At 40.9% G+C, this 144,179-nt stretch overlaps 3 protein-coding genes across 6 annotated transcripts; all 3 read right to left on the reverse strand.

Moving 5' to 3' along the window:
* Positions 1 to 3,564: 3,564 nt before the first annotated feature.
* Positions 3,565 to 112,972, reverse strand: LOC132380105 (uncharacterized). 4 transcript variants are annotated; one of them, XM_059948685.1, is made up of 7 exons: positions 112,856 to 112,972; positions 12,745 to 12,830; positions 12,334 to 12,660; positions 11,130 to 11,414; positions 7,635 to 7,781; positions 5,761 to 5,795; positions 3,565 to 5,680 (listed from the first exon to the last, which is right to left on the reverse strand). In XM_059948685.1, exons 2-7 carry the CDS (start codon positions 12,824 to 12,826, stop codon positions 5,657 to 5,659), a joined length of 900 nt encoding a protein of 299 aa, XP_059804668.1. In that variant the 5' UTR covers positions 12,827 to 12,830; positions 112,856 to 112,972; the 3' UTR covers positions 3,565 to 5,656. The 4 variants fall into 4 exon arrangements, with proteins under 4 accessions (XP_059804668.1, XP_059804665.1, XP_059804667.1 ...); XM_059948682.1 differs by lacking the exon at positions 112,856 to 112,972 and adding an exon at positions 18,223 to 18,419; XM_059948684.1 differs by lacking the exon at positions 112,856 to 112,972 and adding an exon at positions 13,223 to 13,815.
* LOC132380349 (uncharacterized) lies at positions 25,722 to 37,842 on the reverse strand. The gene is made up of 6 exons (XM_059949093.1): positions 37,691 to 37,842; positions 30,918 to 30,996; positions 30,507 to 30,830; positions 29,252 to 29,503; positions 26,799 to 26,981; positions 25,722 to 25,771 (listed from the first exon to the last, which is right to left on the reverse strand). Exons 2-6 carry the CDS (start codon positions 30,976 to 30,978, stop codon positions 25,722 to 25,724), a joined length of 870 nt encoding a protein of 289 aa, XP_059805076.1. The 5' UTR covers positions 30,979 to 30,996; positions 37,691 to 37,842.
* On the reverse strand, positions 103,630 to 113,001 carry LOC132380104 (hemicentin-1-like). Its single transcript, XM_059948681.1, has 8 exons — positions 112,885 to 113,001; positions 112,406 to 112,491; positions 111,995 to 112,321; positions 111,024 to 111,305; positions 109,833 to 110,117; positions 108,255 to 108,395; positions 106,393 to 106,427; positions 103,630 to 106,312 (listed from the first exon to the last, which is right to left on the reverse strand). Exons 2-7 carry the CDS (start codon positions 112,485 to 112,487, stop codon positions 106,423 to 106,425), a joined length of 1,122 nt encoding a protein of 373 aa, XP_059804664.1. The 5' UTR covers positions 112,488 to 112,491; positions 112,885 to 113,001; the 3' UTR covers positions 103,630 to 106,312; positions 106,393 to 106,422.
* Between the last annotated feature and the right edge of the window lie 31,178 nt (positions 113,002 to 144,179).

A 144,179-nucleotide genomic window follows, 5' to 3' on the forward strand; every position in this document is an offset into this window, starting at 1 on the left:
CTGCTGTATCTGGTGTTCCTGGTGCCGCCTCTTCTACATCTATGAGGCCTGTGTAGATTGGTGCTCTGTTTAATTGAATACCCTTGCTTCACCCACCACAACAGGTGGGATTTCCCATTGGCCATATATCTAAATTCTACTTCCTATTCCCATTCCAACATATCAGTCCATGACCTCCTCTACATTGACAATGAGGCCACAGTCAGGTTGGAAGAGCAGCTCCTCATATTCCATCTGGGTAGCCTCCAACCTGATGATGAGAACACCATTTCTCTAACCTGCTAATTTCTTCCCCCTCCTCCTTCTCTCTTATTCTATTCCCATTCTGGCTCTCTCTTACCCCTTCTTTTCTCATCCCTTGCTTAACACCCCTCTCTTGTGCCCCTGCTTCTTCCCTTTCTCCCTTGGATCTCTCCTATGAAATTCCTTCTTTTTCAGCCCTTTACTTTTTCTCCCTATCACCTGCCAGCTTCACATCTCATTCCCCTCACCTGGCTTCACCTATCACCTGTCAGCTTCACACTTTAGTCCCCCTCACCTGGCTTCACCTATCACCTGGCAGCTTCACACTTTAGTCCCCCTCACCTGGCTTCACCTATCACCTGCCAGCTTCACACTTTAGTCCCCCTCACCTGGCTTCACCTATCACCTGGCAGCTTCACACCTCATTCCCCCTCATCTTTCTTCACCTATCACCTGGCAGCTTCACACCTCATCCCCCCCTCACCTGGCTTCACCTATCACCTGCCAGCTTCTGCTCCCTCTCCTCCACCTAATTCTGACCTCTTACCCTTTTCTTTCCAGTCCTGATAAAGAGTCTCAGTCCACAATTATGATGTTTATTCCCCTCCATTGATGCTGCCTGACCTATGGAGATCCTCTGGTAATTTTTGTGTTTTGCTCATAGACTGGTCTGTATCTTTGACTCGCAAGAAATAGTTTGGAAAAGGAGCCGTATTCACCACCAGGACAATATTGTATGTTTTGTGTTGTCTGTAATGGTGAACTTCTAACTCTGAACCATGAATTAACAGCATTTGTGAATTTAATTCAGCACTTACTTTTAATTTCAGCAAAGGGATATTTCCTCATATTGACTGCAGTTCATCTAGTCCTGCACACTAGGTGGAGTGAGAGACCAGTGCAGCCAAATAAACCAGTGGTGCAATGAACCCATGTCACAGCCAACCAACAAATTTCCCCCTGGCAGTGAGCAGATTTACAGATTACAGATGAAGTCAGTATCTTAAAGGACTGAACTGCAGTCCAATCTGTGCACAATGCATGAATGGTGAGTAGCCAGAGAGTATTTTTTAATGTCACAATTTTCATCAGCTTGTTTCTTACTTGAAAACAGAAAGAGAAATGTGATGTTCGAAGAGGAGGGGAAGCAAAGGGACTGTGTAGAAGAAAGGTCAAATAATCCATGGCAGAGAAGAAGGGATGAGGGGAGTGGAGAAATGAGGAACTGGAATCAGAGGGAAGTGAATGAGAATTGGACTAGAGAGCGAAAGAATGAGAGGGGGAAGGAGAAGGGGTCAGATGAGAATAAAGAAGGAACTGGGAGGAGTGAAAAGGAGATTGATGGCAAGAGCACAGGAGATTAAAGCGGGGAGAGGATTGGAGGGGTATTGCAAGTGGAAGGACAGAAGGAATCAAAGGTGAGGGGAAGGAGTGGACAGCAGAGAAGAAGGGATTCAAGGGTAGAAATGGGGAGTGGAGGACAAACAGAACCAATAGAAAGGAAGCGCTTGGGAGTAGAGATCAAAGAAAGCAAACATCAGGGAACGAAGCATAAGAATCAAAGGGTAATAGAGCCTAGTCGAATGAGAAATGTGATGATATTTAGTTCTATTTGTTCTATATCATGTCAAGATCTTAAATCTCACCTGTTTATTATCTAATGGCATGTCAATCAAGAGAGGTGACAGAATATTATATTTCAAAAGACTAGTTTGCTGAACTACTTTAGTTTCTTTTCTGAAAGGGTTATCGCTAATTATTACTACTCTGAACTGTGGGTCTCTTCTCCATACCAAAGAGAAATTATCTCCAGCTAACAATGCAACTCAAATACAATAATCAAAAACAAATAAAGGTTGTGTCTTCTCATTCACTCCTTACTATTTCTATCTTCAAAGTTGTTCTGTATTTATCTTTACTAATTGTCTTGATATGGCATTATTGACATGGACAGTTTCTGTATCTGTTGTCTAATTTTGAAGTATTATTATCCTTTATTACACAACTGCAGATGGACAAAGTTTGTTGATTTGAGCTCTACAGGGATTTCTTCTACATTTAGAAATTGAGGTTAGCAATATTCTTGCCAGAATAAGCATTTTGTTGATCTGTCCAGTGAATAGTTATCACAATGCATTAATGGAGTGTAGGATGTTTCTGAGAGTGGCTGAACAGTGATTCGGGGGAGGATGTGCTCACACTCCCACCTACCATCATGTTGTCAAGAAACAGAGTATTCTGCAGTAGCTATTAATGCCTATTTTTATACAGTAATTCTGAATCCCTATCAATATTGTAAAATCATACCACACACGCACACACATAACATAAACTGCTAAAAATAATGGTCTTATTGTACTCTACAGACAACCTGGTGTGTTGAAAGTTTTTTCCGGAAAGCATGTCACTTTTCTGCTGTGAAATATATCATCAGAAAGGTAATCAAAGGTAATGGAATATAATATGGTTGTAACACTAAAGGAGTAATCCAAGGGTCTGGATTATTAATCTGGAGACACTAAATATAAATCCCATTGTGGATGTTTCAGTGTGGAAATTGCAGCAAGGCAAGGGTTAAAATGGGGCACTGATAGCACAGAATGTGGAAGTTCAGAAAGGTAAGAATTAATATGATAAACTGACACAAACTGCAGTCACCCAGACTGAAAATGGCCCTTGGAAGCCTGACTCTCCTTTGCACAGACTTTCTGTTCAAGCCTGGGGACCAAGGTGACCAACATGTGATGAAGATGCAAACGGAGGATTTTAGGACACAGTGAATATTGCACACTTATTTCACTAATATCTCACGTACTATTGGCCTTTAGCACATGTATTTAATTGGTTATTAATAACTGAAATATGTATTATGATTGGTACTTAAATATGCAAATGATAGAATTTAGAAGCACACTAAGTTTATATTGAATCAATATCTGCCACGAGTCATGAGTCAATTTGCGTATAAAAATGGCATCTCCTTGTTCGAACTTCAGAACAGTTTAGTGACAGGAGCTGAACTGTTCTTCTTGTGCACAATTATATAAAGTGTGATTGAGGAATGAGAGTGAGTTGTCAGATTCCAGTTAGTCAGCGATGATACCGGGCTAATAATGCAAAAACCAAGATTATTAATCTAGAGTCACTGAATACAAATTCCACATAGGATGTTTGAGAACTGAATTCTATTGATTGTACAACTAGCACTTTACATTTAAGGCACAGGACCACAGATGAATGGGCTGAAAGCCTTTGGGCTGGGACTCATAGAAGATCATGTGGTTCAATCTGTTGGCAAAGGAATCACACAATGGAGAAAAAGAAGTCAAAGGTTAAATTTATTTCCCAAATTAGGTCAGTAACATTGCTAATCACTTTACAAAACAATTTTTTAAAATCCCACAGCTTTTGGTCACCTAATTACAGGAAGATATTAATAAGGTTGAAAGAGTGCAGAGAAGGTTTACAAGGATGTTGCCGGGTCTTGAGAAACAGAGTTACAGAGAAAAGTTGAATAGGTTAGGACTTTATTCCCTGGAGCATAGGAGAATGAGGGGAGATTTGATAGAGGTGTGTAAAATTATGATGGGTATAGATAGAGTGAATGCAAGCAGGCTTTTTCCACTGAGGCCAGGGGAGAAAAAAAATCCAGAGGCTATGGGTTAAGGGTGAAGGGGGAAAAGTTTAAAGGGAACATTGGGGGCGTTTCTTCACGCAGAGAGTAATGGGAGTGTGGAATGAGCTGCCAGATGAAGTAGTGAATACGGGCTCACTTTTGACATTTAAGAAAAACTTGGACAGGTATATGGATGAGAGGGGTTTGAAGGGATATTACCCAGGTGCAGGTCAGTGAGACTAGGCAGAAAAATGGTTCGGCACAGCCAAGAAGGGCCAAAAGGCCTGTTTCTGTGCGGTAATGTTCTATGGTTCTATGGTTTTCACTCTTCTGACAATAAAAATAAAGCAAATGACACTTAATTTTCATTTTGTTTTAATTACTCACTTGAACTGAATAGTATTTTTATGAGGATCCGCTAGAGGACTGATGTACTTTAAAGTTGCTGTCACCAAATATTACGGTTCGATTTTAAAACCTTACATTGTTACAGCCAGCTCACATTCATTGGCATGGCTCACATAAGCGATAGTGTAGGATAGTAAGACATTAGAAATGGTTAATGTATCTAAATACTTTTAGGAAGAAAAGAAGAACAATGTAAATTTTACAAAATAATTCGTATAAAATACATCTAAAAATATCAAATCAGCTTTGTAACTGGGCTATGTACATAAAACAAATTAAAGTAGAAATACTTAGAAAATAAGCAGAAATTTTCAAAGTAAATTTAGATATTCTAATCCTTAAAAACATAGAAAAGACGACTGATCAAATTATAATCTATAATATTGCACATGGGTTCACTGCATTTGAATAAAAAGACAAAGTGCAAAAAACTATAACTTGCACAATTGATATGTTATAATAATAGACAACCGTTGATCTCAGGAGATCATGGGTTTGCGCCTCTGGTGGGTTGTGTCCTTTCCAGGGTGCAAGCCTGGGTGGGAAGATTTGAAGAACCGGCTGTTGCCCATGCAGTGGGTTCCTCCTCTCCATGTCACTGATGTAACCCAAGGGAAGGGCAAGTGCCGATACAACTTGGCACCAGTGTCATCGCAGAGTTGCCAGAGTGAAGCTGCAAACATCATCAAACTGCCTAAGGGACCCGGGCTCCGGATTTCTTCCTTGGGGTTTACTCGCGAAGACTTTCCCATGAGTAAGTATGGCCACCAGACAGCGGAGGTTTAAAAGCAGTTTTCCTTCTCCATACATACATTACAAATGGCAAATATGTGTAGTATTCTACTTACATAATGCTCCTTCTGCTTCTATTTTCGACTGAAGCTGACTACATATCACATTTCACTGTTTTAGTTCCTGAGAAGTACAGCTCAGTGGAAGAATGGCATAATGGATTCATTCAACAGGAAGCAAACTTTCAAAGTGCAACTAAGCTTAAGAGCTTTTGCTCTTTTCATTGCCTTATAGTGATTTTGTACAGACTTAGTATTTCAGGTGTAAAACAGTGTCGCTCCTTGACACTCAAGACTGATCTCACTGATGAGATTTATCAAAGCACTAATAATCAATATGTGAAGCCATTAACTTCAGATAAAAGCAATGGTGAAGAGTTCAACAAAGTGCCCGAGTTAAAACTGTGTTCTTATTTTACCCAAGAACTGAGATTATTAAAAGCACAACTTGAAAGCAAAAATTATTACAGAGGAATGTCATAGTTCTTTGTGAAGGATGTTGAAGTTTCACAGTTGCACAACAGAACATCAGACAGATCAGACATCATATCACAAATGATGATTCCTCGATGTAAGTTCGAAGTTAGCGGGGCAGTCTTCAAACCTGAGTAAATTTTTTAAGCTGTTAAAGAAGAACAAATAAATTTTGAAAATCATGATGAGTGTGGCTAAAAATAAGTCAACGTTTGAAATCAAACCTACCATTTGATTTCCTGCTTCTTCAACGAACTGTCGAACTAAATACAAAAGAAAATAAATTATTGTTATTTATGTTACAGTAATTTGAAGTAAATTAATATTTCTTGATGTAAAAATAATCCAAATTATTTTCCTTATTTTTGTTAATCTCCTAATCATGCATACTAAGAGTAGTAACAATGACAGTAATAATGAATTCTGACATTTTCTGTAATATTCAGGTATTTCCAACAACAACGTGATGCAAAATTGATACAATTTTGAGACTGGGACCAGTCTACAAATAATATGTCACTCCCTCTCAGTTGGAAATTATGTTACCAATCGATCAGTTTAATTGTCTCAAGTAATAAATAATCCAGGTGAAATTAATTTAAATCCTAGCCTTGCAATATGGGTAGTTGAGCGTAGTTTAATAAGTATGCCTGCTGCCAGTAACTGTAAGCATTAAGATTTATCTCTATCTACTCCCCATTCTGATCTTTCACTTCTTCCCACCTGCCTATTCTGGTTCCACTCCTCCTTCGCTTTCTCCAATGGTCCATTTTCCCCCTTCAGATTCTTTCTTCTCCAGCCTCGACCCTTCCCATCCACCTGGCTTCACCTATCACTTTCCTGCTAGCCTCTTTCACCTCCCCCCTCACCACATTTATTTTCTGGTGTCTTCCCCCCCTTCCTTCACAGCCCTAAAGAATGGTCTCAGTCACAAATGTCAACTGTTTACACTTTTCCACATATGCCGCCTAACTTACGGAGTTCTTCCAGCGTTCTGTGTGTTTGCTTAAGATTCAATCTCCTTTAGAATATTGTGGAAAAAAAACAACTTGCTTATTCATGTCCTTTAACAAAGAAAACACACTACTCTTAATTAGTCTGGCTTTATTTCATCTGACAACTTTCCAATGTTGTTACCTTAACTATCCTAGTTACTGGCAAGTCACTCAATTAACTGCTAAAACACACAGAAACACTTACTCAATGCAATGAAGGCCAGCAAGTCAAAGTTCAAAAGTTAAAACTTTATTATTAAAGTACGTACTGTCACCATATGTACTACTAGCATGAGATTCATTTTCCTGTGGGGACTCACAGTCGACACAAGGAGATACGACAGAAGCAGTAAAAATCTACACAGAAAGGTGGTCAGACAACCAATGTGCAAAAGAAGGCAAACCTTGCAAATGCAAAAAAAGTAATAAATAATATTGAGAACATGAGCTGTAGAGTTGTGGAATCAGTTCAGTGTTGAGGTGTGCGAAGATATCCTCACTGCTCCGGAGTTTGATGGTTCAAGGGTAATAACTGTTCCTGAGCCTGGTAGTGTAGGACCAATGGCTCCATAATGTCACACATAAATTATGTTTTTAAAACCTTCTTTTCTTTTTTATAGAATGCTCTCTCCAGCACCATTTGCTTTACCCAATACTACATCAATACTTGGTGCACTGTATATGTTGGTAGTTTGGTAACAGAATCAGACCCTGCAGAAGGTAAATCAGAGCTTTCCAGGGTGACTCATCTGGTGAGTCTTTAGATGGAAGTGTGAATATGGTGAAAAGATCTGCACATTCTGAGGCCAGGATCTGGATTAATTGGTTAAATAATTTAACATGGTTTATATTGGTACTTTATCTACCTATCCCTGTAAACATCCACTGCAGACAGGACTTCAAATCTGCTTGTGTTTGGAAGGCAAATGCACAAATACATACACAGCCCTGCTAACAATTTTGACCAGCCAGCTATAGATCATAACAATTGGCAATCATTAAAGTCTTAAGTATTTCAGATTAATCAATGGTTATCTATGCATAATTTTACACCAGTGATTAATACTTTGAATTACAAGGGTTGAGAAGTTGGCTGAAATTTTGTACCTGGTTGGCGCCTTCTCCAGAGTTTCAAAAGACCCAGGAGGATTATTCCAGCTGCAAGACCTCCAACAACGATACCTACTGCTGTGAGGGATTTGCTCTTTTTTCCTTCAATGTGTTCATTATTAATTAATGGATTCACATTTGAAACTAAAAAAAAAACAGAAAAAGCCATAAATTTCATCATCAATCTTTATAAGAAAATTGATGTCATTTGCTTATACACACCACAATTTTTAAAAATCAGTCATGTTGTTCTCCAAGCAAAACTGTGAATCCCATAACCACCCTGGAACAAACACCCTCAAGAGCTAAATAGAGCCTCTAATGCATAACAAATGTAAGAAAAAGAAAAATGATTGGGATATCCAAAAAATAATAACTTCCCTATCATTCAATGAGATTGTGGCTTATATCTCAGCTATATTTTCATACACTTTCCATATATCTCTAAATACCCAAACTTCTATTTATCTCAATCTTGACAATATTTGGCGACTCAACTTCTGCATTCTCCATGGATAGATTAACTGGCTTTTGATGAAATCCTTCTTTTCATCTGGGTCATGGAAGGACAATACTGAATTTTGTTTCATTTTCATTTTTAGAATCTTTTTATTAATGTATAATCTTCAACAACTATAGAATAATATAAAACCAACAAATTAATATGTATACAATTAATAGAGCTGAAGAAAAAAATCTAATCGTAATATATAAAAATGAAAAAGAAATTATATATAGAAAAAAGGGAAAAAAGAACCCCTATTAAACTACAAAAAAAGCACTATTAGGAATCAACCCCCAGAAGCAATACGATTAACCATCATCGAGATATGTAGAAAAAAGTCATCAACCGCCAATTCACATTTTTTTTTAAAGATAATAAAATTGGAAGGAAACCATGTAGAATAATTCAAATTAAATGATAATATTTGGCAAAAGTGTCCCATCTTCTCTCAAAATCAAATCGAAGTTCAAAAGTTCTACTTCTAATTTTTTCCAAGCTGAGAGACAACCTTACTTGAGAAAACCATTCAATTAATGTATGGGAAGAGATATCTTTCCATTTTAATAAAATAGCCCTTCTTGCCAACAATGTAACAAATGCAATTACATGTTGATCTGAAGATGAAATACCCTGAATATGATATGCAACTATTCCAAATAGAACAGTTAGTCTATTAGGCTGTAAATTAATTTTCAAAGCTTTAGAGATTGTAGAAAATAAAGATTTCCAAAACAGTTTTAATGAAGAACATGACCAGAACATATGTGACAAAGTAGCTACTTCAGTTTTATACCTATCACAGTAACTATCTACAATAGGAAATATTTTAGTTAGTCTCTCCTTTGTTAAATAATCACGGACAATCATGGATAATTTTAAATCAAATTAAACAGTGATTGGCACATATAGAAAAATTTACATTTTTCAAAATTCGAACCCAATCTTCATTCACAAATATCATATTATGTTCCCTGTCCCAATCTTGTTTAATCTTTAGTGATAGGTTCTCTTTTTGTAACAAGAGTAAATAATAAATTCTGCTAATGGAACCTTTCACTAAGAGATTCAATTACAAAATGGTATCCAACAAATCAGATTCTTGTAAATATGGGAACTTAGGTAAATATTGCTGTAAAAAATGTCTAACCTGAAAATATTGCAAAAATTGTGTATAAGCGAGAGAGTATTTGTTAATTAACTCTTCAAAAGTCATCAATCAACCATTACCAAATAAATCTGTAAAAGAACAGATCCCTTTATTTTTCCATTGGAGAAAAATGGGGTCAGTTATTGAAGGTTTAAATGAAAAGTTTCGATATAAAAAAACTAGAACACTTAAATTGTTTAAACTTTTAAAAATTACGAAATTGAATCCAAATCCGTAAAGATTGTTTAATAAGCGGGAAAAAATTTAAATTTGGAATTTTAGAGAGCTGTAAAGGTAATGAAGTTCTTAATATTGAAGTTAAATGAAATTGTTTAACAGCTTTTAATTCCAAATCAACCCAAAGTGGTTTTTGGCTCTTATCGAGATAACCAAAAACATAATTGTCTAATACTCACAGCCTAATAATACAGTCTTAAATTAGGAAGTGTAAGTCCACCATCTTTTTTGGGTTTTTGTAAATGGTATTTGTTAATTCTTGGTCTCTCATTGTTCCAATTAAAAGAAATAAGAGAGTCAATTTGATCATAAAAATGTATTTAAAAAGATAGGTAAATTATGGAAAATATATAAAAATCTAGATAAAATCATCATTTTCACAGCATGGATACGACCTATTAAAAAAAGAGTAAGTGGATTCCATCTAGAAAATTGTAATTTCATGGAGTCTACTAGAGGAATTATATTAGCTTTATAAAGATCTTTATATTGTTTAGTAATTATAATACCGAAATATCTAAATGTATTAACAATTCAAAAAGGAATATCATTATATGTTCTAACAGGAGCATTTAATGGAAACAATTCACTTTCATTCAACTGAATTTTGAAACTGAAGCTGTGTCCAGACACTTCAACCAGGGAATATCAACAACATGTGAGGAACCGTGATAATCTTGTACCTTCCAATGAGATCAACACAGATTTTTTTTTATTTAAGGGAGCATAGGTCAAAACCCCTATTCTAGGAATTAACCTGGTTACCCATTGCTCCAGTCTCTCTATTGCAAACCCATAGGCAAATAGTATTCCAAATGTTGACTCACCAGGGCCCTCAATAATTGGAGCAAAATAGCCCCATTCTTGAAGTTAAATCATCATGCAATTAAAACCTAATAAATAATCTGGCTTCCTACTTATTGCATCATATGGAAATTAAATTTCAGTGATTTGTGTTAATTGATGTGTACATTGCTCTAAACACCAACAGCTTTCAATTTAACATGAGTTAATGGTGGAGTAGGCCTGACAGGCCAGATGACATGATTATGTTTCTATTTTTTATGTTCATATATTCAATTGTTTCCCTTCCCCACCACTCCCAACTGCTCTCTGTACCTTCCCCCTTTGATTCCACATCTGCCTCTAAGTCAGCCTGACCTGAATTCACCTATCACCTGCTAGCTCTTGTTCCAGCCCTTCTGTTCACCTTGTAATGGTTTATATCTCTCCTCTTTCAGTCCAGATGGAGAGGCTAAACCTGAGATATCAATTGGCCATTTTTCTTACACATGCTACTTCAACCATTAAGTCCTTCCAACTTTTTCTAGCTAAGACTGATCACTGCAGTATCCCATTTGTCATGCCTCCCAGACTGAAAATCACCAGCATATTTCTAATTTTTTTGTCCATATCCCAATATTCAGACTAGGCCAGTATATTGCATCTTGTGACATATGGTATAATTTGCTTTGTTACACCCACTCAAAGTTCTTCTGGAAATCCAAATATACCAAGTTGGCAGCATTGAGAACCAGCAATATTGTAGCAATTAGTTAAACAATCACTTTCCTAATCATGAAACAGAAGATTATGAACATACTTGAGATATTGTTCCTGGCTTCATATTTACGCTCTGCCTCATTCCACACAGCACAAGTGTAGTTATGCTCCTGGTCAGTTTCTGACGTTATAATTGGAAGTGTGCTGGTCATAGAGATCAGTCCTTGAGCAGTTTCTTTTCTTTTGGTTTCTGAGCTGAGTGTGAGGTTTTTCCCATTGACAGTCCAATGAATCTGAGCAGAAGGATATCCAGTTGTTTCACAAGTGACCACCTTGGTCATTTCTGCCAAATTAACTAAGGCCAGTTTTGGCAAACTGTAGGGAGCTAAAACGAGAGCATTGTATTATTCGATAATATTAGTGAATCTTTCATTATTCCAAAATCTGCCATCGCTGCCATAGTATTCCAGCATGGCCCTTGAAAATCAAAGCTCTTAACACTTAATAATGGCTGAACGCAACCCAATTGCTGTTTCAGCACAGGTAGTCAGCAGTTCTCACAGAATAGATACAGCAACCAGTGAAACCCTGAGCTCTGCCTCAGAGGCTTTCACTTTCATAAACATTCATCAAGGTATAACTATTATTGTATTGAAAAACTGAACTTCATACCTATGCTAAACAACTAATTAAGGAAAATATAACCATCCCAGGAGACATTTTTCATTCCTTTGAATGGATTCTGCTATGTTTACACCAGCTTTAAGCTGCAAAGCCCTGGGTACAGATTCCTCGAGGACACGCTTGGTGCAGCACAGGGGCAACCACTGCCTTTGGGGTATGCCACTACGATGGAGAGATATCGGTTAATTCTCAGCATTAATGCCAAGGGATCCTTGCCAGCATATGTTGATGCAACAACACCAAAAGTAGGTAATCTACTCAGTAGTACAGTCATCCACCATGAATGGATACTTTCACCCTACCAGTTACCTGGTGAGTTTACTAATATGGGGGGGGGGGGGGGGGATTGGCTTCAGTGAAAGTGATATGATTTGGGACATTCTGGAGATTTAAAACCTGTTATATGAATGCAAAGGTATTCTTTGTTTTTACAGATAAAACTCTCATACAATATTTATTTACCTACTGTAACCTTCTATCCTTTTTTTCATAAATGTCTATTTTTGTAATAATAAACGCAAAACAAAGGTGTTTTGGGGAAGTAAAACTGCATTTTACGTCAGTTAGAATTAACCAGTTTTTGAAATGGAAAAAACCAAGGAAAGTATACTGTTACTCACCTTTAACCACTAAAACGATGTTAACGTCCTTAAATCCCAGATTTGTTTCCAAATAATAATTATATTTCCCACTATCTGAAAGTTGTGTTTTTTGAAGTACCAACGATACATTTTGTTGATCCGGAGAAAGTAATTTAATTCGATCCTGAGCTTTCCTCGGATTATGACTTCCATCAAACTTAAAAACTAGAGTATCATCTCCATCATCTTTTCTCAATTCAATGTCCAGGAGTTTACTTGGCTTTGCCGTTGTCAGGTTGCATGGCAATATCGTGTCCTCGTTCAATATTCCCGTCACCGTCTCCTCGCACTTCAAAGTCACGAACTCTGCAAAACAATACATCCCATCATCTTCCATTACTATCGTCAGTGTTGAATGAGCTAGTGACTGAAAAACGATTTACTACTTACCTTTTACAGAGTAAACGTTTGCACACAGCACCAAGTAACAATATATTACTAGGTTTAAATCCATTTCCAGTATTCCCTTCATCTGCCTACCGATTTAAACACAATATACAATAAATGTTTAAAGATCAGAAATCGGATGTTTGCCAGGAATTTCATATAATGTAAAGTCCAAGTAGGTTACAAAAAGGTAAATTGCATCAACTACATTCGATTGCTATATATGTTTGATCAATCAGAAAACCTCGTATAAGTAACCCACTGGGTTTCTAGTTTGCTCTACGTTTAGCAGACTCTCCGCGACTGCGGACATTCGCTGCCTGGATCAAAGTGTTAATGCAAACACAGAAAACCAGTAGAGCTAAAGCAACAACCAAGTGTTGGAATCTACAGCGGGCAACCGGATTTGCCATTTCGATCCACTTGAGAAAGCTGCAAGAGTCTGCAATCACCTGTGGAGGGACCGCGGAGCCGAGTTTACCAACGCGCCTCACGCTGTCCCCCCGACAGCCTGCGAAATTCGTATCGATTCGGCGGTCTGGGGACTTGTGTTTCCTGGACTTTCAACTTCCTTGCTTTCTGTTTCAATCTGAATGGCGAGGACGATGGTGGCGATACCGAGTTTCAATTCCAAAAATAACTACTGTACCGAAGATTTATGCCTGACATGCAACTTTTTAAAGTTGTACGGCTGTTAAACTTGCAGGTAACCCGCGGCCTCTTCACCAGCAGCTCACTCGGAAAAGTGTCTTACGAAATGGAGGTCAATGGTGTGCTGCGAAAACCGAAACTAATGCGGGAAATACCCGGGAATGTGATTTCAGCAAACCCAACCCTTTCTTGTAAGAAGTATACTGTCCCCAGCCGGACTTGCTCCTTATTACACCGCTCCGGTGACATTCCAGGGACATTGTCTAAAGTCCATCTTCCAGTTTTTATTTTAGTTTTCTTCGTCAACGTCAATTAATATTGTGGACTGACATCGCAAATATTTGAATTCATAACGATCACAAAATCATCATTTCCACATTCTGAGCGTTGTTTTGGATTGCACCGATGATCTGTGCTGGCAAGGAAACTTGTTTGAGAGGCCTGAAATAGGAAGATTGTGCAGCTAAATACGTGGCTAAGGAGTTGGTGCAGGAGGGAGGGCTTCATGTTGCTGGACAATTGGGCCTTATTCCAGGGAAGGTGGGACCTGTTCCGACAGGATGGGTTGCACCTGAACTGGAGGGGGACTAACAGCCTTACGGGAAGGTTTGCTAGTGCTGCTAGGGGGGTGGGGGGGTTAAACTAGATTTGCAGGGGGAGGGGAGCCAGAGTGTTAGAGCAGATAGTGAGGTGGAGGAGGATAAAGGTCATGCGAGATCTGCAAGTATAGTGCATGGAATAAAGCCAGATCTGGCATATAAAGAGGCTTTGAGGAAAGAGAAACAGAATAAAGAGTGTAAAGGTTGTAAGGTAGAAGGGCTACACACGCAAAATGCTGGTGGAACGCAGCAGGCCAGGCAGCATCTATAGGCACTGTCAATGTTTCAGGCTGAGACCCTTTGTCAGGACTAAGGTGCATGTACTTCAATGCAAGAAGCATTAGGAACAAAGGTGATGAACTGAGAGCTTGGATACATACTTGAATTATGATGTAGTGGCCATTACAGAGACTTAGCTGGCACCAGGGCAGGAATGGATTCTCAATATTCCTGGATTTCAGTGCTTTTAAAGGGATAGAGGGGGGGAAATGGGAGGAGAGTGGGATTACTGGTCAGGGACACTATTACAGCTACAAAAGGGTGAGTCAGTATGGGTGGAAGTCAGGAACAGGAAGGGAGCAGTTACTCTATTGGGAGTACTCTATAAGCCCCCTGGTAGCAGCAGGGATACCAAGGAGCAGATTGGGAGGTAGATTTTGGAATGCTGCAAAAATAACAGGGTTGTTATCACGGGTGACTTTAACTTCCCTAATATTGATTGGCACCTGATTAGTTCCAATGGTTTAGACGGGGCAGAGTTTGTCAAGTGCATCCAGGATGAATTCCTGTCACAGTATGTTGACAAGCCGACGAGGGGGAATGCCATACTAGATCTAGTATTTAGGTAATGAACAAGTCACATATCTCTCAGTGGGTGAGCATTTGGGGGACAGTGACCGCCGCTCCCTGGCCTTGAACATTATCATGGAAAAGGATAGAATCAGAGAGGACAAGAAAATTTTTAAGTGGGGAAGAGCAAATTATGAGGCTATAAGGCTAGAAATTGTGGGTGTGAATTGGGATGATGTTTTTGCAGGGTAATGTACTATAGACATGTGGTTGATGTTTAGGGATCTCTTGCAGGATGTTAGGGATAAATTTGTCCCGGTGAGGAAGATTAAGTATGGTAGGGTGAAGGAACCATGGGTGACCAGTGAGGTGGAGAATCTAGTCAGATAGAAGAAGGCAGCATACATAAGGTTTAGGAAGCAAGGGTCAGATGAGTCTATTGAGAAATATAGGGTAGCAAAAAAGGAGCTTAAGAAGGGACTGAGGAGAGCAAGAAGGGGGCATGAGAAAGCCTTGGCGAGTAGGGTAAAGGAAAACCCTACAAAAGGTTGACAGGAATGAAGATAGGACCTATTAGAGATAATGGTAGGAAGATGTGCCTGGAGGCTGTGGAAGTGAGCGAGGTCCTCAATGAATACATCTCTTCAGTATTCACAAATGAGAGGGAACTTGATGACCATGAGGACAATATGAGTGAGGTTGATGTTCTGGAGCATGTTGACATTAAGGGAGAAGATGTGTTGGAGTTGTTAAAATACATTAGGATGGATAAGTCTACAGGGCCTGACGGAATATTCCCCAGGCTGCTCCATGAGGCAAGGGTAGAGATTGCTGAGCCTCTGGCTAGGATCTTTATGTCCTCATTGTCCACAGGAATGGTACCGGAGGATTGAACGGAGGTGAATGTTGTCTCCTTGTTCAAAAAGGTAGTAGAGATAGTCCGGGTAATCGTAGACCAATGAGCCTTACATCTGTGGTGGGAAAGCTGTTGGAAAAGATTCTTAGAGATAGAATCTGTGGGCATTTAGAAAACCATGATCTGATCAGAGACAGTCAGTATGGCTTTGTGAAGGGAAGATCATGTCTAACAAGCCTGATCAAGTTCTTTGAGGAGGTGACCAGGCATATAGATGAGGGTAGTGCAGTGGATGTGATTTACATGGATTTTCATAAGGCATTTGACAAGGTACTACATGGTAGGCTTATTCAGAAAGTCAGAAGGCATGGGATCCAGGGAATTTTGGCCAGGTGGGTTCAGAATTGGCCTGCCTGCAGAAAGCAGAGGGTTCTGATGGAGGGAGTACATTTGGATTGGAGGGTTATGACAAGTGGTATCCCACAAGGATCGGTTCTGGACTTCTACTTTACGTGATTTTTATTAACGACCTGGATGTGGGAGTAGAAGGGTGGGTTGGCAAGTTTGCAGATGACACAAGAGTTGGTGGTGTTGTGGATAATGTTGAGGATTGTCGAAGATTGCAGAGAGACATTGATAGGATGCAGAAGTGGGCTGAGAAGTGGCAGATGGAGTTCAACCCAGAGAAGTGTGAAGTGGAACACTTTGGAAGAACAAACTCCAAGGCAGAGTACAAAGTAAATGGCAGGATACTTGGGAGTGTGGAGGAGCAGAGGGATCTGGGGTTACAAGTCCACAGATCCCTGAAGGTTGCCTCACAGGTAGATAGGGTAGTTAAGACAGCTTATGGAGTGTTAGCTTTCATAAGTTGAGGCATAGAGTTTAAGAGTCTCGGGGTAATGATGCAGCTCTATGAAACTCTGATTAGGTCATACTTGGAATACTGTGTCCAGTTCTGGACACCTCACTATAAGAAGGATGTGGAAGAATTGGAAAGGGTACAGAGAAGGCTTACCAGGATTCTACCTGGTTTAGAGAGTATGCAATATGATCAGAGATTTAAGAGACTTCTAGACAGGTATATGGTGGAATTTAAGGTGGGGGGGTTATATGGGAGGCGGGCAAAGGGTCAGCAAAACATTGTGGGCTGAATGGCCTGTACTGTGCTGTATTGTTCCTTGTTCTTTGTTGTTCTTTGGTTAAGTGAGCCACACACAAACAAACAAAGCTGTAGACTGAACAGGCCTTATATTCGCTTCCAGCAAACTTTAAGGGAGGGGGCTGGTGGGAGAATCTCTCAAAACTCAAAAGAATAAGATTTTAATTTTGAGTTAGTACAATGAAAGCAGTTGATCAATATCAACAATCAATATACAAGACTAACTCCCCATTGCTTCTTTATAAGGTATCTCCGGTACCTGATGAAGTGACCACTGAGTGTATTTTTGTGGTCTTTTGCTGCTCCAGCCCATCAGCTTCAAGGTTTGATGTGTTGTGGGATCAGTAGTTCTGTAAACCACTGTTGGAACACATTGTTTATTTGAGTTACTGTCACCTTCCTGTCAGCTTGAACCAGTCTGGCCATTCTCCTCTGACCTCTCTCATTAACAAAGCATTTTCACCCACTAAACTGCTGCTCACTGGATTTTTTATAAAGTTTTCTATTTTCTATAATGTTTTGATGTGCATGCAAAGCCCAGGGGATCAGCGGTTTCTGAGATACCCAAAGCCACTCTGTCTAGCACCAACAATCATTCCACGCTCAAAGGCACCTAGATCACATCTCTTCTCCATTTTAACGTTCGGTCTGAACAGGACTTTGCATTGCAGTTGCACAATTGACTGTGAAAATATTTACATTAATGAGCGGGTGTACTTAATAAAGGGGTCATTAAGTGTATGTCACTATATTGGGTGTGAACAGATAGTTCGGTATAGTTATATGTTTACACATCAAAATTGATATCTAGCCTTGAAAACTCAAACACCTTCATCAAGACAAAGTCAACTGCACCATGTGTGTACCCCTGCATTCTCACTTGCTGCTCTTCAGCAATGTATGGGATGGATGATGGGGACAGGTCAAGAGAAGTTCTGACCCTTCCTAAATGCTGACATGAACTGCATTTTTTTCTTCATTCATTTATTCATTCAGTGTTCAGGGTACTCCTCTGTTTTTGGGGTTGTTTGCAAACAAAAAATTTCAGGATGTATACTGTATACATTTCTCTGACATTATATGTACCTATTGAAACCTAATGAATGAATGTTTCTGTGCCCAGACTTTAAGAGCATAGAAGCCTATCCCTCCCTAAATCCATCAATATAATATTGGGCACTCCCATGGTTAACATAGAAAAACATAGAAACATAGAAAACCAGCACAATACAGGCTCTTCAGCCCACAAGGCTGTGCTGAACATGTACTTACTTTAGAAACTACCTACAGGTACCCATAGCCCTCTATTTTTCTAAGCTTCATGTACCTATCCAGGAGTCTCTTAAAAGACCCTATCGTATCCAACTCCACAACCGTTGCCGGCTGCCCATTCCACGCACTCACCACTCTCTGCGTAAAAAACTTACCAGACATCTCCTCTGCACCAACTGCCAAGCACCTTAAAATTGTGCCCTCTCATGCTAGTCATTTCAGCCTTGGGTAAAAGCCTCTGACTATCCACATGATCAATGCCTCTCATCATCTCTATCAAGTCACTTCTCATACTCTCTCGCTCCAAGGAGTAAAGCAAAACAGTGGCTTGCCCTAATCAATGATTAATTAATTTTCTGACTGAAAAACCTGCCATTACAGTAAAATCATTCTGAATACTGTCTGGAATTTGGAGTTTTTTTTATTTTAAAAGTTAATTATTAAAGGCTTATTACATTTCCACAAAGTTAAGTTAACAGAAAGGATTTATTTTAATAATTGACTTCAGCTGTTCTGTGCCTTGATCGTAATCTTCAGAAAGTCAGGTTTCATCCTGTATGCTTCTCGGAAAATTCTCTTAAATTTTTCTGTTGATATCTTTCAGTTCAGATTTCAGTTCATTATTTGGATGCACAAAGAAAAGCATGAATAGCTGATTAAACAGTGAGTTATCAACACAGGAATCCGGTGAAAATATATTGACAATAGTGATTTTGCAAATTCACATGAATAATTATGTTGATTGACAAGAGCAGATTGATGACAGAATCTGGCTCTTTTTTTGAGAATTAACTTGATACAGATATTCTATTTTCTTCATCATCTGTTGATGAATTAAAGAGTATTCACTGTAAGGGGAAGTTGGACAAACTTGGATTGTTTTTGCCTAAGCACAAGAGGCTGAGGGCTGACCAGATAGAAGCATCGTACATTATGAGAGGCACAGACGTAGTTGACAGAATCTTGTTCCAGGTGGAAATATTAAATACGAAACAGCACAGCTTTAAGGTGAGACGGAAAAATTTAAAGGAGATTTACAAGGCATTTCTTATACAGAGTGTGTGGCAGGAACTTGGAACAAACAGAATGGTAATGTTCAAGAGGCGTTTATACAGTCACATAAACAGACAGGAACTGGAGGGGTATAGACCAGGTACAGGCAGATGGAAATATTTCATTTTCATTATGGCCATTGTAGGTCAAAGTGCCTGATCCCACACTATACTATTCTGTACTCTATTTACAGGTAAAATAACCCTTCCTTTTAGGAATTGTAAAGATATTCTTGAAAGTTACATACCTACAAAATTTAGGTTGTTTCCTGATGCATGCTTTTGAGAAAATGACAACATTAATATTTCAGGTAAAATTAGCATTATATTCAATCTGAAAAGATGTTTCTTGAAACAACATTATGTGATTTAATACTTAACCATGAACCATATCACACTTTGTTTGCTGCTGAACCTCTCTGCCATTTTTAACCTCAAAATGTGCTCAGTGGGCAAATTCAAAGCTAATGCACTTTGATGTGAATCAATGTGAAGGTATCTGTTTTGTTTCTGAAAACTGAAAGGCAGATTATTGCTCATCTACTGATGTCTATTTCTGACACCTCCCTCCCCTTTCTTGATCTTTCTGTCTCTATCTCTGGAGACAGCTTATCTACTGATGTCTACTATAAGCTTACAGACTCTCACAAGTACCTGGACTATTCCTCTTTCCACCCTGTCACTTGCAAAAATGCCATCCCCTTCTCGTAATTCCTCTGTCTCCACCACACCTGCTCTCAGTATGAGGCTTTTCATTCCAGGACGAACCAGATGTTTTCCTTTTTTAAATAAATGGGATTCCCTTCCTCCACCATCAACTCTGCTCTCAAATGCATCTCTCCCATTTCACACACATCTGCTCTCACCCATCCTCCCACCACCCCACTAGGGATAGGGTTCCCCTTGTCCTCACCTACCACCCCAACAGCCTCCAGGTCCAACATATAATTCTCTGTAACTTCCACCATCTCCAACGAGATCCTACCACCAAGCACATCTTTCCTTCCCCCCTCTTTCTGCTTTCCACAGGGATCGCTCCCTACGTGACTCCCTTGTCCATTCGTCCCCATCCCTTCCCACTGATCTCCTTCCTGGCACTTACCCTTGTAAGCAGAACAAGTGCTACACCTGTCCTTACACTTCCTCCCTCACCACCATACAGGGCCCCAGATAGTCCTTCCAGGTGAGATGACACTTCACCTGTGAGTTGGCTGGTGTGTTATACTGCATCCAGTGCTCCCAGTGCGACCTTCTATATATCGGTGAGACCCGATGCAGAGAACACCTTTGCTCTGTCCACCAGAGAAAGCACACATTTTAATTTCACGTCCCATTCCCATTCTGGTATATCTATCCATTGCCTCCTCTACTGTCAGGATGAAGCCACACTCAGGTTGGAGGAACAACACCTTATATTCTGTCTGGGTAGCCTTCAACCTAATGGTATGAACATTGATTTCTCTAACTTCCTCCTCCTCTTCTTACCCCATCCCTTATTTATATATTTATTTTCCCCCCTTTCTTTTCTCTCTTTCCCTCTCACAATCACCCCTTGCCTGCTCTCCATCTCCCTCTGGTGCCCCCCTCCCCCTTTCTTTCTCCCTAGACCTCCCGTCCCATGATCCTCACCCTTCTCCAGCTGTGTATCCCTTTATTCAATCAACTTTCCAGCTCTTAGCTTTAGTTTTCCCCATCCTGCCTTCTCCTATCATTTCGGATCTCCCCCTCCCCCTTTCATATCTCTTACTATCTCTTCTTTCAGTTAGTCCTGATGAAGGGTCTTGGCACGAAATGTCGACTGTACTTCTTCCTATAGACGCTGCCTGGCCTGCTGCGCTCCACCAGCATTTAGTGTGTGAGGCAGATTATTATCTAAGCAATGATAAATTGGAAAAAGGAAATGTGTTTCAATGGGTGCCTTTTGTACGTTGATAGTTGAAGCAAGCAAGTATTCAAATTAGATGATTGTCATTGCAAAAGCAATGTTGTCATCTTGGTGAAAGCCCAACTGGAGTTTTGGTCTCCTTATGTGAGAAAGAACCTGCTTGTCATGGGTGGAGTGAATAAGTGTTTAATAGAGAGATTCCTGAGATTAAATGACTATTGTATGCAGGGAGATTGGGTCAGTTAGGTAAATATCAAATTTAATTCAGAAGAATGAAGTTGGATTTCCTAAAAGCCACACACACAAAAAAACTAACAGGATTAAATAGAGGCTGAGGAGTGCAGAAGAAGGGGTCATGGCTCAAGATATGGTGTACACAATACCGAGATTGGGAAAATTATACACACAGGAGGGAGTAGAGGCCAAACCATTAAATATATTCAAGAGGGCAGGTAGATGTATAGAGCAGGGGTTCCCAACTCTTTTTATGCCAGGGAGATCTACCATTAACCAAGGAGTCTGTGGCTCCAGGTTGTGAACCCCTGGTTTAAAAGGATCAAGAGAAAAGGGAAGTCAGGATACTGAAGTGAATGATCATCCATGATCATGTTAAATGGTGACACAAGCCCAAATGGCTGGATGGCATATTTGTACCCTATGTTCTATGTTTCAAAGTTTTTATGTTAAGTGTGCCAAATCCCATTCAGTCATTACTCCTTGCTGATCTAAATAGTTCATTTTTAAGCAATGCCTTGCATTTGTTATCCATGCACTTAGGTAGTTTCCTGAACTTGTATTTCTCTCTTTTTAAGACCCTGCAACTTGCTGGAATCCTTTTGCTTCCTCCACCCTTGTCTTTTGGTACACATTTATTACAGATTTTATTCTTACCAGCTTCTTAACCCTCTCTCTTTCTTTCCTTCCAATACCTCTCAATATCCACCACTTTGGACCAGTTATTTCTTCGCATGGGATATTGTCTCCATCTTTAGATCAGTGTCAGATTTCATTATAATTCTGTCCATGTTGAGATATTTTGCTGTTAAATTGCTTATATTCTGTAGTGAATAAGTGATGGTATTGAGAGAGAACAGGACTGGGGTCAACAATGGCCATTTTTACATTATGTTGCTTATGATTGATGCTCTTTAGACTCTTATGAAAAATGGTCACTCAGTTAAGTGTGGTGGGTGCTGCAGTCTAACCCTGGCTAAAGTTGGAATGGAGAAAGACAGATTGGTAAAAGTGTGAATGGGTCTTTATTGAATGGAATGGAGAACAGAACCTTCAATAACTGCTATGTAACACCAGTTTTAGTGCCTTTGAAGTAGCATAGTCTGACTTGGGACAATCAGTGTAGCTTTGTGAAGAGGAGGTCATGCCTCATGAACCTGAGTGACATTTTTGAGGAAGTGACAAAACAAATTGATGAAGTTGGAGTGATGGATTTGGTGTTTATAGATTTAGTACGGCACCAAAAAAGGTTCCCCATGGTAGGCTCTTTCAGAAATGCAAGGAGAGAAGTGATCTAGGAAAACTTGCCTGTATGGATTCTGAATTGGCTTCCCTATAAAAGTCAGATGGTGGTTGTAGATGGAATGTCTTCTCCCTGAAGATTGGTAACAAGTGGAATTCCGGGGACCTGTTATGGGACCCCTACTCTTTGTGATTTTCATCGATGACTTGGATAAGAAAATAGGTTGGGTTAGTAAATTTTCAAATTACATGATTGGTGGTGTTGTGGATAGGGTAGAAGGTTCTCGTAGATTACAATAGGACATTGACAGAATATTGGGCTTGACTGATGGACTGAGAAGTGGCAAATGGAAGTCAATTAGAAATGTGTCAAGTGATTCTCTTGGGAAGGTCAAACTTGAAGGCAAGGTACAATGCTAATGGCAGGACTTTTAACAGTATTGATGAATAGAGGGATCTAGGGCTGCACATGCATAGACCCTTTAGAGTTATCATGCAAGTTGATAGGGTGGTCAAGGTGTATGTTGTGTTGGCCTTCATTATTTGGAAGATTGATTTCATGAACCACAGGATAATGTTTCAGTTCCATAAAACACTGGTTAGACCGCACTTGGAGTATTGTGTTCAGTCTGGTTGTCTTGTCCCAGGAAGGAAATGGAAGCTTTAGAGAGGGTGCAGAGGAGAATTACCAGGATGCTGACTACACTAGAGTGCAGGTCTTATAAGGAAAAGTTGAGCAAGCTAGGACTTTTCACTTTGGAGCAAAGAAGAATGAGAGGTGACTTTATTCATGAGAATGAGTGTCAGCAAATCTAAATTCCTCAGTGTTATCATTTCAGAGGACCTGTCCTTCACCCAGCATGTAAATACAATTACAAAGAAAGCAGAGCAGTACCTCTATTTCCTTACAACTTCCCTGAACTGTTCCATAACCTATGGAGCCACTTTCAAGGACTCTTTATCTCTTGTTCTCGACTTTATGTAATTATTTATTTCATTTCTGTTTGCACAGTTTTTGTCTTTTACACGTTGGTTGTTTGTCCATGTTGTTATATGTGTTGTTTCATTGATTCTGTTTTGTTTCTTGGATTTACTGTGTATGCCCGGAAGAAAAGGATCTCAAGGTTGTACATAAGATATATGTGTACTTCGATAATAAATTTACTTTGAACTTGGTAGAAGTATATAAGAGGTGTAGATCGAGTAGACAGCCAGCACCTTTTTCCCAGGGCAGCAATGGTTAATTTGAGACAAATACTTTTTAAGTGATTGTAGGAATTTGTAGGGGGTTTGTCTGTTGGTGGTAGGTTTTTACTTGCATACAAAGTGGTAAATATATGGAACAAACACTCTGCCAGGGATGGTGGTAGAGGCAGATACATTATTGAAATTAGAGACTCTTAGATGTCCATTGCATGAAAGAAAAATAGAGAGCTATGTGGGAGGGAAGAGTTAGATTGATCTTGGGGTAGGCTGAAAAGTGAACACAACATCATGGGCCAAATGCCCAGACTGTGCTGTAGTGTTCGATGTTCTATGTTCTTCCCTTTCACTGACCAGAATTAATAATCTACCTTTAGAAAATTTCTTCCTGCAGTAAAAAGCTGCTGTGCACAGCAGTACGAAGATCACAAAGGAGAGAATAACACCAACTCGTGTTCTAAAATCATCCAATGGTTGCTGAGAAATTTCTTCAAATTTGTAACAATCCAATTCTGCAATGGAAAATAAATAATTAACTTTTCTCAAAACGTAGAATTTACATTCTGTAGCACAAAAATGTAAACTTAATATTTAATTTTGTAATTGAATATGTACAATATCAATTCATGAGATAACTGCACTGAGACAAGTAAACTGTCTGTTAGTCTTAGGATACATAGGTTACACTGAATTGGGACTTTTAGACAAGCCAAATATGCTCATGCTCAGCTGCAACTTGTGCACATTATTGCAAATGATTCTTTGAGGCACAGGAAACATGAACCATATTAATGGGAATTCAACTTGATGGGAATTTCAGCTTTGGAGGGTTTCAAGGTAATTATAAATTTAAAAAGAACTAAATCATGGAACACTGCTATCAAAAAGGTCCTCACAAGTCCAGAGTATAGACAGGATAGGGACACCTGGAAGATGCGTCAGATCAGATCCACAACATTCTAAAGAGGGAAGGTGAGCAGCCAGAAGTCTTGGTACCTGTTTGCACCAATAACATAGGAAGGAAAAGAGAGGAAGTCCTTGAGATGATTTAGGGAACTGGGTAGAAAGCAGAAAACTGGCCAGGTTTTCACATGATAGCAAGATAGGTGGAGGGGCAGGTAGTGGTGTGGAAGCAGGGAGTCTGCAGTAGGATTTAGACAGATTAGGAGAATGATCAAAGATGTAATCAGAATACAGTCTCAGGAAGTGCAAGGTCATGCTCTTTGGTAAAAGGAACAAAAGCCCCAACTATTTTCTAAACGGGGAGAAAATTCAAAAATCCAAGGTGCAAAGGGACTTGGGAGACCTCACGCAGGAGTCCCTAAAGATTAATTTGCAGGTTAATTTTGTGGTGAGGAAGGCAAATGCAATGTTAGCATTCATTTCCAGAGGACTAGAATAAAAGAGCAAGGATGTAATGCTGATCATTTATAAGGCACTGGTGAGGCCTCACTTGGAAAATTGAGAGCAGTTTTGGGCTCCTTATACAAGAGTCAATGTGTTGACATTGAAGAGGGTTCCGAGGAGGTTTATGAGAATGTTTCCAGGAATGATCAGGTTATCCTATGAGGAGTGTTTGTTGGCTCTGTGCTGTACTCACTGGAATTTAGAAGGATCAGGGGTGATCTCATTGAAACCTATCGAATGTTGACAAGCCTAGATAGAGTGGCTGTGGAGTATATGCTTCCTATAGTGGTGAGTCTATGACCAGAGACCCAGTCTCAGAATAGTGGGATGTCCATTTAGAATGGTTGTTGAATCTGGGCAATTTGTTGCCACAAGTGGCTGTGGAGGCCAGATCATTGTATGTATCTAAGGCAGAAGTTGATAAGCTCTCCATTAGTCGGGGCGTGAAAGATTGTGGGGGGAAGGTAGGAAAAGGAAATGGATCAGCCATGGTGAAATGGTGGAGCAGACTTGATGGACAGAATGGCTTAATTGTGCTCCTATGTCTTTTTGTCTCATGGTCTTATGGAATATTCAAGATAGTGGATACTTAACAACCAATTTAAGATTAATAGCTAGGCAAGATTTTAGGTCAGCTCACTGCAGTAGTTTCTATTTTACCATTAAACTGAGGAGTGTTTCCTGGAACACAAGTGGAGCAGAAATAATGCAAACATTTTAAATATGATTACAAAATAAGAACAAAAATCCTATTAAAATTATTCCACATTATAAGGAATACAAAATATTTATATGCAGTAAATCATGCAGATGTACACTCTGGCCATTTCACTAGAAACTGTACACCTGTTGTACACCAGACTGTAGAATGACTATTGGTGTCAGATGGGGTGGTTTGAATATCTCTGAAACAGTTGAAGGTGAAAAACCCTTATTAATGAGAGAGGTTAGAGGAGAAAGTCCCTAAGGTGCCTAAATTCCAGACTGGTTCAACCTGACAGGAAGGCAGCTGGAACTCAAATAACCTTGTGTTACAACAGTAGGGTGCAGAAGAGCATCTCTGAATGTACAACACATCAAAACTTAAAGTGGATGGGGTATAGCTGATGAAGACCATAAACACTCATTGAATGTACATTATTTGGTAATTTGGGACAATGCAAAACTGAGAGGAGTTATAATTGTTGGGTTCACTATTTCTGCCCACTATAAATATGATTTTTGAAGTATGATTCAAAAATCCATTACATTGAATCACACAAGGGAGCTTCATGATCTTTGACATTCTTGATCATATATTTAGTTCAAACTGATCATCAAGTTCCATTAAGCAACTGCATGCTTCCCACGTTCTTCCTCTTTCCAGCTTCAGATCTTGTCTTGCTATCCACAGTTTCTACACACCTCTAGTCACAGCCATTAGGGTCTTCTATTTCCTCTCCTCACCACATTATTTGATCATTATCAAATTGACGTGCAGATGTGCTTGCTTCACTCAAGATAACTGCCATATATTCCAAGCTGCAACGTTGACTAAATGTCAGTAGTGAACAGCAGTGAATAAATACATGTGTTTCCTTTCATTGAATCACCCATTGAAATTGCTACAGCATACATGGAGGCCTTGTATTTTATAAACAGCCAATTCACAATAGAGGCTCAGAAGTTGCAGAGCTTGAATTTAATGATAAGTAAGATTCAAACTTACCTTTAGATATGCAATCATTTCCAACGCAAGCAGAACAAGTATAGTTTATAGAGCACCAGTCTCCAACTACTGGAATGCAGCTGGTGGTGGTGTACAATTCACCTAGTCGTGCATTGTCAACACTATTACACAAGATGGTTTCATTTTCAGTCTTCCAATAAAGTTGTGCCAGTGGATATCCAACTGTTGTGCACACAAGAAATGTTTTGCCGTTTTCTTCTTTTTTGCTGATGGGTGGCCCAGTACATGGAGCTGAAAAACATGCTTTATACCTTTAGCCATGTGACCATAGCATTGGATGCACAATGTCTAGCAGGTTAGCACTAATATCCATATTAACATTATGAATGTATTTTCCAGCTTTCTTTATAGAACAGCTTACATTCATATAACTCACTGCATAACTCAAATCTGAAACTATTTGACTATTCAATCTATTAGGGTATTGACAGATGAAAGCTGGAACTTAGTGAGATATGAGGCAGCAGTTCTCCGTTACTTAGTCCCAGTGGTCTATAAATAAATCCAGGAAAATAGTTGCAGATCTTCAACTAATAGAGCCTCAAAGTCAAAGATCCAACGTACATACTGTTACGTATCCCGTAACTGGATTACTTACCAGCAAAGATAGAGAGGTCCGTTGATGTCTGATGTCACTATTTTCAAACGTTTTTATTTGTAAAGGGGCACAAAAGTAAGGTTAATACAAACATTCAGATAATGCACGTCATCAATACTCAATCTAAAGCGTGGATATAGTAATAATCATCATTAAGAAATGAGCTCTACTGTTGTCTAGGGGATAATACATTGTCCGTTGGAAATATAAAAGTCACTCAGAAGTCTGCAGGCTTCAGCCTTTTGGGAATCGCTGGGTTTCACGTGGGGCGACCGAGAGAGAGAGAGAGATTGGGGAGAAGAGGAAAGACTTGCCGGGTCTTTATGAAGCTTCCATTGAATCGGGGGAGCGTTGGTTCCCCCTCCCCGATGTTAGTTAAAAGCGGTTTTCCATGATTGCAGCCACAAATTCCAATCCCGGAATCTAACGCACGTGGCTTCCTTCAAAATGGCTTCCCGCTATGGCGGGATCACTCTCGTGTCTTCTTGGTGCGTCTGAAGGGGCTGTCCCCCTTAGACCCTCCTTTATACTTCCTCACGGGGTCGCAGATTGGGGTCAATCATATTGGGATGATGCAATCTCTCTCTCAACCAGCCCACTTTGCCCGAGGGCTTTACATGTGGTCTCCATGAGACAATAGTCACTGTCGCCTTATTTGGCATCCCGGTGGAGCGTGCTATTCGGCACATTTCTCTCTCTCCCATTTCCTGTGTCTATTCAGCATGTCTCTCTCTCTCCCACTTCCTGGCACTTCCTGGGTCTACTGACCCCCCCCCCCCCCCAATGGGTGCTCTTGCGATTCTCACAAAGGAGGGGGCTGGGATCATAACAATACATTCAGTAATATGATTTCTTGCCAAATATATTCTGTAAGCATTACTGCCAATGGCAGATACTGTATACAAATACACTATTAAACGTATGGAAATCTTCCTTTTCTGTCCCAATAACGTTAGGAGATTAGTAATGCACTGGGGCAGAAATTACAAGCGTTGTAGCTTGCACTTCTATGGCTATAATTTTAAATGACTAAATGAATATATTCCTATATCTTGCCTACCTACTCTGTATACTATTCAAAGAGGAGAAAGACCCGAAGTTCCCAAAATTCCAGACTGGTTCAACTTGACAGGAAGGTTGGAGGAACTCAAATAATCTTGCGTTATAACAGCAGGGTGCAGCAGAGCATTTCTGAATGTACAACACATCAAACCTTAAAGTGGATGAGCTATGGTAGGTGAAGACCACAAACATACGCACATTGTATGTGCATAATTTGGTAATTTGGGACAATGCAGAACTGAGAGGAGTTACAATTGTTGGGTTCACTATTTCTGCCCACTGTAAATATGATTTTTGAAGTATGGTTCAAAAACAGATTACAATGAATCACACAAGGGAGCTTCATGATCTTTGACATTCTTGATCATTTATTTAATTCAAACTGATCATCAAGTTCCATCAAGCACCTGCATGCTTCCCAACTTTCTTCCTCTTTCCAGCTTCAGATCTTGTCTTGATATCTACAGTTTCTACACACCTCTAGTCACAGCCATTAGGATCTTCTATTTCCTCTCCTCACCACATTATTTGATCATTATCATATGGACGTGCAGATGTGCTTGCTTTACTCAAGACAACTGCCACATACTCCAAGTTGCAATGTTGATTAAATGTCAGTAGTGAATAAATACATGTGTTTCTTTTCATCGAATCACTGATTGAAATTGCTACAGCATACATGGAAGCATTGTATTTTATAAACAGCCAATTCACAATAGAGGCTCAGAAGTTGCAGAGCTTACATTTAATGATAAATAAGATTCAAACTTACCTTTAGATATGCAATCATTTCCAACGCAAGCAGAACAAGTATAGTTTATAGAGCACCAGTCACCAACTACTGGAATGCAGCTGGTGGTGTTGTACAATTCACCTAGTCGTGCATTATCAACACTATTACACAAGATGGTTTCATTTTCAGTCTTCCAATAAAGTTGTGCCAGTGGATATCCAACTGTTGTGCACACAAGAAATGTTTTGCCGTTTTCTTCTTTTTTGCTGATGGGTGGCCCAGTACATGGAGCTGAAAAACATGCTTTACACCTTTAGCCATGTGACCATAGCATTGGATGCACAATGTCTAGCAGGTTAGCACTAATATCCATATTAACATTATGAATGTAATTTCCAGCTTTCTTTATAGAACAGCTTACATTCATATAACTCACTGCATAACTCAAATCTGAAACTATTTGACTATTCAATCTATTAGGGTATTGACAGATGAAAGCTGGAACTTAGTGAGATATGAGGCAGCAGTTCTCCGTTACTTAGTCCCAGTGGTCTATAAATAAATCCAGGAAAATAGTTGCAGATCTTCAACTAATAGAGCCTCAAAGTCAAAGATCCAAAGTACATACGTGCAGTAATATGATTTTGTGCTAAATATATTTCGCAAGCATTACTGCCAATTGTGCATACTGTATACAAATACATCATTAAAGGTAATAAATCTTCCTTTTATATCCCAATAACCTTAGGAGATTAGTAATGCACTGGGGCAGAAATTACAAGTGTTGTAGCTTGCACCTTTATTGCTATTATTTTAAATGACTAAATGAATATATTACTATCTCTTACCTTCTTCAAATATCAGAAAACCTATCTACTTTGTATACTATTCACACAGGATTTTTTTTTGTAGACCACAATGGTCTACAATTTATGAATCTCTGATGTCTACATTCATTAGAAACTTCTATATTCTCAAATATAAATTACGCATTTAATCCACAAACTGAAAATCGTTTATTTTATTCATGCATATTTATTCAGTGTTTGATGAAACAGAGCCTCCTCAAGTTGGTAGAATTCAAAGCAATTTGTTGCAGTGATAAGACTTCCAATGATGACATAAATTCAGCCATTCTTCCCTGTCAAAATATAACTATCAATATTGCATATGTCAGACTAACTCTCAAATCAAGATATTTTGAGATACAGTATTAACTGCAATTTTTTACCAAATAGATGTAACCAATATTCATAAAGAAAATTAAAAGCAGAGAAAATACGATATTACCCACCTCTAACTACCAAATGGATGGATTCAGTAGCATGTCCATGATCTGTTTCCACAATGAATTGATATGTTCCATTATCGGATGCTTCTATTTTCTGGATTATCAGTGACACATTTTGTGAATCTTGATGTAATTTAATTCGACCCTGAACTCCACTGTCATTTTCATTTGAGTTAAATTTATATACGATTTTATCACTCGATCCATTTGCATGTAGTTTTGCTAGAGTGAGTGTTTTCATCCCTGCTGCTTCCATATTGCATGGTAGTTCGGCATCCTCGTTAAATATTCCTATTACTGACTTCACACAATCCAGCTTCACAAACGCTAGAAAATTAATTTCCAATAACTTCGGTCACAATTTTAACAATCAATGTTGAATGAGCTATTTATTGAAAGGCTTTCAGTACTTACATTCTACATAGTGCATGTTCAGGTACACAATCAAATAAAAAAAGTTCAAACATAATCCCATTTCTGTCACTTCATTCACCTGCAGATAATACAGATAAACAATTAAAATCACAGGAATCTTATAAAATCCATTCCACTTCTGTATCATAATGTCAGTATTGTCTTAAATTTACTTGTTCTTTGGTCATGAAAATGAAAGTGAATAGAATTTCATGTTTCAAAAATATATTAAATAGATCATGTACAATAATTTAACAGTAAAATTACCACCTCTACGTAATCATAATGCCTCTTTTACATGACTTTCCTTCTGCAGGTGTCTCTATGAGATGATCCCTTTGTGGCTTGGGAAGAATGCTTATTTTCAGAAGTGGACAGAGAACATATAATTGCAAATTTCACCATCTCAGCCAGAGTAGCAACATTCATGGCTGGCTGAACTACAGGCAGCAGTGAGGTGGAGAAAAGTAGATGCGGCTAAGAACCATGGCTAAATTCCTGGAGTGTGAATACAGATGCCTCTACATAATAATTTAAAACTGATGATATGCTGATTTTTCTTCTGAAAAGCAGTGGAATACTAGGTTTGATCAGAAAAAAAGATGGCAGGTATAGAAATCTACAATCAAAAGAAACATTTGAGGAAAATGGAAGATTTATGAGAGTATGTAAAAAGAACTTAAGAGGACAAAAATGAGGCTTTGAAATATTCTTAGCATATAAAATTAAACAGAATCTTAATGTCCTTCTATAAGTCAGGGTCCAAATGGTAATTAATGCATGCAACCAAGAGGGCAATATTATAAATAAATACTTATAATCTTTGTTCACCAAGGACAAGGATGTGGAGCCTAGCAAGTTTGAGGAGAGATAAGTTGCTTGGGAGCATATAGGTATTAAAAATGTGGGGGTGTTGAATTCCTTGAAACATGTAAGGGTGGATAAATCTCCGGGACCATATGAGATCTATCTTGGAATGCTTTCAGAAATAAAGGACAAGATTGCTGGGGCACAGATGGAGATTTCTGCATCTCTATTAGCCATAGGCTCGATGTCAGAAGATTTATGTATAGCTAGCACTGTTCCTATGTTTAAGAAGTGCAGAGACAAGTCAGATAGCTACAAGCCAGTGGTAAGAAAATCACTGGAGAAAATATTGGCACAGCATTTATATACAGTTGGAGAAGCAGGGACTGGTTAGAAATATTCACCATGGCATCATGAGGGGGTAAACACTGTCCTAGTAATTTGATTGGGATTTTAGGAGGTAGCAAAGGAGGTCAATGAAGGTAGGGTGAGAGATAATGTCTGTATCTACCTTAGCTGGATGCTTGACAAGATCCTGCTTAAGTAAACTGGTGTCGAGGTTAAGCTATTTCAGATTCAAGCCGAGCTGGCTAATTGGATCCAAAATTGGTGAAATGGAACAACACAGAGTGGAGTGATGGGAGCATGTTTTTCTGACTGGATGTTTGTGGCCATAAAGATATCATGGGTATCTGTGTTGGAAGCTTTGCTTGTAGTCCATATCATTGACTTGTTTGTGAACATACGAGGTATGATTTGTAAGGTTGCAAATGACATTAAAATTGACAATGTTGTGTGTAGCAAGGAGGTCACCTAAGCCTACAGAAGGATATAGTTCAGGTGGAATGTTGGGGCAGAGCTTTGGAAAATGGAATTTAATCCCTCACAGTGCAAGTTGATACACTTTGGGACATGACATGTTGGTAGGATATATGCAGTAAATAATAGGACACTGAGTGAACAAAGAGAATTGGGGATACAAGAGGAGATAGATAACAGGCATACATGAGATAGACAGACTCTTTTTTTCCCCAGGATAGCAATGTCAAGTACTGGAGAAAGTGCATTTAATATGAGAAAGGGAAGGTTTAAAGGAGATGTGCTAGCCATTTTTTAAAACAAAGATTATCTGAAGTGTCTGGACTGAGCTGCCTGGGTTCATAGCAGAAGCAGATATGGTAATTGTGTTTAAGAGTTCGTTAGATAGGCACATGGATATGTGGACAATGAAGAGATATGGGTTGTATACAGGCATGCTGGGAGGTTTGATTCATTTCCGCATCAGCAGATATCATGTGCTGAAAGTCCTGCTCCCATGCTGTACTGTTCTATGCTTTGTGTAAGAGTGAATTCTTGATGTTGCAACTGGACAAAAGACTGGTTAAGCCACACTTGGAATATTGTGTGCAGTTATTTTCACCACAGTGCAGGAAAAATGTGACTACATTGGGAAGAGTGCAAAAGAGATTTATCAAAACGTTGTCTGGGTTGGAGGACTTCAGTTTGGGGACAGACTCAATAGATTGGTCTTTTATCCCCAGAGGAAAGGAAGCTAAAGGATAAAGTCTTTTTTTGCATGAGAGCATAGAATTAAGATAAGGAGAAAGATTTTAAAAGAAGAATCTGTGAGTTTCTCTTACATTCAGAGTGGTTGATATCTGGAAAGTGTCACTAGAAAATATGGTGCAATCAGATACAATTACTACGCTTAGCAGACATGTAAACAGACAAGGCAAAGAAGGATACAGTCATGATGCAGACAAATGGGATAAGTTTTTTGAATAAGTAGATGAACATCGACATGTTGGCTGAAAGGCAAGTTTCTGTACTGTACAATTCTATGACTCCATGTCAACAGAACTGAAATTATCTTACAGTTATACAAATTTGTGCTCAGAATGAACAAATGATTGCATTCATTGCAGAATGCCACAATTTGGTAATCAAATATTGTCTTTGAAGTTGGGGTGGTGGGGTAGTGGGGTAAGTGGCTATATAACATGTGACACCAGTCTGTATCACCTTATTAAAATTCCTCTGAGTATTGATAATTAAGTGGAGATTTAATAGCAGTATTTAAAATGAGGAAAGCCTTTGACAGCATAGTCTGAAATGAATTTATTTGGTGGGAATTTTTGAAACACGAACTTTAATGTAAAACATGGGCCAGAGAGCATTCCTCATTCAAGCATGGAGATAATGTAGAATTCTCCATCCAGAGGATTTCTGAAGCTAGTTCAGATGGCCATTTCAAAATTCCAAGAAGCAGAGAATACAACAGCTAGAACTGCATAAAAGATCTGAAGGAGTGAGTGCAGTTCCAGAGACAGGAAGCGAGAAGGGTAAAATTAGTAAAAGGATTGTCAATAGCCCTGCAATAAACAAAGTGCCTTGAATAGGAAATTGATAGCACAATATCTCGAGCATACTTATTTTTATTAATGAATTTCCTGACCCAGGTACCAGAGTGGTTGTTTCTCAGTTGAGAGATGCTATCACACTATTTGCTCTCAAATCTCCAATGCTGACCTTCATTGCAGATCCAAATTGACTGCAGTCTGTCATGGGGAAATCATTTGGATGGGTGCTACCTTTACTAGTCCCGAACAACTGACTCCTCACACTAATGGTGGTGATACCCAGTTTCCCATCCAGAGAAATCTTCACCTGCAATTATCATCCTCATCAAACTCCATAGGGGATCTACAGTATATTTTCTATGACATTACCCATATTGCTTCTGTACTCTCAAACTGATCATTCCACCAAAACTCTCCAACAAAACCTACCTCCAGATATCAACCCTGGTACCAATTCCTCTATCTGGGGTAGGGAGACCAGAATTATACATAATATTTCAGTGCACTTCCTCAGGGCCCTTGGTATTTCCAGTGAGATAGATGTATCCCTGAATTACAAAGAAACCACAGCTGTGCCTCTACTTCCTGAGGAGTTTTGTGGGAAGATTCAGCATGACATCTAAAACTTTGTCATCGATAGACGTGTGGTCGATGATATGTGGACTGGCTGCAGCACAGCCTATATGGAACATCAATGCCTTTGAATGGAAAATCCTATGAAGAATAATGGATGTAGCCCAGTATATCATGGGTAAAGCCCTCCCAACCACTCAGCACATCTACATGGAGCGTTGTTGCAGGAAAGTAGCATCCATTATCAGGGATCGCCACCACCCAGGTCATGCACCCTTCTCACTGCTGCCATAGGGAAGGAGTCACAGCAGCAAGTTGAGGAACAGTAATTACCATTGTTGTATCAAGCTCATGACCCAAAGAGGATAACTTAAATCAACTTCACTTGGTCCATCACTGAAATCTTCCAACAACCTATGGGTTCACCTTCAAGGACTCTCCATCTCAAGTTCTTGATATTTATATATCATTAATTATTTAGAAACATAGAAAACCTACAGCACAATATAGGCCCTTCGCCCACAAAGTTGTGCTGAACATGTCCCTACCTTGGAAATTATTCGGCTTACCTATAGCCCTCTATTTTACTCAGCTCCATATAATTACCTAAAAGTCTCTTAAAAGACCCCATTGTATCCGCTTCCACCACTGTTGCTGGCAGCCCATTCCATTCACTCACCACTCTCCGAGTAAAAAACTTACCCCTGACATCATCTCTGTACCTACTCCCCAGCACCTTAAACCTGTGTCCTCTTGTGGCAACCATTTCAGCTCTGGGAAAAAGCCTCTGACTATCCACACGATCAATGCCTCTCATCGTCTTGTACACCTGTCACTTCTCATCCTCCTTCACTCCAAGGAGAAAAGGCCGAGTTCACTTAACCTTTTCTCATAAGGCATGCTCCCCAATCCAGACAACATCCTTGTATATCTCCGCTGTACCATTTCTATGGCTTCCACATCCTCCCTGTAGTGAGGCGACCAAAAATGAGCACAGTACTCCGAGTGGGGTCTGACCCGGGTCCTATATAGCTGCAACATTACCTCTCGACAACTAAATTCAATTACACGATTGATGAAGGCCAATCCACGATATGCCTTCGTAACCATAGATTTAACCTGTGCAGCTGCTTTGAGTGTCCTATCGACTCGGGCCCCAAGATCCCTCTGATCCTCCACACACCGAGAGTCCTACCATTAATACTGTATTCTGCCATCATATTTGATCTACCAAAATGAACCACTTCACACTTATCTGGTTTGAGCTCTATCTGTTACTTTTCAGCCAAGTTTTGCATCCTATCAATGTACTGCTGTAACCTCTGACAGCCCTCAACACTATCCACAACACCTCCAACCTTTGTGTCATCAGCAAACTTACTAATCTATTCCTCCACTTCTTTATCCAGGTCATTTATAAAAATCATGACGAGTAAGGGTCCCAGAACAGATCCCTGAGGCGCACCACTGGTGACCGACCTCCATGCAGAATATGACCAGTCTACAACCACTGATTGTCTTTTGTGGACAAGCCAGTTCTGGATCCACAAAACAATGTCCCCTTCAATCCAATGCCTCCTCACTTTCTCATTAAGCCTTTCATGGGGTACCTTATCAAATGCCTTGTTGAAATTCATGCACACTACATCTATGGCTCTCCTTCATCAGTGTGTTTAGTCAAATCCTCAAAAATATTCAATTAGGCACATAAGGCACGACCTGCCCTTGACAAAGCCATGCTGAGTATTCCTAATTATATTATACCTCTCCAAATGTTCATAAATCCTGTCTCTCAGGATCTTCTCCAAAAACTTACCGACCACTGAGGTTAGAATTACTGGTTTATATTTTCCTGGGCTATCTCTACTCCTTTTCTTGAATAAAGGAACAGCATCTGCAATCCTCCAGAACCTCTCCCGTCCCCATTGTTGATGCAAAGATCATCGCCTGAGGCTCAGCAATCTCCTCCCTCGCCACCCAAAGTAATCTGGAGTACATCTTGTCCAGTCCCAGCGACTTATCCAACTTGATGCTTTCCAAAAGCTCCAGCACACCCTCTTTCTTAATATCTACATGCTCAGGCTTTTCAGTCTGCTGCAAGTCATCACTACAACCACTAAGATCCTTTTCCATAGTGAATACTGAAGTAAGGTATTCATTAGTATCCTCTGCTATTTCCTCCGGTTCCATACACACTTTCACACTTAATTTTTGTATTTGCACGGTTTGTTGTATTCTGCACATCAGCTGACTCTCAGTTGGTGCTGTCTTTCATTGATTCTATTATGGTTATTATTCTATTACGGAGTTATTGAGATTGCCCTCAAAAGGGTTGTATGGGGACATATTTGTGGATAATCAGATTCCTCCAAACATCAACAGCTTTCCATTTTCCTCAATTTACAAAATGTTTCGCTTTCAACTTCTTGTTCTACCTGTGGATGCCACCCCACCGTTAATTTCTACCTCGCATTCCTCTTGTCCTTTCATTCCCAGTTCAGTGAGCACGTTTCTCCTTGAAGTTCCTATGCCTTTCTTATTGCTCACACACAAACAATGTGGTGAAATTGGATAAGCGGCGTGAGAGAGGAGTCCCTTTAAATCACACACCCGGACTGAAAGTACACACAGCAGCCGGGATCTTGCCTGAAAAGGAAAGCTCGGCAGAGTAGCGATAAAGAATAGAAAGAAAGCGTCACTTTTCTGTTGCGCTCTCCGTTCCCCTGAGCGCTGGGTCACCTGGAGAGGGGTCCCAAAAGCTGACGAAAGGGCTGATTTCAGAGAGGGCACCAAGCGCCATTAGGTGTATTGCAGCTGCTACGCGCTTCATTTAAGTTTGTTATGAATTCTGTCCCAAGTCCAACAAGTTAGTCTCGATCCGACACGTTGATAATTCCTTCCCCTCCGAACCGACCCCCGAAGTTCCTCCAGCAGTTCGCTTGTTGCTTAAGCGCCCAGCATTAACCCTTTCTTGTGCCTGAAACAAGCAGTTTATTTTGTCGAAGCGTTGCCGAGAGAGAAATGACCACTAACCGTCAACAAGGAGATGGTGTGTCCCGTAGTCCTGCAGACTTCACGCTGTTAATGCTCGTAGACAATATCCATTCTGACTGATGCCGATGGGACTTCACATTCCCATTAAAACCGGGGCGGGGGAAGACCGCTTCAACTCTTCTGCACCACTCGCTAAACTAGCGTCCTGGTAGTTTCTCTTTCACTCCAGAGAATCCGGAACAGTTTGCAATTATAAACTCTTGCAAAGGAAAACAAATCACCCTCGGCGCAATCTAATCCGTCGCTCAGAGACTTGATAATCTATCTTGTCGAAAGTACAAGTTTTAACAAACCAAGTTATTGAAATAGTATTAAATGAGAATAATTTCAAAGATGCATACCTACATCTAACTTGTTAAATATGAAGTAATCTAATCAAACACAAAGTTCTCAGCAGCCTATTAATCACATTGCATTAGGGCTCAGCAATCATTTATTGGGTTGGGGAGCTTGGGTAACCCCCGCTACGCCAGCTACTTCACACAGTGCGGACCAGCACAGCTCAGCAGTCCTAACGCCTGTAGTTAAACAGGAGAAAGATGTGTCTCTGCTCTCAGAAATAGCGCAATATTCCTTTCACATGAACTGCTCAGACAGATGGTATGGCCACATTAATGGGACTTTATTATAGAACACTCAACAGTCCGCGGGATTTCGAGGAAGGAGTTTGTAGAGAGGTCGCAGACAGTTGCAAATAACAAGGTTGTGATAATAGGTAATTTAAACTTTCCACATATTTAATCGGTACATCAAAGTCCCAACTGTGCGTTACTACATCACCTATTAGGGAGTGAGCAGTGCAGGTGACAGAAATTTGTGCAGGGAGACACATATTTAGTGTTCATAGTGACATCAGTTTCAAGGTAATTAGTGGAAAAGGATCGGGCTGAGATTACAAACTGGAGAAAGGCCAATTTAGATGGTATCAGAAAGAATCTGGCAAGTGTGGATAGGGACAGGCTGTTTTCTGACAAATTGTATACTTGGTAAGTGAGTGGCCTTCAAAAGTGAAATTTTGAGAGTAGAGAGTTTGTATGTTCCTGTCAGAATAAAAGGCAAGGATAACAGTTTTAGTGAACCTTGATTTTCTTGAGATACTGAGCCCCTGGTAAAGAAAAACAAGGAGGTACATAACAGACATAGGCAGGCAGGAACAAGGGAGATACTTGAGGAATAAAAGAAATGTAGGAGAACACAAGGAGGAAATCGGAGGGCTAAAAAGGACATGAGATTGCTCTAACATATGTTACACGGGGACGACGGAGGAGAATCCAAGTGCAGGACACCGACATGTCCACTCAGTTGGGGAGGCTGGCGTAGACCAGAACGTAGAGGAGGAAACCAGAGCGATCTTGACAAGGAGACGGGATTCACAGGGACTATCTAGAAACTAGAGCAGAACTTGGAACTAACTGTTCTAAACGGAACAGGGAACAAAGTATCACACGAAAATTAACCAACGAATTGGCAACCTGTGATAGAGTCGTCCTCGTATTTATTCCCAGTCTCTGATGAAAGCCAGGTGTACGATTATTGGGTAACTAGCAGCAATTGACTGAAATTGGGGCATGATCAGGGAGAAGAGTGTTAAAGGGAAACGGCCAACGGGAACCATGACAATACCCCCCTCCCCCCAATGGGAGCCTACCAGCATTCCTCCAGGCCTGTCCGGATGGTCCTGATGAAAGTCCTGAATGAGGAAAGGGTCTAGGATAAAGGAGCGGGGGAACCAGGAACGTTCTTCAGGACCGTACCCCTCCCAGTCCACCAGGTATTGGAGGCCCCTGCCCTGACGGCACACATCTAACAGTCGTCGGACAGTGTATGCCGGATGGTTGGCGATGAGCCGGGCAGGGGGAGGAGTCTCAGCTGGGGGACACAAAGGGCTGACGAAGACTGGTTTTATCTGGGACACATGAAAGGTTGGGTAAATACGCATGGACTTGTGCAGCGTGAGGAGAACCGTTTCGATCTTGAGTGGTCCCAGGAAGTGGGGGGCGGGTTTCCTAAGTACTAGGGCGTATTTGAGCGGGCTGTCCTTGGCGGAAAGCCACATCATCCACCCCGGTTGGTACTCTGGTGCTGCAGTCCGGTGTCGGTCGGCCGTTTTTGTCGATCTGAGTAGGGCCGTGCGGGTCTCCTCCCAAAACTTCCGGCACCGATCAACATGGTCCCGAACCGACGGTACCGCGATCTCTTCTTCCTGACCGGGGAACAGCAGCGGTTGATACCCAAGGGAGCACTCGAACGGGGACCTCCCAATGGTAGAGTTCACCAGGGAGTTGTGGGAGTACTCAATCCAGGGAGATGGTCGCTCCAGGTTGACGGGCGGTTTGCTGTTACGCAGCGTAACGTTGCCTCCAGGTCCTGGTTGACCCGTTCCGTCTGCCCGTTTGTCTGGGGGTGGAAGCCGGATGACAGTCTGGCCGTTGCTCCTGGGGCTCGACAGAAGGCTCTCCATACCTGCGAGATGAACTGGGGACCCCGATCGGAGAGGATGTCCGCGGGGATTCCGTGGAGGCGGGAGATGTGATGGACTAGAAGATCTGTCGTTTCTTGCAAGGGTGGGAGCTTAGGGAGGGCCACAAAATGCACCGTCTTGGAGAATCAGTCTACCACGGTGAGGACAGTTGTGTTTCCGCGGGAAGGGGATAGACCGGTGACGAAGTCTAGAGCGACGTGGGACCAGGGACGACCAGGTACAGGTAGGGAACGGAGTAATCCCGCAGGTAGCCGATGGGAGGCTTTTCCACGGGCGCAGACGGAACATGCGGAAACATAGGAACGGGTGTCAGGGTCCATGGAGGGCCACCAGAAATGCCTCTTCAGGAGGGTCAGGGTCCGATCAATTCCGGGATGGCAGGCGAAGCGAGAAGTGTGCCCCCACTGTAGGACCTGTGATCGAACAGCATCGGGTACAAAGAGGCGATTGCGAGGTCCGGTGCCTGGGTCGGGATGCGTCCTTTGGGCCCCTGACTTTGGACCCGATCTCCCAGGTGAGGGCAACCATTACACAGAAATCCGGAAGAATGGTTTCGGAGTTGGGAAGATCCTCCTCGGCAACGTATTGGCGGGAGAGGGCATCGGGCTTCCCGTTCTTGGACCCCGGACGATAGGTGAGGGAGAACCTGAACCGGCCAAAAAATAATGCCCAACGGGCCTGGCGGGAATTCAGGCGTTTGGCGGTCTGGATATATTCATGGTTCTTGTGGTCTGTCCAGACGATAAATGGGTGTTCTGCCCCCCTCCAACCAATGCCTCCACTCTTCCAACGCCAGTTTGACCGCTAGTAGCTCCCGGTTCCCCACTTCGTAGTTTCGTTCGGGGAGAGAAGGCGGCACGGGGATGTAGTCTCTGATCCGGGCCCGAACGTTGGGACAGTACCGCTCCCGCCCCGGAGTCAGAGGCGTCAAACTCCGCAATGAACTGACAGGAGGGGTTCGGTTGAATCAGAACAGGGGCAGACGTGAAACGCCTCTTCAGTTCGGCGAATGCGGAGTCCGCCCCGGAGTTCTAAAGGAAAGGGGTGGTATTGGAGTTTAAAAATATTACGGAGTATAAAACTTGTATCATTTGCTGTGTAACTAGTCAGTTTGCTATGTATGTACTCAATTTAGTAGAATGAAATCTTAGGAATGTAAAAGACAAATGGTGTGTTAATGGAAGGTAGCTGAAGAGATGTAGATTAGAACTGTACATGTGGTAAGTGTGAAACTGGACCAGGATTTTGCTATAAAAAATGCCGTGTCCGAGGATCGGTGGGCAATCAGCGACTAGCTCAATGACTGTCTCAGCTTTGATTTGCAAATTAAAGTTTAACCCTTCTTGAAGAATCTTCTGCGTCTCTTGGTCATTTGTGAGGCACGAAAAACCACGACATAATTGGCGACCGCTGCAGGACCGGATAGAGACCCGCGGAAAGGAAACGGCAGACTGGGGGCACTTCCCAGTCCTCTAGGGACCCCCACAAGGCTAACAGAATTAAGGGTGCACCCAAACAAAAAGTAAGCGCTTTTTGCGACAATTTGGACTAAGAATTCTGTTGGCTTTCGGGAGGTCTTGGAGTCTCAGAAGTGTGGAACCACTGCCGAAGGGTCTCTCCGGTCCACAGAATCTGGCAGAATTGGGGGTTAACAGAGGAGGCTCAGAGGATTGATCAAGAACACTGCAGTGAAGGTAAGTACAAAAAAGTTAATAAGAAGTTAAGAAAAAGTCCACGTGGTGTTGGTCAATCCCTGTGGGTACCGCTTCGTATGAAACGAAGGGCTGAACGGGCAGGGAAAGTAGAATAGAAAATCCTCGTGGATACCGCCTTAAGAGATAAGGGTCTGAACGGCCGAGGTGTTTAGAGTAGAAAATCCTCGTGGATACCTCCTTAAGAGATAAGGGTCTGAACGGGCGAGGTGCAAAGAGCAAGTTCTGTAGGTACCGCTCTGATTAGAGGTCTGCACGGGCAGGACAGAATAGGAAACAAGTTCAGTCCAATATATAGTTAAAAGCGCTGGTAGATAGACAATAGACTAGGCATAGAATTAGAGTAAGTTAAGAAAAAGTCCATGTGGTGTTAACCTAGGAAGAAAAAGTCCACATGGTGTGTAGAATTAGAGTGAATTTAGTGTAGAAAAAGTCCACGTGGTGTTAGACTAGGCGCAGAATTAGAGTAAGTAATATTATCCAGTAAACAAACTGTGAATCTCTGAAATACCTTAAAAAGATAGAATACATGACAGGTAAAGGAACGGCAGTAGAGATTCTGAGCAAAAAAATTCCCGTTAATTAATAATGAGATCACAAAAACTTCAGAAAAATGGGGAAAAAAGAACCAATAACCTGGTCACAAAGTGGCCAAGAGAAGGAACGTTTGATGTAAGTTTGTGCGAAGAAATGGGGGGACTAATTAAAAATTACAAACCTAAAGATAAATCTAAGAAAAGAGAGCAAAAAAGAGAACGAGAAATGGAAGTGCTAAAACTCTTCAGAACGGAGGGGGAAAGGCTGAGGAGGACAGGTAGAATATTGATTACAAGCGAGGAAGACACTAAGGTGCTGGAGAAACAGCCTGTTAAAGAGAGAGAAGGGTGCGGTGAGAAGCTGGCTTCGGCTCCGTACCCGGATGCGAAAGAAACAGAAAAACCCCCTCCCTATAATGAGGAAGGAACCCCTAAGCAGTGCCCCCTGCTGACAGTGACAGTAACCATGCAGGGAGAAGTCCAAGTTTGGGATAATGAGGAGGAGAAAAAACAATACGAGAAGGAAAAAGCGGCGATATGGAAGGAGATACAGGCAGAAAAGATGAAGATAGAACAGGTACAGAGAGAAATGGGAGAAGAGATTGAACGGATGAAATACTTAAAAGAGGAAAAGGAGTATGAGGAGTATTGGTTATACTATAGAAATAAACAGAGAAGGTGACTCATTGGAGGAACAAGAGTTAAGTGGAGAGAGAGAGGATGTGAGAATTTGTGGGGAAGAGATAGGAGGCAGTAGGGGAGCGACTTGTGGAAGTAGAGAGAGAGCCAGATAAGTTACTGAGAGTGGATTGCCAGATGTGAAAAATACTCCAGGGGCCAACCAAGTATTGAATCAGGACAGAAAGGAAGGACTCCACAGGGAGACCGACGGAAGAAGAGAACCGCGGAGACATTTGTGTGGGAGGCAGTAAAGATATACCCTGAGACAGATGGGGAGTCAGGTGAGGAGGTGAGCCAGGGCAGTTGGGAAGAAGGAGGAAGAATGATGCCATTGTTAGTAAAAGGATCAGGACAAGTGCAGTACATCCCTTGGGGATCCCAGGACCTAGAAGGGCTGAAAAACACTCTGCCGATCTACATGAAGGAGCAGGGAAAATGGATTAGAGCCTTTGAAGAAGAAACAGCGGGACGATTATTGGCTATGGGAGATTTGAAGGCACTGTTGATAAGGTTGATGGGAACCTCCAAATTTAACGAACTAATGGAAATGGCTGGCATAGTAAACTCAAACGACCCGAGCACCGATGTAGACGGGTTTGACAGAGTGAGGCAGAGGGTATGGCAGGCCCTCAGAAAGTTTTATCCACCCAAAGTGGACCCCAAAGCCTTAAAAGGGGATCCACTGGGAGACACTGAAAACCCAGCAGCCTACGTAGAAAACCAGTTGAAAAGGTGGAGACTGGAGACTGAGCAAGAGGTGGAAAATAGCTTATTTATGACACTGTTCCGACATAGCATTTTGGATGCAATGCTTCCACAAGTAAAATCCAAACTGAAGGAAGTGGTTGGGCTAACGTCAAAGACCCCACAAGAATTTAGAGACCACGTAGTCCATGCGGTTGAGAAATACCAGAAAGACAAACGAAGGTTGGCTGAGCAGCAGGAAGAGGTGCAAAGAAAGTTAATACAAATGCAGCTTGAAGAACTCAAAAAGAAGGAAAAAGAGAAAAGCAAAAAGATGCTGCCAGCAACCACTGGTCCGAGTACAGCCATTGAACTGGACAAAGCACTGCTATATGGGGGAACTGATCATACTGTAAGACAAGGGCTGGAAAACCCCATGCCAATAATCGTCTTTGGCGGAGCATTCCCACAAATGCCCTATCAGGAACAGACTAAATTCAAACAGCCCAGACAGGACTGGAAGTTCCAAGGAGGGGGACAGAGAAGCTATGGGGTAAAGGGGACCAGTGAGGAAACAGGGGGAAAGAGAAGTAGAGAGATTGTGCTGGGAATGTAATCAGCCAGGTCACATGAAAAGAGATTGTCCGTTTATACTATGGCCTGTCACACACCAGCAGGAACCGATAAGAAGGGAACTAAAGTTTAGCCAAGGACCAGCCCCCACAGGCCCAAGCGGACCTGTGAACCCCTATGCGAGGTATTAGGGGTGCCCAGAGAACTTGAGTGGGAAGGGACATTACCCAATGATAACAAGGGAGGCAGATGAGGAACCCATTGTTCAGGTTATGTTAGAAGGACAACTGACACCAATGCTGATAGATACTGGAGCCATGTACACTTGTGTACAGCCACAGTATGCCCTTCACCTTCCCATGTCAAGAAAGTTTATTAAGACGGTATGGTCTCGGGGAAAACACAGTTGACACAGTGCACGGCTCCACTGCGGTTGAGAATGGGAAATAAAATTGTTTTGCCGGTGCTAGTATTTAAAGGAACTCCAATTAATTTGTTAGGCAGAGATGCCTTATTGAATTGGAATTAAAATTAGAATGCACCAGAAATGGGCTGAGTGTGGGAAGAGCAGGGGCTCAATTGATAGTGCGAGAAGACAAGAAGGCTAATGTCTTTTGGATAGGAGACATCGCAGATCAGATTCAGGAATCCTGGGAAAAATGGAAAAAGGGCGTGCAGGCTATATTACCCCCGGCTGTAATGCCCAAATCTGAGCTACATTGTACAGTGATCGTTGACGAGACTCAGAACGGGGAGTTAGAGGAGAAATGGCACCTAGAGGCGTGTACCCAGCAGCGCCTGGAAGGGGAGGCTGTGATAATTGGAAAGCAAGGGGCAGCTTTACAAGTTAAGTGGAACACCTTTTTAGAAAAATGGTACAGGATACCGGAGGCTGCGCCCCACGTAACGTTGTTGGTAAACATGGGATATCAGTCTAAAGACTTAGGACCCTTAGTTAAGAGTGCTGAAACCGTAACAGTGTGGAGGAAAATCACGCCAGAGGTGTGGATATCAGAAGACAACAATTGTATTAAAATAATGGTAAGTGTAGATATGGTAGGGACAGTGAGAGAGGTCGAAACAACTCCCCAACCACACCTGCCCTTGCTGGGAAAGGAAAGAGGCCAGCAGAAAGATAAAAGGTTAGATGAGTTGCCATCTATTCTGTGGCCACAGCATGACACGGACGTAGGGAAAATAAAAACAGCGAGTCCGGTGGAAGTAAGGCTGAAAAGGGGAGCAATTCCACCCCGGAGACCACAATACCCTCTAAGTCCAGAAGCAGAAGAGGGAATAGCATCGACAGTGCAGGGGTTGCTTGAAATAGGAGTGCTTAAAAGAAGCACTCCATGCAATAAAAAGTCCATGGAATACCCCGTTGCTGCTGGTTTTAAAAGCAGATAAATCTAAGTGGAGATTGGTGCATGATTTGCGAGCGGTAAATGATGTGGTAGAGGACTGGCCAGCGGTAGTCCCCAACCCACACACGCTTTTGACTAATGTTCCACCAGAAGCAAGTTACTTTTCAGTGATTGATTTGTGTTCGGCTTTCTTCAGCATTCCTGTAGCCCACCAGTGTCAGTATTTGTTTGCATTTACTTACAGAGGTGCTCAGTATACCTATACCAGAATGCCGCAAGGATTTAAACATTCACCACACGTTTTTAATCAGGTATTGAAGGCAGACCTGGAGGGTATGCCATTGGAAAGTACATTGTTACAGTATGTTGATGACCTGTTGATTTGCTCCCACAGTAAGGAACAGTGTGAGCAGGACACTATAACTCTGTTAGAGAAGCTAGCGCACGGAGGACATAAAGTATCCAGAAAGAAACTGCAATTTTGCACACAGCAAGTGGAATACTTAGGCAGGGTAATATCCAAGGGAGTGAAGGCGATAGCACCAGATCAGATTGAGGCAATAACTAAGGCCGCCAAACCCCAGACTGTAGGGCAGATGATGACGTTTTTGGGAATGGCAGGGTACAGCTCAGATTGGATAGGAGAATATACCGAGATTGTGGCACCTTTAAGAAAGATAATGAAAGAAGCAGGACATACAAATTTGAAGAATGGCTTACAGTGGAATGGAGAGGCAGAGACAGCTTTCAATACTATTAAGCAGGAATTGCAGTCAGCACCAGCATTAGCTTTGCCTGACTACGAGAAGGTTTTTTATTTGTATGTATCCAACCGACAGGAGGGTTATGTTACAGCAGTTCTAACACAAGAGACAGGCACAGGAAAAGCAAAGCAGCCGATAGCATACTACATACAGTACGATACTAGATGAGGTGGCTCAGGGGTATCCACCCTGTTATCAGGGATTGGCGTCGCTGTACTATGCATATGAAAAGGCATCATCTGTAACCCTGGGCTAGCCTGTGACTCTGTACACACACCACAAAGTAGCAGAATTACTAGAAAGAGGGAAATTTGTGTTAACGCCAGCTAGGATAGCAGTGTATCAGATGCTATTGACATTTCCAGATATAACTATACAGAGATGCACTACCAGTAATATAGCCGATTTTGTCCCTTTAGACTATGAAGGAGAACCCCATGATTGTGTAGGGAAGACGATGGCATTTGCCAAATTAAGAGCAGATTTACGATCAGAACCAGTAGAGGATGCAGATAAAAAGGTTCTTTTCGTAGATGGCTCTTGTTATAGGGATTATGATGGAAATCACGCAGGGTTCTCAGTCGTGCAGCAGGATCAGTCGAGCTATAAGATTATTAGGATGGAGTCCTGTCCCCAACCGTGTTCCGCCCAACTAGCGGAAATCAAAGCCCTGATAGCTGCGTGTGAAATGATGGAAGGTGAGAAAGTAGACACCTATACTGATTCGGCATATGCTCATAAAGTATGCCATTTGTTCGGGGCAGTGTGGAAGCAGAGAGGTTTTAAAAAAAAGTAGCGGAGATCCCATACAACATTGTCCGCAAATTCTAGACTTAATAAAAGCCATAATGAAACCTAAAGCATTGGCTATAGTAAAATGCCAGGCACATTAAAAGGGAAACGATGTAATAACAAAGGGAAATCAAGCTGTGAAGCCTAACTCCAGAACCTGAGGTAGAGGACCTGATTGAAATACAAGGTAAGGCAACTTTGGCAGAACAGACAATGTGGAGAAAAAGGGGGGCCAAGCAGAACCCGGAAGGCTTGTGGAGCACGGAAGATGGTTTGTTGGTAGCGCCCACCCCGCTCCTGACGATTCTGATTTCAGAGGCGCATGGGATGGACCATTGTGCAAGGGAGGGAAGTGATAAAGAAAATAAAGAAGGATGGTTTTTGGTCACCTTATTTACAGGCTTCAGTGGACTTTTTCTTGTCACAGTGTGAGGTATGCGCACAGAATAATGTTCGAAAGGGAATTACAACCCCAATAGGCCACATTCCTGTACCTGAAGGACCATTTAAACATCTAGTGGTCGATTACGTAGACATGATAAAGACAGTGAGAGGGAAAAGATACATGCTGGTAGTAATTGATTGATTTAGCAGATGGGTGGAGGCGGTACCTTCAAAAGATCAAGGGGCAAAGACGGTGGTAAGATTTCTGACAAATGAAGTGATCCCAAGGTTTGGAATACCTACAGAAGTTAGCTTAAACAAACTATAATGTGTTGCATTTATGAAATCGATGAACTCCTGCAGAGAAAACGAATTACATTTCTGCATGCAACAAAAACATTTTGAACTCCGAAAAAAAGACAGGTTGAAGTTTACTTTTAAGTAAAATAATCAATGTCTATTTGAGTCCTTCTTGTATTTATGAAAAACACTGAACCTACATTGTCCACCAGCAGCAAACCAAAAATAACGACAGCCAGCTGTCAACCTGAAAAATAAAAGGACTATTTCACTGAACAATGAAAAAATATGAATATATGTAAAATAATAGGCAATTAAAATATTTATCATACTTGGTTAATGGGATTTCTGCTCCTGGACCTCAGCACACAGTGTCTGCACATCAGGGCTGTATGACGTCACCTTCATCTTTACACAGGATCGCAAGCTGTCATCTGTGAGGCGTGCGCGATGTTTGTTTTTAATACAGTTCATGTTGGAGAACACCTGCTCATACACATATGTTGATCCAAAGATCGACAGGACGCCAAGCGCATACTTTTTAATGTTTACATAAATGTCGGGGATAGCATTCCATGTTTCGAACACAAGTTTGTCCGGTTTGGGGAGGTTTTCAATATCACTCCATTTGTGATTCTGAGCAAGAACGGCCTTCTGACGGGCAACATCTTCAAGGTCTGCTGTCAAGCGTCTAAACTTGGACACCCATATGTCTTTGTCGGCTATGTCGGCCAGTTCCATCTCAAGATCAGGTTGACTCACACCTGCCAATGCAGTCGTATTCAGTGGGATGGATTGATGCTTAGGGGAGTGACCAGGAAGGATAATGTGTTTTTTACCTCTCTGAACTCACAGAAGCGTTTCCCAAACGATGTTTGCATTGCGATGATTGCAGAATGTAAATACCCCGAATTTATCATGTCGTGAGCTTGTTTGAACTCTCTCAAATTGGGGAAGTGAGACAATGTGCCTTTCTGTAAATCTCTGGCAAGCACTGTCAACTTGTGCTGGAATGCCAAAACATCCTCCAACATGTGCAGGGCTGTGCATCCTTTCCCCTGAAGAGCTGTGTTCAGTGTGTTCAGGTGCGCTGTCATGTCTACCATGAAGTATAGCTTTTACAGGCACTCTGGCTGTTCCAGCTCAGGAAAGGTGAGACCTTTACTGCCCAGCAAAGTTTTCACTTCTTCCAGACACACGACAAAGCGTTTCAGCACCTCCCCTCTTGACAGCCACCGGACTTTGTTGTGCAGCAGGAGATCAGAATATGCGCTTTCCAGCTCGTCCAGTAACAAACGGAATTAACGGTGATTTAAACTTCTTGCCATTATTTTATTGACAATCTGAATGACAAGATCCATTACTTCCATGCATTCCGTAGGAAATGTTTGAGCGCACAGTGCCTCTTGGTGCAAGATGCAGTGAAAAGTCAGCAGCTTTCTGTCCAGCGACTTCTGCAGTAAAGCCACAAATCCCTTGTGCGCTCCTGTCATACTTGGTGCCCCATCAGTAGCTACTGACACCAGGTGGGTGGTCTTTATTACTTTGGCTCTTAAACAATTCAAGACAGCCTCACAGATGTCCTCCCCCCGTGTCTGGCCTTTTAGAGGTATCAACTCAATCATTTCTTCCTGTGGCCCGGCAGAGTTTACATACCGGTGGAACAGCGCTAATTGTTCAATATCACCTTTGTCTTTAGACTCGTTACAGGCAACCGAGTAGGCCACAGCTGAATTGATGTCTTTAATTTACTGTCTTCTGATGTCATCTGCCATTTTTATGGTTCTGTCTTTGACAGTCTTTGCAGAGAGGGGCATATCCCTGATTTTCTGCACTATTTCACTCTTGTTTTTAAAGTCCGTGAATAGATGTTCTGAAATCTTAATGAAAGATTCTTTTATATATTCACCATCTGTAAACTGCTTCCCGTGCCTGACTATTTCCTGAGCGGCAACAAAACTAGCATATGTCGTTGATTTTCCAGACATCATCCACTTCTTGAAATGATTTTTGCTGAGATCAACCTTCCGCATCAGTTCCGAAACGGCTTTTTTTCTCTCATCTCCATCCGGATATTTTTGAGCAAAGGCTGCGTGTTTATTCTGGAAATGTCTTGCGAATTTGACTTTTTGTTGTTTGCTAGTTTCTCATTGCATATTAAGCATACCGGTAAACCAGTCTCGTCAGCAGTGAAAGCAAATGAATCTGCCCACGTATCATTAAATGTTCTGTTTTCTTCAGTCACTTTTCTTTTTTTTTAAGAATTCTCCATAGTTAGCCTACCTTGGATCGAAAAATTAAAGAAATCGCGCACTGGCGGGTGTCAGGCATTGGCCGTGGTGACGTATATTAATAGCGACAAACAACGCGTTTTATTTAGATTGTACAAGATCACCATAATCTTCAAATTTAGAATTACATTTCAAAAACTAACAAACTAACATAAAATACATTTTAATTAAATACTCATCATTTATTTTCCAAAGCCATAGGGAGCCGCAGCACAGAGATGAAAGAATCGGATGCGGCTCCGGAGCCGCGGGTTGCCGACCCCTGGTTTATACATAGCATAAAGGCAAAAAAAAAATGTTGTATGCAGTGTTATTTCATTTTAAATGTCAAACGGGTTTTGTGGCTCCCAGTGTTTTCTTTTCTGTGAGAGACGGGTCCAAATGGCTCTTTCAGTGGTAAAGGTTGCCGACCCCTGGCTTAGACAATGGTTCAGCTTTTATCCAGAAAGTGGTCAAACTGCTACTACAGGCGCTGAGGACAAAGCAAAGATTTGGATGTGTATACCACCCTCAGTCGCAGGGCATGGTAGAGAGAATTAATGGAACCCTGAAAGCCAAACTAAACAAAATTTGTGCAGACACTAAACTTAATTGGGTCGATGCTTTACCGTTAGCATTGATGAGTTACCACATGCAAACTAATCGAATGACATGCCTGACACCGCATGAGATTGCTGCAGGCTGGGAAGCTGTCATACCTGTGATAGGGGTAAGCAAAAATGTTTAATGGATAAACTACATATACTATAATCAACAGAGATTCATCAACTACACCGATGATGCACTGGAGGCCTTAGGGCAACAGCTAGATGCAACTAGCAGGATGGCGTGGCAAAACAGACAGGTACTGGATTGGCTTTTGGCAGGAAAAGGGGGTGTGTGTGTAATGTTTGGAGAACAATGCTGCACTTTCATACTGAACAATACTAGCCCAGAAAGGTCTTTCACCAGAGCAATGAATAAATTAAAGAATCTGCGGACGGAGGTCAAACAGAATGCAGGGTTCGGACATCAGTTTTTTGATTGGTTAGAAAGTAGACTCAGAGGATGGGGAGCATGGCTGACTAAAATGGCAATAACTGTCAGTATTGTAATGTTGAGCTGTGCGTTTGTGCTGTGCTGTTTTCTTCCTTGTCTCAAATCTCTTATAGTGCGTGCTGCAACCAAACAATTTCCGATGCTCGTGGCAATTACCGAAGCAAGCTTAGTGAAGAAAGAAACACCGAAAATGTTATCGTTACAGCCTACAACACCTGCAGGATGAACAAGAGCAAAACGACAGTGTGGGAGTAGATTGTAAGGGCTTATGAGTCTTTTTCCCTGTCTCAGGTACAAAGGGACAGGTTTTTTTGGCTCAGCGGCCCAGGGTAACAGGGAGAGAATACTTTTGAGGACTTGGTGCAGAAAATTATAGTTTAACCTGAGATTTGGGAATAAATGTTTGAGTTTATTGAGGCTTTTGTGCGCGGACTCTTAGTCTTCTTTCTCTGTGTGAGTCCCTCTGGGTCTCAAAGGGCGTTTATATATATTTTGGAGTATAAAAATATTATGGAGTATAAAACTTGTATCATTTGCTGTGTAACTAGTCAGTTTGCTATGTATGTACTCAATTTAGTAGAATGAAATCTTAGGAATGTAGAAGACAAATGGTGTGTTAATATATGGTAATGAGAGGTAGCAGGGAGATGTAGTCAGCTTTGAAACTTGCTATTTGCTATGCATGTACCCAATTTAGCAAGAGAACGAAATCTTAGGAATGTAAAAGACAATGGTGTGTTAATGGAAGTTAGCTAAAGAGATGTAGATTAGAACTGTACATGTGGTACATGTGAAACTAGACCAGGATTTTGCTATAAAAAATGCCGTGTCTGAGGATCGGTGGGCAATCAGCGACTAGTTCAATGACTGTCTCAGCTTTGATTTGCAAATTAAAGTTCAACCCTTCTTGAAGAATCTGCTGCGTCTCCTGGTCATTTGTGAGGCACGAAAAACCATGACAGTAGCAGGTGAGTTAAGTCGGGTAAGGGGGCCGCCACCTGACTGTAGTTTCTGATGAACCGGCGGTAGAAGTTCGGCGGTAGAACACCGTTGGTGTCGCTTGCGGTCCGTGGGTTTGGGCCACCCTGCCACAGCCTGGATCTTCTCAGGATCAGCTCTCACCTGTCCACGCTCGATGATATACCCTAGGAAGCTGACCGAGGGGACGAGGAATTCGCATTTCTCTGCCTTTATGAATAATTTATTCTCCCCCAGCCTCTGCAGGACTTGATGGACGTGTTGGACGTGTTGCTGGGGACTGCTGGAAAAGATCGGGGTATCATCCAGGTAGACAAACACACAGCGGTTAAGGAAGTCTTTTAGACATCATTAATCAAGGCTTGAAAAACTGTGGGGGTATTGGTGAGGCCGAAAGGCATGACTAATTACTTGAAGTGGCCTAACGGGGTATTGAAAGCCGTCTTCCACTCGTCCCCCTCCCTTATCCGGACCAAATGGTAGGCATTTCGGAGATCCAACTTCAAGAAGATGGTGGCTCCATGAAATGGCTCGAACGCAGAACATAAGAGGCAGTGGGTACTTGTTCTTAATGGTGATATGATTTAGGCCTCGGTAACCGATGCAGGGATGGAGAGAGCCGTCCTTCCCCACAAAGAATCCAGCACCCACCGAGGAGGATGAGGGTCGAATAATAGGGCCGCGAGAGACACACTAATGTATTTCTCCATGGCTTCTTTCTGAGGCCGGGACAAGTTATACAGGTGACTGGTGGGTAACGAGGACCCGGGAAGAAGGTGGATAACACAGTCATACGGGCGGTGTGGAGGCAGGGAAAGAGCATGTTGCTTGCTGAATACCTGTCCCAGGTCATGATATTCTGTGGGAACTCTGGACAAGTCGAGAGTTTCAAAGACGGGCGAGGTCACTGTATCCTCCCTAGGGGATAGGGTTGACTTCAGACGGGTGGCGTGGCAAAATGGGCTCCAGCTGGCTATCCTCCCGGTAGACCGATAAATGTCAGGGTTTTGGCGGCGTAGCCAGGGGTATCCAAGTACTATCGGGGCTTGAGGAGAGGAGATTAGGTTAAATTGTACCTGCTCCCGATGATTCCCAGAGAGGATCAAAGACAGTGGAGTAGTAGGGTGAGTGACTCGAGCCAGTACCCGCCCTTCCAGAGGGGTAGACAGCGGCTCCCGAGGAATTCCGGCCTGGACAGCTATGTCTTCATCCAACAGATTCCCCTCAGTACTGGAGTCTATCAAGGTAGACAAGGACAAGGACTGTCGATTGTAGGTTACAGAAGCTTGGATCTGCATCCAGGCTTGGGGAACCGAAGGGAGATTCACCAGAACAGTTGGAGTGGGGGCTACACTAGGAGCGGACGGGGAAGAGAGGCTGGCTGAAGATGTTAAGGTGGGCTGTAGGATGACCCGCGGAGCGGGGTGACTGGTCTTTTCTCTCAGATGTTCTCGAAGTCGATTATCTAGCCTGGTGGCTAGAGAGACCAGAGTCCAGGCTGTTCGCATCATCCCTGGCCGCTAATTCAATTTTTGTCAGAGAGACCCGGTCGAAACACTTCATGTAGTGCTTCGTCATTCCACCCAGAATCAGCCGCTAATGTTCGGAACTCTACAGAGTATTTCGCTACGCTTCGCGAGCCCTGACCGAGAGTCAGAAGGCGCCTAGTGGCGCCCTTCCCGCGAATGGGATGTTCCAAAACTTTCCTCATCTCCGAGATGAAGGTGGAGAAGGAGGAACAGACCTCTGGCCGGTTGTCTCAGATCGCGGTGGCCCATGATAAGGCATCCCTTCCTAACAGCCCCATGATGTACGCAATTTTGATCTGTCCGAACTGTACGTACGTGGCTGTTGCTCAAAAACCAGAGAGCACTGCTGTAAGAAAGCCCAGCACCTTCCTAGGTCCCCAGTGTAGGGTTCTGGTTCAGGTACGTAAGGCTCTCGAGGTGATTGTGTTACCGAGCCCAGGGGTGTAGCCATCCCAGGCTGTGCGGTTTGGTCAGACTGGGTTCTTGGAAAGGACAGAGTAAGGGGAGCGGATACCCGAACAACCTGCTCACTGACCTTCTTTACATCCTCAGGTAGGGCATGAAGATCTTTCATGACTTCTCTGAGTAGTTGATCATGTATGCCCAGTAGGGAGCCCTGGCTAAGGAGGGCCTGTTGCACCAGGTCCATGTCCACTGGGTGCATTCTGGCTAGTTCGTTCTGTTACACGGGGGCAACAGAGGAGAACCCAAGTGCAGGACACTGGCACGTCAACTCATTTGGGGAGGCTGGTGTAGACCTGAACATAGAGCAGGAAACCAGAGGAATCTTGACAAGGAGACGGGATTCACATGGACTCTCTAGAAACTAGAGCAGAACTTAGAACTACTGGTTCTAATCAGAACCAGGAAGAAAGTATCCAACAAACTAGCAACCTGTGATAGAGTCATCCTTGTATTTATTTACCAGTCTCTGTTGAAAGCCAGGTGTACGATTATTGGGTAACTAGCAGCAATTGACTGAAATTGGGGCATGATCAGGGAGAAAGAAGTGTTAAGAGGGAACTGCCAACCAGAACCATTACAGCATATAAGGTGAAGGAGAATCCTAAGGGTGTCTATAGATATATTAAGAGCAAAAGGATCGCAAGGAACAACATTGGACTTCTGGAAGATCAGAGTGGTAATCTATGTATGGAGCTGAATGAGACGGGGGAGAATGTAAATGGAGTTTTTGCGTCTGTATTTACTCAGGAGAGGGTTACAAGGTCTATATAAGTTCATCAATGCAGCTGCGAGGCTATGCACTCTTTACAGATAACAGAGGAGGAGGTGTCATGACGCAAATTTAGGTGGATGAGTTCCCAGGGCCTGACAAGGGAGGCCAGTGCAGAAACTGCAAGGGCCCTAGCTGAGACATTTAAACATCCTTAGTCTCAGGTGAGGGGCCATAGGATTGGATAATAGCTAATGACTTTTCTCTAAGAATAATCTCTTAGAATAAGATAGGAAATTGGAGGCTGGCGAACCTTATGTCAGTAGTAGGAAAGTTATTGGAAGGTATTCTGACGGATACCCTCAATATAACTATTTGGATAGACAAGGACCAATTAGGGATAGTCAGCATGGCTTTGTGCATGGCAGGTCATGTCTAACCAATCTTACTTAAAGAGTTTTTTTGAGGAAGTTACCAGGAAAGTTGATGAAGGCAAAGCAGTGGATGTTGGCTGCATGGACTTTAGCAAACCCTTTGACAAGGTCCTACATGGGAGGTTGGTCAAGAAGCTTGAATCACTTGCCATTCAACATGAGGCAGTAAATTGGATTCAACATTGTCTTTGCAGGAGAAGTCAGAGAGAGGTGGTAGATGGTTGCCTCTCCGACTCGAGGCCTGTGACCAGTGGACTGCCTTTGGGACTGGTGCTGGGTCCTTTGTTTGTCATCTATATCAATGAACTGAATGATACTGTGGCAAATTGGATCATAAAATTTATGGTGGCACCAAAATTGCAGGTGTAGTGGAAAGCAAGGAATACTATCAAAGTTTGGAGTGGGACCAGGACCAGCTGGAAAAGTGAGTTGCAAAATGGCAGATGGAATTTAATGCAGACAAGTGTGAGGTGTTGCACTTTGGGAAGTTCAAGCAGTGTTGGTCTTACACAGTGAGTGGCAGGACAGTGAGGAGTATAATAAAGCAGTGAGATTTGGGAATACAGTTTCATAATTCCTTGAATTCCTTTTCAAAGGTTGATAAGGTCATAAATAAACATTTTGGAATGTTGCCCTTCATAAATCAACATAGTAGTGCAGGAGTTGAGATGTAATGTTGAAATTGTATAAGATGTTGGTGACACCTAATTTGGTGTAATGTGTGTTGATTTGGTCACCTACCCAAAGGAAATCTGCAAACAAGATTGAAAGAGTACAGAGAAGATTTACATAGATGTTGAGGGGACATGAGGACCTGAGTTATATGGAAAGGTTGAATAGGTTAGGATGATATTCCTTAGAACACAGAAGGTTGAGAGGAGATTTGATAGAGGTGTACAAATTTATGAGGTGTATCGCTGGGGGAAATGCAAGCAGGCTTTTTCAGCTGAGGTTGGGTGAGATGGGAACTAAAGAACATGGGCTAAGGGTGAAAGGTGAAATGTTTAAACGGAACATGAGAGGGAGCTGCTTCACTCAGAGGGTGGTGAGATTGTGGAGTGAGCTGCCAGTGCAAGTGATGGATGGGGAGTTGATTACACCATTTTACATAAATTTGGATAAGTACATGAATGAAAGGGGTATGGAGGACTGTTGGTCAACGGGACTAGGAAGACTGATGCTTCAGCATGGACTAGATGGGCCGAAGGGCCTGTTTCTGTGCTGTAGTGTTTTTTGTCTCTATGCTCCATGTAGATCACAGGAAATGAAATGCATCAGTCAAGGCTGTGTTGTGGAAGACGTTGGGATGTCATAAATTCATCTGTGATCTTACTGACTAAGGGCGCACACTGGAGGGACATCTGGCCAGTTATTTTCTGTAAGCTTTTCCCGTGTTCGCGCTAGTTCATGTGTTTGTTAGTGAGGACTCCTAAAAGGAGATCAAAAATTCATTTAAAAATAATTTTTAAAAAATAGTTCAAGTTTCAAAATAAATTTATTATGAAATTACTTTATGTCGCCATATACTGCCTTGAGATTCATTTTCTTGAAGGCATTTACTTTAAAACATAAACTGCTGTATAATAGAATCAATGAAAAACTACACATAAAGATTTACAAACAATGAATGTACAAAAGAAGACAAATGGCAAAAATAAAATCAGATATAGTGAATAAATAATACTGAGAACAGGAATTGGAGAGTTCTTGAAAGTGTGCCCATAGGTTGAGAGAGGTCATCCACACAGATTCAGGAGCCTGATGGTTGTCGGGTAATCACTATTCCTGAACCTGTTGCTGCTGGACCTATAGCTCTTGTACCTCCTTCCCATTGTCAACATAAAGAAGTGAGCATAGGCTGGACGGTGCAGATGATTAATGTTGATTGTGGCTTTTTTGTGGCAGTGCTACTTGTCGATGTGCTCAGTGGTGGGGAGAGCTTAGCCTGTGATGGATTAAGTTGTATCCAACACTTTTTGCAGACTTCTCCATTCTTGTAAGTGATCTTATCATCCTTGTTTCTTTGTCAATAGGGTCTGAGATAATATCAGCACCCAGGATGAAAAGCCAAATGTGACATTTGCACCACATAACCTCCCGCAGAGATCCTTTCAATAATTCCAAGTGCTCTACTGTCAACACTGATCAGAACATCAGAGATTTAAGACATAGCAAGTGTTGGAATCTTAAGCAAAAACAAACCTCTGGAGGAAGTCAGTGAGTGAAGCTGCTTGACCCCATGAGTTCATCGGCAGATTATATTCTGATCAGCACCTCGTCTGGATCAATCACTGGAGAGATGACGATCAAAGCAGGTCAAAGAACAGAGGGCTTATTATTTTCTGTAAAGTTGGTAAATTTTTGAGAGCAGTAATTGGGAACAGATGTACTCTGGGAAATTTATATTGGAAATATGGAGCTTGCTTAGGTAGTATTTGCATGGGGTTCTGGATTAGTTCTCTTGTTGAGACAGGGAAAGATTGGAAGGGAGAAGGAACTATAATTGACATGAGAGGTGGAGCACCTAGTCAAGAATTTTAGCAAGGAACAATCAGATTTGGACACTCTTTATTTGGACAAGAGACTTGAGAGTTGCAAGGTAGCAAGAAAAAAAACATAATAAACATAAGAGAGTTAAAAAGGGATGTGATAAAGCTTTGATGAATAGGATTAAGAAAAACCCCAAGGCTTCTACACATATATGAAGAACAGGAAGGTGAATACTTTGTTATAGGTCTTCAGAGATCTGTAGCTCCTCCCTGATGTTCATGAGGAGAAAATGACATGCCCTGATGGTGAATGATGGATGCCTAGTTCTTAAATAACCGCCTTTTGAAGATGTCCTTGATAGCTGGGAGGGTTGTGCCTCTATCTGGAAATTTATTCAAGAGGGAGCAGTGTACATGAGAACAGTTTCTGTGGTGCCACAGAGAACAAGTGGCAGCTGTGAAAAGAGAGAATGAACAGCCGAAATACCTAACCACAAACCACAGCTACCATTTATTTTTGCCCACATTGCACCAGAATATGTGGTTCCTTTATCAGCCTCTACAGCCATCTGAGGACCCAACAATAGGCAACCCCTTAGAGAACATCATATTCAACTCAAGTGATTGCACTACTACTATGGCTATTGATGACAATAAACTCAACTTTGACTTGACTTTAGTGTAGGTAACAGGAGACAAATGATTGGAAATAAATTAGATTTGGACCCCCTTTATCCATAGATTTAAAACAAATTGAGAATGTGTTACCTGTAGTTTTTGATGGGAATAAATGGAGAACTTATTGCTAAATTCTTTACCAGCATGTCAACTGTTTGACCTGTTTACTTGTTATACATTCTATGTTTTTTCTGTTTTTAGTGTTTGTAGATTTACTTTCAGATCAGTTTCATTCAACAATATCTGCCATTCCTTTCTGAAATTGTGAACATATATATGCTTAAGATACTACTGCTAAAAAAGTCTAGGCACTTAGCTTATGGAAATTCCATCCTTCTTTCCATAGATGTGATCTGATGTATCCTCTAATACTCCTCTAACACTCCTCTAATAAATTCATGTAATGCTGGTTACAAAATATTGCTATCATTCTCTGAGTGGGTATGAATATCAAAATGAATTTACTGATAGTCATTTCTATTGATCGTAAATACAGATTGCAAGTACAAATTCAGTTTTGCCACATGGCGAATAAAAACGCTTATCGAAAAGGCATAACATTTTCGAGTTTTACTCCACTTCATGGAACAACAGAACTTCAGACAAAATATGTTAATTTCTTTGAAATCCATTAATGTTAGGAAAATTATTATTTAACAATAGTCAATGCATACATAAGCAAACTATCACTACAGAAATGAACAGATTAAATAACTTAAAAATGAGTTTTGTTTTCATGACATTTTGAACCAGATTGTTCATAGCCTTTCATCACATTTAATTCTGCATGTTGCAGATCAAATGTTAACTGCATCATTACCTTCACCTCCTTTGCCATGCCTGCTTCTGGTCTGCTTAAACCACGTGTTGAAATTTCCAACTTTATTACTTTTACACTGAGTTTCTTGGTTGATATTCCTAATGCCACCTAATAGGCAAACATGTCTTTGTCTCAAATACTGCCAACATATTTTAAAATCTCTACTCAGTCTGGACTTAATTAAATTCTATAAATCCTTCAGTACAATGACCTTTTAAGATTCTCCAATTCCAGATTATTACACACACCACTTTTAATTGCCTCAGTAGTTCTTGAATTCCCTCCTTTAACATCTTTCCTTTTTTGTCTTCATGAAAAGTCTGTTGCAAACCTGCATATTTGCAAAACATTTTAGTCTGCTGCTGTAAAATGTTTTTGTATGTAAGGGTGTTAATTTTTGTTGTGGGGGAAGTTAGAGTCACTTAAATATGTTAAAAGATGAAGATAGTTAAAAGTAACAGAGTCAAATGCTGGACGAACTCAGCAAGTCAGGCAGCATCTATGGAGGGAAATAAACTGTTGATGTTTCAATTTAAAAGACACTTTATCAGGAGTCCTGATGAACGGTCTTTGCCCAAAACGTTGACTATTTATGTCCCTCTATAGATGCTGCTTGACTTGCTGAGTTCCTCCAGCATATTATGCATGTTGCTCAAAATTTCCACCATCTGAAGTATCTCTTGTGTCTATACTATACTGTGCATCTTATTGAATGGCGGAGCAGGCTCGATGGGCCAGATGGCCTACTCCTGCTCCTATTTCTTATGTTCCTATGTCCTTATGACACAGTGGTCACTCCTGGACCATTTTGGGACTCTGTGGTTAGATTATTAATATTCTGTGTGTTATTTGCTTGTTTTTTTGCTGTTTGCGTAATTTGTTGTTTCTTTGGAAGTTAAGAACAGGGACTTCATACATAAGAGCATAAGAAATAGGAGCAGGAGTAGTCCATCTGGTCCAATGAGCCATGATTCAATGGCTCCACCATTAAATCAGATGATGGCTGATCTGGCTGTGGACTCAGATTTCCCGCATAACCATTAATTCCCCTGCTATGCAAACATCTAGCTAACTCTGTCTTAAGTATATTTAATAAGGTAATTTCTGCTGCTTCCCTGGGCAGGGAATCCACAGAATCACAACTCTCAGGTAAAGCAGTTTTTCCTCATCTCTGTCCTAAGTCTATTCCCCTAAATCTTGAGCCTATGTCTCCTAGTTCTAGTCTCACTTACTTCTATCCTAACACTATCCATTTCATACCTACATGTTTCTATCAGGCCCTCTCTCATTCTTCTGAATTCCAGCAAATGTAGTCCCAAACAACTCAATTTCTCCACACTGGCTAACCCCTTTATCTCCGGAACAAAGCTTGTGAAACTTCTCTTCACCAGCTCCAAAGTCAGTACACCTTTCTTCATAGAAGGTCAGAACTGCACACAGTACTCCAAGTGCGGCCTCACCAGAACACTGTATGTTTGCAGCGTAAACTCACTGCTCTTAAATTTAGTCCCTCTAGCACTGAATGCCAACATTCCATTTGACTTCTTGAAACCTGTTGCTCCTGCAAACAAACTTTTTGTGATTCATTCACAAGCACACCCAAGTCCCTCTGCACAACAGAATTGGAAAACCTTTTAGCATTTAAATAATAATCTAATTATATTCATGGATTCATAGAAAAGAACACCTCAGAAACAGGCCCGTCAGCTCATCTAGTCCATGCTGAAACATTTAAACTGCCAACGCCCATTGACCGTCCAAACTCCTGATATTCCAGTTGAAATTGAGCTGGCATGCACCACGTCAAAAACCTCTGAGTGAAGAAGTTTCCCTTTATATTCCCCTTAAACTTTTCACCTTACACCCTTAACCCATGACCTCTGGGTGTAGTTCCACCTAATCTCAGTGGAAGAAGTTCCAGGAGTCTCCTGCATACCCACATATTGATAGCAGCTTTGTCATGTACCTCTAGGGTTTATTTTTTCTGAGGACTGTCACTTTGAAATGCTGAGAGAAAGAGACTGACTTTTGGACAGTCGGATTCCTACTGACTGCAGAGTTGCTTCGTTACTGTGGTGGAGAGAGGTGGAGTTATTTGATGGACAATCAATGTTATGGTTTTTCTGCAGCTTGTTTACTTTTTACAAGGATAGTCACAGACACGTACAGTTAGAGTCAAGATGGATTCCATCAATGGAAGACACCAGTGAGTCGGTCGCTGGTTTAATCTTTCAGTAGCCCAAAAAGGGATGAGTTGAGATCAATCCAGAGTATCAATAAATGACTCTCACAATTTTGCTGCAACTAGAAGAAGTTTGCAGAGAGAGAGGAGTGGAGAGGAAGGTTTGAAACAGAAGATACTTAGTGACAAAGAGATCACTATTTGGACTCTCTCCAAGTAGACCGTGAGGGTGAGTTTTTTTCCATTCGGCTACCAAAGTGTTATTGTCACTCAGTTAATCCACAGGAATGGTTCTCTGGTGAGGGGAGAACCTTTGTGAATACTGCGTGTGTGTTTATCCTTTGTCTGGGCATGGTAGTTCACTGAAGATAGTTACCCCTGTGGCAAATCACTATTAGAGTTATTTCGTATGCCGTGCAACGGGATAAGTGACTATTATATTGTGTGTGATTGGGGTAACATTGTGGAATCTACCAGTGTGTGGACCCTTGCCTGAGTGGTGGTTCCCTTAAAGATGGTCCCTGTTGTGATAAGCTACTGTTGGTGATAACCCATATGTGGATTCGGTTTGAGTATCGTGTGGCCACCACTTTGATTGTCCCGTAGCTGAACTCGGGTGTGATACCACTCGTGTTGAAAGGATATTCGTTGAAGATCACTGTCGGTGATACTTTGTGTGTGGAATGGAACAACTGCGGAGGTAAAACCTATGGCTGTTGTTGTTTTGTATTGCTGTTGTGGAATCTGTGGAATATCGATGTAATTGACTTCTCACAACAGTTGTCTTTGGATTACAAATTATCTCGCATTAATTAACCTGCGCATTTGAACTGAACTTCTCTTATACACCATCATAAGACTGTATCACTTACCACCTACGCTTGAAGAAGTTTGGGGATTTATCTATTTACACCTATATATGCATAACAACATGAACTCTTGATTTACCCAGTTTAAGCTACTAAATGATGTTGTTACTAATAAAGTAGTGTTTTGTTAACAGCAAAACCAGACTCCAGGTGTGTTCTATCGCTGCAGATACTTCTACAGGGTTACGTAAAAGTATAGATTACAGGCTCCCTGACGCCCGCAAATATTATCCAATATCCTGGAAATCAATTTTTTTTGAGTGGGTGAGGGAGGGGGGAGGAGGAGCGAGAGCGAGAGGAAGCATCCTGATTGGTCTCTAAGTAGACCTATCAGTTTCCTGTGGGCGGGCTTTACAGTTGACCTCCCTCTCTCATTGCCCATCAGTTCAGTTTAATGTCCTGCTGCGCCATGGCAGAGTGTTCCAAAAAAAGAAAATATAAAACGTAGTTCACCCCAGACACCACTAAAGTGCACTCCTGCTTAATCCGGGTCAAAAGTAATGACAGTGTTGCTCACTGCACTGTTTGCAACAGTGACCTCTCTATTGCCCATGGTGGTGTAAATGACTGTAAAAGACATGTTGAAGTGAGTTTATGAGATGTCACTCGTTCATTAGCATAGCTAACGGTATTTAAACTAGCTGGCTAGCGACTGAGGAGTTACTCTATTGACGTCCTACGTGATAAAGCTAAACTCCCTGTAGACTTGCTTATAGTTGTAATAGAACAAAAAAATGACTCCATGATAATATAATACAAATACATATTTTAATGTCACATTTTCTGCATATACCCAACTTGGTTTACAGATTAGACAAAATCACTAAACAAAGTATTACATACACTCTTGGAGGTCGACTGGAGGTGGGGGGATATGGAGTTGTGGGGGGCTGGGGTGTTACCTCCATGAAATCAGTTTTTGCGGGATGGGATGTCTGCTTTCATATCTCCCCTCAATCCTATATTCGAAGGAATAAAGTCTATCCTATTCAAGCAACACACATCAGATGTTGGAGGAAATCAGCATCGATGGAAAAAAGGACAGTTGACGTTTCGGGCCGAGACCCTTCGGCAGAACATTCACCTTTTCCGACCTATTCAACCTTTCCTCATACTCAGATCCTCCAGTCCCATCAACATCCTTGTGAATATTTTGGAACTCTTTCAACCTTATTTACGTCTTTCCAGTAGGTAGGTGATCAAATCTGCACATGACACTCAAGGTTCAAATTCATCCTCTTGACAGAAGTCCACGAAACAAGGAAACCCCAGAGAACAACAGAAACATCGAAGCCCCCCTCCCTTCACACAAACAGCAGCAAAAGCACTGATCCCCTCACCCCTCCACCTGCGCAAGCAGAAATACCGACTCCCCCACCCCACCACCATGCGGACAGCAGCAGAAGTAGCAAGGAGCCCATTGATCCAGAGTCCATCAGGCTACAGTTCACAAAGCTGCAATTCGGTATCTCTCTCTTCACCAAAGGAGCGAGAGGTCTCTCTTGCAACAAGAGCGGAGAAGCGCGACTTGCTGTTCCGGTGTCACTTTCTTCTGCGTCGTTACCAAGGCTTCCGTCTTATGGACCAACAGGCTGTGTCTCCATCGAGAGACAGAAAGGGACGGATCACTCTAGTACAGGGGTTTCCTTCGACAGCAGCCAGCAGTTAGCAAACATGGCACCTGCTGTCTCGGTGTCCCAGTCTTGCTGTTTCCGTCTCCAATGATGCCTGGCCGGCAAAATCGGCGACCAGCTGGCTGCTCCCCGACTTCTGACCTCCCAGCCCCGAGGGCGCGAGAAAATGAACATATCTGGAGGTAATGAAGCTCTCGGACTAACAGTAGAGATAGCGGAGATATCGCGAGATAACGAAGCACTGGGACTCACAGTTCGTCTGAAAACCCACTGCTTCTGAAGAACTAGACTCCCTGTCCTCGTTAGATGCATCTTCATACTATGCGGATTCAGTTATGCGAGGAACCGGGTTCTACCACGTCTCATTATATGCGTCAAAAACTCTCAGTTATGCGAGGAGCCCCGCTTTCCCGTCAATATAAGTCAGCTGCGCGCGCCTCACAATCTCACTCCCGCCAGATGAGCATTGGTTTTGGCAAGCTATGGATGTGGGATCTTGTGCTCTTAAACTTTTGTTGGGTTTACCTGTGGGGTAATGATTTTGTGCTTGAAATATTTAACCGTGCTTCCTAAGCGTCCAAAGTCATTTCCTTGGCCATCAGAACTGCTTTAACATTTTGAAAAAAAGTTGGAAATTATAAGCAGCGCGGCATCAGGTAAAGGTTACACGGCTCTAGGACGCTCCTGCCGGGAACAGAACCTTGCCTGTAAAGTTCTTCTGTTGCTTGAGAATGCGCCAGCCCAGCCTAAACATTTGGGCAGCATTCATCGTAATATAACAGTGCGTTTCCTGCCGCCTAACACAACATCGCTGATTCAACCACTCGACCAAGGTGTGATCCACATTCAAGTTTTTTTTTACGGCGAAATATCTCTCAGATGCTGCAAGCAACAGACGACTTTGAAAATCCCGGGAGGTTACCAACGGTGAGGGAATGGTGGAAGTTGGAACATTTGGCACAAATGGCGATGACATGGACCCAAGTTTAGAACGGAGTCTCATTTCAGTTGTTCCCTGCCATCAACCCTTCTCCCCACAAGCAAATTTATGCTGAAAAACAAAATGCTGCCAAGCAAACAACCCACACTACATTCTTCAATCTGGTGTCGTCACCTGCCGTTCTGTGAGTCTCCTTCACCCCTTGCTGTGCTCGATGTCCACCTTTTCCATGTAATGCTGCCCGACACCACAACAACCACTCATCTCCCGGAGCGAACACACCTGCCACTGTTGGTGAGTACTGTACACCCAAGTATGTTAACTTTCAATGATTTTTTACATTGAATATTACCTTAAATTGATGAAATATAATATAAATGTTGCCTTGTGATACTGATTTTGTGTCATATTGGTATGAAAATGTGAATAAATTACAGATTTATTAATAAATTTATAATAAATTACAGGAAGCCCTCTGGAACGCATCCCTGTTTTCTCCATTTAAATAATTAGACTGCAATGAAGTCATCCCCCGCATATAACGACGATGGAAATTTTCACTACGCTATGGACAGAAGAATATGAATTCTGGTTTTACTTACAATGCCTATAGAAGATATTCACTCCCTTGGAAGTTTTCATATTTTATTGTTTTACAACATTGAATCACAAAGGTTTTAATTTGACTTTTTTGACACTGATCAACAGAAAAATTCTGGTGTCAAAGAGAAAACTGATTTTTACAAAGTGATTTAAATTAATCACAAATATAAAATACTAATATTTGAGTGCAGAAGTATTCACCCCTTTAATGTGATATGTGGAACCAGCAATAATAAATGTGGAACGGAGCCAGGATATTATCAGCATGCCACAGAATTTATTATCACTGAAGTAGAAACATAGAAAATTAAAGTTCAGTCAAGAATGTCAGTTCAGAAAGTTTCAGGTATTCATAAGGGTCATTGAGAGGAGAGACTTTTAGATTTGAGGTGTAGCGAAGAGACTATCTTGAAGACTGAGATTCAAAATGCAGTGAAGGAGCGAGTCTCACAGAGGTATGTCAGAAACAGCCACCGTACCTTTCTGAAGGTGATTTGGCAGACACCCAGTAGACAAAAAGTGAGAATTTCTCCACATAACTGACAGGAGAAGTCCCTTTTCCAGAACTGGTCACCACACACCTGAGACTTTGCAGGGGTCACCAAAGTGAGGGCCAAAAATCCACATTTGGATTACCCAGTTCCACAGCATATGAAGTAACTCCAACAATGATTTGCCACAGGGTTGCCTTCTTCAGTAAACTACCACACCAAGTCAAGGGTTAACACACACGTGGTATTCACAAAGGTTTTCCCTCACCAGAGAACCCACACCTGTGGATTAACTGTGTGACAACCACACTTTTGTATCCAAATAGAATTAGACTCATCCCTACAGGTTCTTGGAGAGAGTCCAAATAGTGATCTCTTTATCTCTAGGTTTCTTCTGTTTCAAACCTTTTCTCTCCCCTCTTCTCTGCAACTGCCTTCAGCTGCAGCAACTGTGAGAGTCATTTATCAATACTCTGGATTGATCTCAACTCACCCCTTTGGGTCACTGTAAATTTAAACCAACGACCCACTCACTGGTGTCTTTCCTTGACAGAAACCACACTCGACACTGTGGAGCACCCTGTGCTGCTCCTTTTATACTTTTGGGGTAGGTCATCGCGTGACACTCACAGAAACAAAGTCACAGATTTCCACTACATCATGTACTGTCCCAAGAATTGAGACTGGGGTACATAACACACAGATTCCCAGTACATCACGTACCATCCTAGATGTTGAAACGGGTTCATAACAAATGTGAAACACTAAATCATCTGTCGTGCAGTCAATTGGTTTTAGAAGTCACATAATTGGCTGAATGGAGATCACCTGTGTGCAGTCAAGGTGTTTCAATCGATTGTAGTAAAAATACACCTGTATCTGGATGGTCCAAATGATGTTTGAGTTTTGAGGGACTGCAACCACTGGAGAGGGCTGGGTAGATAGTGGTACTGGCCATGAATGGTGTGGGGATGTTGGGAAATGGTGTAGCTTCAGGTGGAGGGGAGGATCTGGAAAAGGAACTGGAAATGAAGGGCTCGGGTGAGGGTGGGTTGGTGGGAGGAGGTTGGAAGGAAGTTGAATTCAGATCTGGAAAACAGAAAGAGAAACATAATATTGGAATGAATTCAAGTGATGGAGAGGAAGGGATGGATATTTTGGAAAAAAAAAGGAAAGAAGACTTGAAGGTATTGTTTAAATTTCAACCAGGACAGCTGCTCTCCATCAATCCCATTAAATTAACTAGAGAGCTAAAAGTGGCCATAGGGAAAATAGATTGTGCTGGTACTTTAAGTGGAGGGAAGGTGTTAATTTTTTGTAAGGATAAAAAGCAGTCTGGGAAAGCATTATGATTGAAGACTTGGTAAAAAGATATTATTTATTTTGCCTGTGGAAAATAGAGATGTTAGGGATGTTGCAATAGGTGTTCCATTGGAGATTTTGACAGAAGAGGTTAAATCTCATTTATTGGGAGGCAAGTTTAAGGAGTTAAAGAGATTGCAAGTAGTCAGAAATGGGGAAAGGATAGATAGGTTGTCTATATCGATATGTATTGATGAAGTGAAGCTCCCTGATAAAGTTAGTTTGGGGCCTGTTAGTTATAATGTTTGAGCTTATATTACTCCCCTGCTTAGATGTTCCAAATGTCAGAGGTTTGGGCATGTTGCAGCAGTATGTCATGGGAAACCAAGATGATGTAACATAAATATGAAAATTGTAAACATGTAAAATTTAATTGTTGTAATAGCAGAGGAGAACATTATGCAGCTTATAGAGGTTGTGAAATGCTTAAGGCAGCTGAAGTCAAAAGGTTAAAGTATAGTTTGGTGTGTCTTATGCAGAGGCTGTGCAAAAAGTAAAAGCAAACATTGATAAATTATTCCTGGTCAGAGAACAGACTGTGAAGTCAAAGGCTATATGTTGGCATCATGCTTCACCCACTAAAGATAATTTACTAGCTGATAAACTTAAGTTTGTGATGTTCATAATGAGGGTGGTGAATTATACTGCGCAGACATCTACTCGTAGAGAAGGTTAAAATTATTGTAAAAGCAGCAAGAAAAATATCTGAATATAACAGGTGTTATGTGGGAAGCTGTAAATGAAGCTCTAATGGGTGGGGTATCTGTATTTCAGTCTCCTTCTGAAATACCTAATGGTCATAATATTACAGTGGAATGCAAAAACCTTGATTTCTAATTGTCAAGACTTTAAGAAGTTTGTTTCTGATTTATCAACTCCACCTGATATTATATGTATTCAGAAAACCTGGTTGTTACCACATTTAAGTTTTTCCTTGCAGGATTATATTATAATTGGGTGTGATAGATTAGTTGGTAGACGGGGTGGTGTTGCAAGTTTTGTAAGGAAAGGGATAGGACATAGAGTTGTGGATGTAAATGAAGTATGTGAGGCACTTGTAATGGAAGTATTTGATCCAACAGGTAGTGATGTTAAAGTGGTAAATTTTTACAACTCCGGTGCAATGTTCCCTCTAATTTTTAGCAGTCAGTGTGTGCAAAAATCTTATGTTGTGCAAATTTTTTTCCTGTAATAGAAGTATGTGCGCACTGAATGCTCATGTGGCACAATTTATTTAGGTTTGCAAAATATTTGACATAAAACTGCACATGATAACAACAAAATAATATACAGATTTAAGTCACTTAGTTATTTTTTCTCTCTCCTCTCTTTGGCATTTACCCATTCTTTGTAAACTTTATCTAGACTAATGGAACTTCCATTCAATTGATTGTTTTTGATTCTCATTATCATATCCAAATGACATTCACCTAAACTAGTGGTCACCAACCTTTTTAAGGCCAAGATCCCCTACCTGGGCCTTAGTAAAAGGCAAGATAAACCCCAGAGCAATTAGTTACACGCATGCGCACCGGGGCAGAAAAGACCGGAAGTAAAACCCTGCAACCCAGATGTAGAAATAATGTATAAACACCAGGGGTACCCACACTTCTTTTGCAATGCGGACCAATTTAATATTGACAATATTCCTGCAGGCTGGCCGACGGGTGAGGGGGGTGTTAAACACGATGGGAATACAGCGATACTAAAAGCAGGTTCCTTATGTCCAGTCTATTCCGCAATTTAGTTTTCGCAGCTCTCGTCACTGAGTTTCTGTCCCATGCTGCTCACGTTTTTTTCCGCTGAATAATCTCAACGTGTTTGTCATTAAGTGCTGGGTGCTTAGACTCAGGGTACTGAAGCAGCCTTGAGGGCTTCATTGCCTCATTGGACAGCTCCCCGGGTCTGAGCTCCAGCCCCTCACCCACCCGCTGCCAGATGCCTTGGCCATTTGCAGCTGGTTATGGATCGGGTGAGAGGACAAGGTTAGGGCTGGAGGTCCCCGTGCCAGGGCCATGCCACTCGCAGTCCGGGGAGAGCGTCCGACCGAGCGAGGAGTGCGACAGGACGCACGCCCGCCCCCCTTGTAGGATCTAACGGCCGATAAAAGTTTGCTTCAGTAGAGCGCAGCAAAGTAGTTGCATGATACTTAAGAAACGATGAGCCTGAATTAGGTCATTTGCAAATATTTTCGCACCGGATTCCCCATGAACGTACGGTGTGGTAAACAGGTTCAGAGACAGTGCTCCAGGCCAGTAGCGATGGCACTTCCCGCCGGCCGGCCAAGGCCAGCCAGTGATCCCTGGTGCGAGGGTACCACTGTGTTTAGGCAACTGATGCCCTTGCGTCGATTCAACTTCAACAGTGGATGTTACAGGGAATGAGGTAAGGTGCAGCTGAATCCTATCACTTCCTCACGTCCCACTGGTTGGGGAACACTGAAGTACACTGTGTAATGTGGAGGAGCTACACGCTTGCGCACTGGGCAGAAAGAACAGAACTAAAACCCCGCAACCCAGAAACAATCTCTCAACAGTATTTGTGTGTGTATTTTTCATTTTTTTCGGGATCTACTCAGAAAGTCTCAAAGATAAACTAGTGGATCGCGATCAATGGCTTGGCGAACACTAACCTAAACAGTTTCTCAGCTTGCCTTTGTGTTGATTCATTAGGCTAGAACCTCGCTCACAGTCTGCACTAGATGCAAGAAAGGTTTCCCCATCAACTGTGCAAGATTGCAAAACTCTTCATTTTGAAGTACAAATGCCAGCATTTGGGCAAAGTTTGAAATCATTTTGAATTTAATTTTTTCTTGCATGGAAAATTTGATATCATTAAACTGTCTAACTATTACAGTATTTTCAGCTAGAAAATCATGATACTTTGGACATAAGGCATTAACCTGTTCATCGTCATGTGAAGGAACAATCTGCAATTGCTCAGAAATCAGAAGCTGACCATTCTTGTACCTCAACTTCAGGAAACCTTTCTTCTAAATGAACACAAAGAATATTTATAAAGTCAACAGCGAACTTGTATCTACAGTGACATTTTCTTCAAGTTGTTGGCTTAGCAAAACTTTAACTTTGTCACTCCAGGAAACATTGTCTCCCAGGTACTGCTTTCTTACCTTGTTAATTTTGTCTGGTGCAAAATGAAGTGAATGAATCGGTGTCAGGCCACTCTTTGCAGAATCTTGCACGGTGCAGCCAGTTCATCAAAGACATCACTTAAAAGCTGTAAATCTACTTTGCATGTGATGTTTATCAATTTCTTGTGACAGTATTTGGCCACAGGGTCATTTGACTGATCTTCAAAGTATGTGATCAGTGCCTCATAATTTTTAACTATTGCCTGCAATGCAAAGTGTCTGGATAACCATCTGACTTCATAAAGTGATCTGAAAGCAACAGCTTCATTTTCATAGGCCTCTGCAATTTCTTTAAATTCACATCTTTTTTGTGTTCATCCATCGTTGACGTCGATGAGACTAGCATGTGATTTGGATTTAAGTGAGGGAGAGTTGCACAGCATCAGCCTCACTCTCTCCTCCCAATTCCCATCTGGATCCAGTGGCAAGACAAGAGTCGAGACGGGTCTAGGCACAGTGGATGACTAGGACGTCTTCTGTGTCTTGTCCTGTTGTACACGATCCACGATGCTTGCAGCGACTGCCATCTTGACCGTTGGACCTTCCAATGGTCTCATCTATTCAATCTGCCAGAGTCTGTCTTCACATGCTGGGATAGACAACTCCCTATCTCACCGAGGGTTTGAGACCTGTCAGCTACCCTCACCTGGTTAGCCGGCTTGTCAAAGCTGTTGCCCGGGGTGTGGCCACTGTCGCATGCAAACAGCTACGGGGAGCCACAGGTGAGAGCTGAGTGCCAGGTCGGACCAAAGGTGGACAAACCACCTTGAAAAGGACGCGACATGTTCCCCCACCAGAGGTGCTACCCCACCCTGACACCCCATACACCTTTTAACTGCAGATCGAGAAAACACTGTATAGACTGTTCTCATCAAGGTTTCAATGTCTCCAACTTGACTTCTTTCCAAGCATCACAAATCCCCAGATCTTCACGGGGTGCTAGACAGTGTTGCTCAACTAAATGTGGAATGTCCTGTTTAAGTCTTGCTGCAACACCATTAACTCTGCCCAACATTACTGATGCTCCATCAGACGTAAACATCACCATTTTATGGAGGTCAAGTCTCTGCTCTTCATAAAACAGCTTGATCACTGAAACAAACAAAAAAGCATCACACGCCTGCAGCTGAACGATTCCGTCAAAAAACGTTTTATAAACAGTACAATCTTCAGATCTGAATTTGAAGTACAGAATGAGACATTTGTTGACAGAATGGCCTGTGTTTTCATCAATTGCTAATGTGTAAAAATCTGCTGATGCTATTTCTTCAAACATGTCTTTCTGAATTTTTAGATATTTCACATCTTCTGTGTCTTAATGATGGGAAGGGCAAAAGACTTAATGTTCATTATAATTCTGAAACTGCTACAGATTTAACCTTAGTTTCGAACATTCTGGCTGGAGTAAGTGAGTGGGATGTCATGGGAGATGAAACATTGGGCAGTGATTATTTTCTGATATTCATAAGGTTGGATGTAGATTTCTATAGGGGACAGGAGGCCACTTTTAGGAAGTGGAATTTTGGTAAAGCAAATTGGGAGAGGTTTAAGGTTTTATGTGATGAACATCTGTCAGGGCTGAATGTTGTAGATTATGTGGATTTCTGCAATGAAAGGTTATGTCACATTATTCATCAAACTGCTGTGGAAGTGATGCCTATTAAAAAGGGCATTAATAGTAGAAAAGCTGTACCACGGTGGACTTGGGAGTGTGCAGAGGCAATGAGGGAGAGAAATGAGGCATTTAGGAAAATTAAGTGTCACTCTTCGAGTGATGTTATTAAATATAAAAGGGCACAGGCTGTGGTAAGCCAAGTAGTGAAGGTGCTAAAAAGGTTTACTGCAGGTCATACTGTGATAGTATTGGAAGGGATATTAAACTTGGAGATATTTGGAGAATATTTGTAACAAATGTGGGAGGCGGGGATTCATAGTTCTAATAACATTCCAGTATAGATTAAAGAAGGTAATATGGTTATTACTGAAACAGAGAAGGTTGAGTTACTGGCTAGGTCATTTATTGTAATTCATAATCAAAATAATTTAGATTAAGAGGCTAAACGATGTAGGAATAAGGCTCTAAGTGACTACCCTGATGTGTTTTAGACCAGTGAGTCTTACTTCAGTGGTGGGCAAGTTGTTAAAGAAGATCCTGAGAGGCAGGATTTATAAGTATTTGGAGAGACAATCTGACTAGGGATAAGCGGCATGGCTTTGTCAAGGGCAGGTCATGCCTCAGGAACCTGATTGAATTATTTGAGGATGTAATAAGACACATTGATGAAGGTAGAGCAGCGGATGGAGTGAATATTGATTTCAATAAGGCATTTAATAATGTTCCCCATGTGATGCTCATTCAGAAAGTAATGAGGCATGGGATACAAGGAGACATTGCTTTCTTGATCCAGAGCTGGCTTAACCACAGAAGGCGAAGTGTGGTCGTCGATGGTTCATGTTCTGCATGGAGGACGGTGACCAGTAGTGTTCTGCAGAGATCTGTTCTGGGTTGACTCCTTTGATTTTTGTATTATCTTTCTTTTTACAATATTTTTATTCAGAAGAAAAAAAAAGATTTACAGAGTGCAACACATAGATACATCTCAACATAACTTGTGTACATTCATATATTGTAAAAAAATTGATCAAAATGTTACAGCATAACACATAAAGGTATACCACTCTGTAATCAAAAATTTAAAGATAGGTCATACATCATAAAAGAAATTTTTTATATATATTAAAACAGTCAACCCCTACCAACTACCAAAGAAAAAAGCTGATGGATGACAATGGATAATTAGAAAAAAACATATTCACTTAAGAAGAGAAGATAAAAATATACATAAAAGTCTGTGCACTGTTAAACATTATAAATTGGAAAAGGAATTTAGGAAAGGTCCCCAAATTTCATAAAAAGATTGTTTCGAATTTAAGACTGAGCAGCGGATCTTTTCTAAATTTAAATATGACATAATATCACGTAGCCATTGAAGATGTGTAGGAGGGGTAGGCTCCTTCCATTTAAGCAAGATTGCTCTTCTTGCTAAAAGAGAGGTAAAAACTAAAACCTGTAGGTTAGGAGTATTTAAAGTTATATCTTCATTTGCAATACTACCAAACAAGACAGTAAAGATATTTGGGTCAAATTGGACCGTAAAAAGTTGTGAAAAGTTATGGAATACTTCCCGCCAAAACTTTTCAATTGTAGGGCAAAACCAAAACATATGAATTAAGGAGGCATCAACAGAGTTGCATTTATTACAAAGTGGAGAAACGTTCGGGTAAAAACTGGAGAGCTTCTGTTTAGAAATGTAAGCTCTATGAACCACTTTAAATTGTAGAAGAGAATGACGAGCACAGAAAGTTGATTTATTAACCCGTTTAAGAATTTTATTCCATCTATCATCAGAAATCTGACAATTTAGGTCATCCTCCCAAGCTTTTTTTTATTTTATCTAAAAAGTCTTGTCCAGAATCAATCAACAAGTTATAGATACCGGTAATAGAACCATTAACAAAAGGTTTTAAATTTAAAAGATCATCCAGTAAATTTTTATCAGGACCTATAGGAAAAGTAGCTAATTGGAAAAATAGAAAATTTCTAATTTGAAGATATCTGTAAAAATGTGATTTTGGGAGTGCAAATTTATTTGACAATTGGTCAAATGAAGCAAGAGATCCTGAGATAAACAGGTCCAAAAAAAAAACACTTAATACCTAATTCATCCCAATCTTTAAAGACTATATCAGTCATGGAAGGGATACAAAAATAATTAAGGAGAATGGGAGATGATAATGAAAAATTTACTAAACCAAAAAATGTTCTAAATTGAGACCAGATCCTTAAAGTTTGCTTAACAATTATGTTATCTGTTGTTTTATTTGCTGAAAAAGAAGAGTATGATCCATGAAGAGAGACAATAGAGGAATTTTTTTACAGAATTAACTTCTAAGGAGACCCATGATGGGCAATCTTTACGATAAATATATTAGGACCACAAAGTAATATTCCTTATATTGACAGCCCAATAATAAAACCTAAAATTCGGTAGGTCTAGTCCATCCATCTCTTTATTGCTTTGTAAGTAAACTTTACTTAAATGAGCTTGTTTATTATTCCAAATATAAGAGGTTAAAATTGAATCTAAAGAATCAAAGTATGTCTTAGGAATAAAAATAGGTAAGGCCTGAAAAAGATATAAAAATTTAGGAAGAATCTTGATTTTAATCGAATTAATTCGGCCAATTAGGGATAAGGAAAGAGGGGACCATTTAGAAAGCGTCTTTTTCACATAATACAATAAGGGCTTTAAGTTTTCTTTGAATAAATTCTTGAAGTTTTTAGTAATTGTTACACCTAGATATGTAAATTGACTTGTAACAACTTTGAACGGAAATTTGGCATTTGATGATATTAGGTCATTTAAAGGAAATAACTCACTTTTATGTAGGTTCAGCTTATATCCCGAAAAAGAACCAAACTGGGAGATTAAAGAAAGAACCAAAGGTAAAGAAGTTTCAGTGTTAGAGATAAAATGTAAAATATCATCAGAGTATAATGAAATCTTATGAGACATACCTTCGGTTAGTATACCAGAAATGTCCTTAGATTCTCGAAGTGCTATTGCTAAGGGTACTATAGCTAAAGCAAAAAGTAAAGGACTAAGAGGACACCCTTGTCTAGTTCCCTGCTGTAATTTAAAGGGCTTAGAAATTTGGGAGTTAGTAATAACTTGAGCGGTAGGAGACAAGTAGATTAATTTAACTCATCAAATAAAATTAGGCCCAAAATTAAACTTTTCTATGTCTTAAATGATCTGTATTATAAATGATCTGGATGAGGAAGTAGAAGGGTGGGTTAGTACATTTCCTGATGATGCCAAAGTTGGAGGTGTTGTGAATAGTCTGGAGAGTTGTCAGAGATTACAGTTGGACATCGATAGGATGTAGAAATGGGCTGAAAAGTGGCAGACAGAATTCAACCCAAGTAAGTGTGAAGTGGTTCATTTTGGTAGGTCAAATTTGAAGACAGAATATAATATTAATGGTAAGACTCTTGGCAGTGTGGAGGATCTGGGGGATTTTGAGCTCCATGTCTGTAGGACACTCAAAGCTGCTGCATAGTGTACAGATTGACAGTGTTGATAAGAAGGCATATGGTGTGTTGGCATTCATCAACCATCAGATTTAGTTCAAGAGCTGGGAGGTAATGTTACAACTATGTAAAACCTTAGTTACACCCCACTTGGGTACTGTGTTCAGTTCTGGTCACCTCACTACAGGAAGGATATGGATGCTATAGAGAGAGTGCAGAGGAGATTTACAAGGATGTTGCCTAGATTGGAGAGTATACCTTATGAAAATAGGTTGAGTGAACCTGGCCTTTTCTCCTTGGAGCAGTGGAAGATGAGAGGTGACCTGCTTGAGGTGTATAAGTTGATGAGAGGCATTAATCATGTGGAAAGCCAGAGGGATTTTCCCAGGGCCGAAATGGCTAACAAAAAGGGACGTAGTTTGAAGATGCTTGGAAGTAGGTACAGGGAGATGTCAGAGGTAAGTTTTTCACACATGGTGGGTGCATGGGATGCACTGCTGGCAATGATGGTAGAGGCAGATACAACAGGGTCTTTTAAGAGACCCAGAGACAGGTACATGGAACTTTGAAAAATAGAGGGCTATGCGGTAGGGAAATTCTGGGCCGCTTCTAGACTCGGTTACGTTGTCGGCACAACACTGTGGGCCAAAGGGCCTTTAATGTGCTATAGATTTTCAATGTTCTATGTCTGTGTTGGAAGTTTGCTATAGCAATGATAGTATTAGTGATGTAGTTTTCTTCATGTGGATTTATGAAAACTATTAATAGTACAGATGAGACAGCTCCAGGAAAGGATGTTATATGTTATTTTATGTTTTAAACATATAGCTGACAACTCTTTTAAGATAATATTAAAATTTATGAATTTTGGAATTTAGGCCAGCTTCCCTCCTCATGGAAAGTTTCAGTAGTAGTGGCTGTTCTGAAACTTGGAAATCTATATGATATGTTATGGAGAGAGGAAATTAGGAGTGGGAGGAAGGCTATATCATTATTTTTCTGAGTTCCTAGTTTGGACGGTCAATGCAGGTAAGGGTAGGTAAGTATATTCAGGCTTCTATGAGCTGGAGAATGGGACTCCACAAGGCAGTATTTGCAGCTCTTTATTGTTTAATAGTATGATTGATATTATTTTCTCCGAGATGGGCACTGGGGCGGGTGAATTACTCTTTGCAGATGATGGAGCTTTATGGATCAGAGGAAATAAATGCAATTAGCAATTAATAAGGCTGAACAATGGGCAATTAGATTGGGCTTTAAGCTTTCAGTAACTAAAACACGTTATATGTTCTACAAAGAAGATCAATAGACCTGCACTCGATTTGATACTTTTGAAGAAGTCAGTGGCAAGATTTCTTGGCATGTGGTGGGACAATATGCTGACATGGAAACACCATATCAGTAAGATAATTGACAAATGTAAAGAGGCATTAAATATCCCTGGGTGTCTGTGTGGGTCAGAATCCAGATCTCAATCCAATCAAAAATTTGTGGCTGGACTTGAAAAGGGCTGTTCACTCACGATCCCCATGTAATCTGACCTAGCTTTAATAGTTTTGAAAAAAAGAATGGGGAGAAATTGAAGTTCGCAGATGTGCAAAGGTGCTAGCGATCGATCCACACAGACTGAAACAAGGCTGTAATTGCTGCCAAAGTTGCACTTACTCAATACTGTCTTGAAGGAAGTTGAATACTTATGCAATAAATTATTTTGTGTTTATTTGTAATTAATTTAGATCACTTTGTAGAAATCTGTTTGACACAAAAGAGTTTTTTTTCTGTTAATCGGTATCAAAAAAGACAATTTAAACTCACTGTGATTCAAGTTGTAAAACAATAAAACAGAAAAATGTCTGGTGGGCGGGTGGTGTATAATTTTTATCACCACTGTACATAGAAATTAATGGTGCATTTTTTGATAAAGTATCATACTACACAGATCAATAGAGCAGTTTCCAAAGAAAATCTCTTCAATGGCCTTCTGCTTTGAGCTGGCAGCCTGAGATTGTTGCAGCAATATCAATGGTAGGGACAGTCCAGTTAGTTTACAGAACAAATACTTTAAATGGCCTGTCGTTGTTTATAAATATTTTGCAATCTGGAATTTTTTTTAGAAATCAGAGATCCTAATTTTAATATCTAATTTTAAATGTATATCATTAAAATAAAATAAACAGTTTTAAACTCTATTGTCAGCAGGAAGTAACTCTGCTTTCTTTAAGTGTCCTTGTGGTGTGAGCTCTAAGCCTGCAATTGCCCTTAGTAAACTAGTTCCATTCTCTGTATACATTGTGTGTTTATTTTTTACTTGCACATAAATTCCGTAAGAGTTAATTTTTATTCCACATTCCACATCGCAGAATTTTTGATGATGATTTGTAAAATCTGTAAGGATGAACTTTCGTTACCCCAACTGCTAAAATGCTGGGTACACGGTACTTTTATAGACCAGAAATGTGACCAATTAATTTCCCCCTCAGATACAAACTTGTAAGATTTTTGATTTGGCCTCAATTACGGCATTATAAAAAGAAAGTTAAGATACTCTAAAAATCAAATGCTAAGTTGTTTTTCACTTAAAACAATGTTTCCCAAACTTTTTTGGTTTGCCAACCCCTAGGTTCCCACACCACAGTGCCCCCTTTTCCTTTAACTGACATTAATTAAAATCTATAAAGCATTTTGATTTATGATGCACAGTTAAAGAAAATAGGAACGGCAAATTCAAAGTAGTGACAAATCATTCGAAATTTTTTTAAATCTATTTGAAGCTGCAAACAAAATTATTTCTTTACTTAGTTATTGTAATGTTCTCGCACAGGTGTAAAAGAACTCTGAACTAAACACCAAGCATAAACCAGTCAATGAGGCGGTTCCAGTAAGATTAACCATTTACTGTTCACTCTTCCACATTAATGTATGGTGAAAACTGTTGATAAAACAATACAAAATATATACAGTATTTGTTTCCTTCTTGACATCACATTTACATCATCAATACTTGCAAAAGTAAAACTACAACAGCTATATTACATAAAAGTGCAACATACAGTCAAAATCTACCTACGCCATCGACTGGCTTTAAATACACTTCAACACAAACTATCCGCAACTCTTTAAATAACAAAAAACATAAACTTTATCAATCATCTTTACTTTTAACAGAATCAGCATTAACATTTTTAATTCAACATATCGATTATCTCATGAACTTACGGCATTGCTTCACTGATGTTTCTAGTGCGTAGAAAGAAAACTTTTCTCGGGCTGATCCTGCACACACATGAGCCCCCTCCTTCCTGTTTCTCCAAACCGGTATTTTCCCACAAGATGCGGCGTAACTGGGTGTGACGTCATCGCATGCTGCGCTATATCACAGACAACAAATTTACTTTAAACAACCTTAACTTTAACTAGAAAATGGTAACAAACGAATTACTGAAGAGAAAATATAATAAACTAAACAAATGCCTTAAAGGCAACACAGTTATAGAGAAAAAATTTTTCATCAACAATTTTGGAGTGTACATTAATAGTCCAAATATTCATTGCTCTTTCACCATTCAATGGGGTGGATAAGCTTTGTGCAGTGATATCAGCTTTATACGCTAAATGTCACTCAGCAGGAATCTCAAATCCCATGTTCATTAACTTGGAGTCTGTTTCATTACTTTGAAAGAATTTTGGCAAGTGCTCTGTGTTATGAATGTACCACAGCTCTGAGGGGCCGAAGGGGCGGGAGCAGCCCCCTTCTTCCGGAGGGTCGCAAGATCACTATTAATTCGGGTCTCGGACCCAGGAAATAAGAGACAATGCAACGGTTTTGACCATTGTTCTTAGAGACACCTGTGTGAATTGCAACTCCCTGCTACATGCCAGCTACCAGGGACATGGACACCCTCGGGCAATGTGGGGGTGGGGATTGCATCACCCTACTTTGATGGACATCAACAACTCTGCAAGTCAAGTTAAAAGGGGACTGCAGGAGCCGGTACCCCAGCGACGCACCAGAAGGACACACCATCGCTTAGCGCTCCCGTGCTAGCAGGAAGCCATTCAAAGCCACGTGCATTCCGTTCACCTTTGCCTGGGGAGCGGGTGGCTGATAACACCGAAAAAGACTTCGAACTAACAACGGGGAACCAACGCTCCCCTGATTCAACGGAGTTGCTTCATAAAGACCCGGGCAAGTTTTCCTTTTCTCACCAATCTCTCTCAAACACGTGAAATCCAGCGATTCCCAAAAGGCTGAAGCCTGCAGACTTTTATATTTCCAACGGACAATATATTATCCCCTAGACAACAGTAGAGTTTATTTCTTAATGATGATTATTACTATACCTGCGCTTTAGATTGAGTATTGACGACGTATATTATCTGAATGTTTGTATTAACCTTACTTTTGTGCCCCCTTTATAAATAAAAACGTTTGAAAATAGTGCCATCAGACTTCACCGGACCTCTCTATCTTTGCTGGTAAGTTATCCAGTTACGGGATACGTAACAACTGAAACCATACTCCACAAAATATGATATTGGAAAGGCATTAAAGAACAACTTGACCTTTTTCCACTGCGCAGGATAACATTGGGAAATTTCTTTCTGGAATCAAAAATCTTTGATTTCTTTTTGAAACGTGGCTTCAGCTCAGTCATTTTGTAGTGAGATCAGTTCTTCCTCCATTCTTCCTGTCAATTTCACATTAAAGTGTCCAGCAATGAATTTATTAACCAATCTGGAATTTGGATCAAGAGAAGATCTTAAAATCTCTCAGGCATGTCTTTATGTAGCTCATCCAAGAGGGTACAGTTTACTTGAAGGTCATCATCTGGTATTTTTTCTCACCCCTTGTTTTCGGCGGTGGAAAAAAGAGGTGCTTAACGTGTTTTTAACAGAAAAGCTAGCTGATAATTAGATATTGGTGAAATTGTAGGTTTAACACGGTGAGTCCAAAAGCCACTTTGTGGTATAGCTTACCAGCAGAAATAGCAAATTGATCAGGAACTCAAGTCCACGGAAGGTCCAAGCACACGTTAGGCATTTGGCATTATCTGGTACATCAGGAGCAAAGTAGGAATAATTGTTTCCTTTTAAGAATTTACATAAATGCAATCACTTAATCTTCAGTAGTTCTCTCCCCTCCCTGAAAGGTTAATAATGCAGCCTCTGCAATGTCAGTCTTGCTTTATGTTCAGATTCATGGAAACCTGCTCCCCTGGAGCGTACACGTGCAAGAAATTTCAGCTAATCCAACACTTTGGGATAAAGTTAGCTGAGATTGAGGATGAGGTAGCTGACCTGCGATGTTGTACTAAATTGGCATTGTGCTCCAGCTGTCCTTTAGAGAGATGGTGTTCACACCATGATACCTGCAGGTTGAGACTCCAGACCAGAAAGAAAAAGACAGCGTTAGAAGCGTCCAACCATTTTGAACAATTAGCAATGCTCAATGACTACCATGAGGTGGTAGGCAGGACAGAAGAGCCCCACAGGTCCTCCAATGCTAAACGTAAGCCCTGGAGAAAGGAAGTAGTTGTAGTAGGGAACTCAATTTAAAGGGAGTGGGTGTTGAGAATCAGGTGTGTCCTGACAAGGAGTCTTGTACAGTCTGTTCCCTACTAGGAACACAACTGGGAGACCTCCCTGGATGAGTAGATAGATTCTGGCCAGAGCTGAGCTGGATCCAGCGGTAATTGTCCACATTGTAATAAATAACTTACTGTAGGTAAGGGCAGGCTGACAGTTCTGGAAGACAAATCTAAAGAGTTAGGTCGGAAAGTTAGGGGCAGAACTGGTATGGTGGTCTTCTCGGAAATTCTGCCTGTGCCATGTGTCAGTCCAGGTAAGATGGAGGAGTTTATAGAATTGAATGTGTGGCTCAAATCGTGGCGTGTGTTGCAGGGAATATGGTTGTGGGACACTGGGGTGCCATTTGGGGCAGATGGAACCTAAACCACTGTGATGGGTTGCATATGAACCGGAGGGTCACTAATGCACTGGGCAGGTGAATGCTTGAGATAGCTGAGGATTGTTTAAACTAGGGAATGGGGAGCAGGGAACTTGGGACAGGCCAGGCTCAACTGTTTAAACATCTTAGTGGATAATAACATATTAGGGCATAAACCAATTATAGGCTTCAAGAATATAAAAATGGGTCAGAATAGGATAAAAAATAAATAATAGACCAAGGATGGCCTGTATAAATGCAAGAAATATTAAGAATAAAATAAGCGAGCTGGAATTGTGTGCAAGAGCCATTAAGTATGATATAATAACGAGAACTGAAACCTGGCTGACACCAAAAAATGGTGATGAATGTAATATTAAAGAATATACTTAGGAAAGATAGGCAAGATCATAAAGGTGGAGGAGTAGCTATATACATAGAGGAGAAGTTAAACATGAGGGTGCTTATGATAAGAAATGAATCGAGGCTTAGTGAAGGTATCTGGGTAAGAGTTGAAAGCTGTAAGGACAGAGGAATAACATCCATGTTATAGACCCCCTAACGCTGATAGTGATATTAATAAAAAAGCTATCAGAATATTAAAAAAGCAAGTTCTGAGGGTGATGGTATGATTATAGGCGACTTTAATTTCCCAAATATTGAGTGGGAGAACCCAGTGTCAAATGGATTACAGAAAAGTGAATTCATTGGATTATTCAATGATTGTTTTTTTTTAACCCAGTATGTTAATGCACCAACAAGAGGGGAGATCTGTCTAGGTTTGATATTCTGTAACAATCAGGATAGGAGTTTGCTTACTAAGTTGTTGATTTTTTAGGAAAGATGAGTCATAATGTTGTTGGTCTCAAAGTTTTTTGGGATAGTATATCAGTAAAAACCAAAGCCATTAAATTGAATTTCAGAAAGGCAAAGTTCGTGCAGATGCACCAAAGACTTCAGACAGTAAACTGGAAGGAAATGCTTGACATTGAGTCAGTTGAGGAACAACACGATCGATTTCAGAGGTAATACACTCAGTGCAGGAAGTGTTCACAACCAAGGTTGGGAGATACAATAAAAACAATAGAACAATGTCATGGATGAATAAAGATACATTAAAATATTGAAGAAAGGACAACTGTATAAGGAATATGGAAAATATAGTTATGATGTTAACCATAGGGCATATGAAAATATGAAAACTATAGTCAACAGGGAAAATCGAAATACCAGAAGGCAGGTTGCGAAGAATATTGCTGATAATGCTAAGATCGATCCTAGGAGGTTTTATCAATACTTGAGTAAAAGAAATGTCACGGATGAAATTAAGTGCCGAAGGAATAATAAAAGGGGTGTTAAATTATGGAGGGAAGGACCTAATGGCTACTCTTAACTCATATTTTGCTGAAGTATTCACCTGTGAAGATGTTAGCAATATGCCAGTAAGAGCAGAGAAAAATAAGATTATTTTAAGTGACTTAGAGATCTTAGAAAGTGAAGACCTGCTTCAGCTGAAAAGACACAAAATTAATAAATCTCCAGGGCCAGACAACATATATCCAAGGGGATTTAAAGAGGTCTGTGATGAAATGTGCAAACATGTATTTTACTGAAGCCAGTAAAGACTGGTGAAATTCCCAAGGACTGGAATGGGCTAATGTTGTTCCAGTATATAAGAAGGGTGACCACACTGACACTGGTAACTATAATCCAGTAAGCATGATGTTTTTTGCAGGCAAGATAATGGAAACAACAGTAACAAATGAGATGGAAAAGAAGATGATTAGGACAGGTGTGCTACCAGAATGCCAGCATGGGTTCAGAAAGCGGAAACCATGTTTTACTAATATGCTGGAGTTCTATGAAGTGGCAACTAAAGTTTATGATAACAACAGAGCAGTTGATATCACTTGCATGGACTTTCAGAAGCCTTTGACAAGAGGGGTTAATAATCAAGTTAAAGAAGTTAGGGATTCAGAGTAAGGTGTGCGAATGGATGAGAATTGGCTCAGAAACAGAAAACATCAAGTTAAGGTGAGAGGATCATTTTCACACCTAGAGGATGTTAAAACGGGGTTCCGCAGGGATATGTTTTGGGACTGCGGCTGTTTTTAATTTACATTAATGATTTGGATCACATAACAAATAAACTGATAAAGTTTGTAGATGATAGAAAATTAGGTGGGTGGGCATCATCAAGGACAACGAGGCCATAAGTGTCGACTGGTTAAAGGGAGATTTCAGACTAACATCAGAAAACATTTCTTTACACAGCAAGTGGATACATGGAACAAACTACCTAGTTGTGGAATTGAGAGTGGCACCTTAGAGACTTCTAAATCTAAGCTCGGTAGTTACTTCAACACACTATGAATAGGAATTTATCAAGCATAATTGAGCTGAATGGCCTGTTGTCAAAAAAATTTAAATGTTCTCATGCCCAACTGAGAGAGGCTTGGAAATTGGAAAAGGTTGCAATGACCAATGTTGTACTTCAATAGAGATAACAGGGACAAAAATGTGGAGACCACTGATTTGACTTTGATAAAGATTCCTATCATTTCATTGCAACTGAAGATTTATTTCATAAAACTTTGGAAATAATTTTGTCAAATAAGCAATGTCATGCCTAATATTCTTATGTTTTTCACCAAATGATGCATTCGAGTGTTCAAAGAGTTTTATCACAATTTCAAAAAGCTCATAAAAGTGTCTCTGACGGGTTCGTTTTGAGAGCCACCTGACTTCTGTGTGCAACATGAAGCATTCAAACTGTTCATTATTCTCAGTACAAAGCTCTCTAAATTTCTAAAATTGAGAATATGGGACATTATTTTATTTACTGCCAAAATAACAGTACTTAATGATTTCTCTGGCCAGTCACTTAGATATTTTGTTAAAAGATGTTGTCTATAAATTACAAAGTGAATGGTAAATATGTTAGGTACATATTCCTCAAGAAGGTAATAATTCCATGGTGTTGTCCTGTCAGTGATGCTTCCCCAACTGTTGCACAAGCCAGAATGTTGGTGAGCAGAATGTCTTGCTCTTTGAAAAGTGTTCAACAACCTGAAATATTGACTCCTTCCTTTCTGTTTCTTACCCCCTCGTAAATAACAACTCATGAACCAAGCTTTCATCTTCTTTGACACAAACAAAACCAAGAAGCAACGATTCATTACCTGGCAAAGTTTACTCATCCAACTGCAGAGCAAATTCTAATACCCTAAGCATATTGCCTAACACGTCTTCCACTTTCTCAGCCATTTCATGTATTTGTCTTTGAACAGAGTTGGCACCAAGTGGAATCACTTTAATTACTTGTTGTGGTGACCTATGTGAAACCGCACTCAGTACTTCCCTTACTGCTAGCAGAATCAGTTATTCTTCAATTATATTGGGAGTGGGGGTGGTTCCAGAATATTGTATGAAGCATGCAAACCATCATTGTTCTGTTATGAGCTGGCAAGCAGATTTTGAAGACGTTTCCATTTCTGAAAGTTTCCACAAAGTGACTGAAAATAAGGCAAGTTCTTGCTTGCTTTATCAACCTTAAATTTCAAGGCAATATTTACTCATGTTTCAACTTACAAGTTCACTCAGCTGTTGTTCTTTCAAAAGCGCAACTTGATTGAAAATGCATTCATAGGATCCAAGTAAGGCTGAGTTTCTTCTTGCTTCTGATTGTTCATGAAGAGCTGCTGCTGAGATATTGTTTCTGAAATTAAAGGTGGAAAACTTTCTGGAGACATAAGAAAAGCCCTGATACAAATAATGCATGAATTGAAAGTAATAAAAACAGATATTAGAAATGTGAAGATCACACTTGATAAGGTGGTGGAAAAACACAAGAAAATGGACAAGGAAGTTAAAAAGTTGGAAGGAAAAATGGGAGACAACACTGAAAGAATGGACAAGACAGAAGATAATATCCTTGCCTGGACATCAGAAAGAAAACGATTGTTGGAAAAGTAGATGCGCTCGAAAATTTCAGTAGACAAAACAATATTAAGATTGTTGGTCTTGAAGGTATTGAGGGAGAAGATTCAATAAAATTCTTTCAAAAATGGATTCCAGAAATCTTGGAAATGGAAGAGGGAAGGCAGTTAATTGAAATCGAAAGGGCTCATTGAGCTTTAAGACCAAAGCCCCAGCAAGATCAAAATCCATGATCAACCTTGATAAAATGCTTAAAATATCAAGATAAAGAAAAGAAGGCAGCTGCTCAAGGTGCCAGAAAGAGTAATGGGCCATTGATGATAGAAGGGAGAATAGTTATTTTTTCTCCTGATATAAGTTACGACCTTTTGAAGAGGCAGAAGGAATTTAATTCAATGAAAAAAATCTTATGGAAAACGGGTTATAAATTTATATTGAGCTACCCAGCAACATTGGTAATTTTTTTGGATGATGAAGAAAGAAGATTTTTTACTGATCATCAGAAAGTGGAGGAGTTTGTACAAAAACATCCTAATATTCATGAGATGCGGTAAAGAATTATGGAAATGAAATGGATTAAAGATGAAGACTGAGATAGGGATCGGATTTGATGGACATTTATGAGTAGAAGAATATACAAATATACTTTAAGTATATGATAGAAGGTGAACAAGATTTTAAAAAATTGAGGATTTATTAATTGGGAGTAGAGATATTATTTTTTTTCTTCGTCACTTATATATATCTTTTTTTGTTACCGGGGAGCTGGAAGAGCTTCTGATCAATTGCTGTGGGATTCACGTGTGTAATCATGATGATTGCCATGACCCGTAAAAACGGGGGGGGGGGTAATGTTGTGTTTCTATTCATTCACAACATTAGTGGGGGGGGGGTATTTTGTTTTTTTTTCTTTACTATCTATCTATTTTTCTTTTTTTGCCTAGATGATTGGGTGGGAGACACATAGCAACATGGAGAATTTTAAAGAGATTCCCCAAGGTATTATGAATGACTAATTTACTCAATTTTTTAAGTTTTAATGTTAATGGGCTTAATGAACCTCTGAAAAGAAGAAGAGTTTTATCATATATTAAGAAAATGAAATGAGATATAGCTTTTTTTGCAGGAAACACGTTTAACAGAGACAAAACATCAGAAATTAAAGAGAGATTGGGTTGGAAGTGTTATTGCAGATTAATTTAATTCAAAATCGAGGGGAGTTGCAATTTTGGTTAATAAAACTTTACCAATTAAAATACAAAATGTGTGGGGAGATATGTGATTATACATTGTCAAATCTTTTTGGAATTATGGACTCTTATGAACGCTTATGCACCAAATGAAAATGATGCAAAATTCATACAAGAAGTTTTTTTGAATTTGGCTGACGCACATGATAAAATATTAATAGGTGGAGATTTTAACTTTTGTTTTGATCCAGTTCTAGATAGGTCAACTAAGGCTGTTACGAAATCAAAAGTAACAAAGCTAACTTTATCATTAATGAAAGACTTAAATTTGATTGATATATGGAAAAGAATTACTCCAAGAGAAAGTGATAATTCATTTTATTCAAATAGACATAAAACTTATTCATGGATTGATTTTTTCCTATTATCAATAAATATTCAGGATAGAGTGAAAAGTGTGAAATATAAAGCAAGAATACTGTCAGATCATTCCCCCTTGATAATGACAATGATAATGATGGATAAGGAGGAATTGATTTACAGATGGAGATTTAATTCAATTTTATTAAAACGTCGATTTTTGTGATTTTATGTAAAAACAGATCTGACTTTTTTGGATACATATTCAGTTGATGATAAATTTATATTATGGGAAGCGATGAAAGCATATTTGAGGGGTTAGATAATAAGTTATACTTCTAAAATTAAGGAATATATGGTAGAAATAGATCAATTAGAAAAAGAGATTACAAAATTAGAAAAAGAATCCCAAAGATATATGAGAGAAGAAAAATGAAGACAACTTGTGAATAAGAAGCTACAATATAATACACTCCAGACATATCGAACAGAAAAAGTAATTATGAGAACTAAACAGAGATATTACGAATTAGGTGAAAGATCACACAAGATTCTTGCTTGGCAGTTGAAAACAGAGCAGGCTTCCAAAACAATAAATGCAATTAGAACAAGTGCAAATAAAATTACTTATAAACCTTTAGAAATTAATGAAACTTTAAAATTTTTTAATTCTGAACCATATCAATCAGAATAACAAAAAGAGGTTGCTGAGATAGAAATTTTTTTAATCACAAATAACTCTTCCAAAATTGAATTCAGAAGAACAGAAAGGATTAGATATGCCCTTTACATTAAAAGAGGTTGAAGATGTTTTAGGATCACTCCAGAGTAATAAATCTCCAGGAGAAGACGGTTTTCCGCCTTAATTTTATAAAAAATTTAAAGATTTATTAATCCCTCCCTTTATGGAGTTAATATATCAAGCGGAAAGAACAAATAAACTTCCATTCTTTTTCGACAGTGATCCTAATAGTATTGCCAAAAAAAGATAGAGATCCTTTAAAACCAACATCATATAGGCCTATCTCTTTGTTGAATATGGATTATAAAATCATAGCAAAAATTTTAGCTAATATATTATCTAGATATTTACCAAAATTAATACATATGGATCAAACAGGCTTTATTAAAAATAGACAATCGGCAGATTATGAAACTCGGTTACTTAGCATAATTCAACTGGCACAAAAAAGAGAAGAAATGAGTGTGGCAGTTGCTTTGGATGAAGAAAAAGCATTTGATAGATTGGAATGGGACTTTTTATTTAAAGTATTGGAAAAATATGGGTTAGGAAAATATTTTATAAAGTGGATTAAAACTTTAAATACTAGTCCCAAAGCTAAAGTAGTGACAACTGGTCAAATTTCAACATCATTCCAGTTAACAAGGTCAACTAGACAAGGCTGTCCATTATCACCTGCCCTATTTGTATTGGCGATAGAACCATTAGCTGAGTTAATTAGAACCGATCCAGATATTGTGGGCTTCAGATTTAACCAGGAGGAATATAAGATTAATTTATTTGCTGATGATGTTCTATTTATTTAACAAACCCATTGCGTTCGTTGCCTAAATTATCTTTTAGATTGGAAGAATATGGGAAAATATCAGGGTATAAAGTAAACTGGGATAAAAGTGAAATTTTACCCCTTACTAAAGGAGATAATAGTCTGTTACGTCCGTGGCCCCCTCATTTGTGAGAATCGCCAGATCACTGTTGGGTTGAGTCAAAAGGGGGCCCAAGACAGGAGGGGGAGACGTGTAGGATGTCATGTTTCTCCCCCCCATAGCGATGTAAAGCTACGGGACATGGCCATTGTCTCTTGCAGACAGATTTGTGGATTGAGATGCTCTGCTATGTGAATGCCCTCAGGCAAAGTGGGCTGGTTGAGGGAGAGATTTCATCACCCCCAACCTGATTGACATCTACGACCCTGCGAGTCAGAATAAAAGAGGGGCTGTAGGAACAACACCTCAGGCGCACCAGAAGAAACGTTAAGCGACCACGTAACAGCAGACGGTCATCGGAAACCAAGCTACGTGTATTCAATTCCGTGGCTGGAATTGGTGGCTGAAACCACGGAAAACGGCTTTTTAGCTAACAACGGGGAAACCCGCTCCCCTGACACAACGGATTGATACAGGGGTGGGCAAACTTTTTGACTTGTGGGCCACAAAGGGTTCTAAAATTTGACAGGAGCAGATGGACGAGTGTTTTGGTAATACACCTCATAAGAGAAAATAAAATATCATGGGATATGTAGAAAACGTGCTTTAATTTCAATTGAAAATGAACAAATGCATTACAACAAAATATCTGTCTTTGAAGTCCCATGGTATTTAGCTATTTATTGAAATGACTTTTAAAACACTGAAAATTAAATGAATAAAATACAGCTTTTTTTAATAGTAACAGTTATTATTTTAAAGCACTGAAAATTCTGTTATCCTTCAAGATATTATCATCATCACTCTCCTCCTGCCTATCTTTATTTCAAAAATGGTAGGAGATGCAGGTCTACTTGTCCTGCTCCTTCTTATTCAATTGTCCCCTGTGCCAAAACTCAACAACGACCAGCACAGGGACAGAACAGTGACAGCGCGCCAGTATGCGGAGCGCGTTATTTGATCTGGAGCGCATTTTTTATTTTGAGAACGTACGTGCACCTGCGCACTACTCATGTCCATCACTTAACAGAAATGACATGTTGACATGTAACATGTAAGGCTTATTGAAAAAAATATTTTCAAATGCATTTTTTACATAACACAATGAAGAAACTTATTTTTAATTTCAGTGGGAACAGTGTTGTTGGTCTCCCTTTTTAGCCAGCGCATCAAAGTCTGGATTTAGTTTTGTTGTGGTGATTCTCAGGATGGATCTGAGGTTTTGGTCAGTTAACTTGGATCTGTGGCTGGCTTTGTTGATGTTCATGACGCTGAACGCCTGTTCACACAAATAGGTCGAGCCGAACAAAGAGTAAAGCGCAAATGTGGAGTAATACGCTGCACCTCAACAAAGGTCAATGTGTAGCGGTACGCTACATGCAGCGCTAAAATTACGACACGGAGTCGGTAACTGCAGTCGAAGAAAAAGACTTTATTCGAAATCCCCAGCCTCACTTTTAAGCCTCCCTCAACCTGCCCCCCGTGACGCAGAGGCTCCAAAGCTCTGTGCTCGCAAATCCCCGCAGGCTATCTCCCTTAGCCTGAACGCTGGCTAATTGTGAGCCGGTTCGGATGTGCCAGGAAATGGGTCGCCACAAATGTATATAGAGTGCGTCATCTATTGGGAAAACGCTAGAATTGCGGGGAAAAACGTTAACAAGGTTTATTAATATAATTTCATCAAGTTCTGCGGGCCGGATTAAAAAGCTTAACGGGCCGCATATGGCCCCCGGCCCGTAGTTTGCCCATGCCTGGGCTAGATGCAGGAAGATTGTCTCTGATGTTGGGGAAGTCCAAAACGAGGGGTCACAGTTTAAGGATAAAGGGGAAGCCCTTTTGGACCGAGATGAGGAAAAACTTCTTCACACAGAGAGTGGTGAATCTGTGGAATTCTCTGCCATAGGAAACAGTTGAGGCCGGTTCATTCACTATGTTTAAGACAAAGTTAGATATGGCCCTTGTGGCTAAAGGGATCAGGGGGTATGGAGAGAAAGCAGGTACAGGGTTCTGAGTTGGATGATCAGCCATGATCACACTGAATGGCGGTGTAGGCTCAAAGGGCTGAATGGCCAACTCCTGCACCTATTTTCTCTGTTTCTATGTTTCTATGTCTTAAAATGAGAGAAACACAAGTTCAGGAAACTACTTAAATGCATGGATAACAAATGCAAGGTATTGCTTAAAAATGAACTATTCAGATCAGCAAGGTGTAATGACTGAATGGGATTTGGTCCATTTGACATGAAAACTTTGAAACATAGAACACAGGGGACAAAAATGCCATCCAGACATTTGGGCTTGTGTCACCACCTAACATGATCATGGATGATCATTCACTCTACTATTCCTGCATTCCCGTTTCTCTTCATTCTTCTAAACCAGGGGTTCTCAACCTGGAGCCACAGACTCCTTGGTTAATGGTAAGTATCTCTGGCATTAAAAGAGTTGGGAAACCCTGCTCTATACATCTACCTGCCCTCTTGAATATATTTAATGGTTTGGCCTCTACTCCCTCCTGTGTGTATAACTCTCCTGATCTCGGTATTGTATACATCATATCTTGAGCCATGACCCCTTTTTCTGCACTCCTCAGCCTCTATTTAGTCCTGCTAGTTTTTTTGAGTGTGTGTCTTTTAGGAAGTCCAACGTCATTCTTCTGAATTAAAGCAAATCTCTCTGCATACAATAGTCATTCCATCTCAGGGATCTCTCTATTAAACACTGATTCACTCCACCCATGACAAACCGATTCTTTCTCACATAAGGAGACCAAAACTCCAGTTGGGCTTTCACCAAGATGACAACATTGCTTTTGCAATGAAAATCATCTAATTTGAATACTTGCTTGCTTCAACTATCAACGTACAAAGGCACCCACTTGAAACACGTTTCTTTTTCCCAATTTATCATTGCTTAGATAATAATCTGCCTCACACACTAAATGCTGCTGGAACTCAGCAGGCCAGGCCGCATCTATAGGAAGAAGTACAGTCGACATTTCAGGCTGAGACCTTTCGTCAGGACTAACTGAAAGAAGAGATAGTAAGAGATTTGAAAGTGGGAGGAGGAGGGGGAAATCCAAAATGATAGGAGAAGACAGGAAGGGGAGGGATGAAGCTAAGAGCTGGAAAGTTGATTGGAAAAAGGGATACACCACTGGAGAAGGGAGAGGATCATGGGACGGGAGGCCTAGGGAGAAAGAAAGGGGGAGGGGAGCACCAGAGGGAGATGGAGAGCAGGCAAGCAGTGATTTTGAGAGGGGCAGAGAGAAAAGGGGGTGGGGGCAGAGAGAGAGAGAGCGAGAGAGAGATATATATATAAATAAGGGATGGGGTAAGAAGGGGAGGAGGGCAATAATGGAAGTTAGAAAAATCAATGTTCATGCCATCATGTTGGCAGTTACCCAGACAGAATATAAGGTGTTGTTCCTCCAACCTGATGATGGCTTCATCTTGACAGTAGAGGAGGCCATGGATAGACATATCAGAATGGAAATGGGATGTGGAATTAAAATGTGTGGCCACTGGGTGATCCTGCTTTCTCTGGTGGACAGAGCGTAGGTGTTCAGCAGAACGATCTCCCGGTCTGCGTCGGGTCTCACCAATATATAGAAGGATTCACCGGGAGCACCGGATGCAGTATATCACACCTGCTGCCTCACGGGTGAAGTGGCTCCTCACCTGGAAGGACAGTCTGGGGCCCTGAATGGTGGTGAGGGAGGAAGTGTAAGGGCAGGGGGTAGCACTCATTATGCTTACAAGGATAAGTGCCGGGAGGGGGTTTGGTGGGAAAGGATAGGGGGGACAAATAGACAAGTGAGTCACGTAGGGAACTATCCCTGTGGAAAGCAGAAAGAGTGGGGCAAGGAAAGATGTGCTTGGTGGTGGGATCCCGTTGGAGGTGGATACTGGAAATTATATGACTTCCCAATGCTTATACTCAACAGCCCAAATGCTGAAAGCATGTCTGCCAAATCCCTTCCTTACCACCTTAACAACGTGTGTTGCCACTTTCAATGAGCTATTGACTTCTTCCTCAATATCCCTAAGTACAATAATGCTCCTCACTTCCTGCTATTTACTGATCAAATTCCTTGTGCATTTGACCTCCCAAAGTACAACACCTCAAATGTATTCAGATTACACTCCATCTGCAATTTCTCTGCCCGTATCTCCAATTGGTGTATAACCTACTGATTCCTTCCGCACTGTTCACAACTCCCCCTGTTTTTGCATTGCTTAAAAATTTACTCATCAACCACTTATTTCCATCCAAATCAGTTATATAAATCACAAATAACAGAGGTCCCAGCATTGACCCTTGTGGAACATCACTGGCCACAGACCTCCAGCCAGAGTAACTCCCCTGCATAATTATACTCTCTCTTTCATGGCCAAGCCAATTTTGCATCCAACCTATCAAGTCTCCATGGATCTGTTGGGCCTTAGTATTCTGGATTAACCTACCACAAGTAATCTTATCCACAGCTTTACTATAGCATTTACTGCCTTGCCATTATCAATTACCTCAAAAAGCACAGTAAGTTTGTGATACATGTCCTCCTCCAAAGGAAGGAATGATGGAGAAGACTCGATGTGCCAATTGGCCTAATTCTGCTCCTGTGACTTGTGATCTTTGCTTTTCCCGATGTGACATGAACCTATCCATAACAATTCTCTCCAATAATTTTGTTTAAGGCTCACAGGCCTGTAATTTGCTGGTTTGTCTCAAAAATAGAGGAACAGTATTGACTAACCTCCATTTCCCCCGGGACCTGTCAATATAGAGGATACAAAGATCTCTGTCAATCAGCAATATCCTGTCTTGCCTCTCCTGGTAACTTGGGATAGATCATATCAAGCTCTGAGAATTTATTCAGCATAATATTCTTCAGCAGCCCCAATTCCTCCTGCTGTTTAGTATCAACATGATCTAGAACAGGGGTGGCCAATCTTTTATATTCCATGCGTCAATTTTTTCACACACGAGTTCTGATGTGTCATACAATTTTTATATGAGCCTTATATGCTCTTCAGGTTGGTGCTTATGCAGGTTTCCATGGCATGAGGCGACTGAGAGTACAATGCCCACCCCCCAGATAGGACGCCAGTCTATCACGAGGTTAACCCCCAGCATTTTGCCGGTACTCATTTTCAGCTGGGTGGACTGGAGCAATGTGTGGTTAAGTGCCTTGCTCAAGGACACAACATATTGCCCCGGCTGGGGCTTGAATTCACGACCTTCAGGTCTCTAGTCCAATGCCTTAACCACTTGCCCACACACCACACTATACAACTCTTATACCCCCATTCAATTCTTGTAAGAATATGTTAATATAGACATATTTAGCATTTTTACGGGATGTATTGATTTAGTATAAAAAACAAGATAAACATTACTTAATGAGACTTTTAACACATATATTTTGTCTTCTTTTGATTTCTTCCTTTTTCTTAATCACATATTCTTTCCGTAACTCAAACCCAAGCAGTAGCTTCAGTTTCCCTTCTATTTCAGTCTGATGTTGTGTTTTATTGTGTCTATTAAGATCATGTCTTCTCTTGTGTGAGAAAGTGTTTTCACAAACAATGAACAACGGTTTTCCTGATGGACATGCTATAAATATGAACTCATTTTCCCGCTGTTCATTGTGGCAATTCTAATCAACCAATGCACCACTTTTGGCACTGGCACCATAGGTTGGCCATCCCTGATCTAGAATATTTGCGTACCACTCTCTGATCTCACTAACCACACTTGAGGAAAAACTTTTTTGCCCAGAGAGTTGTGGATCTATGGAATGCTCTGCCTCAGAAGGCAGTGGATGCTAATTCTCTGGATGCTTTCAAGAAAGAGTTAGATAGAGCTCTTAAAGATAGCAGAGTGAAGGGATATGCGGAGAAGGCTGGAACGAGGTACTGATTGTGGATGATCAGCCATGATCACATTGAATGGTGGTGCTGGCTCAAAGGCCGAATGGCCTACTCCTGCACCTATTGTCTATCCTTCATGTACTTCTCTTTAAATGCAAAGTATGTTTCGTGTTATTTTAATTCCATCCTTCAACTGATGAGTTATTTTTTCTCCAACAGGTGACAAAGAAAATAGAATATGTGTATCAAGTTAATTCTCAAAAAAAAAGCCAGATTCTGTCATCAATCTACTCTTGTCAATCAACATAATTATTCATGTAAATTAGCAAAATCACTATTGTCAATATATTTTCACCAGATTCCTGTGTTGATATCTTACAGTTTAATCAGCTAATCATGCTATTCTTTCTGCATCCAAATAAAAGAACTGGAATCTGAACTGAAAGTTATCAACAAAAAACTTTAAGAGAATTTTCCAAGATGCAGACAAGATGAAGCCTGACTTTCTGAAGATTACGATCAAGGCACAGAACAGCTGAAGTCAATAAGAAAAATAAATCCTTTCTGTTCGATTACTTAACTTTGTGGAAATGTAATATATCTTTAATAATTAACTTTTAAAATAAAAAACTCCAAATTTCAGACAGTATTCAGAATGATTTTATTGTAATGGCATGTTTTTCAGTCAGAAAATTAATGTGAAAGCTATTTCGTGATTCCAAAATCCATGTTCAGACCCATCCTACAATCCATATAAGCTTATCATAAAAGACTTGGGCAAGTTTAAACCACATCACTTTTAAATCCAACAACGCTGCAGCTTGAATGAACTGATAGTGACTTATCTTTCCATCGGATAATACAGTAACCCCTAGACAACGAGTGTTATTTCTAATCGGTTATTATTATACCCGCGCTTAGATTTAATATTGATGATGTATATTATCTGTATGTTTGCATTAATCTTCTTTTTGTGCCCTTTATCAATAAATACTTTCAAAAATAGTACCATCAGACTTCGACGGACCTCTCTACCTTTGCTGATAAGTGATCCAGTTACGGGAATTTCGTAACAAGTCAATGTCGATTAGTATCTCAATTTAGATGGCCGACAAATGGTATAAAATATTTAGGTATAAGAGTCGATAATGATATAAAGAATTTATATAAATTAAATTATTTGCCATTATTGAAAAAAATACAAGAAGATCTTGATAAATGGACGATGTTACCAATAACATTAGTAGATACAGTTAATGCTGTAAAAATGAATATATTTCCTAGATTACAAAATTTATTCCAAACATTACCAATACAACTGCCCCAGAAGTTTTTTCAAGAGTTAAATAAATGTGTGAAGAAGTTTCTTTGGAAAGGTAAGATGTCAAGAATATCTTTGGAAAAATTGACATGTAAATTTGACCCAGGAGAGTAACAACTCCCAAATGTTAAGAATTATTATAAAGCAAATCAACTTAGATTTATTGCATTTTTTTTATGAAGAAAAACCGGCATGGATTAGAATAGAGTTAGATAAGATAGGAGAAAATATACCAGAAGATTTTATATATAAATGGGAATCCAAATAGATACGGGAAAAGAAAGAATCTCTTATATTAAAACATTTGATCGATTTATGGAATAAGGTAAATGTGGATGATGAGATAAAGAAATCTTTATTAGCAAAGAGAACCCTAATTCAAAATAGACTTATTCCTTTTACAATGGATAATCAACTTTTATATAACTGGTTTCAAAAAGGGATCAGATATATAGGTGACTGTTTTGAAGGAGGTATATTGATGTCGTTTGATCAATTAAGGAATAAATATAAAATGTCAAATAACACTCTTTTCTGTTATTTTCAATTAAAAGCCTATTTAAGAAATAAACTGGGTCAAACAAAGTTAATGCCAAAACCTAATGAAATAGAAGCATTAATTCAAAAAGGAAAAATTAAAAATTTACATCTTGTATGTATAATTTGATTCAAAAATAGACAATTGATTTGAATATTAAAATTGATGGAAAAAAATTGGTCAAGACGATGTCTTAATAGTATGACAAATACAATAAATGTCCAACTTAGATTAGTACAATACAATTTTTTACATCAATTATATATTACACCACAAAAAATAAATAGATTAAACTCAAATTTATCTCACCAATGTTTCCGATGTAATCAAGAAATTGGTACTTTTTTACACACGGTCTTGTTTTAAAATTCAACCTTTTTGGATAAATCTAAGACTTTTACTGGAACAAATTATTGGAATACAACTTCCACATAGCCCAATATTATTTTTATTAGGCGATATTGAAGGGATAATACCAAAACCAAAATTGAACAAATATCAAAAAAAATTATAAAAATTGCATTGGCAGTGGACAAAAAAGCTATTGCAGTTGCTTGGAAATCAGATTTATACTTTACTATGGAACGTTAGAATAATGAAATATATAGCTGCATTCCACTTGAAAAAATTACTTATAATTTAAGAAATGAATATGATATATTTCTGAAAAATTGGCACCCCTATCTACAAAAGACAGGATTAAATATATAGGTCCTTTGAAGATAAAATTATTAGTTATTTGGGGAAAAAATAAAGATATACTAAAGTTATTTTGAACTCCATGGAGCATGTGGGGATCCTCCAATATCCAGGCAATCCTTCTTTCTTTTTATTTCTTTTTTCTTTTTTTTAAGACAGGGATGTTAAGGTGGGAAGTGTTAAGGAGAGGGGGGAGTGGTAATATTAATTTCCGTTACTCTATTATTCTATTCATTTTATGTAATTCTCTTAAATTTTATTGAAAAATATATTTAAAAAAATTTATATCCAGCAACCAGGAAGGCACAGTGATACATTTTCAATTCAAGATAGAATGTGATTTGGAAGGGAAATTGAAAGGACGGCAGGTTACCATGTCACTTGCCACCCTTATCCATCTAAGTCACGCTTATTGCACCCTTGGGAGCTGCCTTGAGGTAGCACAGAAACTTCTTTGTAATTCAGGGAAAATAACAGATTTTTAAAGACAATGGATCCGGAATGGAACTGAGATCCATTGTGTTATAAATCTGGTTTGTTTCCTGAATTTCAGCAGTTTGATGCATTGAAAGTATTGGATAATTCCCTGTGAATACCACAGCCTCACTCCTATTTTTAAAGAAGTACCAGTTTTTGGAGTTTGAGGGAGCTTGGTATGTCACCCAAGACTCGCAATTCTTTTTACAGATACACTGAGGAGAGCATACTAACTTGTTGCTTCAGTGTCTGGTATGAAGTGGCCACTGCACAGGATCAGTAAAAGCAACAGAAGCTTGCAAGCTCAGCCAGCTCCATCATGGGTACTAGCCTCCCCAGCATCGAGGGCATCTTCAGAAGCCTTTACCTCGAAAAGAGCCCCATGACCCAAAGATGCCTTCTTGTTAAGGAGCAGGTACTCAAGCCCTAAAGGCACATACTAAATGTTTCAAGAACAGGTTCTTTCTCTCTGCCCTCACTATATTTTTAATTTGTTTGCTCTCTTTTAGCACTATAATGTAATAGTACATATTCCTTATTGTGATTTATAGTTTTTCTTTTATTATTATTGTACATTGTAATGTACTGCTGCCACAAACCAACAATATTAAATCTGATTCTGACTTAAAGCAAAATTTACTTTGCCACCTTATTTTCATCAAACCATTCAATCATTGTTTGAATTTTAAATAATTACTTTGTAAGATTTGACCTCAAATACTATATAAACCATTCTAATGACAAATCTCTTTACATAGACACACATAGCCCTTACAGAAGCTCATATCCATTGGCCTAAGTGCACTGTTGTTAAATATAGCTCTAACTTTGAACCACATATCCAGTTACTTGTCCTAATCAGACTTTATAACTGTATGAACACCTTTCTCTGTTTGCTTCTGTGGCATAAATGTGTGTTCCAGGTTTCATGAGGGTATTAGGATATCAGCCTGTCAATCAGAAACCTGGCCTTCAAAGGGAAGGCCATTGTGGTTCTTTGGCCTCCAGTTGGCAGAATTGTGCCTATGATGTTAGCATTGATTTGGTTTAGTAACTTTGAGAGAAGGGCAGGAGACTAGTGGGCCTATAGGCATATTCACACTTCCCTTCTTGGAAGTTTCATACCCCCTGGAGAGAGCAAATGGGGCTTCAGTTAGTCAACATAGCTGAAAGAAAGTACTACAATTGTGTGTGTCTGGTTCAGAACTGTAGAGTCATAGAATCATACAGCTCTAAAATGGACTTTGTCCACCATGACTGTGGTGCCCATCAAAGCTAATCCTTTCTTGCCTACATTAGGCCCTTCTTTCTCAACGCCTTTACAATCCAAATACCCTTCTAAAGCCCTTTTAAACATTGTATATTCCTCTGCCACTTCCTCCAGCAGATCAGTCCGGATAATCGCCACACTCTGTGTGAAAGGTGACCCTTTCAAACTCATTTAAATTTCACCAAAAATGTGTCCTCGAATGTGTTCTCAAATCTCCTGCCTTGAGAAAAGAAAGAGACTTGACATTTCATCCCTGTTAATTTTGTAAATCACCATCTAGTCTCATCATTGCTCTACAACACTCTATTCCAAGCAACATCAAGGTGACGTTCTTCTGCACTCTTTACAGCACACATCCTTCCTGTGCTCAAATGTGAGAGGAATTCAAATCTTCTTTCTACATAATTAATCTAAGTTGGTAATCTGAATGTGCTGTATATGCAGAGTCTGTGTGTTTAACCCCGCAAATGGTCTAATGACTAGACCACTTTCCCAATGCTGGACCTGGAACTATGCCTACCTTTTCATCAGCTGCTTGCAACAGTCTGTACTCCAAGCCTACACTGGTATTGCTTCCCAACACTTTCTGCACCGCATTGACAACTTGGAGCTGCTTCATCAATTTCATCAACTATATCCTCAACTTCACTCCGCTCTTAAATTTACTTGGTGCATTGCTGACAGCTCTCTCCCCTTTCTCAATCTCTCTGGAAGCACACTATCTGCTAATGTATTTTATAAACCTATCGAGTCTCACAGCTATCTTATGTATCCCTTTTTACAACCTGTCACTTGTAAAAATACTATTCCCTTTTCCAAATACCCTTAACCCTGCTCCCTCTTCTCAGGACAAGGCTTTCCATTCCAGAACATCTGAGATGTCCTCCTCTTTCAAAGAATGGGGTTTCATTTCCTCTACAATTGATTTTGTTCTTATCCGTATCTCTTCTATTTCCTGGACATACACTCTTGCCTAGTCCTTACCTATAATCCCATGAGTCTCCGCATCCAGAACATCATTCCCTTTAACATCTGCCATCTTCACTAAGCATGTCTTTCTCTACCTGCCCCCATTCTGTTTTCGGTAGGGTGCAGATTCTGCTCTCTAGGTGACTCCATTGTCCACTCATCCTTCTCCAGGCACTTATCCCTGCAAGTGGCAGAAGTGCTACACCTGCCCCTTCACTTCCTCTGTCACCAACATTCAGGGCCCCAAACAGTCCATCCAGGTGAGACAACACCTCATCATCTGTCAAGATTCACCTGCTGTATCTGGTGTTCCTGGTGCCGCCTCTTCTACATCTATGAGGCCTGATGTAGATTGGTGCTCTGTTTAATTGAATACCCTTGCTCCACCCACCACAACAGGTGGGATTTCCCATTGGCCATAGATCTAAATTCTACTTCCTATTCACATTCCAACAGGTCAGTCCTTGGCCTCCTCTACTTTGACAACAAGGCCACTGTCAGGTTGGAAGAGCAGCTCCTCATATTCCATCTATGTTGCCTCCAACCTGATGACAAGAACACCATTTCTCTAACTTCTGGTAATTTCTTCCCCCTCCTCCTTCTCTCTTATTCTATTCCCATTCTGGCTCTCTCTTACCCCTTCTTTACTCCTCACTTGCTCAACACCCCTCTCTCGTGCCCCTGCTTCTTCCCTTTCTCCCTTAGATCTCTCCTATGAAATTCCTTCTTTTTCAGCCCTTTACTTTTTCTACTTATCAGCTGGCAGCTTCACACCTCATTCCCCCTCACCTGGCTTCACCTATCACCTGCTATCTTGTGCTCCTTCTCCTCCACCTCGTCTTATTCTGACATCTCCCCCTTTTCTTTCCAGTCCTGATGAAGGATGTCAGTCCACAATGTTGACTGTTTATTCCCCTCCATTGATGCTGCCTGACCTATGGAGATCCTCTGGTAATTTTTGTGTGTTGCTCATAGACTGGTCTGTATCTTTGACTCCCAACAAATAGTTTGAAAAAGAAGCCGTATTCACCACCAGGACAATGTTGTATGTTTCATGCTGTCTGTAATGGTGAACTTCTAACTTTGAACCATGAATTAGCAGCATTTGTGAATTTATTTCAGCACTTCCTTTTAATTTCAGCAAGGGGATATTTCCTCATATTGAGTGAAGTTCATCTAGTCCTGCACACAAGGTGGAGTGAGAGACCAGCGCAGCCAAATAAACCAGTTGTACAATGAACCCACGTCACAGCCAACCAACAACTTTTCCCCTGGCAGCGAGCAGATTTAGAGATGACGCTATTGGAAAGTCAGTATCCTAGAGGACCGAACTGCAGTCCAATATGTGCACAATGCATGAATGGTGAGTAGCCAGAGAGTATTTTTTAATGTCATGATTTTCATCAGCTTGTTACTTACTTGAAAAATGGGGAATGTGATGTGGGGAGAGGAGGGAGAAGCAAAGGGCCTGTGTGGAAGAAAGGTCAAATAATCCACGGCAGAGAAGAGGGGATGAGGGGAGTGGAGAAATGAGGAACTGGAATCAGAGGGAAGTGAATGAGAATTGAACTGGAGAGCGAAAGAATTAGAGGGGAAAGAAGAAGGTGTCAGATGAGAATAAAGAGGGAACTGGGAGGAGTGAAAAGTAGATTCATGAGATGAGCACAGGAGATTAAAAGGGGGGAGAGGATTGGAGGGGTTTTGCAAGTGGAAGGACAGAAGGAATCAAAGGGGAGTGGAAGGAGTGGAGGCCAGAGAAGAAGGGATTGAAGGGTAGAAATGGGGAGTGGAGGGCAAACAGAAGCAATAGAAAGGAAGAGCCTGGGAGTAGACGTCAAAGAAAGCAAACATCAGGGAACGAAGCATAAGAATCAGAGGGTAATAGAGTCTAGTCGATAAAGAAATGTGATGATATTTAGTTCTATTTGTTCTATATCATGTCAAGATCATAAATCTCACCTGTTTGTTATCTTCTGGCATGTCAGTCAAGAGAGGTGACACAATATTAACTTACATTTCAAAAGACTAGTTTGCTGAACTACTTTAGTTCCTTTTCTGAAAGGGTTATCGCTAATTATCACAACTCTGAGCTGTGGGTCTCTTCTCCCTACCAAAGAGGAATTCTCTCCAGCTAATAATGCAAATCAAATTCAATATTCAAAAACAAATAAAAGTTGTGTCTTCTCATTCACTCCTTACTGCTTCTATCTTTAAAGTTGTTCTATATTTATGTTTACTGATTGTCTTGATATGGCATTATTAACATGGACAGTTTCTGTATCTGTTGTTTAACTTTGAGGTATTATTGTCCATTATTACACAACTGCAGACGAACAAAGTTTATTGATTTGAGCTCGACAGGGATTTCTTCTATATTTAGAAATTGAGGGTAGCAATATTCTGGCCAGAATAAGCATTTTGTTGATCTGTCCAGTGAATAGTTATCACAATGCATTAATGGAGAGTAGGATGTTTCTGAGAGTGGCTGAACAGAGATTTGGGGGAGAATGTGCTCACACTCCTACCTACCATCATGTTGTCAAGAAACAGTATTCTGCAGTAGCTATTATGCCTGGTTTTAAACAGTAAGCCTGAACCCCCGTCAATATTGTAAATTCATACCACACACACACACACACCGCCCCCCCCCCCCCAAAATATAATGTTCTTATTGTACTCTACAGACAACCTGGTTTGTTGCAAGTTTTTTTTTCTGGAAAGGATGTCACTTTTCTGCTGTGAAATATGTTATCAGAAAGGTAATCAAAGGTAATGGAATATTATATGGTTGTATCACTAAAGGAGTATTCCAAGGGTCTGGATTATTAATCTGGAGACACTGAATATAAATCCCATTGTGGATGTTTCAGTGTGGAAATTGCAGTAAGGCAAGGGTTAAAATGGGGCACTGATAGCACAGAATGTGGAAGTTCAGAAAGGTAAGAATTAATATGATAAACTGACACAAACTGTCATCACCCAGACTGAAAATGGCCCTTGGAAGCCTGACTCTCCTTTGCACAGACTTTCTGTTCAAGCCTGGGGACCAAGGTTACCAACATTCGATGAAGGTGCAAACAGAGGATTCTAGGACACACTTAATATTGCACGCTTATTTCACTAATACCTCAAGTACAATTGGTGTTTAACACGTGTATTTAATTGGTTTTTGATACCTGAAATATGTATTATGATTGGTACCTAAATATGCAAATGATAGAATTCAGAAGTACACTAAGTTTATATTGAATCAATATCTGCCAACGAGTCATTTTGTGTATAAAAATGGCATTTCCTTGTTCGAACTTCAGGATAGTTTAGTGACAGGAGCTGAACTGTTCTTCTTGTGCACAATTATATAAAGTGTGATTGAGGAATGAGGGTGAGTTGTCAGAGTCCAGTTAGTCAGTGATGATACCAGGCTCATAATGCAAAAACCAAGATTGTTAATCTAGAGTCACTGAGTACAAATTCCACATTGGATGTTTGAGAACGGAATTCTATTGATTATACAACTAGCGCTTTACATTTAAGGCACAGGTCCACAGATGAATGGGCTGAAAGCCTTTGGGCTGGGACTCATAGAAGATCATGTGGTTCAATCTGTTGGCAAAGAAATCAAACAATGGAGAAATAAAAGTCAAAGTTCAAATTTATTTCCCAAATTAGGTCAGTAACATTGCTAATCACTTCACAAAACAATTTTTTAAAAATCCCACAGCTTTTGGCCACCTAATTACAGTAAGGATATTAATAAGGTTGAAAGAGTGCAGAGAAGGTTTACAAGGATGTTGCCAGGACCTGAGAAACTGAGTTACAAAGAAAGGTTGAATAGATTAGGACTTTATTCCCTGGATCTTAGGAGAATGAGGGGTGATTTGATAGAGGTGTATAAAATTATGATGGGTATAGATAGTGAATGCAAGCAGGCTTTTTCCACTGAGGCCGGGGAGACCCAGAGGTCATGGGTTAAGGGTGAAGGGGGAAAAGTTTAAAGGGAACATTGAGGGGGGCTTCTTCACGCACAGAGTGGAGGGAGTGTGGAATAAGCAGCCAGATGAAGTGGTAAATGCGGGCTCACGTATAACATTTAAGAAAATCTTGGACAGGTATATGGATGAGAGGGGTTTGGAGGGATATGGCCCAGGTGCAGGTCAGTGGGACTAGGCAGAAAAATGGTTCAGCACAGCCATGAAGGGCCAAAAGGAATGTTTCTGTGCTGTAATGTTCTATGGTTCTATGGTTTTCACTCTTCTGACAATAAAAATAAAGCAAATGACACTCAATTTTCATTTTATTTTAATTACTCATGTAACACTCACCCAACAGGCTGATATCTGTCTAGGGGAAAATGAGATCCAGCCACACACCACCCCCACCTCCCGTACACGCAGGTGCTGTGGGAATTAAGCTTATGCCTCGCGCACGCACACAGTATCAAATTCACACCAGATACCGTTATGAAATACACTTTAAAGAGTTTACTAAAACTAAAAGAGTACTAGGCAATACAATATATATGATAGAAAGGAAAAAGCAAAAGGCGCTAACTTATCAAAGTTCAGTCAGTTTAGTGCACATCGATGGAGCTCAACCATCGAACCATTCGACCCCTCATCACTTTCCTCTGATGTCCACTTCTTCGCACCTGGGACCACCCCCTGTTTTTCAACAAAGCAGTGCAGCGCATGTCCACCTTCCTCGGCGTCTTCTCCTGAAAACCCCCCAAGCTCCCAGCCTCACAAGACAAAATAACATTCCCCATTGGTTAACAAATGAATACAATCCCCATATCAGCAAGTCTAAAGCTAAACAACTGTGAGAGAAACGCTTATCAAAGAAGCATTCCTACTCTTAACAAACCAAAGAAGCCATTTTGAGTAACATACACAGGACATTGTACACTCACTCGAACTGAATAGTATTTTTATGAGGATCCGCTACAGGAAGTGATGTATATTAAGGTTGCAGTCACCAAATGTTAGGGTTTGATTTTAAAACCTTACATTGTTACAGCCAGCTCACATTCATTGGCATGGCTCACATAAGCGATAGTGTAGGATAGCAAGACATTAGAAATGGTTAATGTATCTAAGTACTTTTAGGAGGAAAAGAAGAACAATGTATAAAATACATGTAAAAATATCAAATTAGCAATGTCACTGGGCTATGTACATAAAAGAAATTAAAGTAGAAATACTTAGAAAATAAGCAGAAATTTTATTAGTAAATTTAGATATTCTAATCCTTAAAACATAGAAAAGACGACTGATCAAATTATAATCTATAATATTGCACGTGTTCACTGCATTTGACTTAAAAGACAAAACACAAAAAATTTTAACATACACAATTGATATGTTATAATAATAGACAGCCGTCGATCTCAGGAGATCATGGGTTTGCGCCTCTGGTGGGCTGTGTCCTCTCCAGGGTGCAAGCCTGGGTGGGAAGATTTGAAGAACCAGCTGTTGCCCATGCAGTGGGTTCATCCTTGCCATGTCACTGATGTAACCCAAGGGAAGGGCAAGTGCCGATACAACTTGGCACCAGTGTCATCGCAGAGTTGCCAGAGTGAAGCTGCAAACATCATCAAACTGCCTAAGGGACCCGGGCTCCGGATTTCTTCCTCGGGGTTTACTCACGAAGACTTTCCCATGAGTCTGTATGGCCACCAGACAGCGGAGGTTTAAAATCAGTTTTCCTTCTCCATACATACGATACAAATGGCAAAAATGTGTAGTATTCTACTTACATAATACTCCTGCTTCTATTTTGGACAGAAGCTGACTACATATCACATTTCATTGTTTTAGTTCCTGAGAAGTACAGCTCAGCGGAAAAATGGCTTAATGGATTCATTCAACAGGAAGCAAACTTTCAAAGTGCAACTGAGCTTAAGAGCTTATTCTCTCTTCATTGCCTTATAGGATTTTGTACACAGGCTTGCTTAGTATTTCAGGTGTAAAACAGTGTCACTCTTTGATACTTGAGACTGATCTCACTGATGAGATTGATTAAAGCACTAATAATCAATATATGAAGCCATTAATTTCAGATAAAAGCGATGGTGAAGAGTCCAACAAAGTGCCCGAGTTAAAACTGGGTTCTTATTTTACCCAAGAACTGAGATTATTAAAAGCACAATTCTTGCTTTCAAGTTATTACAGAGGAATGTCAGAGTTCTTTGTGAAGGATGTTGAAGTTTCACAGTTGCACAACAGAACATCAGACAGATCAGACATCATATCACAAAATGATGGTTCCTCGATATAAGTTCAAAGTTAGTGGGACAGTCCTCAAATCTGAGTAAATTTTTTAAGCTGTTAAAGAAGAACAAATAAATTTTGAAAATCATGATGTGTGTGGCTAAAAATAAGTCATTGTTTGAAATCAAACCTACCATTTGATTTCCTGCTTCTTCATAGAACTGTCAAGCTAAAAACAAAAGAAAATAGTTATTTATGTTACAGTAATTTGAAGTAAATTAATATTTCTTGATGTAAAAATAATCCAAATTATTTTCCTTATTGTTCTTAAACTCCTAATCATGCATACTAAGAGTAGTAACAATGACAGTAATAATGAATTCTGACTTTTTCTGTAATATTCAGGTATTTCCAACAACAACGTTATGCAAAAATGATACAATTTTGAGACTGAGACCAGTCTACAAATAATATATCACTCCCTCTCAGTTGGAAATTATGTTACCAATCGATCAGTTTAATTGTCTGAAGTAATAAATAATCCAGGTGAAATTATCTCAAATCCTAGCCTCGCAATATGGGTAGTTGAGCGTAGTTTAATAAGTATGCCTGCTGCCAGTAACTGTAGACATAAAGATTTATCTCTATCTACTCCCCATTCTTATCTTTCATTTCTTCCCACCTGCCTATTCTGGTTCCACTCCTCCTTTGTTTTCTCCAATGGTCCATTTTCCCCTATCAGATTATTTTTTCTCCAGCCCTTGACCTTTCCTGCCCACCTGGCTTCACCTATCACGTTCACGCTAGTCTCTTTCACCTCCCCCCTCAGCACATTTATTTTCTAGTGTCTTCCCCACTTCCTTCACAGCCCTAAAGAATGGTCTCAGCCTGAAATGTCAACTGTTTACTCTTTTCCACATATGCTGCCTAACTTACTGAGTTCTTCCAACATTCTGTGTGTTTGCTTAAAATTCAATCTCCTTTAGAATTTTGTGGAAAACAAACAACTTGCTTATTCATGTCCTTTAACAATGAAAAAACACTACTCGCAATTGGTCTGGCTCTTTTTTATCTGACAACATTCCTACGTTATTTCCTCAACTATCCTATACACTGGCAAGTCACTCAATTAACTGCTAAAACACACAGAAACACTTACTCAATGCAATGAAGGCCAGCAAGTCAAAGTTCAAAAGTTAAAACTTTATTATTAAAGTGCGTACTATCACCATATGTATTACTAGCATGAGATTCATTTTCCTGTGGGCACTCACAGTCGACACAAGGAGATACGACAGGATCAGTAAAAATCTACACAGAAAGGTGGTCAGACAACCAATGTGCAAAAGAAATTAATAAATAGTATTGAGAACATGAGCTGTAGAGTTGTGGAATCAGTTCAGTGTTGAGGTGTGTGAAGATATCCACACTGCTCCGGAGTTTGATGGTTCCAGGGTAATAACTGTTCCTGAGCCTGGTAGTGTAGGACCAAAGGCCCCATAATTTCACACATAAATTATGTTTTTAAAAGCTTTTCTTTTTTATAGAATGTTCTCTCCAGCACCATTTGCTTTACCCAATACTACATCAATACTTGCTGCACTGTACATGATGGTAGTTTGATAACAGAATCAGACCCTGCAGAAGGTAAATCAGAGCATTCCAGGGTGACTCATCTGGTGAGTCTTTCAACGAAAGTGTGAATATGGTGAAAATATCTGCACATTCTGAGGCCAGGATTTGGATTAATTGATTATATAATTTATCATGGTTTATATTGGTACTTTATCTACCTATCCCTGTAAAGATCCACTGCAGACAGGACTTCAAATCTGCTTGTGTTTGGAAGGCAAATGCACAAATACATACACAGCCCTGCTAACAATCTTGACCAGCCAGCTATAGATCATAACAATTGGCAATCATTAAAGTTTTCAGTCTTTCACAGATTATGAAATTATATTTTATATTAATCATTGATTATCTATGCATAATTTTTCACCAATGATTAATACTTTGAGTTACAAGCATTCAGAAGTTTGCTGAAATATTGTACCTCGATGGCGCCTTCTCCAGAATTTCAAAAGACCCAGGAGGAATATTCCAGCAGCAAGACCTCCAACAATGATACCTACTGATGTGAGGGATTTTCTCTTTCTTCCTTCAGTGTGTTGATTCTTAATTGGCTGATATGCAACTTTTAAAAGAAAAAGCAGAATAAGCCGTAAATTTCACCATCAATCTTCATAAGAACACTGATGTAATTTGCTTATATACACCACAATTTTTAAAAATCTGTCATATTAATCTCCAAGCAAAACTGTAATTTCATAACCACCCTGGAACAAACACCCGCGAGAGCTAAATATAGCCTCTAAAGCATAACAAATGTAAGAAAAAGAAGAATGATTGGAACAACCAAAGTATAACAACTTCCCTATCATTCAATGAGATTGTGGCTTTTATCTCAGCTGTATTTTCATACACATTCCCCGTATCCCTAAATACCCAAACTTCTATTTATCTCAAACATGGAAATATTTGGCGACTCAACTTCTGCAGTCTCCATTGGTAGACTGACTGGCTTCTGATGAAGTCCTTCTTCTCATCTGGGTCATGAAAGGACAACCCTGAAGTTTGAAACTGATGCTGTGTCCAGACACCTCAACCAGGGAATATCAACAACATGTGAAGAACCGTGATAATTTTGTACCTTCCAATGAGAAAAACACTGATTTTTTTTAAATTTAAGGGAGCTTAGATCAAAACCCCTATTTTAGGAATTAACCTGGTTGCCCATTGCTCCAGTCTCTCTACTGCAAACCCATAGGCAAATAGTATTCCAAATGTTGACTCACCAAGGCCCTCAATAATTGGAGCAAGATGGCCCCATTCTTGAAGTCAAATCATCATGCAGTTGAAACCTAATAAATAATCTGGCTTCCTACTTATTGCATCATATGGAAATTAAATTTCAGTGATTTGTGCCAAATGATGTGCACATTGCTCTAAGCACCAACAGCTATCAATTTATCATGAGTTAATGGTGGAGCAGGCTTGACAGGCCAAGTGACATCATCATGTTTCTATTTTTTATGTTCATATATTCAATTGTTTCCCTGCCCCAGCACTCCCATCTGCTCTCTGTACCTTCCCCCTTTGATTCCACATCTGCCTCTAAGTCAGCCTGACCTGAATTCACCTATCACCTGCTAGCTCTTGTTCCAGCCCTTCTCTTCACCCAGTAATGGTTTATATCTCTCCTCTTTCAGTCCGGATGGAGGGGCTAAACCTGAGATATCAACCGGGCATTTTTCTTACAGATGCTACTTGAACTATTAAGTTCTTCCAACTTTTTCTAGCTAAGACTGATCGCTGCAGTACCCCATTTGTCATGCCTCCCAGACTGAAAATCTCCAGCATATTTCTATTTTTTTTGTCCATTTCCCAATATTCAGACTAGGTCAGTATATTGCATCTTGTGACATATGCTAAAATTTGCTTTGTTACACCCACTCAAGGTTCTTCTGGAAATCCAAATATACCAAGTTGGCAGCATTGAGAACCAGAAATATTGTAGCAATTAGTTAAACAATCGCTTTGCTAATCATGAAAAAGAAGATTATGAACATACTTGAGATACTGTTCCTGGCTTCATATTTATGTTCTGCCTCATTCCACACAGCACAAGTGCAGTTATGTTCCTGGTCAGTTTCTGACGTTATAATTAGAAGTGTGCTGGTGAAATAGATCAGTCCGTGAGCAGTTTTGTTTCCTTTAGTTTTTGAGTTAAGTGTGAGGTTTTTCCCATTGACGGTCCAATGAATCTGATCGGAAGGATATCCAGTTGTTTCACAAGTGACCACCATGGTCGTTTCTGTCAAATTAATTAAGGCCAGTTTTGGCAAACTGTAGGGAGCTAAAAAGACAGCATTGTATTATTTGATAATATTGGCCAATCTTTCATTATTCCAAAATCTGCCATCCCTGCCATAGTATTCCAGCATGGCCACTGAAAATCAAAGCTCTGAACACTTAATCATGGCTGAACGCAACCCAATTGCTGTCACAGCACAGGTAGTCAGCAGGTCTCACAGAATAGATACAGCAACCAATGAAACCCTGAGCTCTGCCTCAGAGGCTTTCACTTTCATAAACATTCATCAAGGTATAAATATTATTGTATTGAAAAGCTGAACTTCATATCTATGCCAAACAACTAATTAAGGAAAATAATAACCATCCCATGCTTGACAGACCAGATGACATCATCATGTTTCTATTTTTTATGTTCATATATTCAATTGTTTCCCTCCCCCACCACTCCCATCTGCTCTCTGTACCTTCCCCCTTTGATTCCACATCTGCCTCTAAGCCAGCCTTACCTGAATTCACCTATCACCTGCTAGCTCTTGTTCCAGCCCTTCTCTTCACCCAGTAATGGTTTATATCTCTCCTCTTTCAGTCCAGATGGAGGGGCTAAACCTGAGATATCAACTGGCCATTTTTCTTACAGATGCTATTTGAACTATTAAGTTCTTCCAGCTTTGTCTAGCTAAGACTGATCACTGCAGTATCCCATTTGTCATGCCTCCCAGACTGAAAATCACCAGCATATTTCTATTTTTTGTCCATATCCCAATATTCAGACTAGGTCAGTATATTGCATCTTGTGACATATGCTAAAATTTGCTTTGTTACACCCACTCAAGGTTCTTCTGGAAATCCAAATATACCAAGTTGGCAGCATTGAGAACCAACAATATTGTAGCAATTAGTTAAACAATCACTTTCCTAATCATGAAACAGAAGATTATGAACATACTTGAGATATTGTTCCTGGCTTCATATTTACGCTCTGCCTCATTCCACACAGCACAAGTGTAGTTATGCTCCTGGTCAGTTTCTGACATTATAATTGGAAGTGTGCTGGTAATAGAGATCAGTCCTTGAGCAGTTTCTTTTCTTTTGGTTTCTGAGCTGAGTGTGAGGTTTTTCCCATTGACGGTCCAATGAATCTGAGCGGAAGGATATCCAGTTGTTTCACAAGTGACCACCTTGGTCATTTCTGCCAAATTAACTGCCAGTTTTGGCAAACTGTAGGGAGCTAAAAAGACAGCATTGTATTATTTGATAATATTGGCCAATCTTTCATTATTCCAAAATCTGCCAGCCCTGCCATAGTATTCCAGCATGGCCACTGAAAATCAAAGCTCTTAACACTTAATCATGGCTGAACGCAACCCAATTGCTGTCGCAGCACAGGTAGTCAGCAGTTCTCACAGAATAGATACAGCAACCAGTGAAACCCTGAGCTCTGCCTCAGAGGCTTTCCCTTTCATGAACATTCATCAAGGTATAAATATTATTGTATTGAAAAACTGAACTTCATATCTATGCTAAACAACTAATTAAGGAAAATGTAACCATCCCAGGAGACATTTTCCATTCCTTTGAATGGATTCTGCTATGTTTACACCAGCTTTAAGCTGCAAAGCCCTGGGTACAGATTCCTTGAGGACACTCTTGGTGCAACGCAGGGGCAACCACTGCCTGTGGGGTATGCCACTACGATGGAGAGATATTGGTTAATTCTCAGCGTTAATGCCAAGGGATCCTTGCCAGCATATGTTGATGCAACACCCTCAACAATTTTCATCAGCTAACCCTCGTCACTACCTCCTCCCATAGATGCCGTCTGGCCTGCTGAGTTCTGCCAGCATGTTGTGTTTTTTTTAATTTCCAGCATCTGCAGATTCATTCACTCGTGTTGTCTTAGAATACACTGTTACTCACCTTTAACCACTAAAACGATGTCAACTTCCTGATATCCCACATCTGTATCCAAAAAGTAAATATATTTCCCACTATCTGAAAGTTGTGTTTTTTGAAGTACCAACGATACATTTTGTAGATCTGGAGAAAGTAATTTAATTCGATCCTGAGCTTTCCTGAGATTATGACTTCCATTAAACTGAAAAATAGGTCTATCATTTCCATCATCTTTTCTCAATTCAATGGTTATGGATTTACTTGGCTTTGCTGTTGTCAGGTTGCATGGCAATATCGTGTCCTCGTTCAATATTCCCGTCACCGTCTCCTCGCACTTCAAAGTCACGAACTCTGCAAAAAAATACATCCCATCATCTTCCATTACTATCGTCAGTGTTGAATGAGCTAGTGTCTGAAAAACGATTTACTACTTACCCTGTGCAGAGTAAACGTTTGCACACAGCACCAAGTAAAAATATATCTGTAGGTTTAAATCCATTTCCAGAATTCCCTTCATCTGTCTGCCAATTTAAACACAATACACAAAAAAATGTTTAAAGATCAGAAATCGGATGTTTGCCAGGAATTTCATATAATGTAAATTCCAAGTAGGTTACAAAAAGGTAGATTGCATCAACTACAATCGATTCCTCTATATGTTCGATCAATCAGAAAACCTCGTATAAGTAACCCACTGGGTTTCTAGTTTGCTCTACGTTTAGCAGACTCTCCGCGACTGCAGACATTCGCTGCCTGGATCAAAGTGTTAATACAAACACAGAAAACCAGTAGAGCTAAAGCAACAACCAAGTGTTGGAATCTACAGCGGGCAACCGGATTTGCCATTTCGATCCACTTGAGAAAGCTGCAAGAGTCTGCAATCACCTGTGGAGGGACCGCGGAGCCGAGCTTACCAACGCGCCTCACGCTGTCCCCCCGACAGCCTGCGAAATTCGTATTCGATTCGGCGGACTGGGGACTTGTGTTTCCTGGACTTTCAACTTCCTTGCTTTCTGTTTCAATCTGAATGGCGAGGACGGTGGTGGCGATACCGAGTTTCAATTCCAAAAATAACTACTGTACCGAAGATTTATGCCTGACATGCAACTTTTTAAAGTTGTACGGCTGTTAAACTTGCAGGTAACCTGCAGCCTCTTCACCAGCAGCTCACTCGGAAAAGTGTCTTACGAAATGAAGGTCAATGGTGTGCTGCGAAAACCCAAACTAATGCGGGAAATACCCGGGAATGTGATTTCAGCAAACCCAACCCTTTCTTGTAAGAAATATACTGTCCCCAGCTGGACTTTCTCGCTCCGGCATTTGTTCCAGGGACATTGTCTAAAGTCCATCTTCCAGTTTTTATTTTAGTTTTCTTCGTCAACGTCAATTAATATTGTGGACTGACATTGCAAATATTTACATTCATAACGAGCACAAAATAATCATTTCCACATTCTGAGCGTTGGTGTGGATTGCACCGATGATCTGTACAGGCAAGGGTTGTACTGTTCGTGGGTAAGTGAGCCACACACAAACAAACAAAGCTGTAGATCGAACAGGCTTCCAGCAAACGTAAAGGGAAGGGGCTGTTGGGAGAATCTCTCAAACCTCGAAAGAATAAGATTTTAATTTTGTTTTAAGTTAGTACAATGAAAGCAGTTGATCAATATCAGCAATCAATATACAAGATTAACTCCCCGTTGCTTCTTTATAGGGTATCTCCGGTACCTAATGAAGTGACCACTGAGTATGTGTTTGTGGTCTTTTGCTGCTCCAGCCCATCAGCTTCAAGGTTTGATGTGTTGTGGGATCAGTAGTTCTGTAAACCACTGTTGGAACACATTGTTTATTTGAGTTACTGTCGCCTTCCTGTCGGGCCAGTCTGGCCATTCTCCTCTGACCTCTCTCGTTAAAAAAACAATTCCACCCACTGAACTGCTGCTCACTGGATTTTTTTTTAAATTCAAACTATTCTGGATAGAGTTTTGATGTGCATGCAAATCCCAGGGGATCAGCAGTTTCCGAGATACTCAAAGCCACTCCGTCTAGCACCAACAATCATTCCACGCTCAAAAGCACCTAGATCACATCTCTTCTTTTTGGCCTTTTCTGATTGGCTGCCATTGATTAGTGGTGGTCTGCAATATTTGGTTTTGGGACTGCTTTTTATCACAATATATGTCAATGATGTAGATGATGGACTCGATGGGTTTGTGGCCAAGTGATGATACAAAGGTAGGTGGAGGGGAAGGGTATGTTGAGGAAGTAGGGAGTCTGCAGAAGAACTGGTACAGGTTAGGAGAATGGGTGAAGAAGTGGCAAATGGAGTACAGCGTAGGGAATGGTATTCTCGTGCATTTTAGTAGAAGGAATAAAGCTGTAGACTATTTTCTAAACAGAAAAAAAATTCAGAAAGCTGAGGTGCAAAGGGACTTGGGAACCCTTGTGCAGGATTCCCTGAAGGTTAACTTGTTGTTCAAGTTGGTGGTAAGGACAGGAAATTAAATTTTGAGAGGATGAGAATAAAAGCAAGGAACATCATAAAGGACTCCTTCCATCCTGCACACGGACTGTTTGAACTGCTTCCGTCTGGTGGGCGCTTCAGATCTCTCCAGACTAAGACTAGTAGGCACTGGAGAAGATTTTCCCTACTGCAATCACTTTGCTGAACAGTTAACTGTCGGTTAACTGTCGGCTAACTATTACTTGGATTGCACTACTTGTATGTATAATCTATATTTTCATTTATATTTATCATTATTATTGTTATGAGCAGAGAGACAACATCTGCCGGAAGTAAATTCCTTGTATGTGCACAGGTACTTGGCGATTAAAGTCTGATTCTGATTCTGATTCCGATTCTGATAATGCTGAAACCTTTTAAGGCATTGGTCAGACTGAATTTGGAGCATTGTGAGCAGCTTTGTGTCTCTTATCTAGGAAAGAATAAGCTGGTATTGGAGAGGGCTCAGCGATGGTTTGTGAGAATACTCCTGGGAATGAAAGGGTTAATGGCTCTGGCCACCAAGGGCAACTTCCACCCAGTTTCCCAGTATATTAAGATGAACCCTTGACCTCACAGTCTGCCTCATTATGACTTTGCATCTTGTAATCTATCAGCACTGCACTTACACTGTATCACTATTATGCACACTGTTACCATTTTACATTGTAAGACCTCAATGCACTTCTGTAATCAACTGATCTGTATGAATTTTGTGGAAGGCAAATTTTTCACTGTACCTTGGTACACATGATAATAGTAAACTGATTCCAATTCTAATTCTTCTCTATCGTATGCCAACCAGACCTTCAAACAAAATTCCACGTGCTGACTTACCCGCCATTCTATACCAGTGTACATATCATTAACCTCGCATGACGCTGTAGCGGTGTGCTACACCCAGCGCTAAAATTACGACATGGAGTCGGTAATTGCAGTCGAAGGAAAAAACTTTATTCGAAATCTTCAGCCTCACTTTTAAGCCTCCCTCAACCTGTCCCCCATGGCGCAGAGGCTCCAAAGCTCTGTGCTCGCAAGCCCCCGTAGGCTATCTAATTGTGAGTCGGTTCGGATGTGCCAGGAAATGGGTCGCCACATAACCCCCCCCCCCCCAGAACCGGCGATACACCCCCCAATGTCCACAGTCTGTGCCAGAACCTGCTTGGGAGGTTGGCCTCTGCGCCGAGGTGCCGGAAACTCAGCCGGTTGCGCCAGGTCCACATGGGCCGGTTTGAGGCGGTCCACCGTGAAAACCTCCTCTTTCCCCCCAACATCCAGCACGAACGTGGACCCGTTGTTCCGGAGCACCATAAACGGCCCCTCGTATGGCCGCTGCAGCGGTGGCCGATGCCCGCCCCTTCGTACAAACACAAACTTACAGTTCTGTAGGTCTTTGGGTACGCAGGTCGGGTGCCGCCCATGCTGTGAAGTGGGTATGGGGGCCAGGTTATCGAGCTTCTCGCGTAGTCTGCCCAGGACTGCTGCGGGATCTTCCTCTTGCCCCCTTGGGGCTGGTAGGAACTCCCCGGGGACGACCAGGGGCGCGCCGTATACCAACTCGGCCGACGAGGCGTGCAGGTCGTCCTTGGGCGCTGTGCGGATGCCGAGTAGGACCCAGGGAAGCTCGTCCACCCAGTTGGCTCCTCGCAGGCGGGCCATGAGAGCCGACTTCAGGTGATGGTGGAAACGCTCCACTAGCCCGTTCGACTGTGGGTGGTAGGCAGTGGTGTGGTGCAGCTGAGTCCCCAAAAGGCTGGCCATAGCCGACCACAGGCTGGAGGTGAACCGGGCGCCTCTGTCGGAGGTAATGTGGGCTGGTACACCAAAGCGAGATATCCAGGTGGCAATCAGGGCTCAGGCGCAAGATTCGGAGGTGGTGTCGGTGAGCGGATCCGCCTCTGGCCATCTTGTGAACCGGTCCACAATAGTTAGGATGTGCCGCGCTCCGCGCGACACTGGCAGGGGGCCCACAATATCCACATGAATGTGGTCGAAACTCCGGTGGGCGGGATGGAACTGCTGCGGTGGGGCTTTGGTGTGCCTGCTCACCTTGGCCGTCTGGCAGTGCATGCACGTTTTGGCCCATTCACTGACCTGTTTGCGGAGTCCATGCCAAACGAACCTGCTGGAAACCATCCGGACAGTTGTCCGGATGGAGGGATGCGCCAAGTTATGAATGGAGTTGAAAACGCGGCGCCGCCAGGCTGTCGGGACGACGGGGCGGGGCTGGCCGGTGGCGACATCACAGAGTAGGGTCCTCTCACCCGGGCCCACGGGGAGGTCCTGGAGCTGCAAACCGGTGACTGCGGTTCTGTAACTCGGAATCTCCTCATCCGCCTGCTGCGCCTCTGCCAGTGCCTCAAAGTCTACCCCTTGGGAAAGGGCATGAACGGTAGGGCGAGAGAGCGCATCCGCCACGACATTGTCCTTACCCGAGACGTGCCGGACATCCATCGTGTATTCAGAGATGTAGGACAGGTGGCGTTGCTGGCGGGACGACCAGGGGTCGGACGCTTTCGTAAACGCAAAGGTAAGCGGTTTGTGGTCCGTGAACGCGGTGAAGGGCCGACCTTCTAGGAAGTACCTGAAATGCCGGATTGCCAGGTAGGGCGCCAACAGTTCCCGGTCGAAAGCACTGTACTTGAGCTCAGGTGGCCGCAGGTGTTTGCTGAAAAGCGCCAGGGGTTGCCAGCGACCTGCGATGAGCTGCTCCAGCACCCCACCGACTGCCGTGTTTGATGCGTCCACTGTGAGGGCGGTAGGGGCGTCCATTCTGGGATGTACTAGCATCGCGGCGTTCGCCAAAGCTTCCTTCGTTTGAACGAAAGCAGTGGCGGACTCCTCGTCCCAGGTAATGTCCTTGCTCGGACCCGACATCAGGGTGAACAGGGGGCGCATGATCCGGGCAGCTGAAGGGAGGAAGCAGCGGTAGAAATTGACCATACCTACGAATTCCTGAAGGCCTTTGATCGTGGTGGGTCGGGGAAAGAGGCGGACCGCATCTACCTTAGCGGGCAGAGGGGTTGCCCCGTCTTTAGTAATCCTGTGGCCCAGGAAGTCAATGGTTTCGAGTCCGAACTGGCATTTGGCGGGGTTGATTGTAAGACCATACTCACTCAGTCGGGCGCAGAGTTGACGGAGGTGGGACAGGTGCTCCTGATGACTGCTGCTGGCTATGAGGATGTCATCCAAATAGATGAACGCGAAGTCCAGGTCCCGTCCCACCGCGTCCATTAACCGCTGGAACATCTGTGCGGCATTCTTCAGGCCGAACAGCATGCGGAGGAACTCGAAAAGGCCAAACGGGGTGATGAGAGCCGTTTTGGGGACGTCGTCAGGATGCATCGGGATTTGATGGTACCCTCGGACGAGGTCGACCTTGGAGAAGATCCGTGCGCCGTGCAGGTTTGCTGCAAAGTCCTGAATGTGTGGCACAGGGTAGCGGTCCGGTGTGGTAGCCTCGTTCAGCCTGCGGTAGTCGCCGCATGGTCTCCAGCCCCCCGTCGCTTTGGGCACCATGTGCAGGGGGGAGGCCCATGGGCTGTCGGACCGCCGGATGATCCCCAATTCCTCCATCCTCTGGAACTCCTCCTTCGCCAGTCGGAGCTTGTCCGGGGGAAGCCGCCGAGCGCGGGCGTGGAGGGGTGGTCCCAGGGTTGGGATGTGGTGCTGTACGCCGTGCCTGGGCATGGCCGCTGTGAACTGCGGTGCCAGAACCGATGGGAAATCCGCCAGGGCCCTGGTGAAGTCGTTGTCGGACAGCGTGATGGAGCCGAGGTGAGGGGCTGGCAACTGGGCTGCACCCAGGGAGAATGTCTGAAAGGTCTTGGCGTGGACCAGTCTCTTCCTGGGCAGGTCGACCAGTAGGCTATGAGCCCGCAAAACATCCGTACCCAGAAGCGGTTGGGCTACGGCGGCCAGTGTGAAGTCCCACGTGAACTGGCTGGAGCCGAACTGTAGCTGCACTTGACGGGTGCCATAGGTCCTTACTGTGCTGCCATTCACGGCCCTCAGGGGGGGACCCGGTGCCCTGCTGCGGGTGTCGTAACTCGTCGGGGGTAAAACGCTGATCTCAGCCCCAGTATCGACCAAAAACCGGCGTCCCGACCTTCTATCCCACACATACAGGAGGCTATCCCGATGGCCAGCCGCCGTAGCCATCAGCGGCGGCTGGCCCTGGCGTTTCCCGGGAACTTGCAGGGCGGGCGACAACGGTGGGCTTCTGCGCCCCACCGCTGGTGGTAGAAGCACCAGTGTTCATTGGGCCGGGGGTTGGCGGGCTCTGCGGCCGGGCCTGGACTGGTTTGCTGCCGGGAGCGTTGCTGGGAGATCTGTGCGATGGACGCCCCGCTCACCTTTTTGGCATTCCACAGCAAGTCCGCCCGGGCTGCCACCTTCCGGGGGTCACTGAAATCCGCGTCGGACAGCAGCAGGCGTATGTCCTCGGGCAGCTGCTCCAGGAATGCCTGCTCAAACATGAGGCAGTGTGTGTGTCCGTCGGCCAGAGACAACATCTCATTCATTAAAGCCAATGGAGGACTGTCGCCCAAGCCATCCAGGTGCAGTAAACGGGCAGCCCGCTCGCGCCGTGAGAGTCCGAAAGTCCTGAGGAGCAGGGCTTTGAATTCCGTGTACTTGCCGTCTGCCGACCTGGGCCGCTGTGTCCTGGTCGAGGGAGCTCACCACGTAGTAGTAGCGGGAGTCTTCTGAGGTGATCTGGCGAACGTGGAATTGGGCTTCGGCTTGCTGGAACCATAGGTCCGGGCGCTGTGTCCAGAAACCCGGCAGTTTCAACGAAACCGCATGAACAGAGGCGGCGTCGGTCATTTCTGGTCCAAAAATCGTTTGGACTGTCGGGGTCACCAATTGTAGCGGTGTGCTACACGCAGCGCTAAAATTACGACACGGAGTCGGTAACTGCAGTCGAAGGAAAAAACTTTATTCGAAATCTTCAGCCTCACTTTTAAGCCTCCCTCAACCTGCCCCCCCGTGGCGCAGAGGCTCCAAAGCTCTGTGCTCGCAAACCCCCATAGGCTATCTAATTGTGAGTCAGTTCGGATGTGCCAGGAAATGGGTCGCCACAACACATATTACGGTAGATGACTATTGCCCGGATTGTCTGTGTACCTACTTGCCCACTTTCTATACTGTATACCTGAACTGCTGCCTTAATCATCAACCCTAACAGCCCTAACACACTGGTATTGTGCCCTGGGCTTCCACATCTGTTAAGAGTCTAAGCTTATATGGATTGTAGGATGGGCCTGAACATGGATTTTGGAATCACGAAATAGCTTTCACATTAATTTTCTAACTGAAAAACCTGCCATTACAATAAAATCATTCTGAATACTGTCTGAAATTTGGAGGTTTTTTTTATTTTAAAAGTTAGTTATTAAAGATATATTACATTTCCACAAAGTTAAGTAATCGAACAGAAAGGATTTATTTTTCTTAATGACTTCAGTTGTTCTGTGCCTTGATCATAATCTTCAAAAAGTCAGGCTTCATCTTGTCTGCGTCTTCGAAAATTCTCTTAAATTTTTCTGTTGATAACTTTCAGTTCAGATTCCAGTTCTTTTATTTGGATGCAGAAAGTATAGCATGATTAGCTGATTAAACTGAGTTATAGGAATCTAGTGAAAATATATTGACAATAGTGATTTTGCTAATTTACATGAATAATTATGTTGATTGACAAGAGTAGATTGATGACAGAATCTGGCTCTTTGTTATGAGAATTAACTTGATGTGCATATTCTATTTTCTTTGTCATCTGTTGGGGAAAAATAACTCATCAGTTGAAGGATGGAATTAAAGTAACAGGAAACAAATACTTTGCATTTAAAGAGAAGTACATGAAGGCTAGACAATAGGTGCAGGAGTAGGTCATTTAGCCCTTTGAGCCAGAACCGCCATTCAATGTGATCATGGCTGATCATCCACAATCAGTACCCCATTCCTGCCTTCTCTGCATATCCCTTCACTCTGCTATCTTTAAGAGCTCTATCTAACTCTTTCTTGAAAGCATCCAGAGAATTGGCATCCACTGCCTTCTGAGGCAGAGCATTCCATAGATCCACAACTCTCTGGGTGAAAAAGTTTTTCCTCAAGTGTGGTTAGTGAGATCAGAGAGTGGTACGCAAATATTCTAGATCGGGGATGGCCAACCTATGGAGCCTCTGCCAAAAGTGGCGCATTGGCTAATTAGAAGTGCCGCAATGAACAGAGGGAAAATGAGTTCTTATTTATAGTGGGTCCATCAGGAAAACTGTTGTGCATTGTTTGTGAAAACACTTTCTCACACAATAGAAGGCATGATCTTAATAGACACAATAAAACACAACATCAGACTGAAATAGGAGGGAAACTGAAGCTACTGCTTGGGTTTGAGTTACGGAAAGAATATGTGATTAAGAAAAAGGAAGAAATCAAAAGAAGACAAAATATATGTGTTAAAAGTCTCATTAAGTAATGTTTATCTTGTTTTTTATACTAAATCAATACATCCTGTAAAAATGCTAAATATGTCTATATTAACATATTCTTACAAGAATTGAATGGGGGTATAAGAGTTGTATAGTGTGGTGTGTGGCCAAGTGGTTAAGGCATTGGACTAGAGACCTGAAGGTCGTGAATTCGAGCCCCAGCCGGGGCAATATGTTGTGTCCTTGAGCAAGGCACTTAACCACACATTGCTCCAGTCCACCCAGCTGAAAATGAGTACCGGCAAAATGCTGGGGGTTAACCTCCAGATAGACTGGCGTCCTATCTGGGGGGTGGGTATTGTACTCTCAGTCGCCTCATGCCATGGAAACCGGCATAAGGACCAACCTGAAGAGCATATAAGGCTCATATAAGAATTGTATGACACATCAGAACTCGTGTGTGAAAAAATTGACGCATGGAATATAAAAGATTGGCCACCCTTGTTCTAGATCATGTTGATACTAAACAGCAGGAGGAATTGGGGCTGCTTAAGAATATTATGCTGAATAAATTCTCAGAGCTTGATATGATCTATCCCAAGTTACCAGGAGAGGCAAGACAGGATATTGCTGATTGACAGAGATCTTTATTGACAGGTCCCGGGGGAAATGGAGGTTAGTCAATACTGATCATCTATTTTTGAGACAAACCAGCAAATTACAGGCCTGTGAGCCTTAAAGAAAATTATTGGAGAGAATTGTTATGGATAGGTTCAAGTCGCATCTGGAAAAGCAAAGACCATAAAGCACAGGAGCAGAATTAGGCCAATTAGCACATCGAGTCTTCTCCATCATTCCATCCTTTGGAGGAGGACATGTATCACAAACTTTTTTTTGCTTTTTGAGGTAATTGATAATGGCAAGGCAGTAAATGCTATAGTAAAGCTGTGGATAAGATTACTTGTGGTAGGTTAATCCAGAATACTAAGGCCCAACAGATCCATGGAGACGTGATAGGTTGGATGCAAAATTGGCTTGGCCATGAAAAAGAAAGTATAATTATGCAGGGGAGTTACTCTGGCTGGAGGTCTGTGGCCAGTGACTTTCCACAAGGGTCAATGCTGGGACCTCTGTTATTTGTGATTTATATAACTGATTTGGATGGAAATAAGTGGTTGATGAGTAAATTTTTAAGCAATGCAAAAACAGGGGGAGTTGTGAACAGTGCGGAAGGAATCAGTAGGATATACACCAATTGGAGATACGGGCAGAGAAATTTCAGATGGAGTTTAATCTGAATACGTTTGAGGTGTTGTACTTTGGGAGGTCAAATGCACAAGGAATTTGATCAGTAAATAGCAGGAAGTGAGGAGCATTATTGTACTTAGGGATATTGAGGAAGAAGTCAATAGCTCATTGAAAGTGGCAACACAAGTTATTAAGGTGGTAAGGAAGGGATTTGGCAGACATGCTTTCAGCATTTGGGCTGTTGAGTATAAGCATTGGGAAGTCATATAATTTCCAGTATCCAGCTCCAATGGGATCCCACCACCGAGTACATCTTTCTTTGCCCCACTCTTTCTGCTTTCCACAGGGATAGTTCCCTACGTGACTCACTTGTCTATTCATCCCCCCCATCTTTCCCACCAAACCCCCTCCCGGCACTTATCCTTGTAAGCATAATGAGTGCTACCCCCTGCCCTTACACTTCCTCTCTCACCACCATTCAGTCGGCTGGTGTGATATACTGCATCCGGTGCTCCCGGTGAATCCTTCTATATACTGGTGAGACCCGATGCAGACTGGGAGACCATTTTGCTGAACACCTACGCTCTGTCCACCAGAGAAAGCACAGTACCTCCCAGTGGCCACACATTTTAATTCCACATCCTATTTCCATTCTGATATGTCTATCCATGGCCTCCTCTACTGTCAAGATGAAGCTATCATCAGGTTGGAGGAACAACACCTTATATTCTGTCTGAGTAACCGCCAACATGATGGCATGAACATTGATTTTTCTAACTTCCATTATTGCCCTCCTCCCCTTCTTACCCCATCCCTTATTTATATATATATATCTCTCTCTCTCTCTCGCTCGCTCTCTCTCTCTCTCTCCCCCCACCCCCTTTTCTCTCTGCCCCTCTCAAAATCACTCCTTGCCTGCTCTCCATCTCCCTCTGGTGCTCCCCTCCCCCTTTCTTTCTCCCTAGGCCTCCTGTCCATGATCCTCTCCCTTGTCCAGTGGTGTATCCCTTTTTCCAATCAACTTTCCAGCTCTTAGCTTCATCCCTCCTCTTCCTGTCTTCTCCTATCATTTTGGATTTCCCCCTCCTCCTCCCACTTTCAAATCTCTTACTATCTCTTCTTTCAGTTAGTCCTGACGAAAGGTCTCAGCCTGAAATGTCGACTGTACTTCTTCCAATAGACGCTGCCTGGCCTGCTGTGTTCCAGCAGCATTTAGTGTGTGAGGCAATTATCTAGGCAATGATAAATTGGGAAAAGGAAACGTGTTTCAAGTGGGTGCCTTTGTACGTTGATAGTTGAAGCAAGCAAGTATTCAAATTAGATGATTTTCATTGCAAAAGCAATGTTGTCATCTTGGTGAAAGCCCAACTGGAGTTTTGGTCTCCTTATGTGAGAAAGAATCGGTTTGTCATGGGTGGAGTGAATAAATGTTAATCGAGAAATCTCTGAGATGGAATGACGATTGTATGCAGAGAGATTTGCTCAGTTAGGCAAATATCAACTTTAATTCAGAAGAATGACGTTGAACTTCCTAAAAGACACACACTCAAAAAAACTAGCAGGACTAAACAGAGGCTGAGGAGTGCAGAAGAAGGGGTCATGGCTCAAGATATGGTGTACACAATACCGAGATCAGGAGAGTTATACACACAGGAGGGAGGAGAGGCCAAACCATTAAATATATTCAAGAGGGCAGGTAGATGTATAGAGCAGGGTTTCCTAACTCTTTTTCTGCCAGGGACACTTACCATTAACCAAGGAGTCTGTGGCTCCAGGTTGTGAACCCCTGGCTTAGAAGGATCAAGAGAAACGGGAATGCAGGAACACTGGAGTGAATGATCATCCATGATCATGTTAGGTGGTGACACAAGCCCATATGTCTGGATGGCATTTTTGTCCCCTGTGTTCTATGTTTCAAAGTTTTCACGTCAAATGGACCAAATCCCATTCAGTCATTACACCTTGCTGATCTGAATAGTTCATTTTTAAGCAATGCCTTGCATTTGTTATCCATGCATTTAAGTAGTTTCCTGAACTTGTGTTTCTCTTATTTTAAGACATAGAAACATAGAAAATAGGTGCAGGAGTTGGCCATTCGGCCCTTCGAGCCTGCACCGCCATTCAGTATGATCATGGCTGATCATCCAACTCAGAACCCTGTACCTGCTTTCTCTCCATACCCCGTGATCCCTTTAGCCACAAGGGCCATATCTAACTTTGTCTTAAACATAGTGAATGAACCGGCCTCAACTGTTTCCTATGGCAGAGAATTCCACAGATTCACCACTTTCTGTGTGAAGAAGTTTTTCTTCATCTCGGTCCGAAAAGGCTTCTCCTTTGTCCTTAAACTGTGACCCCTCATTCTGGACTTCCCCAACATCAGAAACAATCTTCCTGCATCTAGTCTGTCCAATCCCTTTAGAATTTTATACATTTCAATAAGATCCCCCCCTCAATCTTCTAAATTCCATTGAGTATAAGCCTAGTCAATCCAGTCTTTCTTCATATGAAAGTCCTGCCATCCCAGGAATCAATCTGGTGAACCTTCTTTGTACTCCCTCTAAGGCAAGAATGTCTTTCCTCAGATTAGGGGATCAAAACTGCACACAGTACTCCAGGTGCAGTTTCTCCAAGGCCTTGGACAACTGCAGTAGAACCTCCCTGCTCCTGTACTCAAATCCTTTTGCTATGAATGCCAACATACCATTTGCCTTTTTCACCGCCTGCTGTACCTCCATGCACACCTTCAATGACTGGTGTACAATGACACCCAGGTCTCGTTGCACCTCCCCTTTTCCTGATCGGCCACCGTTCAGATAATAATCTTTTTTCCTGTTCTTGCAACCAAAGTGGATAACCTCACATTTATTTACATTAAATTGCATCTTCCATGAATTTTCCCACTCACCTAACCTATCCAACTCACCCTGCATCTTCTTAGCATCCTCCTCACAGCTAACACCGCCGCCCAGCTTCTTGTCATCCGCAAACTTGGAGATGCTGCATTTAATTCCCTCCTCTAAATCATTAATATATATTGTAAACAACTGGGGTCCCAGCACTGAGCCTTGCAGTACCCCACTAGTCACTGCCTACCATTCTGTAAAGGACCCGTTTACCCCGTTTGCTTCCTGTCTGCCAACCAATTCTCTATCCATATCAATATCATACCCCCAATACCGTGTGCTTTAAGCTTGCACACTAATCTCCTGTGTGTGACCTTGTCGAAAGCCTTTTGAAAATCTAAATATACCACATCCACTGGTTCTCCCCATCCACTCTACTAGTTACATCTTCAAAAAATTCTATGAGATTCGTCAGACATGATTTTCCTTTCACAAATCCATGCTGACTTTGTCCGATGATTTCACCTCTTTCCAAATGTGCTTTTATCACATCATTGATAACCGACTCTAGCATTTTCCCCACCACCGATGTCAGACTAACCGGTCTATAATTCCCCGGTTTCTCTCTCCCTCCTTTTTTAAAAAGTGGGGTTACATTAGCCACCTTCCAATCCTCAGGAACTAATCCAGAATCTAAGGAGTTTTGATAAATTATCACTATTGCATCCACTATTGCAGACCATCTGGCCCTGGGGATTTATCTGCCTTTAATCCCTTCAATTTACCTAACACCACTTCGCTACTAACATGTATTTCCCTCAGTTCCTCCATCTCACTAGACCCACGGTCCCCTACTATTTCTGGAAGATTATTTATATCCTCCTTAGTGAACCAAAGTAGTTATTCAATTGGTCTGCCATGTCCTTGTTCCCTATGATCAATTCACCTGTTTCTGACTGTAAGGGACCTACATTCGTCTTGACCAATCTTTTTCTTTTCACATATCTATAAAAGCTTTTACAGTCATTTTTTATGTTCCCTGCCAGCTTTCTCTCACAATCTTTTTTCCCTTTCCTAATTATCCCTTTGTCCTCCTCTGCTGGTCTCTGTATTTCTCCCAGTCCTCAGGTGTGCTGCTTTTTTTGCTAATTTATATGTTTCTTCTTTTGACTTGATAATATCCCTAATTTCCCTTGTCAGCAATGGGTGCACTACCTTCCCTCATTTATTCTTTTGCCAAACTGGGTTGAACAATTGCTGCAGTTCATCCATGCAATCTTTAAATGCTCTCCATTGCATATCCACTGTCAACCCTTTAAGTATCATTTGCCCGTCTATCTTAGCTAATTCACATCTCATACCTTCAAAGTTACCCTTCTTTAAGTTCAGAACCTTTGTTTCTGAATTAACTATGTCACTCTCCAACTTAATGAAGAATTCCACCATATTATGGTCACTCTTACCCAAGGGGCCTCGCACGACAAGATTGCTAACTAATCCTTCCTCATTGCTCAATACCCAATCTGGAATGGCCTGCTCTCTAGTTGTTTCCTCGACATGTTGGTTCAGAAAACCATCCCGCATACATTCCAAGAAATCCTCTTCCTCAGCACCCTTACCAATTTGGTTCACCCAACCTATATGTAGATTGAAGTCACCCATTATAACTACTGTTCCTTTATTGCACGCATTTCTAATTTCCTGTTTAATGCCATCCCCAACCTCACTACTACTGTTAGGTGGCCTGTACACAACTCCCACCAGTGTTTTCTGCCCCTTAGTGTTATGCAGTTCTACCCATATTGATTCCACATCCTCCAGGCTAATGTCCTTCCTTTCTATTGCATTAATCTCCTCTCTAACCAGCAATGCTACCCCACCTCCTTTTCTTTTCTGTCTGTCCCTACTGAATATTGAATATCCCTGGATGTTGAGCTGCCATCCTTGGTCACCCTGGAGCCATGTCTCTGATCCCAACTATATCATATTCATTAATAACTATCTGCACATTCAATTCATCCACCTTGTTACGAATGCTCCTCACATTGACACACAAAGCCTTCAGGCTTGTTTTTCCAACACTCTTAGCCCTTATACAATTATGCTGAAAAGTGGCCCTTTTTGCTTTTTGCCCTGGATTTGCCTGCCTGCCACTTTTACTTTTCACCTTACTACTTTTTGCTTCTACCCTCATTTTACACCTCTTTGTCTCTCTGCATTTGTTCCCATCCCCCTGTCACGTTAGTTTAAATCCTCCTGAACAGCAGAAGCAAACGCTCCCCCTAGGACATTGGTTCCAGTCCAGCTCAGGTGCAGACCGTCCTGTTTATACCGGTCCCACCTCCCCCTGAACTGGTTCCAACGTCCCTGAAATTTGAATCCCTCCCCCTTGCACCATTTTTCAAGCCACGTATTCATCTGAAATATCCTCCTATTTCTACTCTGACCAGCACGTGGGACTGGTAGTGCCACGAAAGACCATGAAACTTGCTGGAAACTTTTTGCTTCCTCCACCGTTGGCTTCTGATACACATTTATTACAGATTTTATTCTTCCCAACTTCTTAACCCCCTTTCTCTTTCTCTCCTTCAAATACCTCTAAATATCCACCACTTTGGACCAGTTATTTCTTCACATGGGATATTGTCTTCATCTTTAGATCAGTGTCAGATTTCATTATAATTCTGTCCATGTTGAGATGTTTTGCTGTTAAATTGCTTATATTGTGTAGAGAATATGTGATGGTATTGCGAGAGAACAGGACTGAGGTCAACAATGGCCACTTATACATTATATTGCTTATGATTGATGCTCTTTAGACTCTTTTATGAAAAATGGTCACTCAGTTAAGTGTGGTGGGTGCTGCAGTCTTACCCTAGCTAAACTTGGAATGGAGAAAGACGGATTGGTAAAAGTGTGAATGGGTCTTTATAGAATGGAATGGAGAATAGAACCTTCAAAAACTGCTATGTAACACCAGTTTTAGAGTCTTTGAAGTAGCATAGTCTGACCTGGGACAATCAGTGTAGCTTTATGAGGGGGGAGGTCATGCCTCATGAACCTGAGTGACATTTTTGAGGAAGTGACAAAACAAATTGATGAAGATGGAGTGATGCATTTGATGTTTATAGATTTAGTAAGGCACCAAAAAAGCTTCTCCGTGGTAGGCTCTTTCAGAAAAGCAAGGAAGGAAGTGATCTAGGAAAGCTTGCCTGTATGGATTCTGAATTAGCTTCCCTATAAAAGTCAGATTGTGGTTGTAGATGGATTGTCCTCTGTCTGAAGATTGGTAACAAGTGGAATTCCCGGGGACCTGTTATGGGACCCCTACTCTTCGTGATTTTTATAGATGACTTGGATGAGGAAATAGAAGGGTGGGTTAATAATTTTTCAGATTACACAACGATTGGTGGTATTGTGGATAGGGTAGAGGTTGTCATAGATTACAATGGGACATTGACAGAATATAGGGCTGGACTGATGAACTGAGATGTGGCAGATGGAATTCAATTCAGAAGAGTGTCCAGTGATTCACTTGGGAAGGGCAAACTTGAAGGCAAGGTACAGTGCTAATGGCAGGACTTTTAACAGTGTTAAGGATCAGAGGGATCTAGGGGTGCACATGCATAGACCCTTTAGAGTTATCATGCAAGTTGATAGGGTGGTCAAGGTGTATGTTGTGTTGGCCTTCATTATTTGGAGGATTGATTTCATGAACCACAGGATAATGTTTCAGCTCCATAAAACTCTGGTTAGACCACACTTGGAGTATTGTGTTCAGTCTGGTCATCTTGTCTCAGGAAGGAAATGGAAGCTTTAGAGAGGGTGCAGAGGATGCTGACTACACTAGAGTGCAGGTCTTATAAAGAAAAGTTGAGCAAGCTAGGACTTTTCACTTTGGAGCAAAGAAGAATGAGAGGCAACTTTATTCAGGAGAATGAGTGTCAGCAACTCTAAATTCCTCAGTGTTATCATTTCAGAGATTGATGCACTATCAATAACTCGAGGAGACTGGAAGTAGAGTAAATAACGATAGGCTTTTATTAACAGTGAAAACGGAGAACGACCATGTTGAAGACTGTGCAAGGGGCAGTGTCCCAATCACAGGAGCAGTCAGCACAGCCGCGTGTCCAGACAGGTATATATGGTTTACAACAGAGGACCTATGCTTGACCCAGCATGTAAATACAATTACAAAGAAAGCACCACAATACCCCTATTTCCTTACAACTTCAATGAACTGTTCCACGACCTATGGAATCACTTTCAAGGACTCTTCATCTCTTGTTCTCCACTTGATGTAATTATTTATTTCATTTCTGTTTGCCCAGTTTTTGTCTGTTGCACATTGGTTGTTTGTCCTTGTTGTTGGATACGGTGTTTCATTGATTCTGTTTTGTTTCTTGGATTTACTGTGTATGCCCGGAAGAAAATCAGCTCAGTATTGTACATGTGACATATGTGTTTTTTGATAATAAATTTACTTTGAAGGTAATGGTGTATAAGATAAGAGATGTAGATCAAGTAGACAGCCCGTAACTTTTTCCCAAGGCAGTAATGGCTAATATGAGACAGATTACCTTTTAAGTGATGTAGGAATTTGTAGGGGGTGTCTGTTGGTGGTAGGTTTTATTTACACACAAAGTGGTGAATGTGTGGAACAAACACACTGCCAGGATGGTGGTAGAGGCAGATACTTTAGAAAAGTTAAAGAGATTCTTAGATGTCCTTTGCATGAACGAAAAATAGAGAGTTATGTGGGAGGGAAGAGTTAGGTTGATGTTGGGGTAGGCTGAAAAGTGAACACAACATCATGGGCCAAATGCCCGGACTGTGCTATAGTGTTTGATGTTCTATGTTCTTTGTTTTCACTGACCAGAATTAATAGTCTACCTTTAGAAAACTTATTCTTGCAGTAAAAAACTGCTATGCACAGCAGTATTAAGAACACCAAGGAGAGAATAACACCCACAAGTATTCTAACGTCATCCAATAGTTGCTGAGGAATTGCTTCAACTTCTGCAATGGAAAATAAATAATTAAATTGTCTGAAAATGTAGAATTTACATTCTGTAGCACAAAAATGTAAACTTAATATTTAATTTTGTAATTGACTATGTACAATATCAATTCATGAGATAACTGCCCTGAGCCAAGTAAACTGTGTGTTAGTCTTAGGATACATAGGTTACATTGAATTGGGAATTTTAGACAAGCCAAATACGCTCATGCTCAGCTGCAACTTGTGCGCGTTATTGCAAATGATTCTTTGAGGCATGGGAAACATGAACCATATTAATGGGGATTCAACTTGATGGGAATTTCAGCTTTGGAGGGTTTCAATGTAATTATAAATTTAAAAAGAACTAAATCATGGAACACTGCTATCAAAAAGGTCCTCACAAGTCCAGAGTATAGACAGGATAGGGACACCTGGAAGATGCATCAGATCTGATCCACAACATTCTAAAGAGGGAAGGTGAGCAGCCAGAAGTCTTGGTACCTGTTTGCACCAATAACATAGGAAGGAAAAGAGAGGAAGTCCTTGAGATGATTTAGGGAGCTTGGTAGAAAGCAGGAAACTGTCCAGGTTTTCACAGGTTAGCAAGATAGGTGGAGGGGCAAGTAGTGTTGTTGAAGCAGGGAGGTTGCAGTAGGATTTAGACAGATTCGGAGAATGATCAAAGATGTTGTAATCAGAATACAGTCTCAGGAAGTGCAAGGTCATGCTCTTTGGTAAAAGGAACAAAAGCCCTGACTATTTTCTAAACGGGGAGAAAATTCAAAAATCCAAGGTGCAAAGGGACTTGGGAGACCTCACGCAGGAGTCCCTAAAGATTAATTTGCAGGTTAAGTTTGTGGTGAGGAAGGCAAATGCAATGTTAGCATTCATTTCCAGACGACTAGAATAAAAGAGCAAGGATGTAATGCTGATCATTTATAAGGCACTGGTGAGGCCTCACTTGGAAAATTGAGAGCAGTTTTGGGCTCCTTATACAAGAGTCGATGTGTTGACATTGAAGAGGGTTCCGAGGATGTTTATGAGAATGTTTCCAGGAATGATCAGGTTATCCTATGAGGAGTGTTTGTTGGCTCTGTGCCTGCATTCACTGGAATTTGGAAGAATTGGGGTGATCTCATTGAAACCTATCGAATGTTGACAAGCCAAGATAGAGTGGCTGTGGAGTATACGCTTCCTACAGTGGTGAGTCTATGACCAGAGATCCAGTCTCAGAATAGTGGGATGTCCATTTAGAATGGTTGTTGAATCTGGGCAATTCATTGCCACAGATGGCTGTGGAAGCCAGATCATTGGGTGTATTTCAGGCAGAAGTTGATAAACTCTTCATTAGTCAGGGCATGAAAGGTTGTGGGGAGAAGGCAGGAGTATAGTGTTGAGAAAGAAATAGATCAGCCATGGTGAAATGCTGGAACAGACTTGATGGGTGGAATGGCTTAATTCTGCTCCTATGTCTTATTGTCGCATTGTCTTATGGAATATTCAAGATGGTGGCTACTTAACAAACAATTTAAGATCCATCGCTAGGCAAGATCTTAGGTCGGCTCACTGCAGTAGTTTCTATTTTACCATTAAACTGAATAGTGTTTCCAGCAACACAAGTGGAGCAGAAATAACGCAAGCATTTTAAATATAATTACAAAACAAGAACAAAAATCCTATTAAAATTATTCCACATGTTATAAGGAATACAAAATATAATTATATGCAGTAAATCATGCAGATGTACACGGTGGCCATTTCACTAGAAACTGTACACCTGCTGTATGCCAGACAGTGGAATGACTGTTGGTGTCAGATGGGGTGATTTGAGTATCTCTGAATCTGCTGATCTGGCATTTTCATGCACAGCAGTCTCAAGAGTTCACAGACAATGGTGCAAAAAACAAAGCGTCCATTGAGTGGCAGTTTTGTAGGTGAAAAACCCTTATCAATGGGAGAGGTTAGAGGAGAAAGTCCCAAAATTCCAGATTGGTTCACCCTGACAGGAAGGTGGCAGGAACTCAAAAAATCTTACATTACAACAGTAGGGTGCAGAAGAGTGTCTCTGAATATACAACACATCAAACCTTAAAGTGGATGGGCTACAGCAGGTGAAGACCACAAACATACACTCATTGAATGTGCATAATTTGGTAGTTTGGGACAATGCAGAACTGAGAGGAGTTATAATTGTTGAGTTCACTATTTCTGCCCACTATAAATATGATTTTTGAGGTATGATTCAAATACCCATTACAATGATTCACACAAGGGAGCTTCATGATCTTTGACATTCCTGATCATTTATTTATTTCAAACTGATCATCAAGTTCCATTAAGCAACTGCATGTGTTACGTATTCAGGCAACAATAAATATATGAGTTCGGCAAGGGTTTCTTATAACAAACAACACGTTTATTAAACACCGAAAACAAACCCCCCAAAAGTAAACAAACACTACCGTAACCGGAAACAGCTGCTGAGCGGCAGCCCAAACAGTTCTTAAAGTGATATTGCAAAAACAGTTCTTTAAAAGTGATATTGCAAAAACAGTTCATAAAAGGGGTATTGCCAAAAGTTCGATATGCTCACAGTCCATTTAAAAAGAGAGACTTTATAGGACGATTTAGGTTCTCTTTCACGTCGCTTGCTCCGATCCCAATCAGCCGAGCGTCAGAACCACTTTAACACTGGAAAAAAATTTGAAAATTATAAGCAGCGTGGCATCAGGTAAAGGTAGCACAGCTCTAGGACGCTACTGCTGAGAACAGAATCTTGCCTTTAAAGTTCTTCTGTTGCTTGAGAATGCGCCAGGCCAGCCTAAACATTTGGGCAGCATTCATCGTAATATAATAGTGCGTTTCCTGCCGCCTAACACAACATCACTGATTCAACCACTCGACCAAGGTGTGATCCACATTCAAGTTTTTTTTTACGCCAAACTATCTCTCAGATGCTGCAAGCAACAGACGATTATCAAAATCCCGGGAGTTTACCAACGGTGAGGGAATGGTGGAAGTCGGAATACTTGGCACAAATGGTGATGGACCTGAACCCAATTTTAGAATGGAGTCAGCATTTCAGTGGTTCTCTACCATTAACCCTTCTTCCCACAAGCAAATTTATGCTGAAAAACAAAATGCTGCCAAGCAAACAACCCTCACCTGTTACGTATTCAGGCAACAATAAATATATGAGTTCGGCAAGGGTTTATACAACAAATAACACTTTTATTAAACACTGAAACAAACTCCTCAAAAGTAAACAAACACTAACGTAACCAGAAACAGCTGCTGCGTGGCATCTTGAATAGTTCTTAAAACGATGTTGCAAAAACAGTTCTTTAAAGTAGTATTGCCAAAAGTTCAAAAATGCTCACAGTCCATTTAAAGGAGAGACTTTATAAGACGATTTAAATTCTCTTTCACGTCGTTTTGCTTCGATCCCCAACGTCGAACTTTTCCCACGAAGAATTTACGAAATGAAACGGCTTAAAGGCACTGACCTTTCCTTTATCACACTGTCCTCAATCTTCTGCTATCCCACAGAGATTAACATGAGAACAGTCAACGAATTCCTTTCAAATAAGGATTAAATCAGGTTGAACCCGTTTCACCGTCGAAATAGATTCTCCTCGATCTTTAACTCCCTAACTCCAATCTTCACTCTCCACTGATTTCTGAACTAGCAATATTGTAAAGAATCTGCTGGCAATGACCTTTTAAATTTTAGGCATTAGATAAAACTTCATCTTTCAACTAAACTGCGTCATCTCATTAAATCAAGCAGTGGCATGAAGTCAACTTGGCAAATCCAGCCACGAACTGCCCCTCCTCACAGGGTGGGGTCTTCCTTTTATAACCTGTAAAAAAACCTGTCACATGATCTCTACTGGCGGGAAAATGACATCACTCCACCATCACAAGACCATTACCGCAAGTCCAGTATAGCTTCAACCCGAGTCACGTGACAAGTGTACCACTGTCATGTGTCCCAAGTACGTAACACCTCCATCAAAAAAAAAACATTTTTGGTCTGACAAGAACAAAAATTATTTACAAGAAAAACAAATATATAAATATTATAACATACACAATATACAATACCATCATATAACATCTTACAATACAATAGGAGTGTTACAATTGAAAAAAAACACTCCATAAAAAAATTGCACTGTACATTCAACATCGAGATAGACAATCAGCAACCACATTACCTTTACCTTTAATATGTTATCACAATATTGTACTCTTGTAACATCAAACTCCAATTTAATAATCTTCTGTTTTTGTTTTTCATCTTACTCAGAAAAACTAACGGATTATGATCAGAGTAAACAACAAGTGGTTTTTGAGTTGTACCACCATATACCTCAAAATATTCCAAAGCTGAAACAAGAGATAACAATTCTCTCTCTATTGTCGAATAGCTTCTTTGATGCTTATTAAATTTCTTAGAAAAGTAAGCTACTGGATGATCAACCTCATCACCCTCAATCCTTTGCATTAATACTGCTCCTGCAGCCTCATCACTAGCATCCACAGCCAATGAAAAAGGTTTTTAAAAGTCAGGTGCCTTAAGCACAGGTTGTTGACATATCATTATTTTCAATTTTTCAAATGCTTCTTGACAAGGCACTGTCCACACAAACTTCACATTCTTCTGCAGAAGGTTAGTTAATGGAAGGGCAACAATAGCAAAATTCTTACAAAATTTTCGATAATATCCTATCATTCCCAAAAATCTTCTGAGAGTTTTTTTCCCAGTTGGAGAGGGAATCTCTAAAATTGCCTGAACTTTTGCCTGAACAGGAGCTACCTTACCTTGACCCACAACATAACCAAGGTAAATCACAGTGGCATGTCCAAATTCACTCTTAGCTAAATTAATAGTTAAGTTAGCTTTTGAAAGCCTTTCAAACAATTTCTCCACCGCAATAATGTGCGCTTCCCAAGTATCATTTCCTGTCACTAAGTCATCAATATAAGCATCAGTATCTTTCAATCCCTGAATCACAGAGTTAATCATCCTCTGGAAAGTACCTGGGGCATTCTTCATCCCAAATGGAAGAACATTATACTCATATAACCCAGATGGAGTTACAAATGCAGAAATCTCTCTACCTCAGTCCGTTAATGGAAGACACCAATACCCTTTCAATAAATCAATCCTTGTAAGGAACTTTGCTTTTCCAACTTTATCTACACAATCATCTATTCTAGGAATTGGATATGCATCTGTTTTCGTTACAGCATTCACCTTCCTATAGTCCGTACAAACCCTAATACTACCATCTGGTTTTGGCACCATAACACATGGTGAACTCCAATTCAAGTTAGAATGTCTAATAATATTATTCTCTACCATATATTCAATTTCTTTCTCAGCAAGTTCACATTTTTCCATGTTCATCCTATATGGATGTTGTTTAATAGGTTTGGCATCTCCAAAATCTACATCATGTGAATCTATAGTAGTCCTTCTCGGAACATCTGGAAACAACTCCTTATATTTAAAAATTAATTCCTTCATCTGTTGTTTCTGCTCTAGCTGTAAATGTGCTAATTTCTCATCAATATTTTCCAGAATGGTTGAATTTGGTAACCTAGCAGAAACAATGTTGGATTTAGAATGAAAGTCAGGTGAATCATCTATCATGTTCCTAGTTAAATCAAACTCATTCTCACTAACCACAACAGTCACAGTATCAGATTGTTTCCCAAAATATGGTTTTATCATATTTATATGGCAAAGTTGTGTTGACCTTCTACGATCTGGAGTTTTTATCACGTAATCCACATCATTGATTTTAGACACAATTTCATAAGGACCATGGCATCTAGCTTGTAAAGGATTTGTCTGCACTGGGAAAAGAACCAACACCTTATCTCCAGGCTTAAACATCCTCTTCCTAGCTTCTTTATCATACCAAGTCTTCATTTTATCCTGAGCCAACTTTAAATTTTCCTTGGCTAAGCTACAAGCTTTATGTAACCTGTCCTTAAATTTCAACACATAGTCCACCAAATTAGTGTGTACTTCCTTACTAATCCACTGTTCTTTCAATAAAGCTAAAGGTCCTCTAACTCTATGTCCAAACACGTTCAAATGGACTAAAACCTAAAGATTCCTGTACCGATTCCCTTACTGCAAATAAAAGTAAGTTTATACCCTCATTCATTTTCCACACAATATGTCCTAATCATATTCTTGAGGGTAGAATGAAACCTCTCCAAGGCACCTTGCGATTCTGAATGGTATGCAGACGAAGTAATTTGCTTAGCTCCCAATTTATAAACTATCTGTTGAAACAATCCAGACATAAAATTACTGCCTTGATCAGTTTGTATCTCTGTAGGTAATCCAAAATAAGTAAAAAAAAATTATAAGAGCCTTTGTCACAGTTTTAGCTTATATATTCCTAAGTGGTACTGCCTCTGGAAACCTAGACGAAGTACACATGATAGTCAACAAATACTGATAACCAGTTTTTGTCTTTGGTAATGGACCAACACAATCTACCATAACTTTAGAAAATGGTTCACCAAATTCTGGAATAGATTGTAATGGAGCTACTGGTGTAACCTGATTTGCTTTACCCACAATTTGACAAGTATGGCACATTTTACAAAACATCGCCACATCTATTCTTAAACCAGGCCTGTAAAAATGTTTTAAAATCATGTCCACAGTTTTCCTTACCCCTTGATGTCCACCTAAAGGCACACTATGAGCTAAAGTCAAAATCTCATTCTGATAAACTTTCGGGACAACTACCTGGTACCTCACTTGCAGGAATTATAGGTGATCTCCACTTCCTCATCAACACTCCTTTTTCCAAGTAATACCCTACTGGCACCTTCTCAATTTCACTACCTGGTAAAGCTTGCTCTCTTAATTTTATAATCTCAGGGTCTCTATTCTGCTCTGCTATCATCTCCTTCCGAGACAGAGATAAATCTTCATAGTCAGACTTACTCCAAGAATCTTGTTCAAACAACGAAGATAAGAAAGTCTCTGACACATCCTCAAAACTCAAATCCTGAGTTGAACAGTCATGAGTAACAACCTCATTCTGCGCATCAATCTTTTTAGCCATAGCTCTAGTCACAATACAGGAAGAATCTGTGTTAGAATTCAACTCTGGTTCCTCTGACTCCATTGAAAAATGCACTTCAGGAAAAACTTGTCCACCTGCCAAGTCATTACCTACCAATAAAGAAATACCCTTCACAGGTAAGTTATGCTGTAATCCTACTTAAACAAATCCTGTAACTAACCCTGATTTTAAATTTACTTTCTGTATATGTACAGGCACAAAATCACTCCCAACACCTCTTATGTAATTTATGTCACCAGTATCAGACTCTTCATTAAACTTCAACACACTGTCTAACATCAGTGTTTGAGAAGCTCCAGTATCCCTAAGGATTTTTATTGGCACCAGAGTAGATCCTTCTTTCAAGGCTACAAACCCTTCAATTATAAAATGATCATATCCCTTCTAAACTGATCAGACTCTAACAAAGCCTCATTTGTGTTTATCAAACCCTGTAACTTTACAGGTGCTTCAGTATGTTGCACACAAGCATCTGGAACTGCTTCCTTCTCCTTCTTTTTCAATCTGAAACAGTTAGCTATTACATGGCCAGGCTTCTTACAATAGTTACAAATAAGACCAAACTGTCTTTCCTTCACAGGCTTTCCTTCCTCCTTAACTTTCTCATTATCTTCTGATTTACTTTCTGATTTACCTTGAGACTCCATGTTATTTTTCCACTTAAAAATTCTGCCTTGAGGAAATTTATTCTAATGGATTAAAACATACTCATCAGCTAATCTAGCATAGTCCTGCAATTTACCAGTATTGTGGCGACCCATTTCCTAGCGTATCCGAACCGACTCACAATTAGATAGCCTACGGGGGTTTGCGAGCACAGAGCTTTGGAGCCTCTGCGCCATGGGGGGCCGGTTGACAGAGGCTTAAAAGTGAGGCTGAAGTTTTCGAATAAAGTTTTTTCCTTCGACTGCAGTTACCGACTCCGTGTCGTAATTTTAGCACTGCGTGTAGCACACCGCTACAGTATCCCTCTCATTTAAGTAGGTCCTTACTTCAACAGGTATGCTTCTTTTAAATTCCTCCATTAAAATCAGCTCTCTCAATATATTATAGTCCCCATTTACATTTTTAGAAGAAACCCATCTCTCAAAACACACAGCTTTATCATAGGCAAACTCCACATAAGTTTTTTCCACTGACTTTTTCAAACTTATAAATCTTTACCTATACGCTTCTGGGACTAATTTGTATGCGTTTAGAATATGCATTTTCACAATATCATAATCAAGTGGTTGCGCGGCAGTTAAAGCTGTGTAAACTTGTTGTGCTTTGCCTTTAATTACGCTCTGTAACAACACTGACCATTTATCTTTCGGCCTCTCTGACATCCAAGCAACAGTTTCAAAATATTGAAAATATCTTTGCACTTCTGTTTCACTAAATGGAGGGACCAATTTAATTTCTTGACTAGCAACAAACGGTTTTTTAGAACCAGAAGGCTGATTCCCAGACTTTAATTCCTCCATTGCTTATGCAAATTCTCTCTGCTTTTGTTCCATCTCCAATTTACACTTCTCCAATTTCATTTGTTCGATTTGCAACTGCATCTCCAGATTACTTATTGGAAACGACTCTAAAATCGATTCATCAAAAACACCCGAGACCACATAGTGTGACGCGATTTTTCTCTGTATTACAGCCTTAGATGTAGTCTGCAAAATACCTTTAAGTTGCAATCTACTAGCTATCTCAAACACTTCAGTTTTTTTCGCCTTCGCCAACACCTCCGCAGCTGGCGAAGCCAGAAACTCATCAATATTCATTGCTGCCGAATACCACAACAAGCCAAACAAAAGAACCGAGTAATCCCCGTTTCCAAAACACCGATTTAAAAGTTAGCAAGCATTTAAACTCAAATGATTCAATCCAGACGCAGCCCCCATATTTAATGTTACGTATTCAAGCAACAATAAATATATGAGTTCGGCAAGGGTTTCTTATAACAAACAACACATTTATTAAACACCGAAAACAAACCCCCCCAAAAGTAAACAATCACTACCGTAACCGAAAACAGCTGCTGAGCGGCAGCCCAAACAGTTCTTAAAGTGATATTCCAAAAACGGTTCTTTAAAAGTGATATTGCAAAAACAGTTCTTAAAAGTGGTATTGCCAAAAGTTCGATATGCTTACAGTCCATTTAAAAGGAGAGACTTTATAGGATGATTTAGGTTCTCTTTCACGTCGCTTGCTCCGATCCCCGACGTCGAACTTCCCATGAAGAATTTACGAAACAGAACGGCTTAAAGGCACTGACCTTTCCTTCTCCACTACCTTCTATCCTTTCTAGTTAAACCTAGGGATTAACACGAAGATAGTCAACGAAATCCTTCCAAATAAGGATCAACAAAGGTTTCACCGTAGAAAGCGATTCTCCTCGATCTTTAACTTCCAACTTCCAATCTTCACTCTCCACTAATTGTAAACTAATAGGATCGTAAAGAACCTGCTGGCAATGACCTCTTAAACTTTAGGCATTAAATAAAAACTTCATCCTTCAACTAAACTGCGTCATCACTTAAAACACGCAGCGGCATGAAGTCAACCTGGCAAATCCAGCCACGAACTGCCCCTCCCCACAGGGTGGGGTCTACCTTTTATAACCTGAAACAAAAACCCATCACATGATCTTTACTGGCGGGAAAATGATGTCATTCCACCATCACAAGACCATCACCTCAAGACCAGTACAGCTTCAACCCCAGTCACATGACAAGGGCACCACTGTCATGTGTCACGAGTACGTAACACATGCTTCCCAACTTTCTTCCTCTTTCCAGCTTCAGATCTTGTCCTCATATCCACAGTTTCTACACATCTCTAGTCACAGCCATTAGGGTCTTCTATTTCCTCTCCTCACCACATTATTTGATCATTATCATATTGACGTGCAGATGTGCCTGCTTTATTCAAGACAACGGCCACATACTCCAAGTTGCAATGTTGATTAAATGGCAGTAGTGAGTAGCAGTGAATAAATACATGTGTTTCTTTTCATTGAATCACTGATTGAAATTGCTACAGCATACATGGAGGCATTGTATTTTATAAACAGCCAATTCACAATAGAGGCTCGGAAGTTGCAGAGCTTGCATTTAATGATAAATAAGATTCAAAGTTACCTTTAGATATACAATCATTTCCAATGCAAACAGAACAAGTATAGTTTATAGAGCACCAGTCATCAACTACTGGAATGCAGCTGGTGATGTTGTACAATACACCAAGTCGCACATTGTCAACACTGTTCGGCAAGATGGTTTCATTTTCAGTCTTCCAATAAGTTGTGCCAGTGGATATTCTATTGCTGTGCACACAAGAAATGTTTTGCAATTTTCTTCTTTTTTGCTGATGTGTAGCCCAGTATATGGAGATGAAAGACATGCTTACACCTTTAGCCATGTGACCATAGCATTGGATGCACAATGTCTAATAGCACTAATATCCATATTAACATTATGAATGCTATTTTCCAGCATTCTTGATAGAACAGCTTACATTCATATAATTCCCTGCATAATTCAAATCTGAAACTATCTGCCCTGCCACGGACTCCCAAGACCCTGCCATGCCACAGACTCTGGGATCCAGCCGAGCCATGGACTCTCTCTGAAACCCAGGATTACCTAGCATGCCCCGTCTCTTTCGCACGCTCTGGTCTCCCCAACTGGTTCTATCCTTTAATTATTCCTGTCCTGCCCCTAGTACTTCAGTGCCTGCGTCCTGCACTTGGGTCTAGCCTCCTGTCCCCATGTGACAAGAAATCATTTATTTTATTCATGCACATTTATTCAGTGTTTAATGGAAAGGAGCTTCACTCAAGTTGGTAGAATTCAAAACAATTTGTTGCAGTGATATGACTCCTAATGATGATATAAATTCAGCCATTCTTCCCTGTCTAAATATAGCTATCAATATTGCATATGTCAGACTAACTCACAAATCGAGGCACTTCGAGAGATACAGTATTAACTGCAATTTTTTACCAACTAGATGTAACCAATATTCATAAAGAAAATTAAAAGCAGAGAAAATACAATATTACCCACCTCTAACTATCAAATCGATGGATTTCCAGGCATGTCCATAATATGTTTCCACAAAGAATTGATATGTTCCATTATCGGATGCTTCTATTTTCTGGATTATCAGGGACATATTCTGTGAATCTTGATGTAATTTAATTCGACCCTGAACTCCAGTGTCATTTTCATTTGAGTTAAATTTATATACGATTTTATCATTCGATCCATTTTCATGTAGTTTTGCTAGAGTGAGTGTTTTTATCCCTGCTGCTTCCATACTGCAAGGTAGTTTGGCGTCCTCGTTAAATATTCCTATTACTGACTCCACACAATCCAGCTTCACAAACGCTAGAAAATTAATTTCCAATAACTTCAGTCACAAATTTAACAATCAATGTTGAATGAGCTATTTATTGAAAGGCTTTCAGTACTTACGTTCCGCATAGTGCATGCTCAGGTACACGATCAAATAAAAACAGTTCAAACATAACCCCATTTCTGTCATTTGATTCACCTGCAGATAATACAGATAAACAGTTAAAATCACAGGAATCTTATAAAATCCATTCCACTTCTGTATCATAATGTCAGTATTGTCTGAAATTTACTTGTACTTTGGTCATGAAAATGAAAGTGAATAGTATTTCATGTTTCAAAAATATATTAAATAGATCAAGTACAATAATTTAACAGTATAATCACCACTCCTCTACATAATCTTAGTGCCTCTTTTACATGATGTTCCTTCTGCAGGTGTCTCTATGAGACGTTTCCCTTGTGGCTTGGGAAAATGCTATGTCCAGCAGAAGTGGACAGAGAACATATAATTGTAAAGTTCACCATCTCAGCCAGAGCAGCAATATTCATGGCTGGCTGAACTACAGGCAGCAGTGAGGTGGAGTAAAGTAGATGTGGCTAAGAACCATGGCTAAATTCCTGGAGAGTGAATACAGACTCCTCTACATAATAATTTAAAACTGATGATATGCTGATTTTTCTTCTGAAAAGTAGTGGAATACAAGGCTTGATCAGAAAAAAAGAAGCATATGGCAGGTATAGGCGTCTACGATCAAAAGGGACATTTGAGGAATATAGAAGATTTATGAGAGTATGTAAAAAGAAATTAAGAGGACAATAATGAGGCTATGAAATATTTTTAGCAAATAAGATTAAACAGAATCTTAAGCCCTTCTATAAGTCAGAAGTAACAAGAGGATAGGTAGGGTCCAAATGGTAATTCATGCATGCAACCAAGAGCGCAGTATTCTAAATAAATACTTACCGTCTTTGTTCACCAAGGACAAGGATGTGGAGCCCAGCAAGTTTGAGGAGAGATAAGTTGCTTGGGAGCATATAGGTATTAAAAATGTGGAGGTGTTGACTTCCTTGAAACGTGTGGTAAACTATGTATGTCTGTCTGGACACACCCCTCTGCTGACTGCTCCTGTGGCTCCTCCGACAGACCCCTGTATAAAGGTGACGGGGCACTGCTCCTCCCTCAGTCTTCAACATGGTCGTGCTGCCTTTTCGCTGTTAATAGAAGCCTATCATTCACTTCCAGGCTTCTAGAGTTATTGATGGTGCATCAACATGTAAGGGTGGATAAACCTCCAGGACCATATGAGATCTATCTCAGAATGCTTTGAGAAATAAAGGACAAGATTTCTGGGGCACAGATGGAGATTTTGGCATCTCTATTATCCATAGGCTCGATATCAGAAGATTTATGTATAGTTTACACTGTTCCTTTGTTTAAGAAGTGTAGAGATAAGTCAGATAGCTACAAGTCAGTGGTAGGGAAATTACTGGAGAAAATACTGGCACAGCATTTATATACAGTTGAAGAAGCAGGGACTGGTTAGAAATACTCACCATGGCATCGTGATGAGGTAAAAACTGTCCTAGTAATTTGATTGGATTCAAAATTGGTGAAATGGAACAACACAGAGTGGAGTGATGGGAGCATGTTTTTCTGACTGGATGTTTGTGGCCATAAAGATATCATCGGTATCTGTGTTGGAAGCTTTGCTTGTAGTCCATATCATTGACTTGTTTGTGAACATACGAGGTATGGTTTGTAAGGTTGCAGATGACATTAAAATTGACAGTGTTGTGTGTAGCAAGGAGGTCACCTAAGCCTACAGAAGGATATAGTTCAGGTGGAATGTTGGGGTAGAGCATTGGAAAATGGAATTTAATCCCAGACAGTGCAAGGTGATACACTTTGGGAAGTGACATGTTGACAGGATATATGCAGTAAACAGTGAACTGAGTGAACAGAGAGAGTTGGGGATACAAGAGGAGATAGATAATAGGCATAGATAAGATAGACACTCATTTTTTTTCCCAGGATAGCAATGTCAAGTACTGGAGAAAGTGCATTTAATTTGAGAAAGGGAAGGTTTAAAGGAGATGAGCTAGCCATTTTTTTTTAACAAAGATTATAGAAAGTGCCTGGACCGAACTGCCTGGGTTCATAGCAGAAGAAGATATGGTAATGGTGTTTAAGAATTCGTTAGATAGGCACATGGATATGTGGGCAATAAAGAGATATGGGTTATATACAAACATGCTCACAGGTTTAGTTTATTTCAGCCAGCAGATATCATGGGCTGACAGTCCTGCTCCCATGCTGTACTGTTCTTTGCTTTGTGTAAGAGTGAATACTTGATGTTGCAACTGGACAGAAGACTGGTTAAGCCACACTTGGAATATTGTGTGCAGTTATTTTCACCACAGTGCTGGAAAGATGTGACTACATTGGGAAGAGTGCAAAAGAGATTTATCAGAACGTTGTCTGGGTTGGAGGACTTCAGTTTGGGGACAGACTCAATAGATTGGTCTTTTACCCCTAGAGGAAAGGAGGCTAAAGGATGAGCTTTTTTGCATGAGGGTGTAGGATTAAGATAAGGAGAACAGTTTTAAAAAAATGTTTCTCTTACATTGAGAGTGGTTGATATTTTCTTGCCAGAAAAGATGGTGCAATCAGATACACTTACTACACTTAGCATACATGTAAACAGACGAGGCAAA

The sequence above is a fragment of the Hypanus sabinus genome, chromosome 23 (genome assembly GCF_030144855.1).
Source record: "Hypanus sabinus isolate sHypSab1 chromosome 23, sHypSab1.hap1, whole genome shotgun sequence".
Lineage (NCBI taxonomy): Eukaryota > Metazoa > Chordata > Chondrichthyes > Myliobatiformes > Dasyatidae > Hypanus > Hypanus sabinus.

Bases quoted from the DNA above. Each gene is read 5' to 3' on its own strand.
- LOC132380349 (XM_059949093.1), bottom strand. From the start codon at position 30,978: ATGGGATTATGTTTGAACTTTTTTTATTTGATTGTGTACCTGAACATG. The intron at 29,504-30,506 runs GTGGGTAATATC...CATGTTTTTCAG, and splicing joins CATCCATTTGGTAGTTAGAG to CTCCATGTACTGGGCCACCC. The intron at 26,982-29,251 runs GTAAGTTTGAAT...TGTGCACAACAG, and splicing joins AAATGATTGCATATCTAAAG to TTGGATATCCACTGGCACAA.
- LOC132380104 (XM_059948681.1), bottom strand. From the start codon at position 112,487: ATGAAGGGAATTCTGGAAATGGATTTAAACCTACAGATATATTTTTAC. The intron at 112,322-112,405 runs GTAAGTAGTAAA...ATTTTTTTGCAG, and splicing joins AAACGTTTACTCTGCACAGG to AGTTCGTGACTTTGAAGTGC. The intron at 108,396-109,832 runs GTATGTTCATAA...TTCTTTTAAAAG, and splicing joins AGCCAGGAACAGTATCTCAA to TTGCATATCAGCCAATTAAG.
- LOC132380105 (XM_059948682.1), bottom strand. From the start codon at position 18,359: ATGAGAAGTGACTTGATAGAGATGATGAGAGGCATTGATCATGTGGAT. The intron at 12,661-12,744 runs GTAAGTAGTAAA...ATTGTTTTGCAG, and splicing joins AAACGTTTACTCTGTAAAAG to AGTTCGTGACTTTGAAGTGC. The intron at 7,782-11,129 runs GTATGTTCATAA...TTTTTTTTTTAG, and splicing joins AGCCAGGAACAATATCTCAA to TTTCAAATGTGAATCCATTA.